We start from the raw sequence: 144,179 nt of genomic DNA on the forward strand, positions 1-144,179 counted from the left end.
ATTCCATGGTGGAATCAAATTGTGAAGCTACCATTTCTCTATACTTGTTTCACTGAATTCAGGCTTTTTATTAATTCCCAAAGCCACAAGTGTCTAAACTCCAGCCCCTTCATATACAGTCTTTTACAAACATTTGTGAAATAATGATTAATTATAAAGAGATCACTGAATTCAAGCGTAGTTCTGTGATAGGATGCCACCTTTCGTAAAATGTCTTCCCTCTTAAATATTCAACAAGCAAGCCTTATACTCCCAAGAGCAATGGCAAGTTCTGGATGGAGTGGTGTAAAGCATGCCGCCACTGAACCCTTCAGCAGTGGAAACTTGTTCTGTGGCGTGACAAATCGTGCTTCTTTATCTGGAGTCTGATGGATGTGTCTTAGTTTGGTGAAATTCAGGAGAACATTACGTGTCAACATTACGAGAACATACTATTTTGGACAATAGTACGATTCCAACTTTGTGGAAACCGTTCAGTTCCAGTGTGACTGTGCAGCAGTGTACATAGGTCCATAAAGGCATGGTTGGGTGAGTTTGGTGAGGAAGAACTTGCCTTTGGAGACTGAGATCCTTGCTTTCTCATTCAATATCTTTGTCTGACCTTACAAATGTTTCTCTTGGTGAGTGGGAAAAAGTCCCATAAATACCATCCAAAATCTTGTATAAAGCCTTCCCAGAAGTGTGGTAGCTTATATAGCTACAAAGAGAGGGTCAACTCCATATTCATGCCCATGGATTCATAATGGGATGTCCTAAAAGTTCCTGTAGATGTAATGTGTAGGTGTTCTAATACTTTCATCCATATACTATATAGCAAATACAAAAATGTTTGAAAAATGAACCTAGAGTACTAATTTCCAATAAAAAGTCTGACATTACATTGGAAAGTCTGTGTTATTGTCACCATGCTCTCATTATCGGCTCCAGATTGCTTCTACGGCTACAATTCCATATTGCCATATAATGAAAATGGAAACAATCCAATTCCTGGGCAGATATTTCCTGGTGCTCGCCTCCACTCTCCACATTTTATTAAACCACCGATCTCATGCCCATTATAAATGCTATCACAATGTCCATAGATCAGGAGGAGATTAGGACATTTCACTTAGACACTGTGACTCTACGATTCTGTCTTCGTCTCAGTATATGTTGTGGTGGGCCGCTCTTTTGGTTATGTCCATTTCCAGAAAAGCACGTTGGTGCCAGAAGTATCCATAAATAAAGTAAGACACATGTCCAACAGGATGCCACCTTGATCCAAAATGTAGCCCAACTTCCATGCGTGAACACAGTCTCCAGGGAAGAGTTCTCGTAGCTGCAATCATAAAGCATTGCATGAGAATACACAATTGTCAAACATTAGTCACAGTGATACTTAAACATTAGTCACAATGAGGTGTTCACGTGGCCAATTAGCCATGTTGTGTATGACTTTATATACATACTAACCACAGCACTTCTGAACATTTGTTTTGCCCTTTGGCCACGCTATGTAATTCAATGCTCAGAAAGTGCATAGATTTGCGGATACTTGCTGCAAAGTTCACATCACAACAAGCAACACATAGTAAAAAAAATCATTCCACCCTTCAGACAAATAATGAAACTGGGATGTAGCCAACTCCATGTGTTCTTTTTTTCTATGCGATGCTGGGGAGGATACGATGTGCGATAGGTACATGCTGTCTTTATCACACAGCTGGACACAGCCCAGAGTGTGTTGGTCAAGTCAAAATGTATGTATTATGATGGAAAGTAAAAACACCAACCTACAATTTGTAACATATTACTGTATTCCAGCAAACCTAACAAATTATACCAATGTACGTGGATGTTAACCATCTGCACCCTATTGATGGCCTGTCTTCACATAGTCTATAGTCTATTGTGTATAAAAGGGGACAGGGCCGGACTGGGACAAAGAAGCCGCACTGCCACACAAACCCCACCAGCCCACATACTATAACACTACCCCCACACCCGATCAGTGGATTTTGCTATACTTTGTCGTGCCCCTCAACACTTCTCCTAAAGGCGTTATTTGAACAGCCACTGTGACCATTTACATGGTGCTCTTTAGATCTCCAGTTCTCGTGATCATGGGGGTCCCAACGGTCGGACCCCAGCAACTGCAAAGTTCTTGGGATAGGGGATTACTTGGCCTAATCCATTTCAATGGGTTTTCCAATATTTTATTCTCCCATAGGAATACTGAAAATAATAAACCAATATTAACCCTCCCAAAGACCAATGTCGTCTCTCCAACAACGGGACAGGAGTGGTACTGTGCAGTGTATATATACAGGACAGGAGGAGTGGTACTGTACTGTGCAGTATATATACAAGACAGGAGGATAAGTGGTGCTGTGCAGTGTATATATACAGGACAGGAGAGGTGGTACTGTGCAGTGTATATATACAGGACAGGAGAGGTGGTACTGTGCAGTGTATATATACAGGACAGGAGAAGTGGTGCTGTGCAATGTATATATGCAGGACAGGAGAGGTGGTACTGTGCAGTGTATATATACAGGACAGGAGGAGTAGTGCTGTGCAATGTATATATGCAGGACAGGAGAGGTGGTACAGTACAGTGTATATACACAAGACAGGAAAAGTAGTACTGTGCGGTGTATACAGTTGTGCTCAAAAGTTTACATACCCTGGCAGAATTTTTGCTTTCTAGGCCTTTTTTTCAGAGAATATGAATGATAACACTAAAATTTTTTCTCCACTCATGGTTTGTGATTGGGTGAAGCCATTTATTGTCAAACTACTGTGTTTTCTCTTTTTAAATCATGACAACCCAAAACATCCAAATGACCCTGATCAAAAGTTCACATACCCCATTTGTTAATACTGTGTATTGCCTCCTCTAACATCAATGACAGCTTGAAGTCTTTTGTGGTAGTTGCGGATGAGGTTCTTTATTTTCTCAGGTGGTAAAGCTGCCCACTCTTCTTGGCAAAAAGCCTCCAGTTCCTGTAAATTCCTGGGCTGTCTAGCATGAACTGCATGCTTTAGATCTTCCCAGCGTGGCTCAATGATACTGAGGTAAGGAGACTGAGAAGGGCAATCCAAAACCTTCACTTTGTTCTGCTGTAGCCAATGACAGGACGACTTGGCCTTGTGTTTTGGATCGTTTTCATGTTAAAACGTCCAAGTATGTCCCATGCGCTGCTTCCGGGCTGATGAATGCAAATTTGCCTCCAGTATTTGCTGATAACATGCTGCATTCAACTTTTCTTCAACTTTGACCAAGTTTCCTGTGCCTTTGTAGCTCACACATCCTCAAAACATCAGCGATCCACCTTTACAGTCAGAATGGTGTTCCTTTCATCATAGGCCTTGTTAACTTCTCTCCAAATGTAACGTTTATGGTTGTGGACATAAAGTTCAATTTTAGTCTCATCACTCCAAATTACCTTGTTCCAGAAGTTTTGAGGGTTGTCTCTGTGCTGTTTTGTGTATTGGTGGTGAGATACTTTGGGGCATTTGTGCAGTAATGGCTTTTTTCTGGCGCCTCGACCATGCAGCCCATTTTTCTTCAAGTGCCTCCTTATTGTGCATCTTGAAACAGCCACACCGCTAGTTTTCAGAGAGTCCTGTATTTCAGCTGATGTTATTTGTGAGTTTTTCTTTACATCCCGAACAATTTTCTTTGCAGTTGTGGACATTTTTGTTGGTCTACCTGACCGTGGTTTTATTTTTACAGAGTCCCTGATTTTCCATTTGTTAATCACAGTTTGAATGCTGCCGAGTGGCATTATCAATTCCTTGGATATCTTTTCGTATTCCCTTTCCTGTTTTATACAGTTCAACTACCTTTTCCCGTAGATCCGTTGACAATTCTTTTGCTTTTCCCATGACTCACAATCCAGAAATGTCAGTGGATGGATGAAAGATGCAAGAGTCTGTCTGGATCCCAAACAGTCAGCTTTTATACACACACACTGATTACAAGCAAACAGGTCACAGGTGAGGATGTTACCGTTAGTAGCCATTCAAACCCAACCCTCAACTTATGTGCATGTTATCAGTGCAAAATCACCAGGGTATGTGAACTTTTGATCAGGGATATTTGGATGTTTTGGGTTGTCATTATGATTTAAAAAAAGAAAACACAGTAGTTTGACAATAAATGGCTTCACCCAACCACTAACCATGAATGAAGAAAAAGGTTTGGTGTTATCATTCATATTCTCTGAACAAGAAGGCCAAGAAAGCAAAAATTCTGCTGGAGTTTGTAAACTTTTGAGCACAACTGTACCAATTACTTTTTTTAGAGTAATTTCTGTAGCTTAATCGGATGCAGACTGCCATGTTATTGCACATATGTGGGAAATGGGTGGACCCTGATTGGCATGGCTCTTTGACAGTCTTTAGAATTGTCATCTGAGCTTTACAAGGTGTACCTAATGAACACTGTTGTGCAATTCTTGTCAAGTCTCTGCAGATTCAAAACAGACTTGATCCAAAGATTATGTTATTATGGGATATTTCATGGTAATTACAGACACGATAATTATCACACACCTCATGTAACAGATACATTTATACTATTTTTGTAAAAGGAAGAACATTTTTCAAGCCAAATGTTCTGACCTGATGTGACAAACAACCTGCGATTCCCTTTAGTCTTTACTTTAGAGATTGTAATGCAATTCTAGATAAAAGAACAAAACCGGCTACAGTGGTACATGGTATTACACCACTTACATTCCTGAATGGTTTCCAAATCAGAACCAACAAAGGAACACTGGGCATTAAGAGACATTATTATGAGACAAGTTGCTGCTATTGCTTAATCAACATGTAAGAAGAGAATGTCAATAAGTGGCGCAAATGACATATAAGGGCTCTCCTAGCTTGGATCTAAGCATATTGTAAATCACAGTGAGTTATTTCTCAGTAGGCCCTTCATGCAGCCCAGCAAGGAGACTAAGCACCTGGGAATGTTCGGAATGCGCACCTGAACCAGTTGGTTAGCGTCATCATCACATAGAGAGAGGCGAGCACAAATACAAAGTGGAAGAAGGAGTAGCTGTAGATCACTCTCTCATGCTCATCATGTATAACTGTCTGTCCACCTCCAGTGGCCACGTCCTCCTCATGGTTCTTCTGCCCTGCTAGAGAAGAATTAATGATGATCCATTCTTCATGCAGCATGATCTACGCTATACCTATTGCTGGCACAATATCCCACAAAACCATCAAAGTAATAGCTAAGCATATTTGACTTGAAACATAGTCAAAAGGCCCTTGTAAAGTAAAATGAGTTGGCCTCAAATTATCATTGTTTTGCGAGTAATTCTCTCCAGTATTTCTCACCTGTCTGAAGAGAAGATAATAATCCAATTGTCCTGTGACGCGTCTAACTCTGCTACATCTAGATGGAAGACTGCACTGTTGCATGATGCGACAATACAGCCTGCCATCCAGCAGAGACACTGAGCTCTGCATGCATGTTCATCTCAGTGCGTCATGGTGATGTGCTAAAGATGAGCAGAGTTGATATCCAATTAACTAATTTGACCTCACTGACGTCACCACGAGAAATTGGATTATTATCTTCTGGTCGGACAGGTGAGGAATTTCGTTGTTTATTATTTTAATTCTTTTACAGGGGACCCTGGCTTCAGTGGATTGGGTGTAAGGTGAGTATAACTATTGTTGGTTACCGTATTTTTCGGATTGTAAGATGCTCCGGATTATAAGACGCACCCCAAATTTTGAGGAGAAAAATAGAAAAATATTTTATAATAAATTGGTGGTGCTTCTTATAATCCTTGCATCTTATTGCTTACCGGGGGTGGTGGCTGCAGTGAAGCAGGGTCCCAGGGTCGCTGCTGTAGAAGGCAGGAGTGGGGTGATGCTCCAGGCCGCAGGCAGGGATGAGTGGGGGCTCCGATGTGTGGCGTTCTGCTACGGGGATCTTGTGCTGCTGCGGGGTGCTTGTGCTGCTGCCGGGTGTCTCCGGGTGCCTGGCGGTTGCTGTCCGTTGCTGCGGGTGTCTCCGGTGCCCAGCGGTGCTGCGTGGGTGTCCGGCGCTGCCCGGGGCTCTGCTGACATTTTGCAACAGGCCACAGCCCCGGCACTTCCAGGGTTCCACGTGTGCTGGTCTCTGGGAATATGGCCGCAGCCGGGGGCGGCGCATGCGCTGATGGTGATCTCAGGATCAAGATCTCGAGAGATGAGATTTCAGCGCATCGGAGACACCCACAGCAACGGCCAGCAACAGCCGGGCACGCGGAGACACCCGGACCCCTCCCCCCTCGGTAAGGCATGTTCGCTTTCTAAGGCTACTTTCACACTGGCATTTTTTGCCAGACGTCACAATGCGTCGTTTATGGCAAAAAACGCATCCTGCAAAGTTGTTTGCAGGATGTGTTTTTGCCCCATAGATTAACATTAGCGATGCATTGCGACGCTTTGCCACACGTTGCAACCGTCGTGCGACGGTTGCGCCGTGTTGTGGCAGACCGCCGGGAACAAAAAACGTTACTTGTAACGTTTTTTGCTCCTGACGGACCGCTTTTTCCGACCGCGCATGGGCGGCCGGAACTCCGCCCCCACCTTACAATGGGGCAGCGGATGCGCCGGAGAAATGCATCCGCTGCACCCGTTGTGCAGTGCGTCAAACGCTAGCGTCGGAATCTCTGCCCGACGCATTGCGACGGGGAGATTCCGACGCTAGTGTGAAAGTAGCCTTAGACGCACCCCCATTTTCCCCCCAAGTTTGGGGGGAAAAAGTGCATCTTACAAAGTGAAAAATATGGTAAGTTATAGTCAATAGAGCGGGGGGGCTGTAATGGGCGCAGCAAGAAGGAAGCCCCCACATGACTGCGTTGAGGAGGAGTGGAGAGTTTTAAAAATAAATAGGTATTGTCCCGGGATTGGTGGGGTTATGAATGGGGGGGCGTTTTTGTTGGGACAAGGAGGCGGGGGCTAGGGAAAAGTGCGGGAAGGGATCATTATTGCGGTGCCAGTGGAATAGAGAAGCCCACCCACCCTACCTTTTTTCGTGATAATTTGAGCAGAGCACACTTTTAGGTGGGGGTAGCGGTGTGGGTAGCTTTTTTGTTTTCTGTTTTGTTCCAGTCCAGGGGGGGAAAGAATTTTGTTATTATTGTCACAGTGGTGGGTTGGCGGGGGGTGGTGTTCTTCGAGTTGGTGATGATGCTTATGGGGTTGATCTGGCTTTTGTTACGGGCTCTGGACGGGGAGTTTACCTCGGGAGCTTTGGGGTTTGTTTGCCCGAAACGGGTTACATGGTGCCCTCGAGCTGGTGGTTACGGCTGAGGGTAAAAAAAAGTGTTTTTGGTTAAAATTTTGTGGTGGCTTTCTGCCTATTGTGAGCCAGATTTTTTAGCTCCAAGAACCCTCCCCTCAAGGTTTTTTACATTTGCAATGGTATACATGTTGTTGTTCATGTAATTGTTTGTTTAATAAAAAATGGCCGCTGTGGCCAAATTATCCAAAGAAATTAATGTGTTTCGTTTTAATTTCAATGGTGGGCAAGCGGAGTTTGTTAGGGGCAAGGTAGTTGGGGCGGAAGATTACCTACGGAAAGGACCCAGTATTGGTGATACGCGGTCATGGAGTCTGTGTTATTTGATACAATAAAGGACTTTATTCTGGGTGTTATTTTCCTCACAATTTGACTATGAGATTTGAAATGGGGGTGTCTTATAGACGCCTCTCCATTACTAATCTCTGGCCTGATGTCACCTGACAATAAAAAGGTGACATCAACCTCAATACTATCATCCCAATTGCCACCACACAGGGCAAGTGGTAAGAGTGAGGCTAAGTGCCAGATTTGACAAATCTTATGGATTCGACATTTCTCAGCGTCTGAGAGCTGATGTGTGTAGTCTGGGACACGGCTATTAATATCAGCCTGCAGCTGTCTGCCTAGCCTTTGCTGGTTATTAATTATAGGGGGACTCTACTTCATTTTTTTGGGGATCCCCCATTTTAATAACCAGTAAATGCTACGTATAAAGCTGTGAGCTGATATTAATAGCCTGGAAAGCTCCAAGGGTATTACCCCCTTCTCTGACTATAAATATCTGCTCCCAGCTGTCTGTTTTCCCTCTCCCGGTTAATAAAATTTTAAGGGATCCACGCCATTTTTTTCAGAAATAATTTATTTACTAATAAAATACATGTACAGTAAGCTACACAAGCACTGTAGAAATTATATTTGTCACTGACAACTATATATCTATTTTGTAAATGTAAATCAGATGCCATTCGGATGCTAGGTGACAAAAATCACATTGTACTCGCAAGAAAATCGCATGACACTTGCATGACACTCGTCCCACTTTTCTGGACTGATATTGGATCTTTTTTTTACGGTGATGAGCCCTTTAAAGGGGAATGCTGGCGCCACTCATCTGCGCTGGAGAAGAGCAGTGTTAATAATGTTGCAGTTGCACAAACCTACCGAGACGAGTGCACAATCAGCAGTTTTCGTGCACATGTCCTATTCTAATGAACAGAACACGCACCGGATACTTGCAGAACGTGCAGCCTTCTCAGCAGACATGTAGGATACTGCTCACCTCCAATGTGGAAGTGAGAGGCAACAAAGAAAGAACATTTAATTTTTTTTGTACAACCAATACACTGTGTCTGAGCTTTCTTGCACTTTGTTGACGGAACAGTTCCTAGTTTTGCCATCTTCAGTGCACATTCCAGTGAAAACAAGGAGGACCACTGCATGAACAGATAGTTCTGCTGTATGCAATAAATCAATGAAACAAAAACAACACTGCTCCACACAACTAGTATAACAAGTGTTTACTACAAATTCCACACAAAATGTGAATTTAACCGAGTGCAGTAATGCTTTTGCTTGTTTGGTTTACTGCAAACAGCAGAAAGTTTGTAAATTTTGCTAATACAAAGTGGGGGAACAATTTTTACTATGTATGTAGAAAAATATTTAGAATTGAGTCTTCAGTGGTTGATACCTTTTAATGGCTAACTGAAAAGATTGTAACAAATTGCAAGCTTTCGAGACTACTCAGTCATCAGGCAAAGACTAAAACAAATTCTGAAGCATCACATATTTATGCACAACATAGTATAGAAAAAAAAGGAAAAACCATGGATAAGACAGGTGACATGAAGCAGAATTACCTTGAGTGATAAACAGTTATGTACTATGTATGTATAAAGAAAACATACAGTGAAAATTGTTCCCACACTTTCCCAATTGCAAATTAGTTTTTTTTAGCAAAATAATATATATATATTTATGAAACTTGATGAACAATTAACCAAATAGTGAATCATAACCAGCAATCGGCACAATATAGGAGACTGTTAGTTTACTAGAGTGTTAGTCAGAAGTTTCTTCACTAGAGTAATAAATAACTGCTCAAAGATCAGCTAAAATGACTGGACGCTCACAGTCAACAATCAAAGGACAATTCCTACTTCATATATATGTGTGACAAATGTAAAGAATACAATAAACTTGGACCCTTCCCTTCTCCATCTCTAAAGCGGAGGTAGCCTATAGGGGCAGCCGCCGATTTCAGGTGAAGGAACACTAGGAATATCCCTATTAGAAAATGACCTGCAAAAACTGTAAGTGCCATGGTGATGAGCTGTTATTATATGAATGATAAACGGCAGCCCTTTACATCATAAATTGTACGTGGGTAATTGTTTGGATACAAGTACACATAAAAGAAGAAGAAAAATGTGATCACCTCCTTCCATATCTTCCTCAGGACAGCAGAAGCAGCAGGACGCTTTCTACAAATAAGATGGAAAAATGAAGGCAAGCTATAGATAATCTAGTCTTCCACATTACAATCTGTGTATCACAGCGCAGGTAACTAAAGAAAAGGGAGGCAAAACGTGAAATCGGGTCTTATCCTGTGAAGGATTTAATCTAGGTAAGAATAAGGGTACCGTCACACTATACGATTTACCTACGATCACGACCAGCGATATGACCTGGCCGTGATCGTAGGTAAATCGTAGTGTGGTCGCTGGGGAGCTGTCACACAGACAGCTCTCCAGCGACCAACGATGCCGAGGTCCCTGGGTAACCAGGGTAAACATCGGGTAACTAAGCGCAGGACCGCGCTTAGTTACCCGATGTTTACCCTGGTTACAAGCGTTAAACTAAAAAAAAAAAAACAGCACATACTTACATTCTGGTGTCCGTCAGGTCCCTTGCAGTCTGCTTCCTGCACTCAGTGACTGCCGGCCGTAAAGTGAAAGTGAAAGCACAGCCGCTGTGCTCTGCTTTCACTTTACGGCCGGCAGTCACAGTGCGGGAAGCAGAGACGGCAAGGGACCTGACGGACACCAGAATGTAAGTATGTGCTGTTTGTTTGTTTTTTAGTTTTACGCTTGTAACCAGGGTAAACATCGGGTTACTAAGCGCGGTCCTGCGCTTAGTTACCCGATGTTTACCCTGGTTACAAGCGAACGCATCGCTGGATCGCATCGCTAGATCGCTAGATCGGTGTCACACACACCGATCTAGCGATGACAGCGGGAGATCCAGCGATGAAAGAAAGTTCCATACGATCTGCTACGACGTACGATTCTCAGCAGGATCCCTGATCGCTGCTGCGTGTCAGACACAGCGATATCGTAACGATATCGCTGGAACGTCACGAATCGTACCGTCGTAGCGATCGAAATGTTATAGTGTGACGGTACCCTAAGGGACCTGCTCACCTGGGGGTTGTTAAACCCACAACCAATCAAACAAGGTAGATCAGCTGCTGCAGGACCCTCAGACTGGGAAATCCCATCGTGTTAAACATTTGGTAAGAGAATAGGGACGATAGTTGACGTTATCTACAGTACAGACCAAAAGTTTGGACACACCTTCTCAGTATATAATTCCACATGTGTTAATTCATAGTTTTGATGCCTTCAGTGTGAATGTCCAGTTTTCATAGTCATGAAAATACAGAAAAATCTTTAAATGAGAAGGTGTGTCCAAACTTTTGGTGTGCACTGTATGTTGGATGTAAAAAACCAAGGGACAGTAGTAAATTTGACCAAGTGGTTTACTGTCTACGTTGAACTAACTACTTCATCAGGAGACCTCCGATATCTTGCATCCAACTTTGGCAGCACAGACCACCACCCCTATTCTCCTACCAATTGCATTGCAGTGCAGGAGATATATTTGTGCACTGTTCTCTTGCTGTTTAATTTACCACAATAATTCTTCAATTGGATGTGATGATCTGAACTAGCAGTGAACCTCCTAAAATCCTGAGCTCACTGAATCATTACTCACCAGGAAGGAAATGTGAGAAAATGACTCCAAGCGATAACAGGTTATGGAGTTTCTAACTGCACCAAAATGTATTTCTTTCCAATACAGAATAATAGTTACGAACCTGGAACTCATACGTGTAAACCTTAATCATCCACATTGGACCAAACATCTCAGCCAAGTAGGAGGCTTCATTGCTGTAAACATATGAAAATACATGTAACATTAGCGATTGCGACATTGGCCCAAGGTTTCATCTCAAATTTTCTGGAACTTATGAAATGTTAATCATATAAGATACATAAACTCTTGCAATGTGTAACTGCTCAGAATGTATCTAATATAAGAAAAGAAAAGCAACATTGCTAATAGTCTTACTCAAAATAGCCAACTGTTAAGTGTATGCAGATCTTCTCCAGACGTACAGGTGCGTCTCACAAAATTAGAATATCAAAAAGTTAATTTATTTCAGTTCTTCAATACAAAAAGTGAAACTCATATATTATATAGAGTCATTACAAAGAGAGTGATGTATTTCAAGTGTTTATTTCTGTTAATGTTGATGATTATGGTTTACAGCCAATGAAAACCCAAAAGTCGTTATCTCAGTAAATTAGAATACTTTATAACACCAGCATGAAAAATGATTTTAAAATCAGAAATGTTGGCCTACTGAAATGTATGTTCAGTAAATGCACTCAATACTTGGTCGGGGCTCCTTTTGCATCAATTACTGCATCAATGCGGCGTGGCATGGAGGCCGATCAGCCTGCGGCACTGCTGAGGTGTTATGGAAGCCCAGGTTGCTTTGATAGCAGCCTTCAGCTCGTCTGCATTGTTGGGTCTGGTGTCTCTCATCTTCCTCTTGACAATACCCCATAGATTCTCTATGGGGTTAAGGTCAGGCGAATTTGCTGGCCAATCAAGCACAGTGATACTGTTGGTTTAAACCAGGTATTGGTATTTTTGGCAGTGTGGACAGGTGCCAAGTCCTGCGAGAATTAAATCTCCCAAAAGCTTGTATGTGTCTCGCTGGTGACAGACTATAAACACACCCTGTGGTTCAGCCAGATCCTGAAGTCTCTTTGTTTTTAGATTAGCGAGAATGGAAAGAATAACACATGACTAGCAAAGTAGCTAGAAAATTAAAGGGTTTATCCAGGACCTTTATTATTTTTGTATATGGGGCTAAGAACTAACAGGCAGGTATTTACTACCTACCTTCCTGTTTTGCCATGCGATGATGTCTGCCAGCCCAGAGTGGTCAGAGGTCTCTTCTGCCAGCGACTCCCCTGATTGCACCAACATCACAGTGACACAGCAGAGTTTTCCCTTCCGCTCTGCTCAGCTGATGGGGGTTATACTGAGTTAATACTGGCTCCCTACTGCCTCACCGTGTAGAGCCACCTGTCACTCAGCATGATGTCTGCAGTGATGCCCTGAGCAGACCAGAAGAGAAGACATGCTCTGTTGACAAGAGGTGAAATGAAGCAGGAGAATCACCGGCTGAGCTGACAGAGATTGTCCCCTTGCAGAACAGGCAGGATTTTAGTAACTATCTGCTTGTTAGTTCTTAGCCCTATAGACAAAAAAAAAAATAATAAAAGTCCTTGATAACTCCTGTAATGTTGCTCTGGTGATGGCCATGGGCACAAAATCCACCATAAACTTTAGGAAGATTTTTCATGTTTTGATAATACTTTCTTAGTTGCCACGTGTTAGACGCTTGAGGTAACATCGAGGGTGATGACAGGATGGATGAATTTGATTTCCTGCAACAACATGTAAAAATATGTACCCACATACAAGTGCAAATTAAAATAGGAGTCGAGCAACAGAGTGACTGCTCTACAAAAAGATGAGAGCAAAATGGAAACCTGTTAAGTGTGCCAATGATATTCTCAGCATGGGCTCGGCACGTTAGGCCGAGATTTAGAGGCGGATATTTCTGCTCATTTATGAGGAGATATTTAGCTGCTTTCAAGACAAAACTCCCCAACTGTAGTCACAAATGAAACCCTCACACTCCCATCTCTCCTTTGTTAATGAGACGCTATACATTATATTTTTACATCTGCAAGATAACTTTCCTAAACTTTCAAATTTCTGCTTTGTGTCAGTCAGATTGCTGTGATCTGAGGATTGAAAGCAGATGGCAGAACAGCTAATGAGGAATTGTGTGGGGTCTGCTCCCTTGACGGAAGTAGTCCATTAAAGCTCAGGACAGTAACCCATTCCTTGTTCTGTACTCCATCATATGGCATTTTCTTTATCCCACAGTTAACCCCTTGTGTCTGCCTCTATGCATGGTATTTGGAGAGTATATGCAGTGGGCTGTGTGAACAATGGCACTTGGAATTGAAATGTATTATTACACAACATTTATATATTCTTACCATTTAATACATGTGCCATTGAATCATAGAGACACAGTGATAAGTGCAGAGATAAATGGGCTAAGAGTCTATCTCTGAATAACGCACCTTACTAACATGCTGCTATGTAAAAATGTTAAGAAGACGATTTAAAGGCACAGTGCACACAGCCCATCCTTAAGAGGATATCCTGCGCCCGTAATATTGTGATAACAGATTCATGAGAGGATTGGAATCCACTATAAACTGTGTTTAAGCCAAGATGTCACCATTAGTGATGCTCAAGTGCTAATCAGGTGTCTTTGGTGTGCTCGAAAAATATGTTTGAGTCTCCGCAGCAGCATGTCTTGCGGCTGTTAGACAATCCCCACATGTGTTGCAGCTGCCAAACAGCGGTGAGACATGCAGCCGCTTGGACCCGAACATATTTTTTGATCATGCCTGAGACACTCTGTTAGTACCCGAGCACGTTCGCTCTTGACTAGTCTACATCTTTTATTAACCTGTGTCTCCTGATGAGTTGTTCTAATCAGAGCAATGAAACATGTAGAGACAGAGACATCGTGTTTTTATAATTGTAATAGATCACATTTGGGGAGAAATTGTTCTCTTCTATTTTTTTAGTTGTGTCTTGTAAATTCTATCCTTATTTTAGGAATTTAAACACATGGGTGCACCATGTTGTATGACATTTAGGTCATATATATATATATATATATATATATATATATATATAGCTGAGTGTATGTATGTGTATGTATGTACCAAGCCACGCCCACTCCACATAGCCACACTCACTACACACGCAAAGCCCTTTCTACACGGCCGACGTTGTTAGCGCACATGGGTGGAGACACATTCACCTCGAAAGCTAACCTGCAAAACTCACCGGCTGCGAGCTACAATCAGGGCCGCCGCCTTCAGAGTATCAGTGCGTGGCTGGCACAGACCCCATCTAGCTCCATCGTATCTAGAATGGAGTTGCTCGTCATAAGAAAGGGAGGAGCCTCATGGATTACACCGCTGTGCTCATAACAGGAAGGGGAAGAGAGGAGTGAGGTGAAAATAGTGGAGTGAGGGGAAAATGAGAGGAGTGAGGGGAAATAGTGGAGAGAGGGCAAAATGAGAGCTATGAGGTAAAAATGAGAGGTGTGAGGTGAAAATGTTCTAGATGTTATGTCTCTCTCTCTGTCCCCCAGATGGATAGGACAACCCGTATGACTGGTAGCCTGAGGCTTTTTACAGGGACTCTAGCACGCCCTGGCCTCTGAGGGGTGCCACCGTGCCTCCTCTGTATAGGTCGGATCAGTAGCGTGAAATTAGCTGTCCTGCCGGTCTCTACAGCAAAGCATAAAGGACTGTTGCTCCCTCGGTGTTCCAGCTACCGGATCCTGCACCTCAGAAGGAGGCAGCCTGTGCACGGCAGAACTCCTTCTGGTTTCCACTCCTTTTGCTATGACTTCTTTCTCACGCTCTACAATACAGTTCTCTGTTCGTGTCCTTTCTTAGGAACTGCCGCACATGGGGCAGGCGCAGCTCCGTGTCCTTCTGTCTAGGCCTCTAACAGGATCCCACCCCTGTCAGTGACCAACTACCTGAGCCAAAGCTCAGCCAGCAACTGCCTGAGCTGAGCTCAGCTAGCATCTGCTTAACTTCCTATCGAGACCACCAGTTTTACCTAACTGTGAAGAGTGCCCTAATAAATAGGAGCATAGCTCCCCCTGGTGGACTGGAGTATGAAATGTGTTGTATGCTTGTGGTACCTGGTAAAGAGATCTCCTTTATTGCCTCCAAACGTAACATCACTCCCCCCTAGAGGAGAATGATATTACTGCAATGACGAGGACCCTGGGGCGCTGCACAAATGTGCCTGCAGGATGCGTTTCTTGCCTATAGACTTATATGGCCATACGTCACGTCCGTCGTGCACTGGATGCATCTTGTTTTGGCGGGCCATCGGCACGAAAAAACATTCAAGAGAACGTTTTTTTCGTACGTCGGGCCCGCCATTTCCTACCACGCATGCGCGGCCGGAACTCCGCCCCCTCCTCCCCGGGACTTTACAATGGGCATCGGATGCATTGAAAAACAGCATCCGCTGCCCACGTTGTCTCAAATTTTAACAACGTCCGTCGGTACATCGCACCGACGCTTAGCGACAGACCCGTACTAGCGGAAGTGTGAAAGAAGCCTAAGTCCTGTGTTTTCTCCAATCCCTGTCTGCCTAGTGCCTCGGTCCTTCCTAGTCTTCTCTACGTCTCCGCTATTCCCAGCTTTCCTCGAGACTTGCCTGTACCCAGTCTTTATCAATCTGTACTGTCTTTTTTCGCACAGTCCGTCCTACGCTCTGCTACTCTATTTTGTATCTCCTACTTCCCGTCCCGGGGTCCCAGCTTCTGTGGCAATAGTCTCCCTCAGGCCTGCCCCTGTATAGGGGGTGGTCCATCTGGCTAGCTCGCCCTTGGAAGGTTCATTGTCGCAGCTCTGCGGGTTCACTCTTGGAGATCAAAAACCTCACAGTTTCCTCTCTGAGCAACATTTTCACTATATCTAATTTAAGATGGGATAAGATTGAATGTATCTATGCAGAATGGAGAAATATGGACAGCATGGTGGCTCAGTGGTTAGCACTGTTGTTTTGCAAGGCTGGGGTTCTGGGTTCAAATCCCACCAAGGACAACATCTGCAAGGAGTTTGTATGCTCTCCCCGTGTTTGCGTGGATTTCCTCTGGGTTGTCTGGCTTCCTCCCACACGCCAAAGACATACTGATAGGGAATTTATGTTGGGACCCCAATGGGGACAGCGATGATAAGGTATGTAAGGCGCTGTGGAATAAGATTGCGCTATATAAGCATAGCATAATAAATATAAATACTGTATATGTAATATCTCCCAATACTTCTCTATAAGTAGATCATGGGGGTAACAGGGATTGGAAATGTTGGATTTAGATATGTTCCTGTTCACAAATCACAAATGATAATATTGATTTGGCAAAAACTCACAACAATTACTATTGTACCACAGAAAAGGTTAGAAACCCAAAGAGTATATATGCATTAAAATATTGAATTTTATTTAAACACGATATAAACAAGTGGTGTGGGTACCTATTGTAAACACATAAAGGGCACATGTAATTCAAATAGAAATAAACTTACGTGTAAGGTAGTGCTGTTATGGATGTCCCTGCCGCCCCAACGCACGTTTCGTCAGAACTTCATCACTTATCTGTGGCTACTGAATGAGAAACCTGAGAACAGCCTCTTACTGGCTGGCGTGGCGCAACGTCATCATTGCGGTGCGACACACATAAGATGTCAAGTCTGGCTGATGCATCAAAAGAAGACATAGAAACCATCAGGTAAGAGGGGGTTCACGGAGTTCTCATTCAGCGGCCACACATTACTGATGTGCGACGTGGGCGATGGACTAGATCCTGCTGGGTCTAGTGGTTATCGTAGCACAAGATACATAACCCACCCCTCTAAAATTTATATGTGTGTATATCTGCAAGTACAAATCTTTTACAATACTAGGTTAGGGTCAGTTGGCCGTAGATTCTTTAATCCAAGACAATCGGGCCAATTGTGTAAACCACACTCTGATCAGAGTGTCAGCATAATGTGACCCAATTCTCTTGGGTGAGAGAAACGGAGTACCTTGTGAGGGGGTGATGGAGGACAAAATTTCTTCATCTTCTCCATTGTGTTATCTGAGTGCAGTCCGATGATTTTAACTGGCATGGATGAATGCGATCCGGAATCAAACAAGGACATGCTGTGATTTTTTTCCTCAGACCAGATTGGTATGCAGAAAAAAAATCGAACAGGCCATAAACTAACATTGAGCTGAGTGAGATCCGATGTTTTGTCTAATCACAAATGGTCGAAAAATACGGTAGTGTGTACCTGCCCTTGGTGACTGTATGGAGTACCCTGCCAGCATGAGTGGAGCCTGAATGGACAAATATAGGATAAAGCAAACTGTTCTGCGGCTTGTTCTCTGTTCACAAACATAAAGCAATGATGGTTTTGTATCTCCTAGAAGCATGCTGAACTGAAGAAACTCTACAGATCTTGGACACAACATGCAGGAATAGCTTTTTGCTCCCAGAGAAGGACCAGCCCCATTATCCTAATTTGCAATGCAGAGATAGATTTTACCACTGCACGTATTTTATTAGGAGCCGCCAGCTTTTTATGGATGGTCCTTCCCCCTTGTTAACAGCAGCGGCACTATAAAGACCTGGCTGCATAACAATACAATATAGTGAAAGGCATTTACTGCGCCAGAGTTCGCAAGTGTGGCTAGGTAGGCGTGCGTTGGAGGACAGATATCGGGAGGGCAGCTGCTGCTTCTGGCCTCTGTGTTTTCAGCATCTAATATCGTTGGCTTAATTAGAAGAGATATTTTGCATACTTTGAGAACCAGCAATTCCCCATGGCTTTCTTGTTGCTGTGTTTATGACCTCTCCACATTTCCACTCGGAGCTCAGTTAAGTATAGTAAGGCCCATTATTTATAACAGCTGGCAAGGACTGCTGCCGTCACTGAGATAGCTGTAAACATTATCCTGTTTGCACCGACTGTGGGCATCATCTTTATTTAACGTGCTTCCTCCCTCTCATTCCTGCAACATGCCGATGACTGTTATCTAAGGAAGAAAACATTTACACCAGTGGAGGTCAAACCAACAGATCCCTGAGGACTCCATGACTGCTAATAGTGTGGAATATCAACAAGGCCCCAACATAAAACAAAATCTATTTACTTGAGTTATATCTGGACGGGGCCTTGATAAAAGGCCGTCGTCCTGCACATGGACTGAGCCATAACTCTCTGCAATCATTTATCTCCTAGTCCTTTTAACGTGGCGTTTTTGTTTGTAGGGACTCATAACAATAAGAAGATCCACTGCTGGAACCACGAGTTATCAACTGTAATCTAGGCAACCATGTAGCAAGTGTTCAATTTTCCAACGGCTCTACTGCAGGGTAAATTAAAGCACCACTCCAATGTTTTTATTATTTTACTGCTGGAGTGCTGCTTTAAATCTAAGGTCCTTGACCCTAGTCTTATACTCACCCTCTGCCATCTTCCCCCTCTATAGCCGCAGCTCCTGTCGGTCTCCGCCAGTTTGTGACTTGCTGGATCGCTTCAGTGTTTCATGGAGCAAACTGGAGGTCACAACTCAATATAAGTCTATGAGAGACTAGTATGAGCTTCTGACGTAGATTCTGACTTACACAGTCAGAAGCTATGATTATAAGATGGTGCAGCGCCCCAGAGTCCTGGTTGTTGCAGTAATGTCGTTCTTCCACCAGGGGGAGTGATGTTACGTCTGATGGCACCAAAGGAGTTCACCTTGCCAGGTATCACAGTCACACACACACTTCATACGCCAGTCCACCAGGGGGAGCTAAGGGTTCTATCTACTAGGCCACTCCTCACACAGGATAAAACTGGTGGGTTGGTTAGGAAGTTAGTTTGAATGAGGAAGGGAGAGTTCCTGGCTGGAGACCGACGAGGAAAGGTCTCCAGGCCAAGCTGACTGGAGTGATCTTAAGTCAGATCCAGACTGTGGTCTGAGGAGGACAGAAAGTACACGGAGCTGCGCCTGCAACCCATGCGGCAGCATCCTAAGAAAGGACACGAAAGGAATTGTGTTGTAGGGAGTGAACCACGAAGTCACAGCAAAACGAGAACAAAAACCAGAAGGAGTCCTGTCATGAGAGAGGCTGCCTCCTTCTGGAGCGCGGGCCGGTGGCCAGAACACCGAGGGAGTAATAGACTCTACGCTTTACTTCAGAGACCGGCAGGGCAGTCAATTCCAAGTTGGCTGTCCGACCTAAACACCTAAGCAGACACGGTGGCAATTGTGGAGGAGGGGCGTCTCTAGGGTCCCTATAAAATAGCCTCTGGCCATCGCCGTCATACAGGTTTGTCCTATCCATCTGGGGGACAGAGAGAGAGAAGTAACAACAGTGAGGACCTTATGGTAGCTTATGCAAGTAGGGACCTACTACGTTACTGTGCGCAAGTGGAAGGCTACTGATTTCCACCTGGATAAGGGGACTCTGGAATTGCCATCAGACCGGCCGGACCCTGCCTACCCTGTCATCCGGACTGTGGATGCTGAAGCCTTCAGTAAAGGTAAAGAGACTGCACCCATTGTGTCCTCGTTATTCGCATCTTCCACCATCATCATCTACACTTCTGGGAAGCCCTGGGGAAATACTTCACCTGTGGGAAGGTACACCATCTAGCTGCCATAACACCACCCCAGCGGACCCCTGAGCAGCGTCGGTCACTCTGACCGAATACCACAGGTGGCGTCATGAACACTACCATTATCTACGAACTCTGCCTTTTATTGGGTGCCCCTCATAGGGCCACGGTCTGGGTCGGGCCACCGTGACATCCTCGCTGAGGGAATTGAAGGACTCGGTACCGAGTACCCCATTGCCCTTACGTGGGGGCGATCCAATGGGGCCACAGGTCTGGAGCAGCACCAAAAATGACGTGAAGATGCTGGAGAGTGAGTATAAGACTGGGAGCAGGGACTTTACAGTAAAATTACCACTCCAGCGCTGAAAAAAACCCAAAACACTGGAGTGGTGCTTTAAGCATTACATAGTTTACTTCTAAATCCACAAACTGAACGGACATAATGAACTCTCCAGAGCAAGAGACGCTGTTCATTGCAAATCTCCCCTGTGGCTAATAGATGAAGGCCTCATTTATCATTTCCGAATAATCCATTACAAACATTTTTCTACAACAGACAATCTCTTACAAAGGAATCCACTATCATTTTAGAATGAGCATCTATATCTGTAAAGCACCCCTTTCTATATCCCACACCACACATGCTGTATACAACCACCAACCTATATGATTTAAAGAGGTTGTCTTACAAGAGACATTAATGGTACATGCATAGGAGGTGTCATAAATGTAACATGCCCTTGCCTGTATTCAGATCTTCCATAGCAATGAATAGAAAGAGCCTCCTCCCTGGTGGTTGGATAGAGGATTCAAATTGTGGGTCCAAGATGTGGAATACGCATCTAGCAAATATTTTTGGCATATCCAAATATAATTATGTAATCAATGTCTCTTGTGAGACAACTTATATAAAGGAGCAAATACACTTAATTGACCTTGTCAACAAACAACTGCAGTCTCTTCTGATTCTCATCTTCAGTTAGAAGACTGGACAAATCCACTGTCAGACACTTCTCCTTACCACCCCAACATCATTTGTCATTAGAGAATTGGAAGGCCCCCATACATTGGATAAGTGTTCTTCATCTCCAGTCCTCAAGAGCCACCAACAGGTCATGTTTTCAGGATTTCCTGAAATCTATACGGGCAATAATTCCATCACCTGGGCAATACTAAGGAAATCCTGAAAACATGACCTGTTGGTGGCTCTTGAGGACCGGAGTTTGGGAACACTGCATTAAATGGTTACCAGTTGTGCTGAAATCAGTGAGCTTGACTGACTTTTTCTAGGAGGCCTTTAGAAAGCGTGTCTTAGAGCTCTTTCTTATAGAAGTACCGTAGGTCTAGTGACTTGTTCCCTAAATAGGCATGGGAATATAAACGTGGGTCATGAGAGGTTTCATCTACCGATTCATGAAGCAATAGTGAATGAGGTGAAATGCTGACATTACTCATGTACGAAGACGAACACTTGTGCTGTCTTGTTAGACCATGACTCATAGACATGTATGGGACAGGATTTAGTAAATTATCTCCAAAATAATATGTTTGCATCACTTCTGTTTTCAACTCGTCTTAATCTTTCACATTACTATATGATGAAAGATGATTTTATATGCAGTCTATTAGTTTTTATAAAGTTCTGTTGCCAAGACAGCCTCTGCATAAGGACATCATGTAACCTATTCCCAATGCCTATTTAAAAAAAATAAAATTGGAAAAAAATTCCTCTGAAAAAAAGAAAATTAAGTCAGTGACACAAAGGGTATTGCTCTGATAATGAGCAGATAATGAGCCCTTGGCTTGATGAGCATGGACTTTGCATATGTATTTCCTGAAGTTGTCTATCTACTATATAATTGTCTAAGGGTCACTTCCGTCTGTCCTTCTGTCTGTCGCGGATATTCATTGGTCGCGGGGTCTGTCTGTCATGGAAATCTAAGTCGCTGATTGGTCGTGGAAAAACGCCCATGACCATTGTCATGACCAATCAGCGACGGCCATAGTCTGGCAGCGAAATGGCCGCTGCTTTACTGCCCTGCAGTCAGCACTGAGCGCTCACACAGGGATAATGCCCGCGGTCCGTTAACGCAGCTATTAACCCTGTTTGACCAACTTTTTACTATTGATGCTGCGTATGCAGCATCAATAGTAAAAAGATCTAATGTTACAAATAATAACAATAATAAAAAAAAGGTTATTCTCACCTTCCGAGGTCGCGCGCTGTGCTCGGCAGTGCAAGCGGCAGGTTCCGGATGCCATGCGAGAAGGACCTGCCATGACATCACGGTCATGTGACCGCGACGTCATCACATGTCCTGCGCTCATACCAACCCTGGGACCGGAAGCTGCCGCGTGCACCGCACACAGGGCCAGGACTTCAAGGGGTCTTCAGAAGGTGAGTATATGTTTATTTTTTATTTTAAGTCTTTTTTAACCACGCATACAGTGCCCACATTGCTCTATACTAGGTGGGCTGTGTTACATACTGCGTGGGCTCTGTTATATACTACATCTCTGTGCTGTATACTATGTAGCTGGGCAATATACAATGTGAGTGTCCAATATACTACCTGGCTGTGCAATATACTACGTGGCTCTGCTATATAATATGTGGCTGACCAAAATACTACATACCTGTGCAATACACTACGTGGCTATGTTATATACTACGTAGCTCTGCTATATACTACGTATGCTGTGTTATATACTACGTCGGCCGTGTTATATACTACGTCACTGTGCAATATAGTACGTAGCCTGTGCTATATACTACCTACATATTCTACAATACCCAATACGTTAGAATCGGGCCACCATCTAGTAGAACATAATGGCGCATAAAATTATTTAACAGCATGCTTAACTCCATGCACACAAATACATTCCAACAACCTGCCTTCGTGTATGCGTCCTATATTTGAAACCCAGGATTGGGAGCCATTTTCTAAAACTGCTATTCTTTGGAGCCTTCCTGGTCTGTTCTTTTCCTGACATTCATTTGAATTATTCTATTTCACCACAGCACTTTGGTCTTGTAAAGGGGTATTTTGCTAAGATATGTAATAACTTTAAGATAGGTAGGCTTCAATATGTAGGAATCTCACTGATCCTGAGAATGATCTTTCAAGAGTCTTTTACCCTGCACACCAGTGCTCCAGGACAGCTGGCTATGCACAGAACAGCAGCGACCCTATTTATATGAATGAGGCTGTGCTGCAGTTCACTAAACAGCTAGCCTTAAGGGTCCTATTAGTTATACCACCACCGATTTTAAAGTGATGGCATTTCCTAGAGGCATGCCATGACTCGATGAGCTAGGAATACCTCTTTAAAGGGAAATTGTCACATCCAGAAAATCTGCACATATTGTTTAAATCATCTGCAGCCAGCTTACAGGAGCAGCAGCTAAAGGGCGAAAATGAAGTTATATCCTCCCTGCAGCCATCATCGATTCAGTGTAGTATGGATATAATCACTCCCCCTGCTCATTGATGGATAGCCTGCTGTGCACACACATTCTGCATACACACTGCAGAGCAATCTGTCACTCAAAGTGCAGGGGAGTGATTACAGTGATTACAGCAGCACTCACTGTGTAGTGAGTGGTCACTGTAGCGGCTCCCTGCACTGCCCCTATGTCTGGAAGTGAGCAGCTGCAGGGAAGATAAAGCTTAATTTTCTCCCCGTAACCACTGCTCTAGTAAGAAGGCTCAACGGGAGTTCAACACTATTTGGCTGCAGACTACATCTATATCTGCCGGTAAATAGCATTTTTGGAGGTGACAGGTTCCCTTTAAGAGATGGGGGGGGGGGGGCTCGTGAATCACTTACCTTTTGGAATCCCCAGCGCTGCTTTTGATTTGCCAGGGCTGACATGACATCATCATTGTGGAAAGTTGCACAGATGATGTCACATGAACCCAGCTAATCAAAAGCCATGCCGGGCATCTTGAAAGGTAAGAAATTCACGAGTAAACTGGAAAAAAAACTAAAATAAATGATAGTAAGTATTATTATTATCGTATGGTTCTGCAGAGTAACATTAATATGTCAAATAAATTCAACAGTAAACAGTGTATCAATAAAGCCTGAAAAAAAGAAGTTAAAATTGCTGTTTCTTTTGTACATTCCACCTCCCCAAAAATAGTGCCACTGAAAATTACACCTCGTCAGGCAAAAAATTAGCCCTCATACAGCTCCATTAATGGGACATTGTAAAATTTATAACTCAGAATATGTCCACACAAAAGCAATGATTATATTTTTCTTCAGTGTATTTATTGCATAACAGCAATAAAACTATATAAATTAGGTATACCCATTTTATTTATGCAACATGAATAACGTAAATATATAATACAAATACAGAATTGCTGTTTTTTTATATTTCTCCCCATAAAGAATTATTTCATGTTAGGTAATAAGGTACATATACCATAAAATGGTGCTACTGACAAATCCAACTCATCCCGCATAAAACAAGCCCTTATACAGCTACATCACCGAAAATATAAAAATACTAGCTGAAGAGCCCGGCGTTGCCTGGGCATAGTAAATATCTGTGGTTAGTTATAGCTCACTTTTCTTATTTTCCCATCACGCCTCTCATTTTCCCAATCACATCTTTCATTTTCCCCCTCACATCTCTCATTTTCTCCCTCACACCTCTCATTTTCTCCCTCACTCCTCTCATTCCCCCCTAACACTTGTCATTTCAACCTCACATCTGTCATTTTCTGATCACTCCACTATTTTTCCTCACTCCTCTCATTTTGCACTCACACCTTTTCATTTTCACCTCACACCTCTCATTTTCACCTCATCACCTCAGTATATACATGTTTGTCATCTCCCTTATATATAGTATACATCTGTATGTCATCTCCTGTATATAGTATATACCTGTATGTCATCTCCCCTGTATATAGTATATACCTGCTGTGTGTCATCTTCTATATATAGTATATACCTGTATGTCATCTCCTCCTGTATATAGTATATACCTGTGTGTCATCTCCCCTGTATATAGTATATATCTGTGTGTCATCTCCCCTGTATATAGTGTATACCTGCATGTCATCTTCTATATATAGCATATACCTGTATGTCATCTCCTCCTGTATATAGTATATACCTGTAGGTCATCTGCTCCTGTATATAGTATATACCTGTGTGTCATCTCCTCCTGTATATAGTATATACCTGTATGTCATCTCCTTCTGTATATACATACAGGTATATGTACCTGTATGTCATCTCCTCCTCTTTATAGTATATACCTGTGTGTCATCTCTCCTGTATATAATATATATCTGTGTGTCATCTCCCCTGTATATAGTATATACCTGTGTGTCATCTCCTCCTGTATTAGACCTCGTTCACACGTTATTTGCTCAGTATTTTTACCTCAGTATTTGTAAGCTAAATTGGCAGCCTGATTAATCCCCAGCCAACAGGAAGCCCTCCCCCTGGCAGTATATATTAGCTCACACATACATTATGCATGTGGTAATTTTTCCGCGTGTGCAAGTTTTGCGTGTGGCGAGTTTTCCATGAGGTGAGTTTTGCACTTGTAGCGAGTTTTGCAAGAGCCTAGGTTTTGCATGTGGCGAGTTCTGCGCGTGGCGAGTTTTGAGCGGCGACTTTTGTGTTTCGACTTTTATGTGGCGAGGTTGGTGTATTTGTGGTGAAATGTGTGCTGAGGGTAATATGTGTTCAAGCACGTGGTAGTGTGTGGCGCATTTTGTGTGTGTGTTCATATCCCCGTGTGTGGTGAGTATCCCATGTCGGGGCCCCACCTTAGCAACTGTACGGTATATACTTTTTGGCGCCATCGCTCTCATTCTTTAAGTCCCCCTTGTTCACATCTGGCAGCTGTCAATTTGCCTCCTACACTTTTCCTTTCATTTTTTCCCATTATGTAGATAGGGGCAAAATTGTTTGGTGAATTGGAAAGCGCGGGGTTAAAATTTCACCTCACAACATAGCCTATGACGCTCTCGGGGTCCAGATGTGTGACTGTGCAAAATTTTGTGGCTGTAGCTGCGACGCCTCCAACACTTTTCCTTTCACTTTTTCCCCATTATGTAGATAGGGGCAAAATTGTTTGGTGAATTGGAAAGCACGGGGTTAAAATTTCACCTCACAACATAGCCTATGACGCTCTCAGGGTCCAGACGTGTGACTGTGCAAAATTTTGTGGCTGTAGCTGTGACGCCTCCAACACTTTTCCTTTCACTTTTTTCCCCATTATGTAGATAGGGGCAAAATTGTTTGGTGAATTGGAACACGCGGGGTTAAAATTTCGCCTCACAACATAGCCTATGATGCTCTCGGGGTCCAGATGTGTGACTGTGCAAAATTTTGTGGCTGTAGCTGCGACGGTGCAGATGCCAATCCCGGACATACACACATACATACATACATGCACACACACACATTCAGCTTTATATAGTAGATTGTGGCTCTTGGAATGTGACATCATGAAAACAAAAAAAAAACTGCTGCAGCCTATAGGCATAAAAAGGGTGAATTCTTAATGAGTTAAGTTATCCTTTACTATCTATGTTACTTACATTCCCATTAGTACATATGTATAGCTTAGTTTATACATACCATGCAAACAATACACAGAGGTACATAATGCAGGCTCCAATAACAGCAATAGATGTATCTTCTGTCTGTAGCCCGTTTCGGCTGATGCTTGGGAAACACACTGTGATATTTTGGCCTCTGTACTGAACTGGAAAAAGACATAAAAAACATAAAACATCAAAATCTGACATCACACGTAAGCCTTTGCACCAAATTCTGAAATTGCTGTTTTTTTGGAGGGTTATGGAAAACAATGATCAACTTTGTATTACAGCTGGAAAAGTCATATAAGATTTGTAGTTTGGTGTCAGTGTTGACCCCTGATTTGGATCAACCAAGAACAGTGGCACCATATACCAACATCATCTGGTCACTGCATTACTTTGCGAAGAGTTAAATGGGTTGTCTGGTTTTATAAGTCTGTAGTTACACCATGGACCGTCACATGACTCGCACTGTGCACTGTGAGGAGAGGGTCATGTGTATGCAATATGCATACTTCCAACCACATTCCCAATAGATTGTTTCTGACCTTACTTACATCTATTTGGAATGTGGCTGGGAATATGCATGTCGCACACTTGCGGTCAGATGATCGCACGATCCTGGAGCCAGTACCAGAGAATCCTCACAGCAAGCAATGAGCGCGATGTGAGGATTCACAAGTCTGCAGTTACATAGTTGCAGTTACGTATACTTTAATGTAGCTATAGTGAGTTTAGAGAACATTGACCTGAAGATGGTTGAAATCGTCCTTATGGGCCATATGAGAAGACCAATACTATTAAAGACATGATAGTTGGCAGATTTTGCATTGGGACACAAAGGCTACAAGTTACGCCACTGTCATATGCTTTGACTTGGGAATCATACAGTGTTATATTGTATTGTTGCTATACAATAAGGTTTGACTTTTAGAAGTTTGTCCTCCCTCTCTCCCTGTCTGCCTCCCTACCTCTGATGTCAGTAACCCCTCCATTCTTCTTCCTCATTCACTGTATGTCTGCTATCTTAGAACCTCATGTCCTGCAGCTCTGGTTCAAAATAGCCTTTTTTACCTACTGTAATTGTGCATGACTACAAGAATTTAGCTTGAAAATAAACCTTCTTCTGGAATTTTCTTATATGTCTCTACAGTCAAGTCAAGTTATATGATGAAATCTATTTGTGTGAGTAATGGGACATAGAGACAGCAGTGTAGTTATGGAGTCAGAATATCGACTATCCACTCACTGGCAGAAGATAAGGCAATATCTATGTTTCATTTTTTTTAATTTTTAACAGTATTGAATGTATCCAACATTCTTAGGAAGATAATGAAGAAAATATTTATTTGTGTAATCCAAAGTAGTATAGTGTAAGAAATGTAATGTTTCGGTCCTTATAACTTTGTATCAGGTATCATCTGGGATACAACTAAAGAGTAAAGATGGGAAAATCATGGGAAGAAACGGAAGTTGCTGGTTTGCAACTAGAACATGATATCAGTTAACAGATAAAGTATAGTAACAAAATAAGTCATAAAGAAAGGATGCAAATAGAAAGTCATAAAGAGGAAACAGCAGCCTAAAGTAAGGAAATGAATGAGAAAAGGAATAGAAAGAAAACTGTTGTGCTGATTGTGAACTTGTCCTGTGACAGAATGGCCATGTTTCAGTATAACGTGTTGACAATCACTGTTTGATCTATCTGGGAGACTGATATAAAAACCCCACCGTGAATACAATCCCCACTATTACCAAGCATAGGGATGGGGAGGTCAGTGTCATCTCATACAGACACATATAAACAGGCTGACAGCACTATAATACAAAGGTTCAACCAAGGACATGGCAAGTGCATGAAGCCATAATTAGTCCTTGTATACACAGGATCAAAGAGAGCGACAGTGGGAAGTGGTTATCTGCATAACTATTATTTATATTAACCCCTTCATGCCGCAGCCCTTTTTCGTTTTTGCAATTTTTGTTTTTCGCTTCCCTTCATCCCCAGAGTGTGGGGGGTGGGGGGCTTCCTCTTTATCCCCATTGGCACTCTGAGATCATGATTGTGTGGTCCTGATGTTTGCCATGGCAGATCACGACCAAATAGGGTCATTAGAGTCTCCCGGCTACAGCAGCCTGTTCAGAAGTTACCGACATTGAGGTGGTAAAAATACACTTTTTCATTCCTGTCGTGCCACTTTGTATTAATTCCTGAAAATTACCTACAGGGTTAATAAACTACCTGACAGCGGTTTTCAATATGTCGGCGGGTGCTGTTTTTAAAATGGTATCAGTTTTGGGGATTTTCCCAATATCTAGGACCCCAAAAGTCACTTCAAACCTGGATAGGTCCCTAAAAAAATAAATTTTGTAAATTTCCATGAAAAAATGAAAAATTACTGCTACATTTTTAAACCTCTTAAAATGATAAAAAAATAAAACAACATTTTACAAATGGTGCTGATGTAAAGCCGACATGTGGGAAATGTTAATCATTAATGTTTTTCTATGGTATGACTATCTGGATTACAGGGATAATCGTTCAAAGTTTGAAAATTGCTATTTTTTTTTACATTTTTGGCAAATTTCTGATATTTGTAATAAATAAACACAAAACATATCACCCTAAATTTACCATTATCATAAATTATAATTTGCCACGAAAAAATCTCAAAATCACTGAGATTTGTTGAAGCGTTCCAGAGTTACTACCACATAAAGTGAATGGGGACTATTGTAGCAAGTGAAAATTAATCCCTTAGTGACCAGGCCAAATTTTTGAAATCTGTCACTGGTCAGATTTCAAAAATTTGGCCTGGTCACTAAGGGGTTAATTTTCACTTGTTACAATAGTATCCATGGGAGACTAGAAGCTGCGATAATCCGATCACCTCTGCTACACACAGGCGATGTTCAGATTGCCTGTGTGAAGCAGAAATGCTCACTTGCTATGAGTGCTGACCACCTGGGGGCGCTCATAGCAATCTGACTAAAACAACCATAGAGGTTTGTGGGAGACCTCTGGTTGTCATGTCAACCCACTGGTGACCCACAATCATGACGGGTCACCGATGGGCGAGATTAGTGATATGCTTCCGGCGCAATCACTGTCAGAGATTGACAGCGGCATTTAACGGGATAACAGTGGCGGGTGGATCACGATTCCACCCGCAGCTGTTAGGGGCACATGTAAGCGGTTCAAAACAGCTGACATATGTTGGGAAAGATGTGGGCTCAGCACCTGAGTCTACATTAAAGGTAGGTTTCAAAAACCTAACCGGCACATCCAAACATAGACTAAGTGTGAACAGGTGCTGAACCTAGAGTCGCCAACTCGTATATAGTTAAGTAAATAAGGCAGCACACTGCAGCGCTGAAACATGCAAACTTGAAACACGAAATTTGAACTGCATTACTGCACTAGAAATATGAAAAATCAGAGCGTTTAGCGCATAAAAATGGCCAATTTTATGTGTACCTGGTAGCCCCTTTACGGCATCTCTCTTATACCAGGTCCTAAACTTGCCTTACCTCGCTAAGAATAAACGTCTCCCTCTGAATGGGTACATGTGAAACCTCTTCCTAGACTAAAATTCTCTCTCTTTGTGGAGGGGTATTGGACCTGCTGTAATTAAAACACCTGTGGCTAGGAGGCGGAGTGCACGATCAGAAGGCTAAAGAATACATTTCAAAAACCTGACCGGCACATCCAAACATAGACTAAGTGTGAACAGGTGCTGAACCTAGAGTCGCCAACTCGTATATAGTTAAGTAAATAAGGCAGCACACTGCAGCGCTGAAACATGCAAACTTGAAACACGAAATTTGAACTGCATTACTGCACTAGAAATATGAAAAATGAGAGCGTTTAGCGCATAAAAATGGCCAATTTTATGTGTACCTGGTAGCCCCTTTACTGCATCTCTCTTATACCAGGTCCTAAACTTGCCTTACCTCGCTAAGAATAAACGTCTCCCTCTGAATGGGTACATGTGAAACCTCTTCCTAGACTAAAATTCTCTCTCTTTGTGGAGGGGTATTGGACCTGCTGTAATTAAAACACCTGTGGCTAGGAGGCGGAGTGCACGATCAGAAGGCTAAAGAATACATTTCAAAAACCTGACCGGCACATCCAAACATAGACTAAGTGTGAACAGGTGCTGAACCTAGAGTCGCCAACTCGTATATAGTTAAGTAAATAAGGCAGCACACTGCAGCGCTGAAACATGCAAACTTGAAACACGAAATTTGAACTGCATTACTGCACTAGAAATATGAAAAATGAGAGCGTTTAGCGCATAAAAATGGCCAATTTTATGTGTACCTGGTAGCCCCTTTACGGCATCTCTCTTATACCAGGTCCTAAACTTGCCTTACCTCGCTAAGAATAAACGTCTCCCTCTGAATGGGTACATGTGAAACTTCTTCCTAGACTAAAATTCTCTCTCTTTGTGGAGGGGTATTGGACCTGCTGTAATTAAAACACCTGTGGCTAGGAGGCGGAGTGCACGATCAGAAGGCTAAAGAATACATTTCAAAAACCTGACCGGCACATCCAAACATAGACTAAGTGTGAACAGGTGCTTAACCTAGAGTCGCCAACTCGTATATAGTTAAGTAAATAAGGCAGCACACTGCAGCGCTGAAACATGCAAACTTGAAACACGAAATTTGAACTGCATTACTGCACTAGAAATATGAAAAATGAGAGCGTTTAGCGCATAAAAATGGCCAATTTTATGTGTACCTGGTAGCCCCTTTACGGCATCTCTCTTATACCAGGTCCTAAACTTGCCTTACCTCGCTAAGAATAAACGTCTCCCTCTGAATGGGTACATGTGAAACCTCTTCCTAGACTAAAATTCTCTCTCTTTGTGGAGGGGTATTGGACCTGCTGTAATTAAAACACCTGTGGCTAGGAGGCGGAGTGCACGATCAGAAGGCTAAAGAATACATTTCAAAAACCTGACCGGCACATCCAAACATAGACTAAGTGTGAACAGGTGCTGAACCTACAGTCGCCAACTCGTATATAGTTAAGTAAATAAGGCAGCACACTGCAGCGCTGAAACATGCAAACTTGAAACACGAGATTTGAACTGCATTACTGCACTAGAAATATGAAAAATGAGAGCGTTTAGCGCATAAAAATGGCTAATTTTATGTGTACCTGGTAGCCCCTTTACGGCATCTCTCTTATACCAGGTCCTAAACTTGCCTTACCTCGCTAAGAATAAACGTCTCCCTCTGAATGGTTACATGTGAAACCTCTTCCTAGACTAAAATTCTCTCTCTTTGTGGAGGGGTATTGGACCTGCTGTAATTAAAACACCTGTGGCTAGGAGGCGGAGTGCACGATCAGAAGGCTAAAGAATACATTTCAAAAACCTGACCGGCACATCCAAATATAGACTAAGTGTGAACAGGTGCTGAACCTAGAGTTGCCAACTCGTATATAGTTAAGTAAATAAGGCAGCACACTGCAGCGCTGAAACATGCAAACTTGAAACACGAAATTTGAACTGCAAAGTTCAAATTTCGTGTTTCAAGTTTGCATGTTTCAGCGCTGCAGTGTGCTGCCTTATTTACTTAACTATATACGAGTTGGCAACTCTAGGTTCAGCACCTGTTCACACTTAGTCTATGTTTGGATGTGCCGGTCAGGTTTTTGAAATGTATTCTTTAGCCTTCTTATCGTGCACTCCGCCTCCTAGCCACAGGTGTTTTAATTACAGCAGGTCCAATACCCCTCCACAAAGAGAGAGAATTTTAGTCTAGGAAGAGGTTTCACATGTACCCATTCAGAGGGAGACGTTATTCTTAGCGAGGTAAGGCAAGTTTGGGACCTGGTATAAGAGAGATGCCGTAAAGGAGCTACCAGGTACACATAAAATTGGCCATTTTTATGCGCTAAACGCTCTCATTCTTCATATTTCTAGTGCAGTAATGCAGTTCAAATTTCGTGTTTCAAGTTTGCATGTTTCAGCGCTGCAGTGTGCTGCCTTATTTACTTAACTATATACGAGTTGGCGACTCTAGGTTCAGCACCTGTTCACACTTAGTCTATGTTTGGATGTGCCGGTCAGGTTTTTGAAATGTATTCTTTAGCCTTCTGATCGTGCACTCCGCCTCCTAGCTACAGGTGTTTTAATTACAGCAGGTCCAATACCCCTCCACAAAGAGAGAGAATTTTAGTCTAGGAAGAGGTTTCACATGTACCCATTCAGAGGGAGACGTTTATTCTTAGCGAGGTAAGGCAAGTTTAGGACCTGGTATAAGAGAGATGCCGTAAAGGGGCTACCAGGTACACATAAAATTGGCCATTTTTATGCGCTAAACGCTCTTATTTTTCATATTTCTAGTGCAGTAATGCAGTTCAAATTTCGTGTTTCAAGTTTGCATGTTTCAGCGCTGCAGTGTGCTGCCTTATTTACTTTTTTTTTTATTTAATAGGTTTTTATTAAAGTCGAATATGAACAATACAATTTATGCATTTTTCCATTATTTTACAAAATTTTTACATTTTCCAAATCCCCAACAATCCCAACAAAACCCGAACCTCCCCCTCCCCTGACAGCTCATACCCATTTATACTTTTGTTACCAGTATTGATGGTTCTTTGAGCCATTTGACTCACTTATGTCCGCTTGTTCCTTTAGCACTCTCTTCCTTTCAGAGGCCCTCATCCTCCCATTTCCCATAACTACTCATCCTAGCTCGAGCCACGGAGACCACATTTTGTCAAACGTTTCTATTTTCCCACGTCTTTTGTAGACCCCCTTTTCCAAATTGAGACCATGTTTAACATATTTCAGAAATTCACCCCTTTTAGGCGGTTCCTCCTTGATCCAGTTCATTGCTATTACCTTCCTTGCCATATATAATAGCCTAGCTATTGCTATCTTCCAGGTGTTGTCCACTCTAATTTCCTCTACATGTCCCAGTATACACACTATCGGATCTCTCGGCACTCTGCATTTATACGCCCCTTCCACACGGCTCATTACCACCAACCAGAAAGCAACCAGTCTTGGACATGTCCACATCATGTGGTATATTCCTGCATTCTCAGTCTTACATCTCGGGCATTCAGAGTCAGCACGCAACCCCGCTCTGCACAACACTTCCGGTGATTTATAGACTCTGTGCAAGATGTACAGCTGCGAAAGTCTATACGGCTCGCTCAGTGACACTCGTGGAACCCACTCCAACACCGACTCCCAGGTTTCATCCTCCATTGGGCCTAAATCTCTTTCCCATTTCGCTCTCGCTTTTAGGGGGAAGTCTAGCAAATATGCATGTAGAAGGTCCTTATAAAGGGTGGTAATGACTCCCCTTGTGGATCCTTCCCCACGCACGTATTCCAGAACTATGTCCTCCTGGATCTCAATACCACCGCCCTTGTTTTGAGCTTTAAAAGCATGTTTCATCTGAGCATATTGATACTCCCCAGTCGGTCTCAATCCAAACTCCCCTTGCAGCTGCGAAAAGGACTTTAATCCTCGTTGTTGAACTATCTGAGCCACCAAGTGGATTCCTTTGGCCTGCCACTCCGCCAGCACTCCAAGGGCCGCAAACTCAACCAAATTATTATTAAGCCATATCGGTGTAAATTTAGTCAGCCCCGTAACCCCCCGAATCTGTCGCAGTCTGGTCCATAATTTATGTATCAAAAACATAGTTGGGTATAATTTCCCCAATACTTTCAAGGTGCCATCCTCCAGACACTGCGCCACCGGTCGTCGGTCCGTCACCCTCTCCATCAAGTGCTGTACCGCACTGGCAGACGCCTCCCGCGCCCAGCCCTTCAAGTGCTGGCTCTGGGCTGCAAGAAAATATAACTCAGGATTGGGTAAAGCCAATCCTCCATCTTCCTTGGGTCGCTGAAGCGTCTCCAGGCGAATACGTGGGTACCGCCTCCCCCATATCAGACTTCTAAAAAGAGCACTAATCTGCCGGAATTTCCCACGTGGAATCCAAACTGGCGCATTATGTAGGACGTAAAGTAATTTGGGCATCAGAACCATTTTAATGAGATTAACCCTACCCACCACCGATAGGTGCAATTTATTCCACGCATCCACTTTTGCTTTAAGGGCGCCCATGAGAGGTGTCAAATTCCTATACAAAAACTCTGTAACTGGCATTGAGATCCATATTCCCAGGTATTTGAAAAGGGATGCCACCTTAAGCCGCCCCTCTCCCAATGGCGCACTTCTGCTCTCCTCCACCCCATCCACCTCAAAGAGGACCGATTTATCCCAATTTATCCTCAATCCCGACAAGTCTCCAAATTTCCCAATGATCTCGATAGCCCCATTCAAGGCTTCATCCGGGTCCGCCAGGAACAGTAAGATGTCATCTGCATATAACGCGATCTTCTCCTCAACACTCCCATATCTGAACCCAGGGACCTCATCCGATTGTCGTATCTTGGCGGCCAGTGGCTCCACAGCTAAGGCAAACAGAAGGGGCGACAGTGGGCAACCCTGCCTCGTACCTCTGGCCAACTTTATAGGCTGAGAGAGTTCCCCATTCACTCTAATTCTAGCTGTTGGTAGTGAATATAACAGTTGAGTCCACGCCACAAATTGCGGACCAATACCCATACACTTCAACACCCGCCAGAGATATCCCCACTCCACACTGTCAAACGCCTTATGGGCATCCAAGGACGCAATAACCCTTCGGCCACAGTTGTCAGACTTCAGCTGCAGGTTCATATGCAGCCTTCCAGATTAACCGCTGTAGACCTGTCAGGCATAAAACCAGACTGATCCGGATGTACAAGGTTAGCAATGACGCTGGACAAACGGGTAGCTAACACCTTGGCCAAGAGCTTGACATAGATGGTTAACAGAGAGATTGGTCGATATGACTCAGGCTTCCCCAGATCCTTATCCTCCTTCGGAATAACCACTATAGTGGCCTCCCTCATAGATGCTGGGAGATACCCTTAGCGTCCAGCCTCCTCCAGTACCAACTTTAATCTAGGAATCAGCACTTCCTCCAAACTTTTATAGATTTCAGCTGGTAACCCATCGACCCCAGGTGCCTTCCCATTGGCCATAGACTTCAGCGCCCGACTCAGTTCCTCCTCGGTGATAGGGGCATCTAGGCTCACCCTATCCTCCTTACTCAATTTCGGAAGACCCAGACTCTCAAGAAAGTCTCCGTATCTCCGGCTGACTCATTGACCCTGGAGGAGTATAAGTCCGCGTAGAAGTCCGCAAAGACCTTTATAATTTCAGGTGTTTCAAATATCCTGCTCCCCCCATCCGAAACCAACGAGTGCACATACGAGGTACTACGCTGAGCCGCGACTACCACCGATAGCATGTGACCCACTGTTTCTCCCTCCTGAAAATAAGCCACCCTCTGAAACTCCCGCTTCCTTTCAGCTTTTCCCAGCAGAATCTTTTCCATACAATTTTGCGCTGTTCTCAGCCTTTTCTCTGCTTCGGAAGTCCCCAGCACTACCATCTCGTCCTCTGCGGCTTTCAGCTCCTCCATCGCCACCCTCTCCGCCTCCCTTGTCCTCCTCTTACACCTACTTATGTCTCTAAATAGTAACCCTCTCAGGAACGCTTTCATTGCATCCCAAACAGTTAGAGCATCTGCACTCCCATCATTTAAAGCAAAGAATTCCGTCACCTCCTTCCCTATACCGTCCAAGTCAATACTCTGTAACCAGTTAGGATGGATCTTCCATTCTCTCCCACTTGCGGTCCGTGTCCCCAACAACCTAACCTCCACCTCAATTGGACTGTGATCCGAAAGGGCCCTCGACAGATAACGCACCTCTCCCACCATTGTGTCCAACAGGCGGTTACCCAGCGCCATATCAATTCTGGATAGCATAGTATGAGCCGGCGAGTAGCACAAGTACCCTCTCTCCCCAACATGTCTAACTCTCCATAGATCAATCATGTCTATTTCACGCACATAGGTACCAAATGTTGTAGTGTGCCCCTCCGACCTGTTCTGGGTGTTCTTATTTTTATCCCAAAAGTCGTCACAGATATTGTTCAAATCCCCAATAATTAAGAGTGGTAGTGGTTCCCATCGTTCCACCTTCTCCAACACCTCCCTGATCTTCTTACTTGAATATGGAGGTGGAATATACATTGCCGCAACACACAATCTCACTCCATACAATATACATTGTATCACCACATACTGACCCTCAGCATCCACGCATACTTTCACCTCTTCATACTGCACTCCCATCGGCACCAACACTGACACCCCTCTTGAGTACGTCGAAAAGGTAGAATGATACCCTTTCTGTATCCACCGTCTATTCAGTACATCCACTTTCTCCTGTATCAAGTGCGTCTCTAACAAGCATATCATAGAAGCCCGCTGATCCTTCGCATACTGCAAGCTCGCAGCTCTTCTTGACTTATCCGCCAGACCTCTCACATTCCAACTCAATATCTTAAAGCGGTCCCCTATTATGTGACTCATCATCTTTAATTATGTCGTTACTCCCGATTCTGAGCTGTCTAACTTCCCTCCCCACCCTTACCCCACCCCACCCTCCCCCACACCCCCCAATACTATACATTCTGCCTCTTATCAAGAGTGGGGCACCATCACCCATTGCGAACACTCTTGTTAGCGTAACCTTCTCCTTCCGCCTCCCGCTACCGTTTATAACAGAATTCGGCGCAAGTCTTAGAAGAACAATATAATTCAACCTGTATTACATTACAACTACAAGAAACTAAATAAACTTTAGTACGCTGCACACCCTTCCTCCCTCATACTTCTCCGCCGTATAAGCACTCCCAGTGCATTCCCTGAATAATACCCAACCTGCACATTTCAATTATCAATGTACTGTCAGTCAAACTCTTTTTCTCCTTTTTGAAAGAATTAAAATACCTCCCGACTAACCCACCCCACATTTTCAATCTCCTTTCCCTTTAAGCTTTTTAGCGTTAAGATCTATCCACTGGGTAGCGTCCTCCGGCGTCAGGAAAAAATGAATCTTATCCAACGCTACCACTCTCAGTCGTGCCGGAAACATCATGGAGTACTGCACTCCCAGTTCTCTCAGCCGTCTCTTGATACCCGTGAACATCATCCGTTGTTTCTGTACCAGGGCGGAATAGTCAGGGTAAATAGCAATTCTTTGACCTCCAATTGTCAGATCCGTCATGTCTCTAGCCTTCCTCAGGATAATGTCTCTGTCTCTGTAGTTTAGGATTTTGGCAAGCATGGTACGGGGACTTGCTCCAGGGACAGGTGGTTTCGGTGGGACCCTGTGGGCTCTTTCTACCGCAAATACTTTTGTCAGTGCTGCATCACCAAAAGTCTCAAGGAGCCAGCTTTCAATATACTCCGTGGGATTCCTCCCCTCAGTTTTTTCAGGGATACCCACTATACGAATGTTATTTCTTCTGGACCTATTCTCCAGATCCTCATTTTTTGCAGCCAGCTCCGATATTGCCTGAGTAAACTTCCTCTCCGCTTTCTGCAGCTGCACTATATAGTCTTCTGCAGTGCTCACTCTTTCCTCCACAGCCCCCACACGTTTGTCAATCTTCTGCAGGGCTGCATTTATCTGGGCTGTATCATCCTTGACCTCCTGTATCTGCTGGGTCAGGGATTGTTTGCATGATGATACCAGTGCAAAGACATCTCTAAGGGTGGGCTCTGCTCCTGACTCCTTATCTTCTGGTCCCCCTACTACCACCGCCATGTCACCATCCCTGCTCCCCTGTTGTACCTCCTGCTCCTCTGCTGGGCTTTCCTCCTCTCCTTCTGTGTCTGTGTCTGCTCCGGCGTCCTCCTCTGCTTTTCCTGTGTTCCCTGCGGCCTCCACTCTAGCAAACTGCTGGAGCTTTGCCGCCGCCGCCTTTCTCTTCTGGCATGCCGCGTTGTCCTTCTCCGCCTTCTCTCTGGCGTCGGCGCCATCTTGGCTGATCCCAGCCTCGCCGGCTCCTGCATCTCTTTGCCTCCTCCTGGTCATATTTATTGACCTCGGGGCCGCCTCTATACACCGCCGCACTCCCGGGACTCTCCTGCAGCCGGTAAGCACCTTGAATCGCCGCTCAGCTGCGGCTTATAAGGATAATGTCAGCGTTAGCAGCGGGAGCGCTCTATCACCCGTCTGCTCACATGGACGTTCAGGCCACGCCCCCTGCCTTATTTACTTAACTATATACGAGTTGGCGACTCTAGGTTCAGCACCTGTTCACACTTAGTCTATGTTTGGATGTGCCGGTCAGGTTTTTGAAATGTATTCTTTAGCCTTCTGATCGTGCACTCCGCCTCCTAGCCACAGGTGTTTTAATTACAGCAGGTCCAATACCCCTCCACAAAGAGAGAGAATTTTAGTCTAGGAAGAGGTTTCACATGTACCCATTCAGAGGGAGACGTTTATTCTTAGTGAGGTAAGGCAAGTTTAGGACCTGGTATAAGAGAGATGCCGTAAAGGGGCTACCAGGTACACATAAAATTGGCCATTTTTATGCGCTAAACGCTCTCATTTTTCATATTTCTAGTGCAGTAATGCAGTTCAAATTTCGTGTTTCAAGTTTGCATGTTTCAGCGCTGCAGTGTGCTGCCTTATTTACTTAACTACATTAAAGATAGGGACATGACAAGGGGAAGGGGTTAAGCAGCTCTCAGCTCGATCTCGAGCCATGGCGACTTGATGGACGAAAGATCTGTAGGAAGATATCAGCATGGGTTTACTAGGGACCATTCCTGTCAGAATAATCTGATCAATTTCTATGAAGAGGTAAGTTCCGGACTGGACCAAGGTAACGCAGTGGACGTAGTGTACACTGTGTGCAGATTTATTAGGCAAGTTGTATTTTGATCACATGATACTTTTTATACATGTTGTCCTGCTCCAAGCTGTTCAGGCTTGAGAGCCAACTAGCAATTAAGTAAATCAGGTGATGTGCATCTGTAATGAGGAGGGGTGTTGTCTAATGACACCAAAACCCTATACAGGTCCTTCTCAAAAAATTAGCATATAGTGTTAAATTTCATTATTTACCATAATGTAATGATTACAATTAAACTTTCATATATTATAGATTCATTATCCACCAACTGAAATTTGTCAGGTCCTTTATTGTTTTAATACTGATGATTTTGGCATACAACTCCTGATAACCCAAAAAACCTGTCTCAATAAATTAGCATATTTCACCCATCCAATCAAATAAAAGTGTTTTTTAATAACAAACAAAAAAACCAACAAATAATAATGTTCAGTTATGCACTCAATACTTGGTCGGGAATCCTTTGGCAGAAATGACTGCTTCAATGCGGCGTGGCATGGAGGCAATCAGCCTGTGACACTGCTGAGATGTTATGGAGGCCCAGGATGCTTCAATAGCGGCCTTAAGCTCATCCAGAGTGTTGGGTCTTGCGTCTCTCAACTTTCTCTTCACAATATCCCACAGATTCTCTATGGGGTTCAGGTCAGGAGAGTTGGCAGGCCAATTGAGCACAGTAATACCATGGTCAGTAAACCATTTACCAGTGGTTTTGGCACTGTGAGCAGGTGCCAGGTCGTGCTGAAAAATGAAATCTTCATCTCCATAAAGCATTTCAGCCGATGGAAGCATGAAGTGCTCCAAAATCTCCTGATAGCTAGCTGCATTGACCCTGCCCTTGATGAAACACAGTGGACCAACACCAGCAGCTGACATGGCACCCCACACCATCACTGACTGTGGGTACTTGACACTGGACTTCAGGCATTTTGGCATTTCCTTCTCCCCAGTCTTCCTCCAGACTCTGGCACCTTGATTTCCGAATGACATGCAAAATTTGCTTTCATCAGAAAAAAGTACTTGGGACCACTTAGCAACAGTCCAGTGCTGCTTCTCTGTAGCTCAAAAGTGGCTTTACCTGGGGAATGCGGCACCTGTAGCCCATTTCTTGCACACGCCTGTGCACGGTGGCTCTGGATGTTTCCACACCAGACTCAGTCCACTGCTTCCTCAGGTTCCCCAAGGTCTGGAATCGGTCCTTCTCCACAATCTTCCTCAGAGTCCGGTCTCCTCTTCTCGTTGTACAGCGTTTTCTGCCACATTGTTTCCTTCCAACAGACTTACCATTGAGGTGCCTTGATACAGCACTCTGGGAACAGCCTATTTGTTGAGAAATTTCTTTCTGGGTCTTACCCTCTTGCTTGAGGGTGTCAATGATAGCCTTCTTGACATCTGTCAGGTCGCTAGTCTTAAGGTACCGTCACACTTAGCGACGCTGCAGCGATACCGACAACGATCCGGATCGCTGCAGCGTCGCTGTTTGGTCGCTGGAGAGCTGTCACACAGACAGCTCTCCAGCGACCAACGATCCCGAGGTCCCCGGTAACCAGGGTAAACATCGGGTAACTAAGCGCAGGGCCGCGCTTAGTAACCCGATGTTTACCCTGGTTACCATCGTAAAAAAACAAACAGTACATACTTACATTCAGCTGTCTGTCCCTTGCCGTCTGTTTGCTGCACTGACTGCTGGCCGCAAAGTGAAAGCAGAGCACAGCCACAGCGGTGAGTCACCGCTGTGTGACTCACCGCTGTGCTGTGCTTTCACTTTCACTTTGCGGCCAGCAGTCAGTGCAGGAAATAGACGGCAAGGGACAGACAGCTGAATGTAAGTATGTACTGTTTGTTTTTTTACGATGGTAACCAGGGTAAACATCGGGTTACTAAGCGCGGCCCTGCGCTTAGTTACCCGATGTTTACCCTGGTTACCAGTGAAGACATCGCTGAATCGGTGTCACACACACCGATTCAGCGATGTCTGCGGGGAGTCCAGCGACGAAATAAAGTTCTGGACTTTCTTCCCCGACCAGCGACAGCACAGCAGGGGCCTGATCGCTGCTGCCTGTCACACTGGACGATATCGCTAGCGAGGACGCTGCAACGTCACGGATCGCTAGCGATATCGTCTAGTGTGACGGTACCTTTACCCATGATGGGGGTTTTGAGTAATGAACCAGGCAGGGAGTTTATAAAAGCCTCAGGTATCTTTTGCATGTGTTTAGAGTTAATTAGTTGATTCAGAAGATTAGGGTAATAGGTCGTTTAGAGAACCTTTTCTTGATATGCTAATTTATTGAGACAGGTTTTTTGGGTTATCAGGAGTTGTATGCCAAAATCATCAGTATTAAAACAATAAAAGACCTGACAAATTTCAGTTGGTGGATAATGAATCTATAATATATGAAAGTTTAATTGTAATCATTACATTATGGTAAATAATGAAACTTAACACTATATGCTAATTTTTTGAGAAGGACCTGTATAAAGTGTGCTTAATTATTAGGCAACTTTCTTTCCTTTGGCAAAATGGGTCAGAAGAGAGATTTGACGGGCTCTGAAAAGTCCAAAATTGTGAGATGTCTTGCAGAGGGATGCAGCAGTCTTGAAATTTCCAAACCTTTGAAGCTTGATCACCGAACAATCAAACGTTTCATGGCAAATAGCCAACAGGGTTGCAAGAAGCGTGTTGGGCAAAAAAGGCGCAAAATAACTGCCCATGAATTGAGGAAAATCAAGCGTGAAGCTGTCAAGATGCCATTTGCCACCAGTTTTGCCATATTTCAGAGCCTCAACGTTACTGGAGTAACAAAAAGCACAAGGTGTGCGATACTCAGGGACATGGCCAAGGTAAGGAAGGCTGAAAAACGACCACCTTTGAACAAGAAACATAAGATAAAACGTCAAGACTGGGCCAAGAAATATTTTAAGACTGACTTTTCAAAGGTTTTATGGACTGATGAAATGAGAGTGACTCTTGATGGGCCAGATGGATGGGCCAGAGGCTGGATCAGTAAAGGGCAGAGAGCTCCACTCCGACTCAGATGCCAGCAAGGTGGAAGTGGGGTACTCGTATGGACTGGTATCTTCAAAGATGAACTTGTGGGACCTTTTCGGGTTGAGGATGGAGGGAAGCTCAACTCCCAGACCTACTGCCAGTTTCTGGAAGACAGCTTCTTCAACCAGTGGTACAGGAAGAAGTCAGTATTGTTCAAGAAAAACATGATTTTCATGCAGGACAATGCTCCATCACATGCCTCCAACCACTCCACAGCGTGGCTGGCCAGTAAAGGTCTCAAAGAAGAAAAAATAATGACATGGCCCCCTTGTTCACCTGATCTGAACCCCATAGAGAACCTGTAGTCCCCCATAAAATGTGAGATCTATAGGGAGGGAAAACATTCCACCTCTCAGAACAGTGTCTGGAAGGCTGTGGTGGCTGCTGCACGCAATGTTGATCGTAAACAGATCAAGCAACTGACAATATCTATGGATGGAAGGCTGAGTGTGATCATAAAGAAAGGTGGCTATATTAGTCACTAATTTTTTTGGGTTTTGTTTTTGCATGTCAGAAATGTTTATTTCTAAATTATGTGCTGTGATATTTGTTTACCTGGTGAAAATAAACAAGTGAGATGGGAATATATTTGGTTTTTATTAAGTTGCCTAATAATTCTGCACAGTAATAGTTACCTGCACAAACAGATATCCTCCTAAGATAGCCAAATCTAAAAAAAAACACTCCTACTTCCAAAAATATTAAGCTTTGATTTTTATGAGTCTTTTGGGTTGATTGAGAACATAGTTGTTGATCAATAATAAAAATAATCCTCTAAAATACAACTTGCCTAATAATTCTGCACAGAGTGTAAAGAGTGGAATTTACAAAAGCTTTTGATACGGTGCCAAACAAAAGTTTGGTACATAAAATGAGAATAATGGGGATAGGGGAAAATATGTGTAAGTGGGTTAAGAGCTGGCTCAGGGATAGGAAACAAAGGGTGGTTATTAATGGAGCACACTCGGACTGGGTCGCGGTTAGCAGTGGGGTACCACAGGGGTCAGTATTGGGCCCTCTTCTTTTTAGCATATTTATTAATGACCTTGTAGGGGGCATACAGAGCAGAATTTCAATATTTGCAGACGACACTAAACTCTGCAGGGTAATCAATACAGAGGACAACAATTTTATATTACAAGATGATCTATGTTAACTAGAAGCTGGGACTGAAAAATGGCAAATGAGCTTTAATGGGGATAAATGTAAGGTCATGCACTTGGGCAGAAGTAATAAGATGTATAACTATGTGCTTAATTGTAAAACTCTGGGCAAAACCGTCAATGAAAAAGACCTGGGTGTATGGGTGGATGACAAACTCACATCTAGTGGCCAGTGTCAGGCAGCTGCTACAAAGGCAAATAAAATAATGGGATGCATTAAAAGAGGCATAGATGCACATGAGGAGAACATAATTTTACCTCTATACAACTCACTAGTTTGACCACACTTAGAATACTGTGTACAGTTCTGGTCTCCGGTATATAAGAAAGACATAGCTGAACTAAAACGGGTGCAGAGAAGAGCGACCAAGGTTATTAGAGGACTGGGGGGGTCTGTAATACCAAGATAGGTTATTACACTTGGGGCTATTTAGTTTGGAAAAACAAAGTCAAATGGGTGATCTCATTTTAATGTCTAAATATATGAGGGGACAGTACAAAGACCTTTCTGATGATCTTTTTTATTATAGACTTGAGACAGGGACAAGGGGGCATCCTCTGCGTCTGGAGGAAAGAAGGTTTAAGCATAATAACAGACGCGGATTCTTTACTGAAAGAGCAGTGAGACTATGGAATTCTCTGCCGTATGATGTTGTAATGAGTGATTCATTACTAAAATTTAAGAGGGGACTGGATGCCTTTCTTGAAAAGTATAATAATAATAATCTTTATATAGCGCTAACATATTCCGCAGCGCTTTACAGTTTGCACACATTATCACTGTCCCCGATGGGGCTCACAATCTTAATTCCCTATCAGTATGTCTTTGGAGTGTGGGAGGAAACCGGAGAACCCGGAGGAAACCCACGCAAACTCGGGGAGAACATACAAACTCCTTGCAGATGTTGTCCAAGGTGGGATTAGAAACCAGGACTCCAGCGCTGCAAGGCTGCAGTGCTAACCACTGAGCCACCGTGCTCAGGTTACAGGTCATATATACTAGATTCCTTGTTAGGGTGTTGATCCAGGGAACTAGTCTGATTGCCGTTTGTGGAGTCGGGAAGGATTTCTTTTCCCCAATGTGGAGCTTACTGTTTGCCACATGGGTTTTTTTGTCTTCCTCTGGATCAACATGTTAGGGCATTTTAGGTTAGGCTATGGATTGAACTAGATGGACTTAAAGTCTTCCTTCAACCTTAATAACTATGTTACTATGTTGTGCAAGCCTAGATAGGTCCACCAGGTTCTTCCCCGCCATTATTTTGATAGCATTTGCAATTATTTGGGATATTATTCCTAATGCAACTTTCCATTTAATTAATATGGTAAAATGTGATAAATGAATGCTGAAGTTTGTATCACTTCGATTTAGATTTCCACTGACCTCTTTCTGGAGGCCGACTGGACAGGGCTGAAAAGGTAAGGTATGTGACATAGCAGCTTATGATGGAGGCTTGTAGCAGTCCAGATCGAGGTTGCTCTGTGAAACAAAAAAACAAGTATTACTATTTTATACCTATTCATATAATGGAAATGATAGCTATTCTGTACGCTGTAAACTGGTGTATAAAGCATAGTATCGCTCCAATATCATGGCTTCTACACCCAGGTACCCAGGAAACAGCAGGGGATGCAACATCAAACTGCAGGGATATTCAGAGCCCCCTTTGTAACAAATGTCATTGTACAAGTAAACCATTCACATGCTAAGTAGGCAAAGTCATGACCTCACATGGCCCCACTATATGATTTGTGCCAATGGGATTACTGGATGCTGGGAGCGGTGGGTTCTTATGGGATTTAGAAGAATAGTTTATACATAAATCTAGTCTGCTTATTTCTTTGTAGGTTCAGAGGGCAAGAAGTTATCAGACTGACCCAAACAGCCTGAAATCCACAGCTATCATTCACACTGCTGAGGAAGAACACAGCTTGTCATGGGATTACTCTGAAAATATATAGGATCTCAGACATAAACACTATTCTACAAAAAAGTGGCAGTGTGCCTATAGCAATCAGTCAAAGCCCGTTTTATTCTCCCAGGTCAGACTCTAAAATAGAAGCTATGTGTTGCACGAAGCCCAGAGCGGGGAGTTTTGCATATTTTTTGTGAAGCCATTGCATAGAAATATTATTACATTCTTATAATAACTATAGTTGATTTACAACTAAAAATTATAAAAATGATGTGATGAGAAAGGCAACACAATGATAGCTCTGGTTCCTTGTTGCCCTGGTGTCCTGGTGTAAGAGAGTGAAAGAAGACTAGCATCCACCAAATGTGTTATCATTAATGTGAAGTGTCATGTCAATACAATTTTTGATTGCAGCATTGTGTAATAATGAATATTATGGAGACTTATGCTAGTTGAGTGGATTTTAGTAACTGACTAGAGTAAAGGTACCGTCACACTTAGCGACGCTGCAGCGATACCGACAACGATCCGGATCGCTGCAGCGTCGCTGTTTGGTCGCTGGAGAGCTGTCACACAGACCGCTCTCCAGCGACCAACGATCCCGAGGTCCCCGGTAACCAAAGTGAAAGTGAAAGCACAGCACAGCGGTGACTCACCGCTGTGGCTGTGCTCTGCTTTCACTACGGCCAGCAGTCAAGGCAGGAACCAGACGGCAAGGGACAGACAGCTGAATGTAAGTATGTACTGTTTGTTTTTTTACGCTGGTAACCAGGGTAAACAGCGGGTTACTAAGCGCGGCCCTGCGCTTAGTTACCCGATGTTTACCCTGGTTACCAGTGAAGACATCGCTGAATCGGTGTCACACACGCCGATTCAGCGATGTCTGCGGGGAGTCCAGCGACGAAATAAAGTTCTGGACTTTCTTCCCCGACCAGCGATCTCCCAGCAGGGGCCTGATCGCTGCTGCCTGTCACACTGGACGATATCGCTAGCGAGGACGCTGCAACGTCACGGATCGCTAGCGATATCGTCTAGTGTGACAGTACCTTAAGATTTGTGGCGTGAAGCATGGAGGCACGTGCCACTTGTCAGAAGTAAGTGTCCGCTTCTTGATGAATGGGAAGTATCTGACCCAAACAAGCCACCTCATGAAGAGCAACATCGCTGCCATGTATAACGATCTGTATGAAATCTGTCAATATCATCTAGGAACATCATCGAGTCTGATGCCTGCTACGATATCTGTTCTGTCTTTACAAGGTCATCTATCTCAGTAAAAGACTTTGTCGTTAGGTAAAGATCCGGCACTGAGAGCCCCGCTGCCTGGAGGAATTTAACTTTAGTCATTGAGGTGCAGCTTGCATGACTACAGTCACCGCTCGGCGACTGTAACTGCACCCCTGGCACTGACTGACAGCCGGCTCAACTAATGCACTGCAGAGCCTGCTGTGAGTCAGTGCCGGGGGGACCAGGTTACAGCAGCAACTCAACATGTACTGAGCTGTGGCAGCTTCAGAACTCTATAAGCCTGCCGGTCAACCCCATATGTGCAGGTTAAAAGCATTTTTTTACATTACTGGTCCCCTTTAAAGTACCGTAAGCTCGGGAGGCAGATTCTCAGGGAAATCAGTGTCTGACCCATAGATCTTAACAGCTCATCATTAAATCTTCCTTAGGTTGGAGTCACTCATAGTGATCGGCGTCTGTGTATCACGCTTCCAAGGTTCATTTCTTGACAAGCTGCTTCCTAAATGTTGCAAAGGCTTGACACTGCATCATTAGAAATTAATTGCAAATGGCTTGTTTGGCTGTTAATGCCCACGTGATTTCTAGAAAATCATGCAACCATAAAGCCTTACATTTTCAGAGATCAAGAAGCAGGTAGATGTATGGGTTAGTCAATGCAGGAATTTTAGCAATTAAAGCACTAATAAAACCATAGATATATGACAGCTTCCCCAAAAATAATTAATATTTAATATATTTTATGTTTTCATGCTATAGAGCTACACAGTTCAACTTTATTTGCTTGATATATATATGGAGATGGCTACTCTTAGTATGCACCTGTACACACAGTACAGTGTCTGCTACTCAGCAGCGTACCCCACCCATGAAGCAAGCTACACCGCCTGTTTATCTAATTACTAATTTTTAACTGCATCTAGCTCAGGCAATACTTTGGGCCTAGTAGCAGTGTCTGCTACTCAGCAGAGTACCCCACCCATGAAGCAAGCTACACCGCCTTCTTCCTTTCTCAATCTAACCCCTTGGCTCTGGGGTGTTCGCTCTCCCTCCAGCTCTCTCCTTCTCACAGGTGGACTACCGCGTGTATTCACACTGTGGCGAATCTTTTGGGCCCAGGCATAAGAAGTCGTTGAGGTAATGGATAATATGTGCTTCCTTAGAAACGTCCATCATGACCCATTCAAGGAAACAACTAAACGCCTCAAATAGTGAGCAGGATATGGAGCACCCCATGGGCAAACAGCGATCTATGTAGTATGCTCCTTCACAGAAGCAGCCCAATGGGAGGACACTATTCGGAGGCACAGGTAGTAACCGGAACGCCCCCTCAATGTCTGTTTTGGCCATTAGGGTGCCCGCATCGATGTTGTCGTTTACTGACCTGCCCCTTGGATATGACAAATGGTGGATTAGTCGGAATGTATTGGGTTCCTTTTTTAGCACGACTCCCAACGGGGATACCATTACGTCTTCTAAGGAAAGTGTTCTGAATGGACCCGCCATTCTACCTAAAGATATTTCTTTTTTAAATTTTTTTGTCACGACGTCTGGGTGTTGGTAGGCTGATTATAAATTTTTACTCCCGCCTTTCTTGATTTTAGAAGGGCATGACATGCCTATATCTGTGTCTCCTCCTTTTACTCCTCCACCTCTTTTCTTTTCGCATGACTATGTGTAGTTGTGACTTTTCCATGTGTTTGTGGTGTCTTCTGAGCAGTTTGTCAGCTTTTGGACACCTTTTAAGGTGTTTTCTATGTGTTTTCTATGTGTTTGTATATGTTTGTGTTTGCCTGCCATTGGTTTCAATGGGGTTCGACGGTGTTCGTCGAACGTTCGGTGAACATTCGTCGAACACGCCCCAATTCGATGAACCGAACTCGAACACTAGGGGGGTGGCTCAACACTAGTGCTGAATTGAGGTAAGGTGGTTAGAAAGCATAAACTCTAGGAAAACCTACTATATATATCTATATGTACATACAGTTCCGTTAAAAAGTTTGGACACACCTGTGTATGCAATGATTTTCCTTGTCCTTATTGGAATGTGCACACTGTAGATTTAGACTGAAGGTAGGAAGACTATGTGAAACTTGTGAAACAAAGCAGAATTAGCGTTAAGCCTTAAATTCCTCAAGGTGTTACACCCCTTGGCATTCTCTCAAGCAGCTTCATCAGGTTGGCTTTCCATCAGTCTCAAAGGATCTCCCGAGGAGGTGCTGTGCACTTGTTTGCTGCTTTGTCTTCACTCTGCAGTTCAACTCATCCCAAACCATCTGAATTTGGTTGAGGTCAGTTAATTGTGGAGGTCATTTCATCTGATGCAGCACTTCATCCCCGGGAGCTTTGAATTTGGAATAAGTCACCAACAGTGTAATCGGCAAAGCATACATATAGAAACCATCTGCTCAACTTTTCTGCATCTCACAAAGACATCAGGCTAAGTACCAACAAATCACACATTTTGACTCATCCAACTACAGTACAGATTTCCATAGACCTTATGTCTAGTCCTTGTGTTGCTTGGCCCAAACAAGTCTCTTTTTTGCGGTTTTCAGTAGATCCTCGGTTCAAAGTATCTTTTTTTGTAGCACTTTGACCATATAGGCCTGTTTCTTGCACAGTTGATACTGACATGTGTCTGCCTCTTGATATATTTGAATAATTCTTGAGAGTTGGTATCTGAAGTGCTGTCAATTTGTGATTTCTATGGCTGCTAACTCGGATGAAGCTATCATCTGTAGCAGAGGTAATTTCTGGTCTTGCTTTCCTGGAGCGGTCCTCATGAGAGCCAGTTTCATCACAGCAATTGATGGTTTTCATGACTGCACCTGAGGATACCTTCAATGTTCTAGCAAATTTCTGGATTAACTAACGTTCATGTCTTAAAGTAATGATGAACTGTAATTTTCCTTTATTTAGTTGAGACGGTATTGCCATATTCTGGCTTAGAACATTTGTGGAATAGGGCTTCACTAATAGTTTTACTCTGCAGAAATGTGTACCAACACTGCCTCTGCAAAACACACCTGATAGTTGCAAATACTTTCTGAAGGCCAGTGATTCCAGAAATGAGCTCTTGACGAGGCATACCTGTTCACTGGTAACCCCATTTCAGGTGGCTACCTGACGAAACTGCTTGAGAGAATGTCAAGAGTGAGAAAAGCTGTCGTCAGAGTAAAAGTGGGGACTTTGAGAGAGCAAAGGTTTAACACATATTCTGGTTTGCTTCACATGTGTTTCTTTACTTCTTGTTTCCGTATGTGTTACTTCATGGTTCTGCTGCTCTTAGGCCGGCGTCACACTAGCGAGATTTATGGACGTATGAGAGGCGCAGAAAATACGCATTGCACATGGACCAATGATTTTCTATGGGGCAGCTCCTATCTGCCGTATTTTATGCATGCGTATTATACGGTCCTGTACAGCCGTAGAAAATCGCAGCATGCTGCGTTTGTCAGCGTATTGCGCCAAAAATACTCCAATGAAAGTCAATGGGGGCGAGAAAAATATGGATTACACACGGACCAACAGTGTGACTTGTGAGAAATACGCAGCGGTGTTCTATAGAAAAGCCGGCAATTCAGTGCGGTGTACAGTAAAATCACACTGACAGGTTAGAATAGAACAGCTATAATGAATGTCTACACATAGTATAGGTGTATATATATATATATATATATATATATATATATATATACAGTGGGGCAAAAAAGTATTTAGTCAGTCAGCAATAGTGCAAGTTCCACCACTTAAAAAGATGAGAGGCGTCTGTAATTTACATCGTAGGTAGACCTCAACTATGGGAGACAAACTGAGAAAAAAAAAATCCAGAAAATCACATTGTCTGTTTTTTTATCATTTTTTTGGCATATTATGGTGGAAAATAAGTATTTGGTCAGAAACAAACAATCAAGATTTCTGGCTCTCACAGACCTGTAACTTCTTCTTTAAGAGTCTCCTCTTTCCTCCACTCATTACCTGTTGTAATGGCACCTGTTTAAACTTGTTATCAGTATAAAAAGACACCTGTGCACACCCTCAAACAGTCTGACTCCAAACTCCACTATGGTGAAGACCAAAGAGCTGTCAAAGGACACCAGAAACAAAATTGTAGCCCTGCACCAGGTTGGGAAGACTGAATCTGCAATAGCCAACCAGCTTGGAGTGAAGAAATCAACAGCGGGAGCAATAATTAGAAAATGGAAGATATACAAGACCACTGATAATCTCCCTTGATCTGGGGCTCCACGCAAAATCCCACCCCGTGGGGTCAGAATGATCACAAGAACGGTGAGCAAAAATCCCAGAACCACGCGGGGGGACCTAGTGAATGAACTGCAGAGAGCTGGGACCAATGTAACAAGGCCTACCATAAGTAACACACTACGCCACCATGGACTCAGATCCTGCAGTGCCAGACGTGTCCCACTGCTTAAGCCAGTACATGTCCGGGCCCGTCTGAAGTTTGCTAGAGAGCATTTGGATGATCCAGAGGAGTTTTGGGAGAATGTCCTATGGTCTGATGAAACCAAACTGGAACTGTTTGGTAGAAACACAACTTGTCGTGTTTGGAGGAAAAAGAATATTGAGTTGCATCCATCAAACACCATACCTACTGTAAAGCATGGTGGTGGAAACATCATGTTTTGGGGCTGTTTCTCTGCAAAGGGGCCAGGACGACTGATCCGGGTACATGAAAGAATGAATGGGGCCATGTATCGTGAGATTTTGAGTGCAAACCTCCTTCCATCAGCAAGGGCATTGAAGATGAAACGTGGCTGGGTCTTTCAACATGACAATGATCCAAGGCACACCACCAGGGCAACGAAGGAGTGGCTTCGTAAGAAGCATTTTAAGGTCCTGGAGTGGCCTAGCCAGTCTCCAGATCTCAACCGTATAGAAAACCTTTGGAGGGAGTTGAAAGTCCGTGTTGCCAAGCGAAAAGCCAAAAACATCACTGCTCTAGAGGCGATCTGCATGGATGAATGGGCCAACATACCAACAACAGTGTGTGGCAACCTTGTGAAGACTTACAGAAAACGTTTGACCTCTGTCATTGCCAACAAAGGATATATTACAAAGTATTGAGATGAAATTTTGTTTCTGACCAAATACTTATTTTCCACCATAATATGCAAATAAAATGTTAAAAAAACAGACAATGTGATTTTCTGGATTTTTTTTTCTCAGTTTGTCTCCCATAGTTGAGGTCTACCTATGATGTAAATTACAGACGCCTCTCATCTTTTTAAGTGGTGGAACTTGCACTATTACTGACTGACTAAATACTTTTTTGCCCCACTGTATATATATATATATATATATATATATATGTCTGTTCTGTCTCCGCCATCTAATTTGTTGCCTCTGATTACCTGTTTGCATAATTTGCAGTTTTCTCAGTATACAGTATTGATATATTCATACCTTTATTTATCTGTAGTGCTTTGCTCCCTCTAGCAGTCAGAGTCATGTTGACAGTTCTATTTTTCCGTTTTTGTATTTTCCATGTCTGATTCTCCTCCCCCTTGCAATGCATTATGGTAGCTCAGCCTCCATCTCCCTCAATTTTCTCTTCACTTCCTTCAGTCTGCTTTCAAGGAAAGATGCTTGTACTTCATCCCCCTTGTGATTGCATTGCCGGTATGTCTTTATGTTTTCTCTAGATATTCCTGCTCTATATTAGCCTAGCCTAGCCAGTTGTACTCCTAGTTCAGTTACTAGCTTTCTAAATGTCATGCATAATGTACACCATGTGTAGTATGTATTTCTTCTATATTATGCACTGATTCTATGTATGTCATTGTTTACAGTTTTACTGCATCAATATACCACTACGTTAAAACACCTGCAGTCTGCGCTCTCTAAACGGGTCTCAGATTACTTCCCTCCAGGCCGCTCAGACGCAGCACCTCTCCCCAACATGGCGCCTCCCTCCCCCCGTGTAGCCCGCGCTTCTCGTCGCGACTCCCAGGCACAGGATGCAGTTTCGGCGGTCCTTTCCCCAGACTCGCCAGTCACCCTCACCCTGATGAAGGGGCTACTGTCGGAGCTTAGAGTCTCCATTCAAGACGATATGAAGATTATGGTGGCGGAGCTCAGGGGGGAGGTGGTGGACTTGGGTAACCGCACGGACCACCTTGAATCCAAAATTGCTGAACTTGTTCATTCCCATAACACTCTCTTGGATGAACATGAACAGCTTCAGCTCTCGGTAGAGGCATTACAGACCAAGAACTATGACCTGGAGGATAGACATAGACGGAACAACGTCCGCCTTAGAGGCGTCCCAGAGTCGATCCCTCCCGAGGAGCTGAGAGCCTTTCTTCAGGATTTCATGCTGGAAGTTTTACCAGGATTAGAGCCCAGAGATCTAAAAATTGACCGCATCCACAGGGTACAGAAGCCCTCTGGCGTCCGTTCAGACCTCCCTCGAGACGTACTTGCAAGAGTGCATTTCTTTGAAGCTAAGGAGGACTTTTTGAAAGCACTAAGAGCAACCCCTGCCCTTTCTGATCGCTTTGTGAAGCTGGAGGTATATCCGGATTTATCTCCGGGCACATTGGCCCAGCGTCGTGCGTTCAAACCATACACAACGCTCCTGCGTGACAAAGAAGTCGCATACAGATGGGGTCATCCTACACGCCTGATCATACGCAGAGACAATACCACCCACGTCTGCCTTACTCCCGCTCAAGCGGCACGACTCTTGGAAAACTGGAACTTCCTTCCAGCGTCCCCTTCTGCAAAGTCTCAGCGTTCCGGACAAGACTCCGTTGTTAAGAAGGGACCTCGCGGGAAAAGAATCGACCCAGAATGGAGAATTGCCTGATATCGTTCCTGCTGATCTGGATTTCATTCCTGCTGGATAATATGCCCAGGGGACCGTCTTCCTGGTAGCTTTTTTTGTTTTTCTTCTCACTTCTCAGGTTGTATTTTTGTACCTGTCCCCTTTCCGTTCTCTCCTTGATTCCCTCGTCCGCCCTTCCTTTTTCCTCTAATAAATACACCTGGGAATGTGGCCCCATCGAGCGATTTCTGTTCGCTCTGGGCTTTTAGATTTTTTTCCACTTTTTATTTTATTTTTCTTCTTTGTAAATATTGTTGGTAAGCGGGGGAGCATCGCGGACCCCTCATGTCCTATTTTCAGGGGTTCTGCGGTCCTTGTTCTGCTATTAATGCCTTATTTTCTTCTTTTTTGGTTTGGTTTTTGTTATGGAATGTCATTGTCTGAAATGTTCGTTATTATTATCCTGATTGTGTGTACCTTTTACCCCTTCCCCCCACTACCCTCTTTTTTATGCAGATTATCTCCTGCGCTCTTTAATGCTCCAACATGTGAACTAGTGGTCCATTACCGATTCTGATCATGCCTTTCTCGACATTAGCTTTAAATGTGAATGGCCTTAACTCCCCTCAAAAACGTTCTCTTTTATATGGCCAATTAAAAAAATCACGTGCGGATATTGTCTTTTTACAGGAGACTCATCTTTTAGAAGCTGATAACTACCGCATAACCTCCCGTTTTTATCCCCAGCGTTTTTTTTCTAACGCTCAGGATAAAAAATCTGGGGTTGCAATTTTTATTAGCGCCAACTTGTCGTTTGAATTGATTAAAGTTTTAACTGACCCTGAGGGAAGATATCTACTCCTGACCTGCTGCTTAAATGAGGTTCTGTTCTCCTTATTAGCGATATACGCCCCAAACTCAAAACAATCTACCTTCCTCAACTCGCTATTAGTTGACCTTATTCCTTCTATGGTGGGACATAAACTAATTGCGGGTGACCTGAATGCTCCCTTAAACAAATCCCTCGACTGCTCGAATCCCCTGACTTTTAGATCTGACCTAGCCCCTATCACCTCCTCCTTTCACCTACACGACATTTGGCGATACCTTCACAGCAATGAACGAGACTACACCTTCTTTTCCCCCAGACACAAATCTTTTAGCCGTATAGACTACTTTTTAGTTAATGACTCTCTCCTTCCCTTATGTATGACGGCCGACATTGACACTATCTCTTGGTCAGATCATGCCCCTATTACTTTAACTATTTCGGACTCTACTCCCCACTCCCCCTTGACTTCCTGGAAAATGAACGAACACCTCCTGACATCTCCGACCAATCATGACGCCCTTTCTACCCACCTGAAAGAGTTTTTTCGATTTAATAATGTTGATGACATTGCTCCAGATGTGTTATGGTTTTCCCATAAGGCTGTAATGCGGGGTCATTTCCTCAAACTAGCAGCCCACACCAAAAGACAGTATAATGCGACTCTGGACTCCCTCCTAACCAGGATTAAAACGCTTGAAAAGTCTCTCTTGTCCTCTCAGGATTCCACGACTCTTTCAGACTTATTGAAAAGTCGGAACCAACTACGCGCGTTCCTTCTGTCGCGAGTCGAACTCCAACTGAAAAAAAACAAATCCTTCTACTATAGCATGGGGGACAGAGCTGGAGCCCTCCTTGCTCGTAGAATTAAAAAAGCAGAGATTCGTTCCAGAATTTCGCACACTATCTCCTCCATTGGAGACACAATCCGTAACCCTATTCTAATTGCTGAACAATTCCGCAATTACTATAATGATCTCTATAATCTGTCCTCCTCTCCTTCTACGCCTCAACCCTCCCCTGAAGCCATTTCTGCCTTCCTCGCAAAAGCCAAACTCCCTTCGCTGTCTGCGGATCAACTAGAATATCTAAATAAACCTTTCACTCTCCCTGAAATTCTAGAAGTCATTCGCTCCACCAAAAAACGTTCTGCCCCGGGCCCAGATGGTTTCCCCTATCAGTATTATTCTTCTTTCTCTTCCCTCCTTGCTCCTCATCTATTATCTCTTTTCCACTTCTGGCAGCGTGAGGGACACATCAAACCAGAGGGACTAAAAGCGGCTATTTCCACAATTCCAAAACCGGGGAAACCTCCTACAGACCCGAGCAGCTATCGCCCGATAGCTTTGCTTAACTGTGATTTGAAAATCTATTCTAAGCTGCTAGCGGACCGCATCAAAGCTGTACTTCCATCATTAATTGCTTTGGATCAGGTGGGATTCATTCCTGACCGTCAAGCAAGGGATGCCACAAGAAGGGTCATAGATCTCTTAGAGGTTCTGGAAGGGAGAGGTTCCCCTGGTGTACTCGTGTCCCTAGATGCGGAAAAAGCTTTTGACCGTGTGCATTGGGGGTATCTAGCGGCAGTCCTAGACAAATTTGCCTTTTGTGGCAATATTAAATCAGCCATTATGGCCTTATACTCGTCCCCCTATGCTTTTGTGAAGGCGGGTGGCTTTTCTTCCTCCACTTTTTCAATATCCAACGGGACGCGTCAGGGCTGCCCCCTTTCCCCCCTCATTTTTGCCCTTGTTATGGAACCGCTGGCAGCTATTATTCGCACTCACCCGGATATTTCAGGTATTTCTGTGGGCCCTGTAGACCATAGAATCAGTCTATATGCTGATGATGTTCTCCTCACTTGCACGAACCCATCTATCTCTATCCCAGCTATTATGTCTGTTCTCTCCGACTTTTCTAATGCTTCTTTCTATAAGCTCAACCTTTCCAAGTCCTCGATCTTCCCGGTCAACCTCCCCTCATCTTCCCAACAGGTGCTCTCTGCGCAATTTCCCTTCAGCTGGACCACTGATGGCTTTCGCTACCTAGGGATCCACATCTCCTCTATTAAAACCATTATTAGAAAAAACTGCGACTCTTTACTTTCCTCCATCCGTTTGTTATGTTCAGAATATTCTGCTCACCAATTATCCTGGGTCGCTCGAATCCAAACTGTTAAAATGATGCTCCTCCCTAAGATCCTATACCTTCTCCGCTGCATCCCCCTTCCCTTTCCCAAAAAGTATCTTAACCTTTTCCAATCGGTTCTGAGTCGGTTCATTTGGAGTAATAAACCACACCGGGTCTCCATGTCCACTCTGACCCTCCCATATACCAGGGGTGGCTTCGGAGTTCCCGACATTGCATCATACCATTCATCAGTTGACCTGGACGTGGCGAGGATTTGGTGGCTCGGGTCTCCTACTTCGCTATGGTTACAGATTGAGGCGTGTTTTGCTCCTCGTGGATCGACCAGACTTCTTTTGGAGATGAATCTTCTTCGCTTTTTCTCTCCACCCTCCACCCTACGCTCTATCCAAAACCTTCTTTCGATCTGGCATAAATTTAAAAACTCACATTTCCCTTTCCTTTATAAGCATATTTCCATGCGAGCTGTAGAAACCCTTATGGGAGAGATCTCCTTTACAACTTGGGGCAGCGGATCCACACCCATATCTTTACTTGACGACCTATTAGATCAGGGTCGTCTTCCTCCTTATAATGCCCTAATCTCCAAATTTTCCCTCTCTCCTTCATCTTTGTTTTCCTACTTCCGGCTCCGACACTTTCTTAATACAGTGACAATCCCAGTTTACGATCCCCTGGAGATTAATTTCTCGTTGCAAGCACTCTTTGGACAACCCAGTCAAGCTCGCCGTGGGATTTCTATCATTTATAAAGCTCTTCTCGCATCACGTCTCACTACTAAACTCCCTTATATGCTTAGGTGGGAGTCCAGACTTGCTTTCTCAGCTTCTTTAGAACAATGGCTGACAGCCTCGGGTCATGCTTCTCATTTTACGCGCTGCATTAACCATCTGGAGCAATCGAAAAAACTTATGTTTAACTGGTACCTAACCCCGACTCGAATTGCAAGGTTTGGTGGACCGGGATCCTCCCTCTCCCCCTTCTGTTGGAAGGGATGTTCTGATCCGGGTTCAGAAGCTCATATGTGGTGGTCCTGTCCGGGTGTGAATCAGTTCTGGACTGAGGTGAGCTCCCTTCTTTCATCTCTGACGGGGCTTCCCATGGTATTAACGCCATCTTTAGCTTTACTTGGCTTGGACCTGGAATCTTTCCCCCTCAGCTTAAGTCCTATCATAACAAACACTCTCATAGCGGCCCGTCAGACTATAGCAGCTCATTGGAAAACACCGGTTCTACCGACTCTACAAGAGACTATATCTCGTTTAAATTTACACTGCGCATATGAGATTATGCTGGCCCATGACTTGAACCAGAAAATAAAAATTCTGAACTGGTGGGACCCATGGATTTCCTCTACCTATAACACAGTTGATGTATCGCCCTGATTTTCATTATGTCTTGTTTTACGGTAAACTCTACACTTTGTAATTGGAGCTGCCATTAGTCCACTACCTATCTTATATGTGGTAAATTGTTAATCTGCATTCCTCCCCCTCCTCCCTTTTCCCATTCCCAACGGTTAAATCGTTTGTTTTCTTGGTATATTGTAATTAGTGACTATTGGTTACTTTTGTTATTGGAATTCTTTAATAAAAAAACAATTGGTTTAAAAAAATATACCACTACGTTTAATAAAGCACAGACTCAACCACAGTCTCCTTATTGGACTCCGGTATAGCGGTTTAGCTGCCTGTATAGCTACATCAGCCTGCCTTATTTAGTGAGGACAGAACAGTGAAATGGTAGCCATCCAACTAGTGGGATTCAAGTCACCGGCTACACAGAGACTAAATACAGCTACAGCAATCTCTGCACAGCCAAGCACTTTCCCAAGACACCATGTCTCACAAATCACACAGGACAAGATCTGTTACGTCCTTCTCTTCAAAGACAACATCTATCAGCAGCGCGGTTGCCATTGCCCTCGCAAATGCTGAAGCTGCCAAAATGCGAGCGAGCTTTGCTGACCAAGAGATGCAACTTAAATTAGAGAAGGCAAGCGTGGATGCCGCCTTAGAAAGTCTAGCGGCAAAAAACGAAACTGCCGCAGCCTCGCTGAGGCAGAATCGCTAGAAGCTGCGCAAAATCCCAAGCTGCATAGCCAAAGCAGTATGTCGAGTCTGGAGTTTCCACTGCAAGACTCACCACAACGCACATCTCAGTATGTTAAAGGGAACCTGTCACCCCGTTTTTTCAGATTGAGCTATAAATACTGTTAAATAGGGCCTGCGCTGTGTGTTACTATAGTGTATGTAGTGTACCCTGATTCCCCATGTATGCTGAGAAATACATTACCAAAGTCGCCGTTTTCGCCTGTCAATCAGGCTGGTCAGGTCGGGTGGGCGTGTTCACAGCGCTCTTTTCTTCCCCAGCTTTCCGTTGGTGGCGTAGTGGTGTGCGCATGTCCAATTTCCGAATTCCCTGCGCCCACGTGAAGACACAGCGCACGATCTGCGCTGTCATCCCTTTCATCGGTGGGGCGGCCATCTTCCTGGGGCCGCGCGTGCGCAGATGGAGTGCTCTGCTGCACGGGGCTTCAGGAAAATGGCTGCGCGCGTGCGCACAAGAGATCGCGGCGGCCATTCTCCCAAAGCCGAGATGCAAAAAAGTAAAAAAAAAAATTTCCAAATGTGTAAAAAAAAATTAAAAAAAATATTCCAAAATAATGAAAAAAAAAAAATATTATTCCCATAAATACATTTCTTCATCTAAATAAAAAAAAAAAACCAATAAAAGTACACATATTTAGTAACGACCCGACCTATAAAACTGTCCCACTAGTTAACCCCTTCAGTAAACACCGTAAGAAAAAAAAAAACGAGGCAAAAAACAACGCTTTATTATCATACCGCCGAACAAAAAGTGGAATAACACGCGATCAAAAGGACAGATATAAATAACCATGGTACCGCTGAAAGCGTCATATTCTCCCGCAAAAAACGAGCCGCCATTCAGCATCATCAGCCAAAAAATAAAAAAGTTATAGTCCTGAGAATAAAGCGATGCAAAAATAATTATTTTTTCTGTAAAATAGTTTTTATCGTATAAAAGCGCCAAACCATAAAAAAATGATATAAATGAGGTGTCACTGTAATCGTACTGACCCGAAGAATAAAACTGATTTATCAATTTTACCAAACGTGGAACGGTATAAACGCCTCCCCCAATAGAAATTCATGAATAGCTGGTTTTTGGTCATTCTTCCTCACAAAAATCGGAATAAAAAGCGATCAAAAAATGTCATGTGCCCGAAAATGTTTTCAATAAAAACGTCAACTCGTCCCACAAAAAACAAGACCTCACATGACTCTGTGGACCAAAATATGGAAAAATTATAGCTCTCAAAATGTGGTATTGCAAAAAATATTTTTTGCAATAAAAAGGGTCTTTCAGTGTGTGACGGCTGCCAATCATAAAAATCCGCTAAAAAACTCGCTATAAAAGTAAATCAAACCCCCCTTCATCACCCCCTTAGTTAGGGAAAAATAATAAAAAATGTATTTATTTCCATTTTCCCATTAGGGCTAGGGTTAGGGCTAGGGTTAGGGCTAGGGCTAGGGTTAGGGCTAGGGCTAGGGTTAGGGCTAGGGTTAGGGCTAGGGTTAGGGTTAGGGCTAGGGTTAGGGCTAGGGTTAGGGCTAGGGTTAGGGCTAGGGTTAGGGTTAGGGCTAGGATTAGGGCTAGGGTTAGGGCTAGGGTTAGGGTTGGGGCTACAGTTAGGGTTGGGGCTACAGTTAGGGTTGGGGCTAAAGTTAGGGTTAGGGTTTAGATTACATTTACAGTTGGGAATAGGGTTGGGATTAGGGTTAGGGGTGTGTCAGGGTTAGAGGTGTGGTTAGGGTTACCGTTGGAATTAGGGTTAGGGGTGTGTTTAGATTAGGGTTTCAGTTATAATTGGGGGGTTTCCACTGTTTCGGCACATCAGGGTCTCTCCAAACACGACATGGCGTCCGATCTCAATTCCAGCCAATTCTGCGTTGAAAAAGTAAAACAGTGCTCCTTCCCTTCCGAGCTCTCCTGTGTGCCCAAACAGGGGTTTACCCTCACATATGGGGTATCAGCGTACTCAGGACAAATTGGACAACAACTTTTGTGGACCAATTTCTCCTGTTACCCTTGGGAAAATACAAAACTGGGGGCTAAAAAATAATTTTTGTGGGAAAACAAAAAGATTTTTTATTTTCACGGCTCTGCGTTATAAACTGTAGTGAAACACTTGGGGGTTCAAAGTTCTCACAACACATCTAGATAAGTTCATTGAGGGGTCTAGTTTCCAATATGGGGTCACTTGTGGGGGGTTTCTACTGTTTAGGTACATTAGGGGCTCTGCAAACGCAATGTGACGCCTGCAGACCAATCCATCTAAGTCTGCATTCCAAATGATGCTCCTTCCCTTCCGAGCCCTCCCATGCGCCCAAACGGTGGTTCCCCCCCACATATCGGGTATCAGCGTACTCAGGACAAATTGGACAACAACATTTAGGGTCCAATTTCTCCTGCTAACCTTGGAAAAATACAAAACTGGGGGCTAAAATATAATTTTTGTGGAAAAAAAAATATTTTTTATTTGCACGGCTCTGCGTTATAAACTGTAGTGAAATACTTTGGGGTTCAAAGCTCTCACAACACATCAAGATGAGTTCCTTAGGGGGTCTACTTTCCAAAATGGTGTCACTTGTGGGGGGTTTCTACTGTTTAGGTACATTAGGGGCTCTGCAAACGCAATGTGACGCCTGCAGACCATTCCATCTAAGTCTGCATTCCAAATGGCGCTCCTTCCCTTCCGAGCCCTCCCATGCGCCCAAACGGTGGTTGCCCCCCACATATGGAGTATCAGCGTACTCAGGACAAATTAGACAACAACTTTTGGGGTCCAATTTCTCCTGTTACCCTAGGGAAAATACAAAGCTGGGGGCTAAAAAATAATTTTTGTGGGAAAAAAATTTTGTTTTATTTTTATGGCTCTGCATTATAAACTTCTGTGAAGCCCTTGGTGGGTCAAAGTGCTCACCACACATCCAGATAAGTTCCTTAGGGGGTCTACTTTCCAAAATGGTGTCACTTGTGGGGGGTTTCAATGTTTAGGCACATCAGTGGCTCTCCAAACGCAACATGGCGTCCCATCTCAATTCCTGTCAATTTTGCATTGAAAAGTCAAACGGCGCTCCTTCCCTTCCGAGCTCTCCCATGCGCCCAAACAGTGGTTTACTGCCACATATGGGGTATCAGCGTACTCAGGACAAATTGGACAACAACTTTTGAGGTCCAATTTCTTCTCTTACCCTTGGAAAAATAAAAAATTGGGGGCAAAAATATAATTTTTGTGAAAAAATATGATTTTTTATTTTTACGGTTCTGCATTATAAACTTCTGTGAAGCACTTGGTGGGTCAAAGTGCTCACCACACATCCAGATAAGTTCCTTAGGGGGTCTACTTTCCAAAATGGTGTCACTTGTGGGGGGTTTCAATGTTTAGGCACATCAGGGGCTCTCCAAACGCAACATGGCGTCCCATCTCAATTCCTGTCAATTTTGCATTGAAAAGTCAAACGGCGCTCCTTCCCTTCCGAGCTCTCCCATGCGCCCAAACAGTGGTTTACTGCCACATATGGGGTATCAGCGTACTCAGGACAAATTGTACAACAACTTTTGGGGTCCATTTTCTCCTGTTACCCTTGGTAAAATAAAACAAATTGGAGCTGAAGTAAATTTTTTGTGTAAAAAAGTTAAATGTTCATTTTTATTTAAACATTCCAAAAATTCCTATTAAACACCTGAAGGGTTAATAAACTTCTTGAATGTGGTTTTGAGCACCTTGAGGGGTGCAGTTTTTAGAATGGTGTCACACTTGGGAATTTTCTATCATATAGACCCCTCAAAATGACTTCAAATGAGACGTGGTCCCTAAAAAAAAATGGTGTTGTAAAAATGAGAAATTGCTGGTCAACTTTTAACCCTTATAACTCCCTAACAAAAAAAAAATTTGGTTCCAAAATTATGCTGCTGTAAAGGAGACATGTGGGAAATGTTACTTATTAAGTATTTTGTGTGACATATCTCTGTGATTTAATTGCATAAAAATTCAAAGTTTGAAAATTGCGAAATTTTCAACATTTTCCCCAAATTTCCGTTTTTTTCACAAATAAACGCAGGTACTATCAAAGAAATTTTACCACTATCATGAAGTACAATATGTCACGAGAAAACAGTGTCAGAATCACCAGGATCCGTTGAAGCGTTTCGGAGTTATAACTTCATAAAGGGACAGTGGTCAGAATTGTAAAAATTGGCCTGGTCATTGACGTGCAAACCACCCTTGGGGGTAAAGGGGTTAAAGACGTGTGCAGGTGCTGTGACAAAAGCAGGCAGGAAAGCTACTGACTACCAAATTGAGTCTTTAGACGGACAATTCTGCCTACCGCTAGCTATGATCATCGAATGTAACCAGATCCCAGACAACAGATCTGAAATCCCTACGCCAGATGTAGCAATCTATCACGCTCACTTAAAACGAATAGCACACCTTTTACCGGAACTCGACCATCAGGCCCAGATAATTCTGCTGTTGGGGAGAGATATCCTGCAGGTTCATAAAGTGAGACGTCATATCAATGGACTCCACAATGCTCCCTATGCCCAAAAGCTAGACCTAGGATGGGTCATAATTGGCAATGTATGCTTGGGATGCATGCACGCCCCATCATCTGTGACAAGCATGCTGACAAATACATTGGAGAAAGGACGACCATCTCTGTTTCAACCTTGTAACAATGAGTTCCATGTCAGGGAACTGCCACACAGCATCCAACTGCCCAACCATTTAATAGACTTTACTCACGACAGCAGTATAGTGTCGGGAAGCTATGAGGATCAGTTAGGGTGCACAGTCTTCCACAGAACTAAGCACGACAACCAAGTGGCAATGTCGGTAGAAGACAAGTTGTTCTTAAAGATAAAGGACAAGGGACTTGCAAAAGATGAGACCAACAGCTGGGTCGCACCTCTTCCCTTCAAAACCCACAGACCACATCTACCGAACAACAGAAATCAGGTATTACAACGTTTCTCCTCTCTCAAACATAATCTACAAAAGAAACCAGAGATGAAAGATCACTTTTTCTCCTTCATGTCAAAGATTTTCGAAAACTGTCATGCAGAACTAGCTCCCACTCTCAAAGACTCTGAAGAATGCTGGTTCCTAACCATGTTTGGAGTATATCACCCTAAGAAACCAGGCCAGATTAGAGTCGTGTTCGATTCCAGTGCTAAGTTTAATGATGTCTCCCTGAATGACGTTCTACTGACAGGACCAGACCTCAATAACAAACTGCTGGGAGTACTTATGCGCTTCCATAAGGAATCCATTGCCTTCATCGCTGACATCCAGCAAATGTTCCATTGTTTCCTTGTGAGAGAGAGAGACAGGAACTTCCTAAGATTCTTCTGGTACAGAGACAATGATCCTACTAAAGAAGTCACAGAGTATCGCATGAGAGTGCACATCTTTGGCAACAGTCCTTCACCTGCAGTCGCCATTTACGGACTCAAAAGGTCGGCTCAGGAAGAAGAAGCAGAATACGGAGCAGATGTCAGACAATTCATAGAAAAGGACTTTTATGTCGATGACTGTCTAAAAGCCATGCCTTCAAATGAGACTGCCATCAGTCTTCTCAGGAGAGCCCAGGACATGCTTGCCTGCTCGAACCTGAGGCTTCATAAAATAGCCTCAAACAGCCAAGAACTCATGGGAGGATTCCCTTCTCAGGACTTATGTAATGGTCTCAGAGACCTGGACCTGGGGTCAGACCCAGCACCAATGAAACGCAGCCTCGGGCTTCTCTGGAATCTACAGTCAGGCTATGTGCACACGTTCAGGTTTTTTTGCGTTTTTTTCGCGTTTTTTCACACTGAAAACGCTATAAAAACTAATTAAAAACGTATACTTTATGCATTCTATCATTTAGAATGCATTCTGCATGTTTTGTGCACATGGATGCGTTTTTTCCGCGAAAAAAAAACGCATCGCGGTAAAAAAATGAGCATGTTCATTATTTTTGCAGATTTTCTGCGTTTTTCCCGCAATTCTATGCATTTGGGAAAAAACGCACACAAAACACACCAAAAACGCATCAAAAACGTGTGAAAACGCGGTAAAATCGCGGTAAAAATGCATGCGGATTTCTGGCAGAAATGCCAGGTTTTTGTCAGGAAAATTTCTGCCAGAAATCCTGACGTGTGCACATACCCTTAGACACTTTCACCTTTCAGGTCAGCCAGGAAGAAAGGCCTTTCACACGTAGAGGCGTCCTGTCTACCATCAACAGTCTGTACAATCCCTTAGGTTTTGCAGCTGCTGTTACTATACAAGACAAGGCCCTACTAAGAGACTTAGAGGGACACTGTCACTTGAATTTGGAGGGAACAATCTTCAGCCATGGAGGCGGGGTTTTTGGGTGTTTGATTCACCCTTTCCTTACCCGCTGGCTGCATGCTGGCTGCAATATTGGATTGAAGTTCATTCTCTGTCCTCCATAGTACACGCCTGCGCGAGGTAAGATTGCCTTGTGCAGGCGTGTACTATGGAGGATAGAGAATGAACTTCAATCCAATATTGCAGCCAGCATGCAGCCAGCGGGTAAGGAAAAGGTGAATCAAACACCCAAAAACCCCGCCTCCATGGCTGAAGATTGTTCCCTCCAAATTCAGGTGACAGTGTCCCTTTAACTAGGGAAACATCTGACTGGGATGCACCTCTGCCACCTGATAAGAGTATCCAGTGGGAAGGGTGGAAGAACTCGTTAGCAGCACTCTCCAACCCGAACGTGCCAAGACCATACACCCCTGTGCCATTTTCAGAAATACAAAGCCAAAGACTGTACGTATTTGCAGATGCTTCTGTCAAAGTGATTGCCGCTGTTGCCTACCTCAAAACTGTAGACTCCAAATGTCAGTGCCACATTGGGTTCATTATGGGGAAGGCCAAACTCGCACCACAACCAGAGCACACTATACCCAGGTTAGAGCTTTGTGCCGCAGTCCTAGCTGTTGAGTTAGCGGAGTTCATCACATCCGAAATGGCCATCGACCTGACACAGGCCAAGTTCTACTCAGACAGTAAAGTATTCCTGGGATATATCCACAACAAAACCAGGCAATTCTATGTTTATGTCAATAATAGAGTGCTACGAATCAGGAGATCAGTTCATCCAAAGCAGTGGCATTACATACCCACGGACCAGAATCCCACAGATCATGCAACTAGGGCAGTTGACGCAAGTCGACTAGGAAGCACAACATGGCTCTCAGGACTAAAACTATTGTACATTGAGGAATGTTTTCCAGACACCTTTGAACTAGTAGGAGAGGACTCAGATGCTGAAATCCGCCCTCAGGTGTCTACACTTCATACAATGACCTTTGTTAAGGTACCTTCACAATGAGCAACTTTACAACGAGAACGACAACGATCCGTGACGTTGCAGCGTCCTGGATAGCGATCTCGTTGTGTTTGACACGCAGCAGCGATCAGGATCCTGCCGTGACATCGCTGGTTGTAGCTGAAAGTCCAGAACTTTATTTGGTCGTCAGGTCGGCGTGATTCGTCATGTTTGACAGCAAAAGCAACGATGCCAGCAATGTTTTCTCACAGAGCTAACAACCAGCGAGAACGATAAGTACTTCACTGGATCGCTCCTGCATCGTTCTGGAGTTGCTGTGTTTGACATCTCTACAGCGACCTAACAGCGACGCTCCAGCGATCTAGTTTAGGTCGGATCGTTGTCTATATCGCTGGAGCGTCGCTAAATGTGACGGTACCTTTATCCAGCTTGGATCTTGCAGGTTCGACAGATTCTCAAGTTGGAAGTTGCTTATTTGAGCCATTACCTGCCTGACTCATATAGCTCGCTCATTCAGGACCACCAGAACTTGTGGCACAGAAAAATGTAAAGGTTGGCATCTTTGTAAAAATACCTATGTTACTTCTAGAAATCACATCATTCTCACTGTTCAAAGAGAAACCTACTCTGCAGAAATCCAATGTCTTATTAACAAAGCTCCAATACCAGTGAGCAGCGTATTGAGAAAACTCGACCCATTCATCGACAACAACGGCCCGCTGAGAGTAGGAGGCAGACTCAAAGAAGCTGAAATGGAGTTTGTTGAGAAAATCCCTCTTATACTTCCCAGAAAATGTCATGTTGCCTACCTAAATGTACAACACTTCCACAATCTGGTCAAACACCAAGGAAGACTATTTACAGAAGGAGCCATGAGAACTGCTGGCGTGTTGATTGTCGGTGCAAAGAAACTTATCAGTAGTGTCATGCACAAATGTATTACCTGTCGTAAGCTCCGTGGTTCGACTCAAACCCAAAAGATGGCTGATCTACCAGCAGATAGACTCAGCCCAGACCCTCCCATTACCAGCGTTGGTTTTGATGTGTTTGGGCCTTGGTCAGTTGTTACACGTCATACTAGAGGCGGCCAAGCCAATAGTAAACGTTGGGCAGTCATGTTCACTTGCATATTCAGAAAAATTCCCACGCACGAGTTCATCTGAGGTTGTGCCAGCAGAGGGCACAGCACCGCAAGTCTAGGTAGCTACGTTCCCCTGCTTTCCATTCATTCCCCAGTTTTTACAGGCAGGGGTGGCTGCATTAGCAGGCTCCTGCTTGTAAAATTATTTAACCCCTTCAGATGGATTTCCAGCATGGGACAAGGCTGAACGACGGAAGGTATGGGATATTGTTGATTTTTTATTTTAACTTTGTTTCAGGTGACAAGGATCTTCAATTGGATTAAGAGTATGATAAACTATTACAACACCCTGTGTCTTTATTTCAATAAAATACTTTTTTCCTAATGTGTGTGTGTGTGTTTTATTAAACATTTACTATTATTGGAATAATAATGGATAGGTGTCTTATTGACACCTCTCCATTATTAACCTGGCTTAATGTCACCTTACAATAGCAAGGTGACATTAACCCTTTATTACCCCATATCCCACCGCTACACGGAAGTGGGAAGAGAGTGGCCAAGTGCCAGAATAGGCGCATCTTACAGATGTGCCTTTTCTTGGGTGGCTGGGGGCAGATGTTTTTAGCCAGGGGGGGGGGGGCAATAACCATGGTCCCTCTCTAGGCTATTAATATCTGCCCTCAGTCACTGGCTTTACCACTCTGGCAGAGAAAATTGCGTGGGAGCCCACACCAGTTTTTTCCGCGATTTAACCCTTTATTTTAACAGCTAGAGTCCCCAAATTTTGCACACATACACTTCTAACATTAGTAGTGAGGAATATCTAAAAAAAAATAAGGGATATGAAATGGTTTACTGTATGTCTCACATCTTCTCGGGTTTGGGAAGGAGATAGCAAAAGCCGGCAATTGAATTACCGGCTTTTCTGCTATCTAGCGCTGTATGAAATATATATATATATATATATATATATATATATATATATATATATATGTGTCTCACTGACATACAGTGGGGCAAAAAAGTATTTAGTCAGTCAGCAATAGTGCAAGTTCCACCACTTAAAAAGATGAGAGGCGTCGGTAATTTACATCATAGGTAGACCTCAACTATGGGAGACAAACTGAGAAAAAAAAAATCCAGAAAATCACATTGTCTGTTTTTTAACATTTTATTTGCATATTATGGTGGAAAATAAGTATTTGGTCAGAAACAAAATTTCATCTCAATACTTTGTAATATATCCTTTGTTGGCAATGACAGAGGTCAAACGTTTTCTGTAAGTCTTCACAAGGTTGCCACACACTGTTGTTGGTATGTTGGCCCATTCCTCCATGCAGATCTCCTCTAGAGCAGTGATGTTTTTGGCTTTTCGCTTGGCAACACGGACTTTCAACTCCCTCCAAAGGTTTTCTATAGGGTTGAGATCTGGAGACTGGCTAGGCCACTCCAGGACCTTGAAATGCTTCTTACGAAGCCACTCCTTCGTTGCCCTGGCGGTGTGCTTTGGATCATTGTCATGTTGAAAGACCCAGCCACGTTTCATCTTCAATGCCCTCGCTGATGGAAGGAGGTTTGCACTCAAAATCTCACGATACATGGCCCCATTCATTCTTTCATGTACCCGGATCAGTCGTCCTGGCCCCATTGCAGAGAAACAGCCCCAAAGCATGATGTTTCCACCACCATGCTTTACAGTAGGTATGGTGTTTGATGGATGCAACTCAGTATTCTTTTTCCTCCAAACACGACAAGTTGTGTTTCTACCAAACAGTTCCAGTTTGGTTTCATCAGACCATAGGACATTCTCCCAAAACTCCTCTGGATCATTCAAATGCTCTCTAGCAAACTTCAGACGGGCCCGGACATGTACTGGCTTAAGCAGTGGGACACGTCTGGCACTGCAGGATCTGAGTCCATGGTGGCGTAGTGTGTTACTTATGGTAGGCCTTGTTACATTGGTCCCAGCTCTCTGCAGTTCATTCACTAAGTCCCCCCGCGTGGTTCTTGGATTTTTGCTCACCGTTCTTGTGATCATTCTGACCGCACGGGGTGGGATTTTGCGTGGAGCCCCAGATCGAGGGAGATTATCAGTGGTCTTGTATGTCTTCCATTTTCTAATTATTGCTCCCACTGTTGATTTCTTCACTCCAAGCTGGTTGGCTATTGCAGATTCAGTCTTCCCAGCCTGGTGCAGGGCTACAATTTTGTTTCTGGTGTCCTTTGACAGCTCTTTGGTCTTCACCATAGTGTAGTTTGGAGTCAGACTGTTTGAGGGTGTGCACAGGTGTCTTTTTATACTGATAACAAGTTTAAACAGGTGCCATTACTACAGGTAATGAGTGGAGGAAAGAGGAGACTCTTAAAGGAGAAGTTACAGGTCTGTGAGAGCCAGAAATCTTGATTGTTTGTTTCTGACCAAATACTTATTTTCCACCATATATATGGTGGAAATAAATTGTGGCAAATAAATTGTTAAAAAAAAAGACAATGTGATTTTCTGGATTTTTTTTTCTCAGTTTGTCTCCCGTAGTTGAGGTCTACCTATGATGTAAATTACAGACGCCTCTCATCTTTTTAAGTGGTGGAACTTGCACTATTGCTGACTGACTAAATACTTTTTTGCCCCACTGTATATATATATATATATATATATATATATATATGTATATATATATATATAGACTGTATATATGTTTTAACGAATATTTGAGCCCATGGATCCATTGTATGTCCGTTTTGCAAGCCGGCGAGAAAATCTCGCAGTACGAATGCCATACGGATTAGATACGGAGGATGACATGCGCAAATACGCTGCCACACCTTGCCTACGGATGACATACGGATCACTATTGTGGCAACATTTCTGCGTATTACGGTCGTAAAAAACGGACCATATTTTCGTACGTCTAGTGTCACGCCGGCCTAAGTCTGAGTCTACATTGTGCACATTCCAATATGAAAAAGGAAAACCATTGCAAACTTTTGACCAGTAAATCTACAGATATTTTGCATCAGAATAGCGAGGTGCGGCAGCACACAGGAGCCAGGGATGAGAGTATATATATGTCATCCTCCGTATCTAATCCGTATGGCATTCGTACTGCGAGATTTTCTATGTGTGTGATATATATATGTGTGTTTAAAATAAAAAAAAGGAGAGAGAAAAAAAGGGTGATGGCACCACTTTGCAGCAAAGTCTGATAATCACATATGTGGCACACATGCGTCAACTATAACGGCCGTTTCGCGCTCAATAGCGCTTCTACGGGTCAATCCCGTTGCCCCATAGAAGCGCTGTTGAGCGCGAAACGGCCATCGTCAGCACTGGCTCACACACTCCTTCATCTGTTCTCCTGGCCATGATTTTTAAACGCTGAAATAAAGCAAGATTTTTGAGGATCGGTGAGTGCAATCTGTTTTTTTCTATTTTCTGCATATATATATATTAATTTATATGTAAGGAGACTACCATTTTTAATTATACTTATTCTTACTGACTTTCTTAGACATTATATACATTATACAGGGTGGGCCATTTACATGGATACACCTGGGTGGGCCATTTATAAAGTTGGATCCAAAATGGCCGCCATAGTTACCACCCATCTTGAAAAGATTTCTCCCTCCCATATACTAATGTGCCACAAACAGGAAGTTGATATCACCAACCATTCCCATATTATTTAGGTGTATCCATATACAAAGCCCACCTTGTACATGCAACAGAAATGAGTGAATAAATTATAAATTCTAAAACCTCTGCTAATAATATATAAGAGTAATATGTTTTTCATTCCATATTTTTACCAGGCAAGCTCCACGTAGTAAGAACCTCCTCTATATACTGTACTTACTGAGCTGTACACATGGAGTGATGGAAATGAATGACATGATTAGACACAGGCTGATGTTAATGCTTATCAGTCCTTTGTTCAGGACACAGCCAGCAGGATGGGTGAAGTAATTGTAAAGCAAATAGAAGGCCATTGTGGCAATGGAATAGAATAGCAATGTGGCAATCAGGACTGCAAAATACCAGCGTTTGTCTTTAGCTGCCCCAGTTAGCCTGAGAAGAGAGAAACAGATACAAGTTGCGACATTTAATATTTTGTCATCATAATGGCCATTGGTTACATCAATGAGAATAGACTATATGCTCATAAGTCCCCAAAAGAATGAAATTCCTTTCTACACATTTCTCTGCATTGACCATGTGTACAGTATTTGTAGAGAGGAAGGAGCAAAGGATACAGGTACAGTCTCCTAACAATGAGCGACCTCTGACACCTATGACCTGGAGATTGTATGTTAATTTGTTCAGGTCTCCCAGATCCCCTTTTACTATCCATCAACCTGGTCAGCGCTTCTGCTTGGGACAAAACAGTCCTTTGTTTGTGTGTGTATATATACAGTTGTGCTGAAAAGTTTGAGAAACAAACCAAACAGAATTTTAAATAGCTCAACATAAATTTGACCTAAAACTACAACAGATTTTCAAACAGGTCATGAACACAGATAGAAAAAGCCAAATAAAACAAATGAGTCAAAAATATTGTGATCTAATATCACATGTCTGTGAGTGGCAAAAGTACGTGAACTTTTAGGAGTAGCACAAAGTTTGAAGGTGAAATAAAGGTACCTTCACACATAACGATATTGTTAACGATATCGTTGCTATTTGTGACGTAGCAACGATATCGTTAATGAAATCGTTATGTGTGACAGCGACCAACGATCAGGCCCCTGCTGGGAGATCGTTGGTCGCTGAATAAAGTCCAGAACTTTATTTCGTCGCTGGACTCCTGCTGACATCGCTGGATCGGCGTGTGTGACACCGATCCAGTGATGTCTTCACTGGTAACCAGGGTAAACATCGGGTAACTAAGCGCAGGGCCGCGCTTAGTAACCCAATGTTTACCCTGGATACCATGCTAAAAGTAAAAAAAAACAAACACTAGATACTTACCTACCGCTGTCTGTCCTCCAGCGCTGTGCTCTGCACTCCTCCTGTACTGGCTGTGAGCCGGAAAGCAGAGCGGTGACGTCACCGCTCTGCTTTCCGGCTCACAGCCAGTACAGGAGGAGAGCAGAGCACAGCGCTGGAGGACAGACAGCGGTAGGTAAGTATCTAGTGTTTGTTTTTTTTTACTTTTAGCATGGTAACCAGGGTAAACATAGGGTTACTAAGCGCGGCCCTGCGCTTAGTAACCCGATGTTTACCCTGGTTACCGGCATCGTTGGTCGCTGGAGAGCGGTCTGTGTGACAGCTCTCCAGCGACCAAACAGCGACGCTGCAGCGATCCGGATCGTTGTCGGTATCGCTGCAGCGTCGCTTAATGTGAAGGGGCCTTTAGAGTCTGGTGTTTTCAATCAATGGGATGACATCAGGTGTGAGTGGGTGACCTGTTTTATTTAAAGAACATGGATCCATTAAAGTCTGATCTTCACAATACATGTTTGTGAAAGTGTATTATGAAACGAACAAAGAAGTCCATCATCAGGAGGACACTGAACAACAATGGTGTATATAGTAGGATTGCAGGGAGAAAGCCACTGCTTTCCAAAAAGAACACTGCTGCCCCTCTGCAATTTGATAACATCACCTGGACAAGCAGGAATGCTATTGGACCAATGTTTTGAGGACAGATGACACCAAAATAAAGCTTTGGTAAATAATAAATCTTGTAAATGTGACACTAGCACTAGACACGGTAAAGAAACTACCCAGCTGCCTGCTTTGGTAAGCAACTACCACCCGCTGCTTGAAAAGTGTATAAAAAGTTGAAGAAATCCAAAGAGCGCTTCGGGCAGATTAGGGTGTGCACATATAGTATAAGGTGAGACCGGTGTTCAGATGAGGTCCCTGTTATGAACTGGTGGTTCAGAAACACAATGGACCTGGTGGTTAAGAGCACACAAAGTGACCTGATAGTTACTAATAACATAGGACGAGCTCTGAGACGTGGGAACTCTGCTGACCGCAATCCCTAATCCTATCACACCACACTAGAAGTAGCCGTGGAGCGCTCCTGACCAGACCTAGGCGCCTCGGGCACAGCCTGAGAAACTAGCTAGCCCTGAAGATAGAAAAATAAGCCTACCTTTCCTCAGAGAAATTCCCCAAAGGAAAAGGCAGCCCCCCAAATATAATGACTGTGAGTAAAGATGAAAATACAAACACAGAGATGAAATAGATTTTAGCAAAGTGAGGCCTGACTTACTGAATAGACCGAGGATAGGAAAGATAGCTTTGCGGTCAACACAAAAACCTACAAACAACCACGCAGAGGGCGCAAAAAGACCCTCCGCACCGACTAACGGTGTCCCAGAGCTTCCAGCAAGCAAGACAAACCAAAATAGCAAGCTGGACAGAAAAAATAGCAAACCAAGAAACACAAGCAGAACTTAGCTTATGCAGGCCACAAGGACGATCCAGGAGAGAGCAAGACCAATACTGGAACATTGACTGGAGGCAAAGAACAAAGAACTAGGTGGAGTTAAATAGAGCAGCACCTAACGACTTAACCTCGTCACCTGAGGAAGGAAACTCAGAAGCCGCAGCCCCACTCACATCCACCAGAGGAAGCTCATAGACAGAACCAGCCGAAGTACCACTCATGACCACAGGAGGGAGCTCGACCACAGAATTCACAACAGGTCCCTAGTAGATAGTCGCATTAGTAATTGCTCAGTAGCCTGATATGGCAAGTGTCATTCACACATAATATAAGTAAAATATGTGTGACAAGATAATCTGAAGGAAAGGAAAATAAGCAGACCAGTAAGTGACACCAAACTGGATTCAGGGTATCTGACCCTACACCATCTTTATTTCAGATTATATAGCAAAAACCTGGTGCCAGATTCTCTTTAAATGAAAAGTGTTGAGTTTGGAGAAAACCCGACTGCATTATAAGCATAAAAACATTATACTATCTGTGAAACATGGTGGTTGTAGTATCACAGTTTGGCCTCTTTTGTTGCACGTGGGCCAAGGCGGCTTGCCATAAGTGGTGGAACAATGAATGCTGAATTGTATATGCAAACTGTAAAGGCAAATGTCAGAACATCTGTCCATGTGCTGAATATCATATCAAGGTAATGTGGGTCATGCAACAAGACAACGGCCCAAAGCACCCACATCATACTACAAAAGAATGGTGGTAGAAGAATAAAGTTTTGGAATGGCACAGCCAAAGTTTGCACCTTAATCCTATAGAAATGTGTAGAACGGCCTGAAGTGAGCAATTCATGGGAGAAAGCCCACCAACATTCCAGAATTGAAGCTGTTTTGTAGGGAGGAATGGGCTAAAATTTCTCGAAAGCCGATGTGCAGGACAAATCAACAATTACTGGAAACGTTTGTATGCAGTTGTTTCCGCACAAAGGACTCAAACCAGATACTGAAAGCCACTCACTCACATGTAATATTGGATCACTTTCTCACTTAAAAAAAAGATTTTATTTTCTTTATCTAATTTTAGGCCTTGCGCGAAAATCTGATATGGTTTTAAGTCAACTTTATGAAAAAATGTGGAGAATCCTCAAGAGTTTACAAACTTTCAAGCACCACTGTAAGCATATAAATACATGCATATATAGTATAAAAAAACTAATCAGGGAAATGGAATAAAGTAGAAAGCAGCTGTCATTATTGCCTAACACAGAGCTCTTATGACACTGCCTATACTGCCCTCTTGTGGTGACATCCTCTCCATGCAGAAACCTAGACATTTCTATGACAATTTAGCAGCTGAAAAGATAATAACATCTAAATTATGAACAGAGTAAAAAAAAAAAAAAAATCTTACCAATTTTTGTTCCAGGTGTGAGCAAACGCTGTTATCAGTATCAGTTGGATGATGACAAAAGAGAAGCCACCGCAGACGCCTACATAATGCCATACTGCAAAGACAAATGCCCAAAGTCATTAGAATATGAATATGCAATTTATCCCTCTTTAATACATTTTAAGGGGCATGTATCTCTCTAGATATACTCCCTGCTATAACATCTGTACATGAAAGTTTTTGCTTGACTGCTACCATTCCCTTATCATGGCCTATTGACGTATAGAGACACACTACATAAAATGATGCTAAAATGGCATCTTATTTTAGTTGTTCTTAATGTAATTTACATACGAAGTACGTAGTATCATGTATAAGGGATGCTCTGTCTTTGGATAGTGGATTCAATATTTTATCCCTCCCAAAAAATCCCAATTCCACAAATAGAGAATAAACTCCCGATACTATTGGTCTCCCCGAATGGTAGGTAAGTGATTTGTGCACTTTTGGCAATACATACAATACTGGTGTGGTGGGATCTTCAATTAAGAGCTACTGTAATCAGATAAATCTGCTTCTATAATTCCGTCCTTCCTAGCCTCATACAAAATGGATTTAAAATTTTTAACGATGTCAAATTTAGATTTACTAAAATTTTAAATTTCTTTTTAATATTCTTCTGCATCATTTAAATGTCTTTTTATTTCAGCATATGTCGCCATCACCGGCCAGATAAGAGTCAAAATCAACTCCCAAACATACTGCCAATTTCTTCAAACAATGGGACAGGAAAAAGTCTGCATCTTTCAAGAAAGTAATGTAGTTCAATAATAAAACTAATCATCAAAAATACTAATTGTCTAATAATTGTGCACACAGTAGATATATACAGTATCTATCCATCTAGATATAGATAATTAGATTGATCGATAGATAGATAGATAGATGGATAGATAGATAGATAGATAGATAGATGGATAGATAGATAGCATACACATAGTCGTTGAAATAATTTGAATCTGGCAACAGAGTTTTTCAATTAGAATTTACTGAATATCAACTAGTAAAAATCAGACATTGACTTTTATTTGTGGTTCAACAGAAAAAAAAACAAAAAACTAATGAAAATGGGTACAATGAAATATCAAGACTATCAAGTCATTCTGCTGCCCAGTGTCAGAAAGCTTGGTCTGAGTCGCAGGTCATGTGTTCTCCAACAGGATAATTACCCAAAACACACAGCTAAAAACACCCAAGATTTGCAAAGAGTAAAGCACTGGACTATTCTAAAGTGGCCATCTACAGTATGAGCCCTGATCTAAATCCTATTGACCATCTGTGGAAGGAGCTGAAACATGCCATCTAGAGAAGGCGTCTTCACATCTAAAATAGCTGGAGCTGTTTCCTTACGAGGAGTGGGCCAAAATACCTGTGGACGGGGCAGAGGTCTCATTGAGAACTACAGAAATCATTTGTTTGCAGTTATTGCCTCAAAAGTATGTGCAATAAGATATTAAAGAGGTTGTCCACTACTTTTTCATTGATGACCTATCCTTAGGATAGGTCATCAATGAGTGATCGGCACTCCCGCCGATCAGCTGTTAAGGGTGGCAGAGGCCGCGAGCTGGAAGTCCGGTACTCACTTGTAGAACTGAGCATCTTCTAGTAGTTGTCGAGGCAGAGTACCACACATCCACCTCCTATTCAAATCAATATAGGATTTTAGCGTCTATCTCAGTACAGGAGTCGGCTACCTCTCTTTTATTTTCAGACCTTGTGCAGTAAGACTCAGGTTGTGCATATGTTCATATGTTTGTTGTAGTCTACATACAGAAGGATGCCAAGACATGCCATTATGCATCTCTTACCTCGTATAAAATAATCACTAGGGATAAAGAAAGAAGCGGTGCACATTCCAATTAATATCAGGAACTTCAGACACCAAAACCTACAAATCATAATAAAAATGTAAATACAATCATGATCACAACATAAAATTATGGATTCCATTGCATCATTATTGGAAACGCCTATCCTGTGCAAAACAAAGTATGCCTTGTGTAGGATGGTGAAATCGATCAATAGGGGTAGATATTTCCATCTAATCATTGCCTTTCATGGTCATATTTATATTATTTACTTTAAGTTTAGATAAAATTAAGGGGTATTTCCAAAATATGAAAGTATCCATAGGATGGGTGATAATTCACTGATCGCTGAGGGTCCAACCTCTGAGACCCTAAGAAATCCCGTGATCAGGACTCTGCAGCCTTGTAAAGTAGGTGCATATGTGCAACCTTGGCTGCATTCATTGTCTAGGCGGCTGCCAGAAATTGTCGAGTGCTGTGCTATGCATTGAGGATAACTTAATGTTTTGGGAAAAACTCTTTAACTTATATTATTTAGCACTTACTGTTTTGATATAAATATGCAGAAGTATACGGGGTAAACAGAGGGACAGAATGCGTGCATCCATTACATCCCACGGAGGCTAAAGCTCAGTGTTTCAGTAATACAATATTATACTTTACCCATTGTGGACCATGGCTCGGAACTCCTGTGTGGACTTCACATTGACAAGAAACACTGACTGGATGAAATAAAAAGATGCGGTGCCAAAGCAGACTCTGTAGACGGCTGTGTACCCAGCAAGAGTGTCACAGTCATTACCACCAGGCAAATGGTTGCAAAGGAGAGAAATCCAAGGCACCTGTAGTTCAAAAGATACCATACATAAATCAAATGTGATGTAATGAAGTAATTAATGTGCAGAATAACAAAATAATGTGAAATTTCATTTTTGTCCATCATGGAAAGTTATCAACATTTGTAAATAATTTTATTATTTTAGTAGGAGATTTTGTCTTCATTCTTGTAAAAAAAAAACCAGAATAATATAAATGGTTTCCAAACTCCTGCTTTTTCCCCAGTATATTTGCTTGCGTTCATCTGCATTTATATCAAAACGTTCTTACTTGGAGTACAGATGATGGCAGTGAAAGGGTCAGCACCTGTCTCCTCCCCTGATTTTTCGGCTTATCAGACCAGTCTCCTTCAGCAGGGTTATTTCCAGAGTTAGGCTGGAGTCACACTAGCGTATGTCATCCAACGTTAGAGCATCCGATGCGATATGCTACTAACCCTCGGCTCCTACTCTGCTGCGAATGGGAGCCGAGTGTCAATGCTCTGTACTCCGAGTCACTCACACAGAGAGTATATTGGAGCTCAGCTGCGGAGGAGGCGTAGGAAGTAATTTCTCCATCTCCTCCGCTGCAGGCAACTGAGTATATCGCACTGCACTCGGATGATACCTGAGTGCTGGACGTTGTGTCACTTGCACCCATAGACTTATATGGGAGCGAGTGAGACGAGTCCAATCACAGTATGCTGCCAATGTTCTCCCATGCTGATTCCGCATGAGAAAATAATCGCAGATGTGATCTGCCCCATAGAGTAACACTGGGCCGAGTGCTGCGCATTGTTTTATCACATAGCACTCGGCCGTATTGTACGGTAGTGTGACCCCGGCCTTAGTGAATCACAGGTGCTGAGCTGAGCCTTCCACTGCCATCATCTGTACTCCAAATGTTCTGATATCAATACAGCTACAGTCGGGCAAATAGAGGAGTTTTGGAAGCAACTTAAAGCTATTTTCTTTACACGAAAGAAGACAAAATTCCCTAATAAAATGAGATGCAAAGTTTCATATCTTTTCATCCTGGACAAAATTATTAAGAAAACAATAACAGTTTAGGTGGCGAAGGGGCTATGGATCATAAATCTGATTGTTTTTTCCTGCACATCCCAAAGATGATCAATCAGATTCAGACTGAGATATGGGGAATGTGGAGGCTAAACCAAAGCCTCAAAATTATTGCCATGCTCCTAAAAGCATTCTTTAGCAATTTTTGCAGTCTGGCAGGGGCATTAGCCTGCTGAAGAAGGCCGCTGCCATTAGGAAATACTGTTACCATAAAGAGGAGTACTGCAGTAATGTTAAGGCAGGCGGTTTGAGTCAAAGTAACATACACAAGACACAATTATTTTCAGGAGATCATTGCCCAGAGCAGCACACTGTCTCCACTGGTCGGTCTTCTTCCAACAGTGCACCCTAATGCAGGAAAGTAATGCTCTCCCATCCAGATATGCACTTAATGGAGTACATCTTCTGTTGGATTGGACAAAAAGACTAGACACTATGTGCAGCAATGAGTCTTTGCCGTCTGTTTGCCCTCCTTTGACTGTTTTTGTAGGATACTGGGAACACCAAAGCAAGACCTTCCATTTAGGATATTCTCTGACTCTGTCATACAGCCATCACAAGTTGGCCCTTGTAAAAGTCACTTAGAGAGTAAACTTGCTTATTTTTCCTGGTTTCCACATATTGACATCAAGAACTGTCTCCTCACTTGCTGCCTAATATATTCCCCCTTCATAGGACCTAATGTCACCATATAGTCAATGTTATTCACTTCACCTGTCAAGGTTTTTTGGCTTGATGGCCGGATTCACACATCTGTGTCTTAGACCTCGATGCACAGACTTGTTGTGGGTCTCGAGATAAAAACTCAACAGCCTTGTAGTCATATATGAGGTTGATAAGGTAAGGGCAGGAGCCCAGATGCCGGTCCGTGTGTACATGGATGTGTGAGTCCAGACTAAGGCAATAAATACATTTAATTTAATAAATAAACCAAACGTTAACCCCTTGCCACAGTAGACCTTTTTCGCTTTTATACTTTAGTTTTTCCTATACTTCATCCATTAACATAACTGTATGAGGGTTTGTTTTTTGCAGGGCGAGTAGAAGTTTTCGAATGACACCCTTCAGTTTACCGTGCAATGTACTTTAAAGTCAAAATAGGAAAAAAAATTCCAAGTTTAGTGAAATGACAAAAAATAACAATGATTCATTTTTGAGTTTTGTTTTTACGGTCTTCATTCTGTTGTAAAAATGACTTGGCAACATGTTTGATCAGGGTCCTGCTCGCAAGCTTACAATCTACCAGGAAATAAGGGGGGCACAACAGGTGAAAAGTGCTTGTTATTTCAGATCCAGAAATTGTAATAAATAGGGATTTTCATATAAAGCTGCATGATCCGGTCATCAGCCAGTGTGTTTAAGTGCAATTATCAAGTGCATGGATGGTTAGGAGAAAGATGAATAGGAGGGAGCAGCTTCTGAATAATGTGTAAAAGGAGGGAACAGGGATAGGCTTGTTTAAAGAGATGGGTTTTCAAAGCATGCTTAAAAACATGGGGGCTAGGTAACAGTCAGATTATTTGGGGTCGTGAATTCCAGAGAACTGGCGCACCACGGGAGAAGTCTAGGAGATGGAGGTGTGAGGTTCAAACTATGGAGGATGTTAGTCTTAGGTCAGTTTCAGAACGGAGCGCACATCTAGGGTGATAGACCGAGATGAGGAAGAAGATATAGGATGGTGCAGAACTGTGGTGGGCATTGTGGGTGAGAGATAAGAGTTTATATTTTATTCTATATTGAATGGGTAACCAGTGTAAAGACTGGCACAAGGTGAAGCGGCTGGACAGAAATACGACCCTGGCTGCCGAATTCAGGACGGATTAGAGAAGAGAGAGTGTAGTAAGAAATATGTATAACAAATTGGATTGTGTAGCCAATTTTCAAGCAAGTACTGGTTGGCTTACCTGAAAAATGTTCAGTCCAGTTGTTTTTTGGTATAATTTTTAAAAAAAATTACATAATCATTGTTTTAATTTCACAAACAAGAGTTGACTTGCCCAAGTTAAAATCAAATGCATAGAGAGTTGGTAATTTGCAGTAAAACCATGTGCTGTGCACTACGGTTGGATGTCTTGGCACCCTTGGTGTAATGTATAAAAGAAGCACTCCCATCAAAATTGTTATCTCTTAATATATTGCAATTATCCTATTACATGGCACTGTGTACTTACAATTGCTCATTTTGCCTTTCTACCCAGCTAATTCTTCTCTTTTCCATTAGGTCTATGACATTACATGATTAAAAACTGACTAGCTGAATCCTTCTAAGCTGCATGTAGAAACAGGAGATATTTTCTATAGACAATTCATGAATCATTGCAAAAGTCTATGGCAGGAGGGAAGAGCAGAGCAACTAGGTTAAGAGATGTAGGGGGGTATGATTTCTGAAGGGACAACATAGAACAGGGAAAATAGAAGAATTAGCTGCGTAGAAAGGCAAAATGAGCAATTGTAAGTGCACAGTGCTATACAATATGATGACTCCAATATATTAAGAGAACAAAAACTTTGATGGGAGGAGGAGTGCTTCTAAAAACTTCTTTCAAATCTACAGTTTGACTGCTGATTTAACACTGCTATTCTATGGATAAGGCTTTCATGGCGGTAAAATGGCACTATTAATGTGGCAAAGGATGGAAGTAATTATATCTCTGTAACTAAAACAGCAATAATGACACTAAACTAAAGCACATGTTCCTTAATTCAAAAAGAAACATTTTTCTCCTTCCTATAAAAAGAAAATGAAATAAATAAATAGATCAAAGCTATACGCAATCCGGTCCAGAAACGCATTTATCAACATCCTTCATAAAATCCACAATGCCAGTATCCTACACCACAATATAACCACATGAGCTTTCATATATGCTATTATTATGGATAATTTTGTTGAAGCTTTTAGTGTACCAAGTGAAGCAACCAAGAAAATTGCTTTTGTTAACCAATTTGTGCCAACAAACTGATAACATTAAACACATGTAACACATGTAGATATAAATATTGGAAAAATGAAAGATCCCACCAAAGCTTTTCTAGACAGAGGGCAAAGTGTCTAGGGATGATTGAGGACATTGTAGATATATCGGTTCGAAGGATAATTGGGGACATTGTACATATATTAGGTCTAGAGATGATTGGGGACATTGGAGACATATCGGGTCTATGGGCAATTGGGACACTGTAGTTAAATTCAGTCTTGGGGTGATTGGGGGCATTGTAGATATATTAGGTCTAGGGGCAATTGGGACAATATAGATATACTCGACTGATGGTAATTTCATTCAATCGGGTATGATTGCTGATTTGCTTTACGATTCTCAAAGCGATGCAGCCAGTACCCGATAGTAAAGACCCACCATCTAAAGGTCTGATAACTAGCCACAACCCTTTGCCCACAGCTATACCAGGCATAACAAAATGGATCACACACATCCTGCATCTCACCCCTGAACTGGCTGGACAGACATCTGTCTGGGATGATTTAGTGAATCCTGCCTTGAGCAGGGGGATGGACCAGATGACCCAGGAGATCCCTTCCAACTCTACCATTCCGTGATTCTATGATAACTAATCCTCAGTACATTCTTTCAAACTGCCATATAAATGTCCTATTGAGAAATGTCCCTATTATGGGAATGTTCCCAGATATAATTGTTCAGTAAGAGAATCCACAGCTACCTTTTCATCCAAGCCACCCACACCATACAACAGAAAAAGGTTGTTTGCCAGTAAACTTTAACCTCTCAGAGACTTGATTTCCTTAAAAAGAACAAAATAATAATTACGAACCCCTTGCTACCACATCATTGACTCTTTGCAGTGCACTGCGAGCTTTTGTCAACATGGCTACATCACGTCTACAGGAAGTGACTCCTGCATCCAGTCATTGGGCTCAGTGGAGATGCTGAGTTAGATGGCACAACACCAATATGGCCATTGATTGTCTACAATGGTCACATGCTAAAGACGTGATGTCACTACTTGTTATCACACGTCAACGAAGACCATCAGGGAAGCAAACAGGCAGCACTGGACCGACAGGGGGTAAGTAACTATGAATATGTTATTTTTGGGGAGATCAAGCCTTTTGGGAATTAAAGCTGTAAGGCTTTAATGCCAACTTCTTTAAGGTGACCATGCACCTTAAATGGCTGTTGGCTGAATTTTTTTTAGCCAACAGCTATTCCATTCAGTCCACCATCTACCTTATATACAGTCACAATCTTTACTGAGTGGGCATGTGTTCCCAGGGGTTGAGAGACTTTTCCAGATACCTTTGGAAGTGGTTTATCTCCCAAGATAACAAATGATTAGACTTGTTGAATTTAAAATGAGAAATCCTTCTCTCTGCCAACATCTGCCATCAGGGATGAATTAGGACACCACAATACATCTACCTTGATTATTCAAGCTTATTTCCTGATGATCCCAGGGCTGAATTTGGACTAGAGCTGCCATGGCTGAATGGTTTCCACACTCTCAGGAAGTTTGTGTACTACCCAGGATACCATTTGTATCTGCTAATTGGGTACAGGCACAGAGACAGGAAGATTTGACAAACATACACCCCTGGAAATGATTTCCAAGTATGCATAATCACTTCAGATTAGTGATTATTAATAGTTACATCCTTTAGTGGATGTAGAATAGACAGAAATGGTCATGAACACTAGGCAATGAATGAATCATATAGATTCTTGCTACATGGATGTGACTATACTCACATGTTCCTTGACAGTTTCTGACACCCTTTTGGAAAGCATGAGGCAGCAGACGGTGGAGGCGAAAATGTGGAAGCATGTGTACAGCAGTCTAGTACCAGTAGACACCTTGATGCTAGGGCAGCACTCACAACACAAAGAGCATGGAGAGGGCCCACAGCAGCAACATATCTAAAAAACATAAAAAGGGAGTATTTTGGAACAGAAAGACTTGGTTGGGCAATAATACTAACATGTAAGACCACATACACCATAGTTATATAGACTAAAGCATGATAGAGAAAATTATTCTCTGCTGCTTCTGCAAGAACCACATGCAGATTCTCATCAACGATCACTCAAAGCCTTCACAGATTATAACTACAATTTCAACTATATTAATTCCCTTCATAAATAAAATTCTGTTCTTGGCCAGCATGTCAACAATACAACACATATTTAATCCTATGGCACAAAAATGTAAGGAACATCCAACTAGATGCCTGTTACAAGAGTCTACAATTGTCTTGAACACTCAAGTCTAATTATTCATTACCCTATCACCTCAAAAATCTATTTTTATTAATACAATTGGAGCCATAGACCACAGCTTCTCACCCTGTACCCAGTAGATACATCCAATGCCTCTCCCTGGTACCCCTTATATTATACTTTTAATCGGCAGCACTGTAGAAGAACTTGGATATAATTTGGTTTGGGAAGGAATTAGTGAAAATTGATTTGTACATCCCAGCCCATTGGCCAATATCAGTGGTCGTCAGTGGTCGGTTGAAGGGAGGACCACCTCTTATCTGATGACATCTGTGTCTCTTTTGATTAGCCGGCCTGGTATACCGTCACATGTGTCATGCCGCAATGATGACACTGCACTAGATGGCTAATCAAAAGGAGACCCCCAATGCTGTCATGTAAGAGGCGATTATCTGACTTCCATCCAGCAACCACAGACCACTGTCATGGCTGATGGATTGGGACGTGCATATCAATTTGCACAAAATCCAGAAGGAGTACTTGATCTAACAACTCCGCTTATGTAAAAGCACAGCGCTGGTTCCAGGTCTATGTGAGCTTTAGACAAAAAAAGTCCCAATGGGCTCTTGGCTTCCATTACCCCAAACATGCATCAGAAAACGTAGCTATTCTAACATTAATGAGAAGAGAATGGCAAATGTTGTCATGGAGCAAAAGTTCTTCTACCCACAATTCAGCTAATACATTGTCTCAAATCTCACCTGGTAGGACACAGAACTGATGAAATCGTTGCAGAGTTTGTTCCTCCTTAGAGCCTTCCGAACAGCCATTTCATCCACCAGCCTCATAACTAGTCCTCACAGATGTTTGATCTCTACAATCCAAATATCTTCACCCTATGATATTGCATCATCCACATCTTCAAAGTCTGGTGAAGAAGGAAAATGTCCTAAAAGTAAGATCTGCCCAAATTTTTTTTCTTTATCGGCAAAAGACGTAAAGTTTGTCATATATTGGAAGGATGTTTAGCGATTATTGATTGCAGATGTTCTTCTAAATATATTGTGCCCTGGGATGTCCGTGATAATAAAGCCGTGTTGTTTTCCTGTTTTCATGGTGACATTTCTTGCTGGAGATCCAATTAACAAGTCATCTCTCTGGTCAATATATCAGGATAACACATAAAGGCAAAGCGTAAAATATGCGTCACCAATAGCCCTGCAACCTTTTCTGTAATTTCTTCATTGATATAATGATTTGTTTCTACCGCCCTGAAGGGCCATGCTGTGGATTTATCACCCTATAGGCAATGCTATGAAAAAAAGATTAGGGTCTGATCGACAGGACAAAGTCGGTGAACGTCTTACCATCTGCACACGTGGGGGATGGCCATGAACGGCTCAGTACATTAAATAGGATTTGTGCAAAGCCAGTTACTTACATTATAAAATGTCTATCCCGGCAATGCAATGGTGGCACAGACATGAAGCCTGCTACCAGCTCTATGCAATTGACAGTAAATGAGCCAGTAAAAGGACATGGCATGACAGTACTAAGCAGTAAAGTTGGTGCCTTGCAAGGTTTTGGCAAATTATATTATATATTTATTTATATTATTTATATTTATTATATTGTTATATATTTATCTATGATGATCTATTATGTGCATCTATGGTGTTGACATTAATTTGTTCAAATTAACTACTGTATGATTCCGAAAACCATACCTGATGGAATACATACATATCACAGGTCAGCACTGTATACATTTTTAAAGTACATTTCCTTTGCTTCCTTCTATAAGCTGCCCAATACGGTAAAATACTGTAATATAGAAGGTATAGTCGCACTGTAAATTCACCGCTGTAATCTCCCTTTAGGATGTTTTTGCACTCAGAGGTGCTGAGCATCTCCATAGTATAGCGCAGGAGCTGTAGATAAGCCTATTAACTCCTTATTAAGCCAGGATAAAAATACAACCGGCAACTAACAAATGACACAAGGGTCAGCAGCGAGAACACGGGCGGAGACACATCTACAAACCTGTAGCTTAACCAGACTCACAGTATGAAATAATGTACAAGCTCATATCAGCTATTCTAATAAATGTGAAGAAAAACACCACCTTAGAAAATGTCTCAAGAACCACCTGATGACCTCAATGACCTTAGAGGCTTTGAACAGGTGTAAAGCCGATCTGTCACCCATTTCATAATACAAACTGCATATTAACTATGTTTCTTAAACCTAATGAGGCTGTTGTGCTTACTTTGGAAATCCACATCAGTATGACTGTATACACCTTTATGAAAGTTTATACTCCATCTCTGGCCACCTAGCCTGATTGAAAGCTCCTCAGTGTCCCTCTTCCCTGTTGCTTCTGAAGTGTCACACAGCTGCAGCTGTCAGTCAGGCTGGGTTAAGGAAGACTGAATACACTTGAACGCAGGGCCGGACGGGCCATCGGGCACTTCTGGCAAATGCCAGAAGGGCCGGTGCCAGTAGTGGGCCGCTGCACTCTCCCCCCTCCCCCACCAGTGCCGCCGCCGCATTCATCTATACCGGCGTCTATGACGCCGGTACAGTTCAATGCAATGATGGAGGAGAGAGCGTCTGCTGACGCTCCCTCTCCCATCATTCCCCGCTCTGCCTCTGACACAGCTGGTGCGCGATGATGTCATATCATCGCGCACCTGCTGTGTCCCGGGCAGATTCCAGCCGCCGAGACAGGAGCAGGGAGCAGCGGGAGCAAGAGGAGAGGTGAGGAGAGCTGTGCTGTATATACTACTGTGTGGGCTGTGCTGTATATACTACTGTGTGGGCTGTGCTGTATATACTACTGTGTGGGCTGTGCTGTATATACTACTGTGTGGGCTGTGCTGTATATACTACTGTGTGGGCTGTGCTGTATATACTACTATGTGGGCTGTGCTGTATATACTACTGTGTGGGCTGTGCTGTATATACTGCTGTGTGGGCTGTGCTGTATATACTACTGTGTGGGCTGTGCTGTATATACTACTATGTGGGCTGTGCTGTATATACTACTGTGTGGGCTGTGCTGTATATACTGCTGTGTGGGTTGTGCTGTATATACTACTGTGTGGGCTATGCTGTATATACTACTGTGTGGGCTGTGCTGTATACTACTGTGTGGGCTGTGCTGTATAGTACTGGGTAGGCTGTGCTGTATATACTACTGTGTGGGCTGTGCTGTATATACTACTGTGTGGGCTGTGCTTTATATACTACTATGTGGGCTGTGCAGTATACAGTGGGGCAAAAAAGTATTTAGTCAGTCAGCAATAGTGCAAGTTCCACCACTTAAAAAGATGAGAGGCGTCTGTAATTTACATCATAGGTAGACCTCAACTATGGGAGACAAACTGAGAAAAAAAAATCCAGAAAATCACATTGTCTGTTTTTTTAACATTTTATTTGCATATTATGGTGGAAAATAAGTATTTGGTCAGAAACAAACAATCAAGATTTCTGGCTCTCACAGACCTGTAACTTCTTCTTTAAGAGTCTCCTCTTTCCTCCACTCATTACCTGTAGTAATGGCACCTGTTTAAACTTGTTATCAGTATAAAAAGACACCTGTGCACACCCTCAAACAGTCTGACTCCAAACTCCACTATGGTGAAGACCAAAGAGCTGTCAAAGGACACCAGAAACAAAATTGTAGCCCTGCACCAGGCTGGGAAGACTGAATCTGCAATAGCCAACCAGCTTGGAGTGAAGAAATCAACAGTGGGAGCAATAATTAGAAAATGGATAATCTCCCTCGATCTGGGGCTCCACGCAAAATCCCACCCCGTGGGGTCAGAATGATCACAAGAACGGTGAGCAAAAATCCCAGAACCACGCGGGGGGACCTAGTGAATGAACTGCAGAGAGCTGGGACCAATGTAACAAGGCCTACCATAAGTAACACACTACGCCACCATGGACTCAGATCCTGCAGTGCCAGACGTGTCCCATTGCTTAAGCCAGTACATGTCCGGGCCCGTCTGAAGTTTGCTAGAGAGCATTTGGATGATCCAGAGGAGTTTTGGGAGAATGTCCTATGGTCTGATGAAACCAAACTGGAACTGTTTGGTAGAAACACAACTTGTCGTGTTTGGAGGAAAAAGAATACTGAGTTGCATCCATCAAACACCATACCTACTGTAAAGCATGGTGGTGGAAACATCATGCTTTGGGGCTGTTTCTCTGCAAAGGGGCCAGGACGACTGATCCAGGTACATGAAAGAATGAATGGGGCCATGTATCGTGAGATTTTGAGTGCAAACCTCCTTCCATCAGCAAGGGCATTGAAGATGAAACGTGGCTGGGTCTTTCAACATGACAATGATCCAAAGCACACCGCCAGGGCAACGAAGGAGTGGTTTCGTAAGAAGCATTTCAAGGTCCTGGAGTGGCCTAGCCAGTCTCCAGATCTCAACCCTATAGAAAACCTTTGGAGGGAGTTGAAAGTCCGTGTTGCCAAGCGAAAAGCCAAAAACATCACTGCTCTAGAGGAGATCTGCATGGAGGAATGGGCCAACATACCAACAACAGTGTGTGGCAACCTTGTGAAGACTTACAGAAAACGTTTGACCTCTGTCATTGCCAACAAAGGATATATTACAAAGTATTGAGATGAAATTTTGTTTCTGACCAAATACTTATTTTCCACCATAATATGCAAATAAAATGTTAAAAAAACAGACAATGTGATTTTCTGGATTTTTTTTTCTCAGTTTGTCTCCCATAGTTGAGGTCTACCTATGATGTAAATTACAGACGCCTCTCATCTTTTTAAGTGGTGGAACTTGCACTATTGCTGACTGACTAAATACTTTTTTGCCCCACTGTATACTACTTTGTGGGCTGTGCTGTATACTACTGTGTGGGCTGTGCTGTATACTACTGTGTGGGCTGTGCTGTATACTACTATGCGGGCTGTGCTGTATACTACTATGTGGGCAGTGCTGTATACTACTACGCGGGCTGTGCTATATTATGCAGGCTGTGCTATATACTATGCGGGTTGTGCTATATACTATGCGGGATTTGATATATACCTATGGGGGTATATTATATTCTATGGGGGAGGCCGTGTTATATACTATGTGGCTGTGTTATATACTATTGCGGGGGTATATTATATTCTATGGGGGAGGCTGTGTTATATACTATGGGGGGCTGCATTATATTCTATGGAGGGCTACATTATATATTATGGGAAGGTGGGCTGTATTCTATGGGGGGCTGTATTAGACTTTATGAGGGATGATTGCATCATACTCAGTGATGGGGCTGCATTATATTCTATGGGGAAGTGGGCTGTATTCTATTCTATTCGGGGCTACATTATATTCTATGGGGGCTGTATTATATTTATATTCTATGAGGGGGCTGCATTAAACTATGAGGGGGGCTGCATTATATTCTATGGGTATTACATTATACTCTGGGGTGGCTGAATTATACTCTGGGGTGGCTGCATTATACTCTGGGTGGCTGCATTATACTCTGTAGGGTGGTAGCTGCATTATACTGTATGTGGGCTGCATTATACTGTATCGAGGACTATGGGGAATACGTTATACTATATGAAGAACTATGGGGTGCATTATACTATGGGAAGTGAATTGTACTACATGGATGACTATATGGAGCACTATGAGGAGTGTATTATACTATATGGAGGACTATGAGGAGTGTATTTTAATATATGGAGGACTATAGAGAGTGTATTATACTATATTGAGGACTGTGGTGCACATTATAATATATGGAGGCTATGGGGTGTATTTTACTAAACAAGTAAAATGCTGCATATGCAGATTGTTTTTGCCGGAACAAAAATCATTGTTCTCAGCAGCACATCGCCGGTGTAAACTGTAGATGTGCTGCTGATAACATGCTACTGTATGGTGATCTGTTAGTGATCTATTAGTGATGGTTATGTCCCATCATTATTCCTCAGCTGGTGGAAAGAGGCCGGGAAACAAGTGTTGAACAACTTCAGTATTGTCGATCAAACTCATTTAGTGGCCTGAACTCAGCGCACGTAAATACAACAGAAATGCTTTTGTGTGATGTGCAATATGTTAGCATTTTGGGCCCCATTTTAAACTTTACCTAGGGCCCCACTTTGACTAAAACCGTCCCTGCCTACAAGTGTACAAAGATATTATACAGTCACCATGTGACAAGAGGGCCTATGTAACTTCAAATGCCAGGGCTGAATTTTAGTCCTAGTCCGGCCCTGCTTGAACGTGTTAGCTTTCTCACACCATAGCTTATGTTAATATTGGGATTGTACAGCCATTCTGACATGTATTTTCAAAGTAAGTACAACAGCCTCGTCAGGTTTAAGCACTCTATTTACTGAAATGTAATTTGGAATTTTAATTCTGTTGACATATCTGCTCTTAGTAATCTTCTGTCACATGTCTGCTTGCTGATGAAGCCCCATATTTAAAGTCTATGGCCCCAATTTATTAAATGGAATCTGTCCTGTCAAAAAACACTATTAACCTGCAGATATGGCTTTAATCTGCAGGTTAATAGCATTCTGAGGCCATGTGGCTGCTGCACTAAAAATCAGGAGAAAATTAATTTCATTTTTTCCCAGCAGCCTCCTGCTTTCAGTGACAGAGGCACGGCCGGTGTGGCTTCATTCCGCTCTCAATACATAGTGGCAGGTGTAAGCAGGCCCCGGCAGCCGGCGTAGCAGTGCTTCAGTGCAGAGTTAACTGCCAGTGCTGAGGCATGGTTGACTGGTTACAGCTACGTACTGAGTGGTTACTGAAGCCATGACGGAGTTGCCTCCTCTATAACTGAAAGCAGGAGGCTGCTGGGAGGAATAAAAATAATTTCTTCCTGACTTTTAGTGCAGCAGCCACATGGCCTCAGAATGCTATTAATCTGCAGATTAACTCCATATCTGTGTTAATAGTGTTTTTTCACATGACAGATTACCTATGAGACTGATGTTTGATGCCAGTCTTAATGAGCAGAAATAAGGCCGCCATCACACAAGCAGTATTTGGTCAGTATTTTACATCAGTATTTGTAAACCAAAACCAGGAGTGGGTGATAAATACAGAAGTGGTGCTTATGTTTCTATTATTCTTTTCCTATATTTGTTCCACTTCTGGTTTTGGCTTACAGATACTGATATAAAATACTGACCGAATACTGCAAGTGTGACGGCAGCCTAAAGGTACCGTCACACTCAGCGACGCTGCAGCGATATAGACAACGAGCCGATCGCTGGAGCGTCGCTGTTTAGGTCGCTGTAGAGACGTCAAACACAGCAGCTCCAGAACGATGCAGGAGCGATCCAGTGACGTAACGGCGACTCACTTCTCGTTGTAGCTGGTTGTTAGCTCCATGTAAAACATTGCCGGCATCGTTGCTTTTGCTGTCAAACATGACGATACACGCCGACCTTTGACGACCCAATAAAGTTCTGGACTTCTAGCTCCGACCAGTGATGGCACAGCGCCATCCGGATCGCTGCTGCGTGTCAAACACAACGAGATCGCTATCCAGGACGCTGCAACGTCACGGATCGTTGTCGTTCTCGTTGTAAAGTTGCTGAGTGTGAAGGTACCTTTAGAGGCACCAAATTCCTAAAAAGGCACATGTCAATTAAATGATTCATTAATTCTTCTCACTTATATAGTGCCATTAATTCCTCAGCACTTTACAAATATTATCAGCATTGTCCCCATTGGGTCTCATAATCTAGATTCCTCATCAGTGTGGTAGAAAACTGGAGAACCCGGAGGAAACCCACAGAAACATGGGGAGAGCATACAATCTCCTTGCAGATGTTGCCCTTGGTGGGATTGAACCCAGGATCCAAGTACTGCAAAGCAACAGTGCTAACCACTAAGTCTCCATGAATTTGGCGCATTATCAGTGGCATGCTCCTCGTCAGAAATATTACTCCAGTAAGGTACCATGCTTCCACTACTGATGAATTTTTTTTTTGCAACAGAGTGTTTTTGGTCTTACTGTGCTCTTTTGTGTCTTCAAGTTTCTTGGTGGTGTGTGAACATGTTCCTACAGACTTGTTCACTGTGCAAGTAGCCAATGTGTTTCTGTTTTGATGAATTTGATGAGCAGACTTAACCACACCCCAACTTCTCTCAGCCCCGCCCATTTTGACAGGATTCTCAGGGTGTCTTTAACCATATTTATCCTATTTATCTGCATATTTATCTTATAAGCAACACCCCATGGTAAAGATGATAAAAATTAGCACTATAGTAAAAGGACCAAATCTTTGGAATTGCATAGCGGATATAAGAAAAGATCAAACAGTATTTGTAATACTCAGGGAATCGGCGAGAACAAAGTAAAGCTGTGTGCACATGGTGAATTTTTGAGGTGTTTTTCTGCACGGAAAAAATGGGCAAAAAATGCTAGGGAATTATTGTGCCAGCTACTGTAATTCAATGAGAATCCTGAATTACTGTTCACATAATCAATATTTTTTCTTTCCAGATTTGTGCTGCTTTTTAATCCACAGCATATCAATTCTGGTGCAAATTTTCTACATTTTTCACCCATTGACTTCAATTGAGTCAGTCAAATCCACAGAAAAAATGCAGGCCTTAAAAAGTCTGCGGATTTGCTAAGTTTTTAAGGACTTGATTTAAGCCAGGGGGCAGAAGGGGGGGGGGGCAATAACGATGGTCCCTCTCTAGGCTATTAATATCTGCCCTCAGTCACTGGCTTTCCCTCTTTGGCGATGAAAATTGCGCGGGAGCCCATGCAATTTTTTTCCGTGATTTAATTCTATAATTTAACACCTACAGCTCCAAAATTTTACACACACATAGTTCTAACATTATTAGTTAGGGACATTTAAAAATCTAAATGATAAGCAATGGTTTTACTGTATGTAAACCATGTCTCATATCCTGTCGGCTTTGCATTTATTTTACAGAAGCCGACAATTGAATTATCGGCTTTTCTACTATCTCTATAAAATATAAATATATGTGTGTGTCACTGACACACACACATATATATATATATATATATATATATATATATATACATACACCTATCCTATGTGTATATACAGTGCCTTGCGAAAGTATTCGGCCCCCTGGAACTTTTCAACCTTTTCCCACATATCATGCTTCAAACAAAGATGCCAAATGTACATTTTTGGTGAAGAATCAACAACAAGTGGAACAGAATTGTGAAGCTGAGCGAAATTTATTGGCTATTTTAAATTTTTGTGGAAATTCAAAAACTGAAAAGTGGGGCGTGCAATATTATTCGGCCCCTTTAACTTAACACTTTGGTGTGCCACCTTTTGCTGCGATTACAGCTGCAAGTCGCTTGGGGTATGTCTCTATCAGTTTTGTACATCGAGAGACTGAAACTCTTGCCCATTCTTCCTTGGCAAACAGCTCGAGCTCAGTGAGGTTTGATGGAGATCGTTTGTGAACAGCAGTTTTCAGCTCTTTCCACAGATTCTCGATTGGATTGAGGTCTGGACTTTGACTTGGCCATTCTAACACCTGGATACATTTATTTGTGAACCATTCCATTGTAGATTTTGCTTCATGTTTGGGACCGTTGTCTTGTTGGAAGACAGATCTCCGTCCCAGTCTCAGGTCTTTTGCAGACTCCAACAGGTTTTCTTCTAGAACGGTCCTGTATTTGGCTCCATCCATCTTCCCATCAATTTTAACCATCGTCCCTGTCCCTGCTGAAGAAAAGCAGGCCCAAACCATGATGCTGCCACCACCATGTTTGACAGTGGGGATGGCGTGTTCAGGGTGATAAGCTGTGTTGCCTTTATGCCAAACATATCATTTGACATTGTTGACAAAAAGTTCGATTTTGGTTTCATCTGACCAGAGCAACTTCTTCCACATGTTTAGTGTCTCCCAGGTGGCTAGTTGCAAACTTTAAACAACACTTTTTATGGATATCTTTGAGAAATGGCTTTCTTCTTGCCACTCTTCCATAAAGGCCAGATTTGTGCAGTGTACGACTGATTGTTGTCCTATGGACAGACTGTCCCACCTCAGCTGTAGATCTCTGCAGTTCATCCAGAGTGATCATGGGCCTCTTGGTTGCATCTCTGTTCAGTCTTCTCCTTGTTTGAGATGAAAGTTTAGAGGGACGGCCGGGTCTTGGTAGATTTGCAGTGGTATGATAATCCTTCCATTTCAATATGATCGCTTGCACAGTGCTCCTTGGGATGTTTAAAGTTTTGGAAATAATTTTGTATCCAAATCCGGCTTTAAACTTCTCCACAACAGTATCACGGACCTGCTTGTTATGTTCCTTGGTCTTCATGATGCTCTCTGTGCTTCAAACAGAACCCCGAGATTATCACAGAGCAGGTGCATTTATACGGAGGCTTGATTACACACAGGTGGATTATATTTATCATCATTAGGCATTTAGGACAACATTGGATCATTCAGAGATCCACAATAAACTTTTGGAGTATGTTTGCTGCACTGAAAGTAAAGGGGCCGAATACTATTGCACGCCCCACTTTTCAGTTTTTGAATTTCCACAAAAATTTAAAATAACCAATAAATTTCGTTGAACTTCACAATTGTGTTCCACTTGTTATTGATTCTTCACCAAAAATTTACATTTGGTATCTTTATGTTTGAAGCATGATATGTGGGAAAAGGTTGAAAAGTTCCAGGGGGCCGAATACTTTTTCAAGGCACTGTATCTATTCTATCTATTCTATTGTAACGTATTCATATTCTATTCTATACTGTACGCGGCAGATCATTTGCCGGCTTTTAATCTATCTATCTAATGTATATATATATATATATATATATATATATATATATATAGCAAAATTCCAATGTGCATTATCGGTGGTGGATAGTAATTAACACAATGATAACACCATATGTGTGTATATATATAGCTACATATACCAATACACCTACATGTCCAAACCGCCACCTATGCATGGATATATGGACAACTGCAGAACATAGTTAAATAGGAAAAGAAGCACCACGCAGTCATAGAATCCAAAATCAAATCACACTTTATATTAAACAAGATAAAAGCCAGACAAACAGTGCACAGCAGGGCTAAAAGATGACAAAGAATGTCACCAGCATCATGCTAAGCCCAAGGTAAGGCAATCCCTGAATACAAGTAGACTCATACAGGTGAACTATAAAGTGCAACTTGCAACATGTAGCAGCGGCTGCAACCACCAACAAGCAAACAATACAGCCAGTATCACTAGCTCATCAGTAATTCAATTATCAATGTAATGGCTGTAAGAGTATAAAAATATTAAAGCGTGCACATCACCTGATGAAGATGGTAGATAACGTAGGGACACCTGTCCACCCCGACGCGCGTTTCTTTTTGGTACCTTCCTCAAGGGGCGCATGAACAAACAGGGGGAATATAAATAGGGACCCGTAAATGACACGGTGCAGCCCCGCATTGTCTCACTTCCGCCCGAACCCAGCACGCCGGGCAGACGACGACCAGAAACACGTGAGGCCCCACGTGATCAGGAAGTATGTGCGCGGTCACTGGGAATAGGAGGGTGGGGCTCTACTGGTTTCAGCAGACGTGGAGTCCCTCTATACAAACATTAGACACAAAGACGGTATTGCCGCGGTCAAATTTTTACTTGGTACATTAACATTGTCTGCGGGTCTTAGGGGACTCCTGCTGAAACTACTGGAGTTCACCCTCACACATAACTTTTTTGTTTTTAAGGGGTCCTTCTACCTACAGCTCCAGGGCACAGCCATGGGTGCGGCCTTTGCGCCGGCCTATGCTAATTTGTTCTTGGGGCTGTGGGAGAGGGACCTCTTCCTGTCGGACAGGCTGTCATTAATAGACCGTATCCCCTTTTGTATACGGTACATCGATGACATCCTTTTTGTCTGGCAGGGTGAGGCCATTTACCTGGAGCAGCTCATCGGTTATCTCAATAAGAATGATCTTAACATTAGCCTTACTTGTGAGCAGGATAGGTCAAAGATTAGCTTTTTGGATGTAATTGCTGGTTCCAACAATCTTTAAGGGGTTACCAGAGATGCTTAGCACTTGTTGGCCCTTTTGCCATTACTCTGCGGTCCAGCTCACCCCAAACTATCTCGATTGGGTTCAGGTCTGGTCTGGTGACTGTGGAGGCCAGGTCATCTGGCATAGCACCCCATCACTCTCCTTCTTGGTCAAATAGCCCCTACACAGCGTGGGGGTGTGTTTGGGGTCATTGTCCTGTTGAAAAATAAATGATGGTCCAACTAAACGCAAACCGGATGGAATAGCATGCCGCTGCAAAATGCTGTGGTAGCCATGCTGGTTCAGTATGCCTTCAATTTTAAATAAATCCCCAACAGTGTCACCAGCAAAGCACCCCCACACCATTACACCTCCTCCTCCATGCTTCACGGTGGAACCAGGCATGTAAAGTCCATCCGTTCACCTTTTCTGAGTCGCACAAAGACACGGTGGTTGGAACGAAAGAGCTCAAATTTGGACTCATCAGACCAAAGCACAGATCTCCACTGGTCTAATGTCCATTCCTTGTGTTCTTTAGTCCAAACAAGTCTCTTCTGCTTGTTGCCTGTCCTTAGCAGTGGTTTCCTAGCAGCTATTTTACCATGAAGGCCTGCTGCACAAAGTCTCCTCTTAACAGTTGTTGTAGAGATGTGTCTGCTGCTAGAACTCTGTGTGGCATTGACCTGCTATCTAATCTGAGCTGCTGTTAACCTGCGATTTCTGAGGCTGGTGACTCGGATAAACTTATCCTCAGAAGCAGAGGTGACTCTTGGTCTTCCTTTCCTGGGGCGGTACTCATGTGAGCCAGTTTCTTTGTAGCGCTTGATGGTTTTTGCAACTGCACTTGGGGACACTTTCAAAGTTTTCCCAATTTTTCGGACTGACTGACCTTCATTTCTTAAAGTAATGATGGCCACTCGTTTTTCTTTACTTAGCTGCTTTTTTCTTGCCATAATACAAATTCTAACAGTCTATTCAGTAGTACTATCAGCTGTGTATCCACCAGACTTCTGTTCAACACATCTGATGGTCCCAACACCATTTATAAGGCAAGAAATCCCACTTATTAAACCTGACAGGGCACACCTGTGAAGTGAAAACCATTCCCGGTGACTACCTCTTGAAGCTCATCAAGAGAATGCCAAGAGTGTGCAAAGCAGTCATCAAAGCAATAGGTGGCTACTTTGAAGAACCTAGAATATAAGACATATTTTCAGTTGTTTCACACTTTTTTGTTAAGTATATAATTCCACATGTGTTAATTCATAGTTTTGATGCCTTCAGTGTGAATGTACAATTTTAATAGTCATGAAAATACAGAAAAATCTTTAAATGAGAAGGTGTTTCCTAACCTTTGGTCTGTACTGTATCTTTTGATGAATATTTCGTTTTAAAATGATAAATTTTGTAAATGACTTAAAGAATTTCTGTATGTAAATGCTCACGTTAAAATCGCATTGCAGTCTGATAGCAATCGCACTGCATTCGGATGTAAATCGGGTGCTAGGTGTGAAAATTCAGATTGCACAAAAAACGCATGATATTCGCATGACAATTGCATTGCACTTGTCAGACTCTCCTACATCAAAATCTTGTACCTATATGCTTGGTGGGGCAGATTGCCTGCGAGTCTCATGAATTAGATGCATTCTACGGCCACCAGTCCGGGCTTCGGTAGTCATTCAGTGTTTACATTGCTAAATGGTGAAGGGAAGACTGTGATTTCTAGTTCTGCAATCAGAAAAAAGAACACAGTACCTACTAAGTCTAATAAAACAGTGACATGGACATTCTAGCACTGACTATGGGGACATTCTAGCACTGAATATGGGGCATTCTAGCACTGAATATGCGGACATGCTAGCCCTGGATATGGGGACATTCTAGCACTGGATATGGGGACATGCTAGCACTGAATATGGGGACATTCTAGCACTGAATATGGGGAAATGCTAGCACTGAATATGGGGACATGCTAGCACTGAATATGGGGACATGCTAGCACTGGATATGGGGACATTCTAGCACTGAATATGGGGACATTCTAGCACTGGATATGCGGACATGCTAGCACTGAATATGGGGACATTCTAGCACTGAATATGGGGCATTCTAGCACTGAATACACGGACATGCTAGCACTGGATATGCGGACATGCTAGCACTGAATATGGGGATATGCTAGCACTGAATGTGGGGACATTTTAGCACTGGATATGCGGACATTCTAGCACTGGATATGGGGACATGCTAGGACTGAATATGGGGCATTCTAGCACTGGATATGGGGACATGCTAGGACTGAATATGGGGCATTCTAGCACTGGATATGCGGACATGCTAGCACTGGATATGGGGACATGCTAGCACTGGATATGGGGACATGCTAGCACTGGATATGGTGACATGCTAGCACTGGATATGGGGACATGCTAGCACTAGATATGGGGACATTCTAGCACTGAATATGGGGCATTCTAGCACTGAATATGGGGACATGCTAGCATTGGATATGGGGACATTCTAGTACTGAATATGGGGCATTCTAGCACTGAATATGGGACATTCTAGCACTGGATATGCGGACATGCTAGCACTGGATATGGGGACATGCTAGCACTGGATATGGGGACATTCTAGCACTGGATATGGGGACATGCTAGAACTGGATATGGGGACATGCTAGCAATGGATATGGGGACTTTCTAGCATTGGATATGGGGACATACTAGCACTGGATATGGGGACATGCTAGCACTGGATATGGGGACATTCTAGCACTGAATATGGGGACATTCTAGCACTGGATATGCGGACATGCTAGCACTGAATATAGGGACATGCTAGCACTGACTATGGGGACATTCTAGCACTGAATATGGGGCATTCTAGCACTGAATATGGGGACATGCTAGCTCTGGATATGGGGACATTCTAGCACTGGATATAGGGACATACTAGCACTGAAAATGGGGACATTCTACCACTGAATATGGGGAAATGCTAGCACTGAATATGGGGACATGCTAGCACTTAATATGGGGACATGCTAGCACTGAATATGGGCACATTTTAGCACTGGATATAAGGACATGCTAGCACTGGATATGGGGACATTCTAGCACTGAATATGGGGCATTCTAGCACTGAATATGCGGACATGCTAGCACTGGATATGGGGACATTCTAGCACTGGATATGCGGACATTCTAGCACTGAATATGGGACATTCTAGCACTGAATATGCGGACATGTTAGCACTGGATATGCAGACATGCTAGCACTGAATATGGGAACATGCTAGCACTGGATATGGGGACATGCTAGCACTGAATATGCGGACATGCTAGCACTGAATATGGGGCATTCTAGCACTGAATATGCGGACATGCTAGCACTGGATATGGGGACATGCTAGCACTGAATATGGGGCATTCTAGCATTGGATAAGGGGACATGCTAGAACTGAATATGGGGCATTCTAGCACTGGATATGGGGACATGCTAGGACTGAATATGGGGCATTCTAGCACTGGATATGATATGGGGACATTCTAGCACTGAATATGGGGCATTCTAGCACTGGATATGGGGACATGCTAGCACTGGATATGGGGACATGCTAGCACTGGATATGGGGACATGCTAGCACTGGATATAGGGACATGCTAGCACTGGTATGGGGCATTCTAGCATTGAATATGGGGACATTCTAGCACTGGATATGGGGACATGCTAGCACTGGATATGGTGACATGCTAGCACTGGATATGGGGACACGCTAGCACTAGATATGGGGACATTCTAGCACTGAATATGGGGCATTCTAGCCCTAAATATGGGGACATGCTAGCACTGAATATGGGGCATTCTAGCACTGAATATGGGACATTTTAGCACTGAATATGCGGACATGCTAGCACTGGATATGGGGACATGCTAGCACTGGATATGGGGACATTCTAGCACTGGATATGGGGACATGCTAGAACTGGATATGGGGACATGCTAGCACTGGATATGAGGACATTCTAGCATTGGATATGGGGACATGCTAGCACTGGATATGGGGACATGCTAGCACTGGATATGGGGACATGCTAGCACTGGATATGGGGACATGCTAGCACTGGATATGGGGACATGCTAGCACTGGATATGCGGACATGCTAGCACTGGATATGGGGACTTTCTAGCACTGGATATGGGGACATGCTAGCACTGGATATGGGGACATGCTAGCACTGAATATGCGGACATGCTAGCACTGGATATGGGGACATGCTAGCATTGGATATGGAGACATGCTAGCACTGAATATGGGGACATGCTAGCACTGGATTGTTGTGAATTCTGTGGCTGAATTCACTCCTGTGGTCACAAGTGGTACTGCAGCTTCTGAGCTTTCTCCCTCAGGTGTTCTGGTGAGCTCATTGGCTGCTTTGTTATTTAACTCCGCCTGATTCTGTCTTCCTTGCTCCTTGTCAATGTTCCAGTGTTGGATCTGAGCTTTGGATCTTTCCTGTGGCCTGCTGCTCTGCTTAGATAAGTGCTTCTTTGCTTTTGTTGCTACTTTTTCTGTCCAGCTTGTCAGTTCGTTTTGCTGGAAGCTCTGAGACGCAAAGGGTGTACCGCCGTGCCGTTAGTTCGGCACGGTGGGTCTTTTTGCCCCCTTTGCGTGGTTTTTTGCTTTAGGGTTTTTTGTAGACTGCAAAGTTCTCTTTGCTATCCTCGCTCCATCTAGAATATCGGGCCTCACTTTGCTGAATCTATTTCATCCCTACGTTTTGTCTTTTCATCTTGCTAACAGTCATTATATGTGGGGGGCTGCCTTTTCCTTTGGGGTATTTCTCTGAGGCAAGTCAGGCTTGTATTTCTATCTTCAGGCTAGTCAGTTCCTCAGGCTGTGCCGAGTTGCATAGGTAGTGTCAGGCGCAATCCACAGCTGCCTTTAGTTGTGTTTAGGATAGGTTCAGGTATTGCGGTCTACAGAGATTCCACGTCTCAGAGCTCGTTCTATTATTTTTGGGTTATTGTCAGATCACTGTATGTGCTCTGATTGCTGGCACACTGTGTCACTGGATTGCCTACATAACAGTACAAGGAGCCAACCTAATGATTCTCAATAGAGGGAAAAAGGAAGTTCTGACATCATTTTTTTTTCTCAGCTCTGTGTTCAGTCTTTTTTTTCCCCTAGACATTTGGGTGTTTCAGGACACAGGTGTGGACATGGATATTCAGGGTCTGTGCTCTTCAATGGATAATCTCGTTACAAATGTACAAAGGATTCAAGATACTATTGATCAGAAATCTATGTTAGAACCAAGAATTCCTATTCCTGATTTGTTTTTTGGTGATAGAACTAAGTTTCTTAATTTCAAAAATAATTGTAAGCTATTTCTGGCCTTGAAACCTCATTCTTCTGGTAATCCTATTCAACAGGTTTTGATTATTATTTTTTTGCGCGGCGACCCTCAGGACTGGGCATTTTCTCTTGCGCCAGGAGACCCTGCATTGAGTAATGTCAATGCGTTTTTCCTGGCGCTCGGATTACTTTACGATGAGCCTAATTCAGTGGATCAGGCTGAGAAAAATTTGCTAGCTTTGTGCCAGGGTCAGGATGATATAGAAGTATATTGTCAGAAATTTAGGAAGTGGTCAGTACTCACTCTGTGGAATGAATCTGCGCTGGCAGCTTTGTTCAGAAAGGGTCTCTCTGAGGCTCTTAAGGATGTCATGGTGGGTTTTCCTATGCCTGCTGGTTTGAATGAGTCTATGTCTTTGGCCATTCAGATCGGTCGACGCTTGCGCGAGCGTAAATCTGTGCACCATTTGGCGGTATTGTCTAAGATTAAACCTGAGCCTATGCAGTGCGATAGGACTATGACCAGAGTTGAACAGCAAGAACACAGACGTCTGAATGGTCTGTGTTTCTACTGTGGTGATTCCACTCATGCTATTTCTGATTGTCCTAAGCGCACTAAGCGGTTCGATAGGTCTGCCGTCATTGGTACTGTACAATCCAAATTCCTTCTGTCCATTACCTTGATATGCTCTTTGTCATCGTATTCTGTCATGGCGTTTGTGGATTCAGGCGCTGCCCTAAATCTGATGGATTTGGATTATGCTAAACGTTGTGGGTTTTTCTTGGAGCCTTTGCGGTGTCCTATTCCGTTGAGAGGAATTGATGCTACACCTTTGGCCAAGAATAAACCTCAGTACTGGACCCAGCTGACCATGTGCATGGCTCCTGCACATCAGGAAGTTATTCGCTTTCTGGTGCTACATAATCTGCATGATGTGGTCGTGTTGGGGTTGCCATGGCTGCAAACCCATAATCCAGTATTGGATTGGAACTCTATGTCGGTATCCAGCTGGGGTTGTCAGGGGGTACATGGTGATGTTCCATTTTTGTCTATTTCGTCATCCACTCCTTCTGAGGTCCCAGAGTTCTTGTCTGATTATCAGGATGTATTTGAAGAGCCCAAGTCCGATGCCCTACCTCCGCATAGGGATTGTGATTGTGCTATCAATTTGATTCCTGGTAGTAAATTCCCTAAAGGTCGATTATTTAATTTATCCGTGCCTGAACACGCCGCTAGGCGCAGTTATGTGAAGGAATCCCTGGAGAAGGGACATATTCGCCCATCGTCATCACCACTGGGAGCAGGGTTCTTTTTTGTAGCCAAGAAGGATGGTTCGCTGAGACCGTGTATTGATTACCGCCTTCTTAATAAGATCACTGTCAAATTTCAGTATCCCTTGCCATTGTTATCTGACTTGTTTGCTCGGATTAAGGGGGCTAGTTGGTTCACTAAGATAGATCTTCGTGGTGCATATAATCTGGTGAGAATCAGGCAAGGAGATGAATGGAAAACTGCATTTAATACGCCCGAGGGTCATTTTGAGTATCTAGTGATGCCGTTCGGACTTGCCAATGCTCCATCTGTGTTTCAGTCTTTTATGCATGACATCTTCCGTGAGTATCTGGATAAATTCCTGATTGTTTACTTGGATGACATTTTGATCTTCTCAGATGATTGGGACTCTCATGTGAAGCAGGTCAGAATGGTTTTCCAGGTCCTGCGTGCTAATTCCTTGTTTCTGAAGGGATCAAAGTGTCTCTTCGGTGTGCAGAAAGTTTCATTTTTGGGGTTCATCTTTTCCCCTTCTACTATCGAGATGGATCCGGTTAAGGTCCAAGCCATCCAGGATTGGACTCAGCCGACATCTCTGAAAAGTCTGCAAAAATTCCTGGGCTTTGCTAATTTTTATCGTCGCTTCATCTGTAATTTTTCTAGCATTGCCAAACCATTGACCGATTTGACCAAGAAGGGTGCTGATTTGGTTAATTGGTCTTCTGCTGCTGTGGAAGCTTTTCAGGAGTTGAAGCATCGTTTTTGTTCTGCCCCTGTGTTGTGTCAACCAGATGTTTCTCTTCCGTTCCAGGTCGAGGTTGATGCTTCTGAGATTGGAGCAGGGGCGGTTTTGTCACAGAGAGGTTCTGGTTGCTCAGTGTTGAAACCATGTGCTTTCTTTTCCAGGAAGTTTTCGGCTGCTGAGCGTAATTATGATGTGGGCAACTGAGAGTTGCTGGCCATGAAGTGGGCATTCGAGGAATGGCGTCATTGGCTTGAAGGAGCTAAGCATCGCGTGGTGGTATTGACTGATCATAAGAACCTTACTTATCTCGAGTCTGCCAAGCGCTTGAATCCTAGACAGGCCCGTTGGTCGTTATTTTTTGCCCGCTTCGATTTTGTGATTTTGTACCTTCCGGGCTCTAAAAATGTGAAGGCGGATGCTCTGTCTAGGAGTTTTGTGCCCGACTCTCCGGGTTCATCTGAGCCGGCGAGTATCCTCAAGGAAGGAGTCATTGTGTCTGCCATCTCCCCTGATTTGCGGCGAGTGTTACAAAAATTTCAGGCGAATAAACCTGATCGTTGTCCGGCAGAGAAACTGTTCGTCCCTGATAGGTGGACTAGTAAAGTTATCTCTGAACTTCATTGTTCGGTGTTGGCTGGTCATCCTGGAATCTTTGGTACCAGAGAGTTAGTGGCTAGATCCTTCTGGTGGCCATCTCTGTCACGGGATGTACGTACTTTTGTGCAGTCCTGTGGGATTTGTGCTAGGGCTAAGCCCTGCTGTTCACGTGCCAGTGGGTTGCTTTTGCCCTTGCCGGTCCCAAAGAGGCCTTGGACACATATTTCGATGGATTTCATTTCTGACCTTCCCGTTTCTCAAAAGATGTCAGTCATTTAGGATGGTCTGTGATCGCTTTTCTAAAATGGTCCATCTGGTGCCCTTGGTTAAATTGCCTTCCTCCTCTGATTTGGTGCCTTTGTTCTTCCAGCATGTGGTTCGTTTGCATGGCATTCCTGAGAATATTGTTTCTGACAGAGGTTCCCAGTTTGTTTCAAGGTTTTGGTGAGCCTTTTGTGGTAGGATGGGCATTGACCTGTCTTTTTCCTCGGTTTTCCATCCTCAGACTAATGGCCAGACCGAACGAACCAATCAGACCTTGGAAACATATCTGAGATGTTTTGTTTCTGCAGACCAGGATGATTGGGTGTCCTTTTTGCCGTTGGCTGAGTTCGCCCTTAATAATCGGGCCAGCTCGGCTACCTTGGTCTCTCCATTTTTCTGCAATTCTGGGTTCCATCCTCGTTTCTCTTCAGGACAGGTTGAGTCTTCGGACTGTCCTGGTGTGGATTCTGTGGTGGACAGGTTGCAGCAGATCTGGACTCAGGTAGTGGACAATTTGACCTTGTCCCAGGAGAAGGCTCAACTTTTCGCTAATCGCAGACGCCGTGTGGGTCCCCGACTTCGTGTTGGGGATCTGGTTTGGTTATCTTCTCGTCATATTCCTATGAAGGTTTCCTCTCCTAAATTTAAACCTCGTTTTATTGGTCCGTATAGGATTTCTGAGATTCTCAATCCTGTGTCTTTTCGTCTGACCCTCCCAGACTCCTTTTCCATACATAATGTATTCCATAGGTCGTTGTTGCGGAGATACGTGGCACCTATGGTTCCATCTGTTGAGCCTCCTGCCCCGGTTTTGGTGGAGGGGGAATTGGAGTATATTGTGGAGAAAATTTTGGATTCTCGTGTTTCTAGACGGAAACTCCAGTATCTGGTTAAATGGAAGGGTTATGCTCAGGAAGATAATTCCTGGGTTTTTGCCTCTAATGTCCATGCTCCAGATCTTGTTCGTGCCTTTCATGTGGCTCATCCTGGTCGGCCTGGGGGCTCTGGTGAGGGTTCGGTGACCCCTCCTCAAGGGGCGGGTACTGTTGTGAATTCTGTGGCTGAATTCACTCCTGTGGTCACAAGTGGTACTGCAGCTTCTGAGCTTCCTCCCTCATGTGTTCTGATGAGCTCGTTGGCTGCTTTGTTATTTAATTCCGCCTGATTCTGTCTTCCTTGCTCCTTGTCAATGTTCCAGTGTTGGATCTGAGCTTTGGATCTTTCCTGTGGCCTGCTGCTCTGCTTAGATAAGTGCTTCTTTGCTTTTGTTGCTACTTTTTCTGTCCAGCTTGTCAATTCGTTTTGCTGGAAGCTCTGAGACGCAAAGGGTGTACCGCCGTGCCGTTAGTTCGGCACGGTGGGTCTTTTTGCCCCCTTTGCGTGGTTTTTTGCTTTAGGGTTTTATGTAGACTGCAAAGTTCTCTTTGCTATCCTCGCTCTATCTAGAATATCGGGCCTCACTTTGCTGAATCTATTTCATCCCTACGTTTTGTCTTTTCATCTTGCTAACAGTCATTATATGTGGGGGGCTGCCTTTTCCTTTGGGGTATTTCTCTGAGGCAAGTCAGGCTTGTATTTCTATCTTCAGGCTAGTCAGTTCCTCAGGCTGTGCCGAGTTGCATAGGTAGTGTCTGGCGCAATCCACAGCTGCCTTTAGTTGTGTTTAGGATAGGTTCAGGTATTGCGGTCTACAGAGATTCCACGTCTCAGAGCTCGTTCTATTATTTTTGGGTTATTGTCAGATCACTGTATGTGCTCTGATTGCTGGCACACTGTGTCACTGGATTGCCTACATAACACTGGATATGGGGACATGCTAGCACTGGATATGGGGACATGCTAGCACTGGATATGGGGACATGCTAGCACTGAATATGGGGCATTCTAGCACTGGATATGGGGACATGCTAGCACTGAATATGGGGCATTCTAGCACTGGATATGGGGACATGCTAGCACTGAATATGGGGCATTCTAGCACTGGATATGGGGACATGCTAGGACTGAATATGGGGCATTCTAGCACTGGATATGCGGACATGCTAGCACTGGATATGGGGACATGCTAGCACTGGATATGGGGACATGCTAGCACTGGATATGGTGACATGCTAGCACTGGATATGGGGACATGCTAGCACTAGATATGGGGACATTCTAGCACTGAATATGGGGCATTCTAGCACTGAATATGGGGACATGCTAGCATTGGATATGGGGACATTCTAGTACTGAATATGGGGCATTCTAGCACTGAATATGGGACATTCTAGCACTGGATATGCGGACATGCTAGCACTGGATATGGGGACATGCTAGCACTGGATATGGGGACATTCTAGCACTGGATATGGGGACATGCTAGAACTGGATATGGGGACATGCTAGCAATGGATATGGGGACTTTCTAGCATTGGATATGGGGACATGCTAGCACTGGATATGGGGACATGCTAGCACTGGATATGGGGACATGCTAGCACTGGATATGGGGACATGCTAGCACTGGATATGGGGACATGCTAGCACTGGATATGGGGACATGCTAGCACTTAATATGCGGACATGCTAGCACTGGATATGGGGACATGCTAGCATTGGATATGGGGACATGCTAGCACTGAATATGGGGACATGCTAGCACTGGATATGGGGAAATGCTAGCACTGGATATGGGGACATGCTAGCACTGAATATGGGGCATTCTAGCACTGGATATGGGAACATGCTAGCACTGAATATGGGGCATTCTAGCACTTGATATGGGGACTGTTATGAAAGGTAATTCAGTACCACAATGGACATAGAGGTCAGCGCACATACAGTGACCTGGCAATAACCACAAAAACAAGAACGAGCTCTGAGACGTGGGAACTCTGTTGACCGCAATCCCTAATCCTCTCCAACCACACTAAAGGCAGCCGTGGATTGTGCCTAACGCTCCCTATGCAACTCGGCACAGCCTGAGAAACTAGCTAGCCTGAAGATAGAAAATAAGCCTACCTTGCCTCAGAGAAATACCCCAAAGGAAAAGGCAGCCCCCACATATAATGACTGTGAGTAAGATGAAAAGACAAACGTAGAGATAAAATAGATTTAGCAAAGTGAGGCCCAACTTTCTGAACAGAGCGAGGATAGGAAAGGTAACTTTGCGGTCAACACAAAACCCTACAAAAACCACGCAAAGGGGGCCACAAGACCCTCTGTACCGAACTAACGGCACGGAGGTACACCCTCTGCGTCCCCGAGCTTCCAGCAAGCAGAAAAAAACAAATTGACAAGCTGGACAGAAAAAAACAGCAAACAAATAGCAAAGAGGAACTTAGCTATGCAGAGCAGCAGGCCACAGGAACGATCCAGGAGGAAACAGGTCCAATACTAGAACATTCAGGTAAAGAAGCTGCGGAGACACCATCACGTGTTTCTCGACGCAAGCAGTGAATAGCCAGGCCTTTCCCCGGGAAGGAACAACCACGGGAAGGGCAGCATCCTATGAAGGAAAGCCACCTATGCCAAGCATGGTATCCATCCACAGACAGCTGTTTCGGGGTGTTTGCCCCTCATCAGTGTGGAGTAGGAATCTGGCTATTAGGAGCAGTGCCTAGTAAAAAGGCTATAAAGGCACAGATGATTGGCCTCGGGGAGACCAAAACATCCAACACTGCGGAGACACCATCACGTGTTTCTCAACGCAGTGATTCCAGAACACTGCCCCCATCCCTTATGGGAAATATGCAAATGCAGGTAAAGAAGCTGCGGAGACACCATCACGTGTTTCTCGACGCAAGCAGTGAATAGCCAGGCCTTTCCCCGGGAAGGAACAACCACCGGAAGGGCAGCATCCTATGAAGGAAAGCCACCTATGCCAAGCATGGTATCCATCCACAGACAGCTGTTTCGGGGTGTTTGCCCCTCATCAGTGTGGAGTAGGAATCTGGCTATTAGGAGCAGTGCCTAGTAAAAAGGCTATAAAGGCACAGATGATTGGCCTCGGGGAGACCAAAACATCCAACACTGCGGAGACACCATCACGTGTTTCTCAACGCAGTGATTCCAGAACACTGCCCCCATCCCTTATGGGAAATATGCAAATGCAGGTAAAGAAGCTGCGGAGACACCATCACGTGTTTCTCGATGCAAGCAGTGAATAGCCAGGCCTTTCCCCGGGAAGGAACAACCACGGGAAGGGCAGCATCCTATGAAGGAAAGCCACCTATGCCAAGCATGGTATCCATCCACAGACAGCTGTTTCGGGGTGTTTGCCCCTCATCAGTGTGGAGTAGGAATCTGGCTATTAGGAGCAGTGCCTAGTAAAAAGGCTATAAAGGCACAGATGATTGGCCTCGGGGAGACCAAAACATCCAACACTGCGGAGACACCATCACGTGTTTCTCAACGCAGTGATTCCAGAACACTGCCCCCATCCCTTATGGGAAATATGCAAATGCAGGTAAAGAAGCTGCGGAGACACCATCACGTGTTTCTCGACGCAAGCAGTGAATAGCCAGGCCTTTCCCCGGGAAGGAACAACCACGGGAAGGGCAGCATCCTATGAAGGAAAGCCACCTATGCCAAGCATGGTATCCATCCACAGACAGCTGTTTCGGGGTGTTTGCCCCTCATCAGTGTGGAGTAGGAATCTGGCTATTAGGAGCAGTGCCTAGTAAAAAGGCTATAAAGGCACAGATGATTGGCCTCGGGGAGACCAAAACATCCAACACTGCGGAGACACCATCACGTGTTTCTCAACGCAGTGATTCCAGAACACTGCCCCCATCCCTTATGGGAAATATGCAAATGCAGGTAAAGAAGCTGCGGAGACACCATCACGTGTTTCTCGACGCAAGCAGTGAATAGCCAGGCCTTTCCCCGGGAAGGAACAACCACGGGAAGGGCAGCATCCTATGAAGGAAAGCCACCTATGCCAAGCATGGTATCCATCCACAGACAGCTGTTTCGGGGTGTTTGCCCCTCATCAGTGTGGAGTAGGAATCTGGCTATTAGGAGCAGTGCCTAGTAAAAAGGCTATAAAGGCACAGATGATTGGCCTCGGGGAGACCAAAACATCCAACACTGCGGAGACACCATCACGTGTTTCTCAACGCAGTGATTCCAGAACACTGCCCCCATCCCTTATGGGAAATATGCAAATGCAGGTAAAGAAGCTGCGGAGACACCATCACGTGTTTCTCGACGCAAGCAGTGAATAGCCAGGCCTTTCCCCGGGAAGGAACAACCACGGGAAGGGCAGCATCCTATGAAGGAAAGCCACCTATGCCAAGCATGGTATCCATCCACAGACAGCTGTTTCGGGGTGTTTGCCCCTCATCAGTGTGGAGTAGGAATCTGGCTATTAGGAGCAGTGCCTAGTAAAAAGGCTATAAAGGCACAGATGATTGGCCTCGGGGAGACCAAAACATCCAACACTGCGGAGACACCATCACGTGTTTCTCAACGCAGTGATTCCAGAACACTGCCCCCATCCCTTATGGGAAATATGCAAATGCAGGTAAAGAAGCTGCGGAGACACCATCACGTGTTTCTCGACGCAAGCAGTGAATAGCCAGGCCTTTCCCATAAGGGATGGGGGCAGTGTTCTGGAATCACTGCGTTGAGAAACACGTGATGGTGTCTCCGCAGTGTTGGATGTTTTGGTCTCCCCGAGGCCAATCATCTGTGCCTTTATAGCCTTTTTACTAGGCACTGCTCCTAATAGCCAGATTCCTACTCCACACTGATGAGGGGCAAACACCCCGAAACAGCTGTCTGGAGTGAGGTTTTCTGGAGCAATCCAGACCCTTTTGCAGAGAATTCTGTTTTTTTCTGTGGTCGTTTGTACCGACAGCTTTGAAGATGAGTTATGTGAAGAACACCATCCGAGTGACGTTGGAGCCATCTATCCGGGCAAGGAACAGCGTGGTCTTTATTGTACGTGATCTTATTGAGGAAAAGGCTGGAGGAAAGCGGGAGAACATCTATAGCATCAATGAGTTCCCTAATCAAGGTAACTACGATGTTACTTTTATGTCGGAGCATTATTGCCTGAATGTCTATGAGTGGTTTCGGAATCATGCCGGAGATCCCTGTTTGAAGGGAGTCAAATGTGAACCACTGTTTGGTCTTCAGGAAAGGCAGGTGACTATCACTGTCTATAACCCCTTTACTGAACCTGCATTGTTGGAGAGCTTCCTCTCACAGTATTGTGACTTTGTTTCAAAGGGAGAGAAGCAAGTGAACTGTTTAGGAATCTTCAATTGTCGATACAAATATCGTGTAAAGTTCAGAAGAGATCCTGGCAGTGTGGGTGGGTTCAGACACCCTCCGGCGAACTTCTCTGTGGCAGGGCATAGGGGTTTCCTCACGTACCCTGGGCAGCCTCTGTTTTGCAGGAGATGTTTCTCTTTTGGACATGTCCAGGCAGACTGCCAGAAGGGGCAGTGTTGCCGAAACTGCAAGAAGGAGGGGCATATGGCTGGTGATTGCCCGATGGCTAAGACCTGTGACGTGTGTGGTAGTAGTGACCACATGTATAAGGATTGTCCGTGGAGGGCGCCTAGACGCTCAGAGAGTGAATGGAGAGAGGAGGAGGAGAGAAGGAGGAGGTTGGCGACTATCAGGAAGGAAACTGAAAGAATGGAGAGAGAGGAAAGGAGGGAGAGGGAGAGGGAAAGACGCTCTGTGACTCCAGATGACATTGTGCTAGCACCCCGTGGTACTATGAGTGATGCACAGAAGGAAGATAAGGAGTTTTGGTTGGCGGCAAAAAAAGTAGAGAAGGGGTTTAAGAAGAAGGAAGAAGATCAGGAAGAAGATGAGGAAGAAGATGATGACTCTACTGTGCCTGAAATGTTTTCTCTTGAGGAAGCAATGGATGCAACGGAGGAAGACGTGCGTATTTCTGAAGCTGAGAGCCCTGTGCACCCCTCAGATCCTTAGAATATTAGAGGGCTTTCTTCAGATCAGGACAGGGGTGCGAATAAGTGTCAGAGGGAGGAGGATGGGGAAAGTGATGAGGCATGCAGTAGTATGCCTAAGAGGAAAATTGGGCCAGCTAAAAAAAAATGGAGTGAGCACGAAGGGGCTAGTGGTTCAGAGACTTGCTGTTCAGTCCGAATGGCAGAGGAGGACAATGGTGATACTGGGTAAAATGAAAGCTCAGTGGATCTGTTGTTTTTTTTTTTCTTTCCTTTCTGAGTCTTGACCTTTGTCAAGGGCTTTTTGTGTAATGTGTGTAGTTTTGTGGTAATTTTTGCATTGTTTTTTGTTTTTATAGTATGGGTTTTTCTATAGTTTCTCAAAATGTGAGAGTTTTTAAGAAAGCGAGGAGGAGAGCAGCAATTTTGGATCTTTTAGCTATGCAGAGTGCATCTATTTTTTGTTTGCAAGAATGTGGGATTGTGGATGGTGTGAAAGGGGATGAGTGGTCTTATGGTGCGTCTGTGTGGTCTGGTAGTGCAAATAATAGAAATGATGGTGTGGGTATTTTAGTTAAGGGGCAGGAGGTGGTTTTGAATAATTATTTGGTGGTGGAGGTGGGGAGGTGTATCTTAGCAAATTTTGAATATAAAAATGCTAAGTTTTGTGTTATCAATATTTATGCGCCAGTAGAAAAAAATGAGCGTAAGTTATTATTTGAAAAAGTGAAGCTTTTTGTTCCAGGAAGAGTGCCTGTGGTGATTGTGGGTGATATGAATTGTGATGTGGGGGGAGTGAATGTGGATGTGTCTGGAAAAGTTTTGCTGGAGTTAGTTACTGACTTTGATTTGAGTGATATGCAGCGTGTGTGTAAGGTTAACCCTTTGTTAGATACCTTTTTTTCTGATAGTGGAAGAGCACAGTCCAGGTTGGATTATTGTTTTATTTCTAAAAATATTATTCCTGTTGGATATAAGCAGGATAGGGTCGTTTTTTCGGACCATGTTTGTGTGTTGTGCGAGTTAGATATTAATGTTAGTGGTGTGTTTGGAAAGGGTTTGTGGAAATTAAATGTGAAATTGTTGGAAAATGAAGCTGTGAGGAAGGAGTATGTGAGAAAGTATGAACAGTGGTGTAAAAGTAAGGAAAGTTTTGGGAATGTTTGTGAGTGGTGGGATTGGGTTAAGAGGCAGACAAAAAAGTTTTTTAAAAGTGTGGGGTATGAATTTGCGGCAATTAAGAGGGAAAAGTTTGTTAAGTTGAATGCCCGTTTATGTTTATTGTATAAATTGAGGGAAGGAGGAATGGAGGTGGAGGAGGGGATAAAAAAGGTTAAAAAAGAAATTAAAGAGTTTTTGGAAGAGAAAGGGAAGAGTATTATTTTTAGGGCAAAAATTGATAGAATGGAGCAAGATGAAAGGTGTTCGAGGTTTTTCTTTAAAAAGGTTTTTGGGAAAAAGCAGAGTATGGGTGTTTTGAATGCAGAGGATGGAAGAGAGGTAAGTGGGGAGGATATGTGTGAACATGTGGCTAAGTTTTATGAGGAGCTGTATGCAGTGAAGTGGAGGGATGAGGCTTTGGAGGAGGATGTACTAAGTGTATTAGAAAATAAATTGAGTGAGATGGAGAGAGAGAGAGTGATGGGTGAGGTGACAGGTGATGAGGTATGGAAGGTAATGAATAGCATGGCGTTAAATAAGACTCCAGGAGAGGATGGTCTTCCTATAGAGTTTTATAGGGTGATGTGGCATGTGATTGGTAAGGATTTTGTGGATGTGTGTAAGTATATGTGGTCTAGTATGGAGGTGGCTGAGAGTATGCGTGCAGGGATGGTTGTGTTAATACCTAAAAAAGGAGATTTGAAGAGTTTAAAAAATTGGAGACCGATAACGTTGTTGAATTGCGATTATAAGATCTATGCGAAAGTAATGGCGAATAGGATGCGTGATGTGATAGAGAGTGTGATTGGGGATGAACAGTGTTGTGCGGTGCCTGGGAGACGTATACATGAGTGTGTGTGTATGTTGAGAGATTGTTTGTGGGACTGTATGAGTCGGAAGAAGAGTGTATTTGTTTTGAGTTTGGACTTTGAAAAGGCGTATGATCGGTTATCACATAGTTTTTTGTTCCGGGTATTATTGAGAATGGGGTTTCCGCCTGATTTTGTTTGGAGGGTGAGGAGCTTATATAAAGACATTTATAGTTGTGTTTTGATGAATGGTTCTGTGGGTAGAAGAGTGAATGTTTTTTCAGGTGTGCGACAAGGTTGTCCTTTGTCTCCTGTGGTTTTTATTTGTGCGATTGAACCGTTGCTTTGTATGTTGAGGAAAGATAAAGTGATTAGAGGAGTACAAGTGCCAGGAGGTGGAGGGAGGGAATGGAAGGTTAGTGCTTATATGGATGACGTGTGTGTGTTGTGTGATTCAGAGTATTCTGTGAGGCGGGTGAAGTTATTAGCGTCTATTTTTTGTGGTGCGTCAGCATTTAAAGTGAATTGGGAGAAGAGTGAGTGTAAGGTTTTTGGGGGAGGGGTTTTAAGTAAGGATGTAGGAGTGAATGAGGTGACTGGGTCTATTAAGGTTTTGGGGGTGAAATTTTCAGAGAGTTTGGATGGGAAAGAAAGTTGGGATGATGCAAAAGGAAAGGTTGAGCGGAAGTTATGTTTTTGGAAGATGAGAAGTCTTTCGTTTTTTGGAAAAATCTTAGTTATTAAAAGTGTGATTTTGCCTATTTTCTTATATATTGCAGTGGTCTTTCCGCCGGGGTATATGTGTATGAGAGGGTTAAATAGGATTCTGTTTGTGTTTTTGTGGAATTCTAGAATGGAGAGGGCTAGGAGGGAGGTTTTGGTGAAACGTTTAGAAAAAGGTGGGTTGGGTTTTCCAAACCTTGAGGTGTTTCTTGGTGTAAATATTGTGGTTTTTGTGTTGAGGGTGATTAGGATGGATGGCAAGTTTTCTTGTCTGTGTAGGTTTTTGTTTGGGGCGTATTTATTTCGTTTGAAGTGGCGAGAGAGGGATCTGAGGTATCCGGTTGCTTTTGACGTGCCTAGATGGTATGTGTGGGTTTATAAATTTTTGGTGAAGTATGAGTTATGTGATGTGGATGTTAGGTTGTTGAGTAATAAGAAGGCTGTATATAGGATGATTGAATGTAGAGAGACAGAGTGTGGAATAAACATGGTAAGAGGGAATGATATAGAAAAAGTATGGAAGAAAGTGCGGTTAGACGGTATGACGAATAGGCAGAGTGAGATTGTGTGGCAGTCTTTGCATGGAGTGTTACCAGTTAGAGAATTTCAGAAGAATCGTGGGTTGGGGAGAAATGATATGTGTCCGAGAGGTGGGTGTGGTGGAAGGGAAAGTGTAATACATGTGTTTTGGAATTGTCATTATGCTAGGGAGGTGATTGGAAGAATGGGACCGTTGTGTAAAGAATTGTGTGGTGTGAGCTTGTTATCATTCGAGTTGTTCATGTTTGGCTTGGGAATGTGTGATGGTGTGAAGGAGAGAGTGTTGTGGTTAATAGTTGCATGTATAAAAGAAGTATTATGGGATGTGAGGAATGTGTATGTTTTTAAGAGAAAGGAAATTGTAGTAAAGAATAGTCTAAAAGTGATTTTGGGGAAGATGTATGTGTGTTTTCTATGGGATAAAAGAATAAGGGGGGAGGTGGATGCCGAAGGGATTTGGAAGGTGAAGAAGTGGAGATACCTTGTAAATATGTCTTGACTTGCTTTTTCTGATGTTGTATTAAACTGAAATTTTCCGATGATGATGGGAACAGCTTTTGTGTTTTGGATTTGACGCAGCTGTTTGGGATTTTTCTTTGGTCTTGGATTTCTGGACCGTGGATTTTCCCATCTGAGGGAAAATAAAAAAAAAAAAAAAAAAAGAAACAGCTGTCTGTGGATGGATACCATGCTTGGCATAGGTGGCTTTCCTTCATAGGATGCTGCCCTTCCCGTGGTTGTTCCTTCCCGGGGAAAGGCCTGGCTATTCACTGCTTGCGTCGAGAAACACGTGATGGTGTCTCCGCAGCTTCTTTACCTGCATTTGCATATTTCCCATAAGGGATGGGGGCAGTGTTCTGGAATCACTGCGTTGAGAAACACGTGATGGTGTCTCCGCAGTGTTGGATGTTTTGGTCTCCCCGAGGCCAATCATCTGTGCCTTTATAGCCTTTTTACTAGGCACTGCTCCTAATAGCCAGATTCCTACTCCACACTGATGAGGGGCAAACACCCCGAAACAGCTGTCTGTGGATGGATACCATGCTTGGCATAGGTGGCTTTCCTTCATAGGATGCTGCCCTTCCCGTGGTTGTTCCTTCCCGGGGAAAGGCCTGGCTATTCACTGCTTGCGTCGAGAAACACGTGATGGTGTCTCCGCAGCTTCTTTACCTGCATTTGCATATTTCCCATAAGGGATGGGGGCAGTGTTCTGGAATCACTGCGTTGAGAAACACGTGATGGTGTCTCCGCAGTGTTGGATGTTTTGGTCTCCCCGAGGCCAATCATCTGTGCCTTTATAGCCTTTTTACTAGGCACTGCTCCTAATAGCCAGATTCCTACTCCACACTGATGAGGGGCAAACACCCCGAAACAGCTGTCTGTGGATGGATACCATGCTTGGCATAGGTGGCTTTCCTTCATAGGATGCTGCCCTTCCCGTGGTTGTTCCTTCCCGGGGAAAGGCCTGGCTATTCACTGCTTGCGTCGAGAAACACGTGATGGTGTCTCCGCAGCTTCTTTACCTGCATTTTCATATTTCCCATAAGGGATGGGGGCAGTGTTCTGGAATCACTGCGTTGAGAAACACGTGATGGTGTCTCCGCAGTGTTGGATGTTTTGGTCTCCCCGAGGCCAATCATCTGTGCCTTTATAACAATACTAGAACATTGACTGGAGGCCAGGATCAAAGCACTAGGTGGAGTTAAATAGAGCAGCACCTAACAACTTCACCACATCTCCTGAGGAAGGAACCTCAGAAGCCGCAGTACCACTTTCCTCCACCAACGGAAGCTCACTGTTGTGAGTTCTGTTTTTGGGCTCCCTCTGGTGGTTACTGATGGTACTGGGTGACTTGTGTTCTCTGCGGTCTCTGGTGTCCACCTGTTCCATCAGGTTATGGGTGTTTCCTATTTAACCTGGCTGTTTTGTCATTTCCTCGCCGGCTATCAATGTAATCAGCGTGTCTGTTTGCCTTTGCTCCCTGCGTCTGTTATCTTCTGGACAAGCTAAGTTTTGATTTTCCTGTTCTACGTTTTGCTTACTTTTTGTCTTAGTCCAGCTTGCAGTTATGTGACTCCTTGCTGCTGGTTGCTCTAGTGGGCTGAAATTACTCCTCATGTTCCATGAGTTCAAGTAATTTCAGGATGTTTTTTTGAAGGGTTTTTCGCTGACCGCGCAGTTCACTTTTGTATCCTCTGCTATCTAGCTTTAGCGGGCCTCATTTTGCTGATTCTGTTTTCATTTCTACGTATGTGCTTTCCTCTCATTTCACCGTTATTACATGTGGGGGGCTGCTATTTCTGTGGGGTGTTTCTCTGGAGGCAAGTGAGGTCTGTGTTTCTTCTTATAGGGGAAGCTAGTCCTTCGGCTGGTGCGAGACGTCTAGGAATCATCGTAGGCACGTTCCCCGGCTACTGCTAGTTGTGTGTGTAGGTTCAGGATCGTGGTCAGCTCAGGTTCCATCACCCTAGAGCTTGTTTTGTTTTTCTGCTTGTCCTTTTGTGATCCCCTGCCATTGGGATCATGACAGTATAGCCGGCCATAAAAAATAAAAATTGGTCATCGTTTTGGCTGAAGTAGGAGGAAAAGTAGTCTGAGGTTATTTTTATTTTTTTTTTTTCTTTCCTCCTCTTAATCCTTGAATGGCTCTGACTTTAGCTGTTAATCATGGACGTCCAGAGTTTGGCTTCCAGCCTGAATAATCTTGCTGCTAAGGTTCAAAATATACAAGATTTTGCTGTACATACGCCTATGTCTGAACCTAGAATTCCTGTCCCAGAGTTTTTTTCTGGAGATAGATCTAGTTTTCTGAATTTTAGGAATAATTGTAAGTTGTTTCTTTCCTTGAAATCTCGCTCCTCTGGAGACCCTGCTCAGCAGGTCAAGATTGTTATATCTTTCCTGCGGGGTGATCCTCAGAATTGGGCATTTGCATTGGCACCAGGGGATCCTGCGTTGCTCAATGTGGATGCGTTTTTTCTGGCATTGGGTTTGCTCTATGAGGAACCTAACCTAGAGATTCAGGCTGAAAAAGCTTTATTGGCTCTTTCTCAGGGGCAAGATGAAGCAGAAATATATTGTCAGAAATTTCGGAAATGGTCGGTTCTTACTCAGTGGAATGAGTGCGCTCTGGCTGCAAAATTCAGAGATGGTCTTTCTGAGGCCATTAAAGATGTTATGGTGGGGTTCCCGGCGCCTACAGGTCTGAATGAGTCCATGATTATGGCTATTCAGATTGATCGGCGTTTACGGGAGCGCAAACCTGTGCACCATTTGGCGGTGTCTTCTGAACAGGCACCTGAGATAATGCAATGTGATAGAATTCAGTCCAGAAGTGAACGGCAAAATTATAGACGGAAATATGGTTTGTGTTTTTATTGTGGTGATTCAGCTCATGTTATATCAGCATGCTCTAAACGCACAAAAAAGGTTGATAAGTCTGTTGCCATTGGTACTTTACAGTCTAAGTTCATTCTGTCTGTGACGCTGATTTGTTCATTATCATCCATTTCCGTCGATGCCTATGTGGATTCAGGCGCTGCCCTGAGTCTTATGGATTGGTCATTTGCCAATCGCTGTGGGTTTAGTCTGGAACCTCTGGAAGTTCCTATTCCTTTGAAAGGAATTGACTCTACACCCTTGGCTATGAATAAACCTCAGTACTGGACACAAGTGACCATGCGTATGACTCCCGTTCATCAGGAGGTGATTCGCTTCCTGGTACTGTATAATTTACATGATGTCTTAGTGCTTGGTCTGCCATGGTTACAAACTCATAACCCAGTCCTGGACTGGAAAACAATGTCTGTGTTAAGCTGGGGATGTCAGGGGGTTCATGATGATGCATCTCCGATTTCTATCGCTTCATCTACTCCTTCTGAGGTTCCGGTATTTCTGTCTGATTATCGGGAGGTTTTTGAGGAGCCTAAGCTCAGTTCGCTTCCTCCTCACAGGGATTGCGATTGTGCTATAGATTTGATTCCTGGCAGTAAGTTCCCGAAAGGTCGTTTGTTCAATCTGTCAGTGCCAGAGCATACTGCTATGCGGAATTATATTAAGGAGTCCTTGGAAAAGGGACATATCCGTCCATCTTCGTCCCCTTTGGGAGCAGGTTTTTTTTTTGTGGCTAAAAAAGATGGTTCCTTGAGGCCTTGCATAGATTATCGTCTTTTGAATAAGATTACAGTCAAATATCAGTATCCTTTGCCATTGTTGACTGATTTATTTGCTCGCATTAAGGGGGCTAAATGGTTCACTAAGATTGATCTTAGGGGTGCGTATAATCTTGCGCGGATAAGGCAGGGTGATGAGTGGAAAACCGCATTTAATACGCCTGAGGGCCATTTCGAGTATTTGGTGATGCCTTTTGGACTTTCTAATGCTCCTTCTGTCTTCCAGTCTTTTATGCACGATATTTTCTGTGAATATCTGGATAAATTTATTATCGTGTATCTGGATGATGTTTTGGTTTTTTCTGATGACTGGGAGTCTCATGTTCAGCAGGTCAGGAGGGTGTTTCAGGTCCTGCGGGCCAATTCTTTGTTGTAAAGGGTTCTAAATGTCTCTTTGGAGTCCAGAAGATTTCTTTTTTGGGGTATATTTTTTCCCCTTCTACTATTGAGATGGATCCCATCAAGGTTCAGGCTATTTGTGACTGGACGCAGCCTACATCTCTTAAGAGTCTACAGAAGTTCTTGGGCTTTGCTAATTTTTATTGTCGCTTCATAACTAATTTTTCTAGTGTTGCTAAACCTTTGACGGATTTGACTAAAAAGGGTGCTGATGTTACTGATTGGTCTCCTGCGGCTGTGGAGGCCTTTCAGGAACTTAAGCGCTGGTTTTCTTCTGCTCCTGTGTTGCGTCAGCCAGATACGTCGCTTCCTTTTCAGGTGGAGGTTGATGCTTCCGAGATCGGAGCGGGAGCGGTTTTGTCGCAGAGAAGCTCCGATGGCTCAGTGATGAAGCCATGTGCGTTCTTTTCTAGAAAATTTTCGCCCGCTGAACGGAATTATGATGTTGGTAATCGGGAGCTTTTGGCCATGAAGTGGGCATTTGAGGAGTGGCGTCATTGGCTTGAGGGTGCTAGACATCGTGTGGTGGTCTTGACTGATCACAAAAATCTGATGTATCTTGAGTCTGCCAAGCGTCTGAATCCTAGACAGGCTCGTTGGTCACTGTTTTTCTCCCGTTTCAATTTTGTGGTTTCATACCTGCCAGGTTCAAAGAATGTGAAGGCGGATGCTCTTTCTAGGAGTTTTGTGCCTGACTCCCCTGGAAATTCTGAGCCCACTGGTATCCTTAGGGATGGGGTGATTTTGTCGGCTGTCTCCCCAGACTTGCGACGTGCTTTGCAGGAGTTTCAGGCGGATAAACCTGATCGTTGTCCGCCGGAAAGACTGTTTGTTCCGGATAATTGGACCAGTAGAGTCATCTCCGAGGTCCATTCTTCTGTGTTGGCAGGTCATCCTGGAATATTTGGTACTAGAGACTTGGTGGCCAGGTCTTTTTGGTGGCCTTCCTTGTCGAGGGATGTGCGTTCTTTCGTGCAGTCTTGTGGAGTTTGTGCTCGGGCTAAGCCTTGCTGCTCTCGGGCCAGTGGATTGTTGTTACCTTTGCCTATCCCGAAGAGGCCTTGGACGCACATTTCCATGGACTTTATTTCGGATCTCCCTGTCTCTCAAAAAATGTCCGTCATATGGGTTGTGTGTGACCGCTTTTCTAAGATGGTTCATCTGGTACCCTTGCCTAAGTTACCTTCATCCTCTGAGTTGGTCCCTCTGATTTTTCAAAACGTGGTCCGTTTGCATGGCATTCCGGAGAACATCGTTTCTGACAGGGGATCCCAGTTTGTGTCTAGATTTTGGCGGACGTTCTGTGCTAAGATGGGCATTGATTTGTCCTTTTCGTCTGCATTCCATCCCCAGACGAATGGCCAGACGGAACGAACTAATCAGACTTTAGAAACTTATTTAAGGTGTTTTGTTTCGGCTGATCAGGATGACTGGGTTTCCTTTTTGCCGCTTGCCGAGTTTGCCCTTAATAATCGGGCTAGTTCTGCTACCTTGGTTTCTCCTTTCTTTTGTAATTCGGGGTTTCATCCTCGTTTTTCCTCTGGTCAGGTGGAGCCTTCTGATTGTCCTGGAGTGAACATGGTGGTGGATAGGTTACATCGGATTTGGAGTCATGTGGTGGACAATTTGAAGTTGTCCCAGGAGAAGGCTCAGTAGTTTGCTAATCGCCGTCGCCGCGTGGGTCCTCGACTTCTTGTTGGGGACTTGGTGTGGTTGTCTTCTCGTTTTGTTCCTATGAAGGTCTCTTCTCCTAAGTTCAAGCCTCGGTTCATCGGTCCCTATAAGATCTTGGAAATTCTTAACCCTGTGTCGTTTCGTTTGGATCTCCCGGCATCGTTTGCTATTCATAATGTGTTCCATCGCTCGTTGTTGCGGAAGTATGAGGTACCTGTCGTTCCTTCGCTTGAGCCTCCTGCTCCGGTGCTGGTAGAGGGTGAATTGGAGTATGTTGTGGAGAAGATATTGGATTCTCGTGTTTCCAGACGGAAACTCCAGTATTTGGTCAAGTGGAAGGGTTATGGTCAGGAGGATAATTCTTGGGTGACTGCCTCTGATGTTCATGCTGCCGATTTGGTCCGTGCGTTTCATAGGGCTCGTCCTGGTCACCCTGGTGGTTCTCGTGAGGGTTCGGTGACCCCTCCTCAAGGGGGGGGTACTGTTGTGAGTTCTGTTTTTGGGCTCCCTCTGGTGGTTACTGATGGTACTGGGTGACTTGTGTTCTCTGCGGTCTCTGGTGTCCACCTGTTCCATCAGGTTATGGGTGTTTCCTATTTAACCTGGCTGTTTTGTCATTTCCTCGCCGGCTATCAATGTAATCAGCGTGTCTGTTTGCCTTTGCTCCCTGCGTCTGTTATCTTCTGGACAAGCTAAGTTTTGATTTTCCTGTTCTACGTTTTGCTTACTTTTTGTCTTAGTCCAGCTTGCAGTTATGTGACTCCTTGCTGCTGGTTGCTCTAGTGGGCTGAAATTACTCCTCATGTTCCATGAGTTGGCACATGAGTTCAAGTAATTTCAGGATGGTTTTTTGAAGGGTTTTTCGCTGACCGCGCAGTTCACTTTTGTATCCTCTGCTATCTAGCTTTAGCGGGCCTCATTTTGCTGATTCTGTTTTCATTTCTACGTATGTGCTTTCCTCTCATTTCACCGTTATTACATGTGGGGGGCTGCTATTTCTGTGGAGTGTTTCTCTGGAGGCAAGTGAGGTCTGTGTTTCTTCTTATAGGGGAAGCTAGTCCTTCGGCTGGTGCGAGACGTCTAGGAATCATCGTAGGCACGTTCCCCGGCTACTGCTAGTTGTGTGTGTAGGTTCAGGATCGCGGTCAGCTCAGGTTCCATCACCCTAGAGCTTGTTTTGTTTTTCTGCTTGTCCTTTTGTGATCCCCTGCCATTGGGATCATGACAGCTCACAGAGAGAACCAGCGGAAGTACCACTTGTGACCACAGGAGGGAGCTCTGCCACAGAATTCACAACAGTACCCCCCCCTTGAGGAGGGGTCACCGAACCCTCACCAGAGCTCCCAGGACGACCAGGATGAGCCATATGAAAGGCACGAACAAGATCGGGAGCATGGACATCAGAGGCAAAGACCCAGGAATTATCTTCCTGAGCATAACCCTTCCACTTAACCAGATACTGGAGTTTCCGCCTTGAAACACGAGAATCCAAAATCTTCTCCACAATATACTCCAACTCCCCCTCCACCAAAACCGGGGCAGGAGGATCAACAGATGGAACCATAGGTGCTGTTATGAAAGGTAATTCAGGACCACAATGGACATAGAGGTCAGCGCACATACAGTGACCTGACAATAACCCAAAATCATAGAACGAGCTCTGAGACGTGGGAACTCTGCAGACTGCAATCCCTAATCCTCTCCAAACAACACTAGAGGCAGCCGTGGATTGCGCCTAACTCTGCCTATGCAACTCGGCACAGCCTGAGAAACTAACTAGCCTGAAGATAGAAAATAAGCCTACCTTGCCTCAGAGAAATACCCCAAAGGAAAAGGCAGCCCCCCACATATAATGACTGTGAGTAAGATGAAAAAACAAACGTAGGGATGAAATAGATTCAGCAAAGTGAGGCCCGACTTTCTTAACAGAGCGAGGATAGGAAAGATAACTTTGCGGTCTACACAAAACCCTAAAGGAAACCACGCAAAGGGGGCAAAAAGACCCTCCGTACCGAACTAACGGCACGGAGGTACACCCTTTGCGTCCCAGAGCTTCCAGCAAAACAATTAGACAAGCTGGACAGAAAAAATAGCAAACAAATAGCAAAGAAGAACTTAGCTATGCAGAGCAGCAGGCCACAGGAATGATCCAGGGAAAAACAAGTCCAACACTGGAACATTGACAGGAAGCCAGGATCAAAGCATTAGGTGGAGTTAAGTAGAGCAGTACCTAACGACCTCACCACATCACCTGAGGTAGGAAACTCAGAAGCCGCAATACCACTTTCCTCCACCAACAGAAGCTCACAGAGAGAATCAGCCGAAGTACCACTTGTGACCACAGGAGGGAGCTCTGCCACAGAATTCACAACAGTACCCCCCCCCTTGAGGAGGGGTCACCGAACCCTCACCAGAGCCCCCAGGCCGACCAGGATGAGCCACATGAAAGGCACGAACAAGATCGGGAGCATGGACATCAGAGGCAAAGACCCAGGAATTATCTTCCTGAGCATAACCCTTCCACTTAACCAGATACTGGAGTTTCCGTCTTGAAACACGAGAATCCAAAATCTTCTCCACAATATACTCCAACTCCCCCTCCACCAAAACCCAGGGCAGGAGGGTCAACAGATGGAACCACAGGTGCCACGTATCTCAGCAACAATGACCTATGGAATACATTATGTATGGAAAAGGAATCTGGAAGGGTCAGACGAAAAGACACAGGATTAAGAACCTCAGAAATCCTATACGGACCAATGAAACGAGGTTTAAACTTAGGAGAGGAAACCTTCATAGGAATATGACGAGAAGATAACCAAACCAGATCCCCAACACGAAGTCGGGGACCCACACAGCGTCTGCGATTAGCAAAACGTTGAGCCCTCTCCTGGGACAAGGTCAAATTGTCCACTACATGAGTCCAAATCTGCTGCAACCTGTCCACCACAGTATCCACACCAGGACAGTCCGAAGACTCAACCTGTCCTGAAGAGAAACGAGGATGGAACCCAGAGTTGCAGAAAAATGGCGAAACCAAGGTAGCCGAGCTGGCCCGGTTATTAACCCCTTTACCCCCAAGGGTGGTTTGCACGTTAATGACCGGGCCAATTTTTACAATTCTGACCACTGTCCCTTTATGAGGTTATAACTCTGGAACGCTTCAACGGATCCCAGTGATTCTGAGATTGTTTTCTTGTAACATATTGTACTTCATGATAGTGGTAAAATTTCTTCGATATAACTTGCGTTTATTTGTGAAAAAAACGGAAATTTGGTGAAAATTTCGCAATTTTACAACTTTGAATTTTTATTCTGTTAAACCAGAGAGTTAAGTGACACAATATAGTTAATAAATAACATTACCCACATGTCTACTTTACATCAGCACAATTTTGGAAACAAAATTTTTTTTTTCTAGGAAGTTACAAGGGTTAAAATTTGACCAGCAATTTCTCATTTTTACAACAAAATTTACAAAACCATTTTTTTTAGGGACCACCTCACATTTGAAGTCATTTTGAGGGGTCTATATGGCAGAAAATACCCAAAAGTGACACCATTCTAAAAACTGCACCCCTCAAGCTGCTCAAAACCACATTCAAGAAGTTTATTAACCCTTCAGGTGTTTCACAGCAGCAGAAGCAACATGGAAGGAAAAAATTAACATTTTACGTTTTAGTCACAAAAATGTTCTTTCAGCAATAATTTTTTTAATTTCCCAAGGGTAAAAAGAGAAAAAGGACCTCAAGAGTTGTTGTCCAATTTGTCCTGAATACGCTGATACCCCACATGTGAGGGGGAACCACTTTTTGGGCGCATGGCAGGGCTTAGAAGGAAAGGAGTGCCGTTTGACATTTTCAAGCTAAAATTGGCTGGAATTGAGATCGGACGCCATGTCGCGTTTGGACAGCCCCTGATGTGCCTAAACAGTGGAAACCCCCCACAAGTGACCCCATTTTGGAAACTAGACCCCCTAAGGAACTTATCTAGTTGTGTCGTGAGCACTTTTATCCCCCAAGTGCTTCACGAAAGTTTATAACGCCCGGGCGTGAAAATAAAAAATCCTATTTTTTCCACAAACATGATGGTTTAGTCCCCAATTTTTTATTTTCTCAAAGGTAAAAGGAGAAATTGGACCCCAAAAGTTGTTGTCCAATTTGTCCTGAGTACACTGATACCCCATATGTGGGGGGGAACCACTGTTTGGGCGCATGGCAGGGCTCAGAAGGAAAGGAGCGCCGCTTGACATTTTCAAGCTAAAATTGGCTGGAATTGAGATCGGACGCCATGTCGCGTTTGGACAGCCCCTGATGTGCCTAAACAGTGGAAACCCCCCACAAGTGACCCCATTTTGGAAACTAGACCCCCTAAGGAACTTATCTAGTTGTGTCGTGAGCACTTTTATCCCCCAAGTGCTTCACGAAAGTTTATAACGCCCGGGCGTGAAAATAAAAAATCCTATTTTTTCCACAAACATGATGGTTTAGTCCCCAATTTTTTATTTTCTCAAAGGTAAAAGGAGAAATTGGACCCCAAAAGTTGTTGTCCAATTTGTCCTGAGTACGCTGATACCCCATATGTGGGGGGGAACCACTGTTTGAGCGCATGGCAGGGCTCAGAAGGAAAGGAGCGCCGCTTGATATTTTCAAGCTAAAATTGGCTGGAATTGAGATCGGACGCCATGTCGCGTTTGGACAGCCCCTGATGTGCCTAAACAGTGGAAACCCCCCACAAGTGACCCCATTTTGGAAACTAGACCCCCTAAGGAACTTATCTAGTTGTGTCGTGAGCACTTTTATCCCCCAAGTGCTTCACGAAAGTTTATAATGCCCGGGCGTGAAAATAAAAAATCCTATTTTTTCCACAAACATGATGGTTTAGTCCCCAATTTTTTATTTTCTCAAAGGTAAAAGGAGAAATTGGACCCCAAAAGTTGTTGTCCAATTTGTCCTGAGTACGCTGATACCCCATATGTGGGGGGGAACCACTGTTTGGGCGCATGGCAGGGCTCAGAAGGAAAGGAGCGCCGCTTGACATTTTCAAGCTAAAATTGGCTGGAATTGAGATCGGACGCCATGTCGCGTTTGGACAGCCCCTGATGTGCCTAAACAGTGGAAACCCCCCACAAGTGACCCCATTTTGGAAACTAGACCCCCTAAGGAACTTATCTAGTTGTGTCGTGAGCACTTTTATCCCCCAAGTGCTTCACAAAAGTTTATAACGCCCGGGCGTGAAAATAAAAAATCCTATTTTTTCCACAAACATGATGGTTTAGTCCCCAATTTTTTATTTTCTCAAAGGTAAAAGGAGAAATTGGACCCCAAAAGTTGTTGTCCAATTTGTCCTGAGTACGCTGATACCCCATATGTGGGGGGGAACCACTGTTTGGGCGCATGGCAGGGCTCAGAAGGAAAGGAGCGCCGTTTGACATTTTCAAGCTAAAATTGGCTGGAATTGAGATCGGACGCCATGTCGCGTTTGGACAGCCCCTGATGTGCCTAAACAGTGGAAACCCCCCACAAGTGACCCCATTTTGGAAACTAGACCCCCTAAGGAACTTATCTAGTTGTGTCGTGAGCACTTTTATCCCCCAAGTGCTTCACGAAAGTTTATAACGCCTGGGCGTGAAAATAAAAAATCCTATTTTTTCCACAAACATGATGGTTTTGTCCCCAATTTTTTATTTTCTCAAAGGTAAAAGGAGAAATTGGACCCGAAAAGTTGTTGTCCAATTTGTCCTGAGTACGCTGATACCCCATATGTGGGGGGGAACCACTGTTTGGGCGCATGGCAGGGCTCAGAAGGAAAGGAGCACCGTTTGACATTTTCAAGCTAAAATTGTCTGGAATTGAGATCGGACGCCATGTCGCGTTTGGACAGCCCCTGATGTGCCTAAACAGTGGAAACCCCCCACAAGTGACCCCATTTTGGAAACTAGACCCCCTAAGGAACTTATCTAGGTGTGTGGTGAGCACTTTTATCCCCCAAGTGCTTCACTAAAGTCTATGATGCCCGGTGTGAAAAAAAAAATTCTATTTTTTCCCCCACAAAAATGATCTTTCAGCCCCCAATTTTTTATTTTCCCAAGGGTAACATGAGAAATTGGACCCCAAAAGATGTTGTCCAATTTGTCCTGAGTACAATGGTACCCCATATGTGGGAGAAAACTACTGTTTGGGCACACTTCGGGGCTCGGAAGGGAAGTAGTGACGTTTTGGAATGCAGACTTTGATGGAATTGTCTGCAGGCATCATGTGCCATTTGGTGAGCCCCTGATGTGCCTAAACAGTAGAATCTCCCCACAAGTGACCCCATTTTGGAAACTTGACCCCCTAAGGAACTTATCTAGGTGTGTTGTGAGAATTTTGAACCTCCAAGTGTTTCACTAAAGTCTATGATGCCCGGTGTGAAAATAAAAAATTCTATTTTTTCCCCCACAAAAATGATCTTTCAGCCCCCAATTTTTTATTTTCCCAAGGGTAACAGGAGAAATTGGACCCCAAAATTTGTTGTTGAATTTGTCCTGAGTACGCTGGTACCCCATATGTGGGAGAAAACTACTGTTTGGGCACACTTCGGGGCTCGGAAGGGAAGTAGTGACGTCTTGGAATGCAGACTTTGATGGAATTGTCTGCAGGCATCATGTGCCATTTGGTGAGCCCCTGATGTGCCTAAACAGTAGAAACTCCCCACAAGTGACCCCATTTTGGAAACTTGACCCCCTAAGGAACTTATCTAGGTGTGTCTTGAGAATTTTGAACCTCCAAGTGCTTCACTAAAGTCTATGATGCCCGGTGTGAAAATAAAAAATTCTATTTTTTCCCCCACAAAAATGATCTTTCAGCCCCCAATTTTTTATTTTCCCAAGGGTAACAGGAGAAATTGGACCCCAAAAGTTGTTGTCCAATGTGTTCTGAGTACACTAGTACCCCATATGTGGGAAAAAACTGTTTGGGCACTTCGGGACTCAGAAGGGAAGCAGTGACGATTTGGAATGCAGACTTTGATGGACTAGTTCTGAGGGCGTCATGTTCCGTTTGCAGAGCCCCTGATGTGCCTAAACAGTAAAAAAAACCCACAAGTGACATCATTTTGGAACCTAGACCCCCAAGGAACTTACTTAGATGTGCCCCCTCTTTGGAACTAATCTACTGGTTCCTGTTAAGTAAATTAGTAGTGCATGGAGGTGTGGTACAATTTGAAGCAGTCCTTCATACACAGGCCAGGTTTGTCGGGGCAGGTGTCGCATTGATAGATGGTGTCCTTGCGTACTCCTCTTTTGTAGCACACTCGGCACCTTTTTTGCGGCTTACTTTTTCTATTAGTTGGCGGGACCACCCCCGGAAAATGCTGACCTGGTATGATACGAGCACCCTCAGTTCCGGAAGTACTGGGGCCCGCTCCTTCCCTCGTGCCAAATATCAGGGCCTTAACCACTACCTCCTTGAACTGAAGGTACGACGTATCAGTGTGTCGTGCACATCGTGACAGCAGGAAAGCGTTGAGCATTGCCATTTGTACGATGTACACGGACAGCTTTTTGTACCACACCTTGGCCTTCCTCAAAGCACTGTACGGTTGGAGGAGTTGATCGGAGAGATCAACGCCCCCCCATGTTTTTGTTGTACCCCAGTACACAGTCCGGTTTGCAGACCTGTGTTGAGGTACCCCGTACACTACTGAGGGCACTGCCATCACCGTGTATGGTGGTCAAGAGAAGGACATCCCTCTTGTCCTTGTACTTGACCACCAGCAGGTGGTCGCTACATTGGGCTTTGCTCTCACCTTTTCTGAGCATCTGCCCAAGTAGCTTCTTCGGGAGGCCTCTCTGAATTTTGCGGACAGTACCGCAGGCTGCGGTACCTCGCGCAGAGAGGGATTTGTAGAGTGGGATGCTGGTATAAAAGTTATCAGTATAGAGGTGATAACCTTTATCCAGCAGTGGGTGCACCAAATCCCACACAATTTTCCCACTCACTCCCAGGATGGAAGGACACTCAGGCGGTTCAATCCTGCTGTCCTTCCCTTCGTACACTCTAAAGCTGTAGGTGTACCCTGAGGTACTCTCACACAGCTTGTAGAGTTTGATTCCGTACCTGGCCCTTTTGCTGGGCAGGTATTGACGGAATCTGAGCCGCCCCTTAAAATGAACCAAGGACTCATCCACACAGATGTCCCTTTTGGGCACGTACACTTCAGCAAACTTTTTGCTGAAGTGTTCGATGACCGGCCGAACTTTGTACAGACGGTCAAAATTGGGGTCATCTCGTGCGGGACACCGTGCATTATCGTTGTAATGCAAAAACTTATGGATGGCCTCAAAACGCGTCCGAACCATGACCATTCGGAACACTGGAGTGTTATATAAAATATCTACACTCCAATATTGCCGAATTTCTGGCTTCTTCACGATCCCCATATGGAGGACCAGGCCCCAAAACTGCATCATTTCAACTGCGTCCACAGGAGACCAGTTAGAAAATGATGAACGGGGGTTTTGCTCCAAAAATTGCCGAGCATACAAATTAGTTTGCTCCACCATGAGGTTAACGAAAGCCTCAGAGAAAAAGACTTTGAAAAAGTCTATTTCTGTGAGGCCGGTGGTGTCAAACTTGATTCCTGATTCTGCCACAAAATCAGGAATCAGTGGCTCGTAATTTTCGGGGGGCGAGGTCCATATGGGGTCCGAAGAGGGTCGCGCTGGTTCATTTTCAGGAGTGGGCGCTGCCTGATCTTCTCTCCTGGGGCGTCTGCGTGGCGGTTCCGCAGGACCCAAGGAGGAAGATGAGGAGGAGGAAGAGGATGAAGAATCTGAAGAGTAAAGGAATGTGGGATCCTCTCCCTCGCTATCAGTGTCGGAGGCAAGGAAAGCATATGCCTCCTCCAATGAATAGCGCTGCTGGGACGAACGGGACATTTTTTGTGTGATTATGGTGCTTGGGTGTAATATTTATTGATAACTGTGTACGTGTGGGGGGGGATAGTGTTTGGTGCAAACTATTCTGAAAGGAAAAAGCTAAAGGGAAAAAAAATACCTGTAAAAGGAAAAGTCTAAAACAGCAGGCCCTAGCTCTGATAAGTGAACTGCGTCACTTATCAAAGTTCGGCGGCTGCTGGGTGTGTGAACGGGGATGTGTAAAAAAAAAAAAAGAAATGAAAGGCACGGGTTCAGACGCAGCGGCGGGGTGCGTGGATGGGGATGTGGGAAAAAAAAAAAGAAATGAAAGGCACGGGTTCAGACGCAGTGGCGGAGTGCGTGGACGGGGATGTGGGAAAAAAAAAAAGAAATGAAAGGCACGGGTTCAGACGCAGCGGCGGGGTGCGTGGACGGGGATGTGGAAAAAAAAAAAAGAAATGAAAGGCACGGGTTCAGACGCAGCGGCGGGGTGCGTGGATGGGGATGTGGGAAAAAAAAAAAAGAAATGAAAGGCACGGGTTCAGACGCAGCGGCGGGGTGCGTGGATGGGGATGTGGGAAAAAAAAAAAGAAATGAAAGGCACGGGTTCAGACGCAGCGGCGGGGTGCGTGGACGGGGATGTGGGAAAAAAAAAAAGAAATGAAAGGCACGGGTTCAGACGCAGCGGCGGGGTGCGTGGACGGGGATGTGGAAAAAAAAAAAAGGAAATGAAAGGCACGGGTTCAGACGCAGCGGCGGGGTGCGTGGACGGGGATGTGGGAAAAAAAAAAAAAGAAATGAAAGGCACGGGTTCAGACGCAGCGGCGGAGTGCGTGGACGGGGATGTGGGAAAAAAAAAAAGAAATGAAAGGCACGGGTTCAGACGCAGCGGCGGGGTGCGTGGACGGGGATGTGGGAAAAAAAAAAAGAAATGAAAGGCACGGGTTCAGACGCAGCGGCGGGGTGCGTGGATGGGGATGTGGGAAAAAAAAAAAAGAAATGAAAGGCACGGGTTCAGACGCAGCGGCGGGGTGCGTGGACGGGGATGCGGGAAAAAAAAAGAAATGAAAGGCACGGGTTCAGACGCAGCGGCGGAGTGCGTGGACGGGGATGTGGGAAAAAAAAAAAAGAAATGAAAGGCACAGGTTCAGACGCAGCGGCGGGGTGCGTGGACGGGGATGTGGGAAAAAAAAAAAAGAAATGAAAGGCACGGGTTCAGACGCAGCGGCGGGGTGCGTGGACGGGGATGTGGGAAAAAAAAAAAGAAATGAAAGGCACGGGTTCAGACGCAGCGGCGGAGTGCGTGGACGGGGATGTGGGAAAAAAAAAAAAGAAATGAAAGGCACGGGTTCAGACGCAGCGGCAAGGTGCGTGGACGGGGATGTGGGAAAAAAAAAAAGAAATGAAAGGCACGGGTTCAGACGCAGCGGCGGGGTGCGTGGATGGGGATGTGGGAAAAAAAAAAGAAATGAAAGGCACGGGTTCAGACGCAGCGGCGGGGTGCGTGGACGGGGATGTGGGAAAGAAAAGCGAGCACGAGTGTTGATCGGTGAACTGCGTCACCAATCAACGCTCGGCGGCTGCTATATTTGGGCACGGACGGATGCGGCGCAAAGTGGGGGTGGAGGGGGAAGGGGAAGGGGGGGAGGGGTAAAGGGGGGTGAAGTAAGATCGGGCCGGGATCGGGGATGAACACTTACGGTTGTAGTCTCTCTTCTTTCTTCTGTCTTCTTTCTTCTGTCTTCTTTCTTTAGCAAGAATTGTGGTGTCACAGGCTACTGTGGCACCACAAGTCTCAGCACAGGAGGGGATCTGTCAGCGTGACCGCTCTTCAGGAATCCTCACCAAGTGTGAGGATTCCTGAAGAGCAGTCAGACAGGTCAGGGACAGGTGAGACAGGTCACAGAGCGGTCACACCGCTGCTGTGACCTGTCATTGGTGGGATCGAATGATCACATCGATCCCACCAATCAGAGGTGGCCCTGGTGATGCCGGTGTCGCTAGGCACCAGCCTATGATCGGAGCTCACAGCTCCGATCATAGGCAGGTCACCGGCAGGTCACCAGCAAGTGACCGGCAGGTGACCGGCAGGTCACCGGCAGGTCACCATCAGGGCACAGCGCGGGCACACCGCTGCTGTGCCCTGATTGGCAGAGCTGCAGGAGGTGGTGGGGGAGGTGGCAGGCAGATGAGGCTGGATTTCCAAGCAGGGCACAGCGCGGTAACACCGCCGCTGTGCCCTGCGATTGGCGCCATCGACGGCGATCGATGTGATCGTCGATCGCGCCGATCCGGCTGGACTGTTCCTGATTGGCACGATCGACGATCACATCGATCGCGCCAATCACAGCTGCAGGATCCGGAGCCTTCCTCATCTGCCCTGCGGCTCCGGATCAGGCACTTTCAGGCAGGGCACAGCGCGGTAACACCGCCGCTATGCCCTGTGATTGGCGCGATCGATGTGATCGTCGATCGCGCCAATCCGGGGGTTTTGGCCGGTGCCTGGGTTGCCAGGCACCGGCCCCAGGATCGAGTACATCGGTACTCGATCCTAGCCTGGAACCTCACTGTTTCAGCCAAGCTGATTGGCTGAAACAATGAGAAAGGCTGTGATTGGCTGTTCAGAATTGAACAGCCAATCACAGCGATCGGGAGGCGGGGGAGGGGACGCCATACCCCAGGATGCCGAGGCCATCTTCCCTGAGGTAAGATGGCGTCGGAATTTTAATGTGATCACCGCGACTTAAGTCGCAGTGTCGCATTAAAGGGCATGACGTACTATCCCGTCCCTGGTCATGGGGGCCCACCCCACCTGGACGGGATAGTACGTCTGATGTCAGAAAGGGGTTAAGGGCGAACTCAGCCAAAGGCAAAAAGGACACCCAGTCATCCTGATCAGCAGAAACAAAACATCTCAGATATGTTTCCAAGGTCTGATTGGTTCGTTCAGTCTGGCCATTAGTCTGAGGATGGAAAGCCGAGGAAAAAGACAAGTCAATGCCCATCCTACCACAAAAGGCTCGCCAAAACCTCGAAACAAACTGGGAACCTCTATCAGAAACGATATTCTCTGGAATACCATGTAAACGAATCACATGCTGGAAGAACAATGGCACCAAATCAGAGGAGGAAGGCAATTTAGACAAGGGTACCAGATGGACCATCTTAGAAAAGCGATCACAGACCACCCAAATGACTGACATCTTTTGAGAAACGGGAAGATCTGAAATAAAATCCATAGAGATATGTGTCCAAGGTCTCTTCGGGACCGGCAAGGGCAAAAGCAACCCACTGGCACGAGAACAGCAGGGCTTAGCCCGAGCACAAATCCCACAGGACTGCACAAAAGTACGCACATCCCGCGACAGAGATGGCCACCAAAAGGATCTAGCCACTAACTCTCTGGTACCAAAGATTCCAGGATGACCAGCCAACACCGAACAATGAACCTCAGAGATAACTTTATTCGTCCACCTATCAGGGACAAACAGTTTCTCCGCTGGACAACGATCAGGTTTATTAGCCTGAAAATTTTGCAGCACCCGCCGCAAATCAGGGGAGATGGCAGACACAATTACTCCCTCCTTGAGGATACCCGCCGGCTCGGACAAACCCGGAGAGTCGGGCACAAAACTCCTAGACAGAGCATCCGCCTTCACATTTTTAGAGCCCGGAAGGTACGAAATCACAAAGTCAAAACGGGCAAAAAACAGCGACCAACGAGCCTGTCTAGGATTCAACCGCTTGGCAGACTCGAGATAAGTCAAGTTCTTATGATCAGTCAATACCACCACGCGATGCTTAGCTCCTTCAAGCCAATGACGCCACTCCTCGAATGCCCACTTCATGGCCAGCAACTCTCGGTTGCCCAAATCATAATTTCGCTCAGCAGGCGTAAACTTCCTGGAAAAAAAAGCGCATGGTTTCATCACTGAGCAATCAGAACCTCTCTGCGACAAAACAGCCCCTGCTCCAATCTCAGAAGCATCAACCTCGACCTGGAATGGAAGAGAAACATCTGGTTGACACAACACAGGGGCAGAAGAAAAACGACGCTTCAACTCTTGAAAGGCTTCCACAGCAGCAGAAGACCAATTGACCACATCAGCACCCTTCTTGGTCAAATCGGTCAATGGTTTAGCAATACTAGAAAAATTGCAGATGAAGCGACGATAAAAATTAGCAAAGCCCAGGAACTTTTGCAGACTTTTCAGAGATGTCGGCTGAGTCCAATCATGGATGGCTTGGACGTTAACAGGATCCATCTCGATAGTAGGAGGGGAAAAGATGAACCCCAAAAATGAAACCTTCTGCACACCAAAGAGACACTTTGATCCCTTCACAAACAAAGAATTAGCACGCAGGACCTGAAAAACCGTTCTGACCTGCTTCACATGAGACTCCCAATCATCCGAGAAGATCAAAATGTCATCCAAGTACACAATCAGGAATTTATCCAGGTACTCTCGGAAGATGTCATGCATAAAGGACTGAAACACTGATGGAGCATTGGCAAGTCCGAATGGCATCACTAGATACTCAAAATGACCCTCGGGCGTATTAAATGCAGTTTTCCATTCATCGCCTTTCTTAATTCGCACCAGATTATACGCACCACAAAGATCTATCTTGGTGAACCAACTAGCCCCCGTAATCCGAGCAAACAGATCAGATAACAATGGCAAGGGGTACTGAAATTTAACCGTGATCTTATTAAGAAGGCGGTAATCTATACAAGGTCTCAGCGAACCATCCTTCTTGGCTACAAAAAAGAACCCTGCTCCTAATGGCGACGATGACGGGCGAATATGCCCCTTCTCCAGGGATTCCTTCACATAACTGCGCATAGCGGTGTGCTCAGGCACGGATAAATTAAACAGTCGACCTTTTGGGAATTTACTACCAGGAATCAAATTGATAGCACAATCACAATCCCTATGCGGAGGTAGGGTATCGGACTTGGGCTCATCAAATACATCCCGGTAATCAGACAAGAACTCTGGGACCTCAGAAGGGGTGGATGACGAAATTGACAGAAATGGAACATCACCATGTACCCCCTGACAACCCCAGCTGGACACCGACATGGATTTCCAATCTAATACTGGATTATGGACTTGTAGCCATGGCAACCCCAACACGACCACATCATGCAGATTATGCAACACCAGAAAGCGAATATCCTCCTGATGTGCAGGAGCCATGCACATGGTCAGCTGGGTCCAGTACTGAGGCTTATTCTTGGCCAAAGGTGTAGCATCAATTCCTCTCAATGGAATAGGTCACTGCAAGGGCTCCAAGAAAAACCCACAACGCTTAGCATACTCCAAGTCCATCAAATTCAGGGCAGCGCCTGAATCCACAAATGCCATGATAGAATACGATGACAAAGAGCAGATCAAGGTAACGGACAGAAGAAATTTTGACTGTACCGTACCAATGGTGGCAGACCTACTGAACCGCTTAGAGCGCTTAGGACAATCAGAGATGGCATGAGTGGAATCACCACAGTAGAAACACAGACCATTCAGACGTCTGTGTTCTTGCCGTTCAACTCTGGTCAAAGTCCTATCGCACTGCATAGGCTCAGGCTTAAGCTCAGGTAATACCGCCAAATGGTGCACAGATTTACGCTCACGCAAGCGTCGACCGATCTGAATGGATTCATTCAGACCAGCAGGCATAGGAAATCCCACCATGACATCCTTAAGGGCTTCAGAGAGACCCTTTCTGAAAATCGCTGCGAGCGCAGCTTCATTCCATTGAGTGAGTACGGACCACTTTCTAAATTTCTGACAATATACCTCTATCTCATCCTGACCCTGACACAAAGCCAGCAAATTTTTCTCTGCCTGATCCACTGAATTAGGCTCATCGTACAGCAATCCGAGCGCCAGGAAAAACGCATCAATATTACTTAATGCAGGATCTCCTGGCGCAAGGGAAAATGCCCAGTCTTGAGAGTCGCCACGCAAAAAAGAAATAATAATTCTCACTTGTTGAGCTGGGTCACCAGAGGAGTGAGGTTTCAAGGCCAGAAACAGTTTGCAATTATTTTTGAAATTCACAAACTTGACTCTATCACCATAAAACAAATCAGGAATAGGAATTCTTGGTTCAAACATAGACTTCTGAACCACCAAATCTTGAATCCTTTGTACATTTATAACAAGATTATCCATTGAAGAGCACAGACCCTGAATGTCCATGTCCACACCTGTGTCCTGAACCACCCAAATGTCTAGGGGAAAAAAAAGGCAAAACAGAGTGCAAAGAAAAAAAAATGGTCTCAGAACTTCTTTTTTCCCTCTATTGAGAATCATTAGTACTTTTGGCTTCCTGTACTGTTATGAAAGGTAATTCAGTACCACAATGGACATAGAGGTCAGCGCACATACAGTGACCTGACAATAACCCAAAATCATAGAACGAGCTCTGAGACGTGGGAAGTCTGCAGACCGCAATCCCTAATCCTCTCCAAACAACACTAGAGGCAGCCGTGGATTGCGCCTAACTCTGCCTATGCAACTCGGCACAGCCTGAGAAACTAACTAGCCTGAAGATAGAAAATAAGCCTACCTTGCCTCAGAGAAATACCCCAAAGGAAAAGGCAGCCCCCCACATATAATGACTGTGAGTAAGATGAAAAAACAAACGTAGGGATGAAATAGATTCAGCAAAGTGAGGCCCGACTTTCTTAATAGAGCGAGGATAGGAAAGATAACTTTGCGGTCTACACAAAACCCTAAAGGAAACCACGCAAAGGGGGCAAAAAGACCCTCCGTACCGAACTAACGGCACGGAGGTACACCCTTTGCGTCCCAGAGCTTCCAGCAAAACAATTAGACAAGCTGGACAGAAAAAATAGCAAACAAATAGCAAAGAAGAACTTAGCTATGCAGAGCAGCAGGCCACAGGAATGATCCAGAGAAAAACAAGTCCAACACTGGAACATTGACAGGAAGCCAGGATCAAAGCATTAGGTGGAGTTAAGTAGAGCAGTACCTAACGACCTCACCACATCACCTGAGGTAGGAAACTCAGAAGCCGCAATACCACTTTCCTCCACCAACAGAAGCTCACAGAGAGAATCAGCCGAAGTACCACTTGTGACCACAGGAGGGAGCTCTGCCACAGAATTCACAACAAGGTGCCACGTATCTCCGCAACAATGACCTATGGAATACGTTATGTATGGAAAAAGAATCTGGAAGGGTCAGACGAAAAGACACAGGATTAAGAACCTCAGAAATCCTATACGGACCAATAAAACGAGGTTTAAACTTAGGAGAGGAAACCTTCATAGGAATATGACGAGAAGATAACCAAACCAAGTCCCCAACCCGAAGTCGGGGACCCACACAGCGTCTGCGATTAGCGAAACGTTGAGCCTTCTCCTGGGACAAAGTCAAATTGTCCACTACATGAGTCCAAATCTGCTGCAACCTGTCCACCACAGTATCCACACCAGGACAGTCCGAAGACTCAACCTGCCCTGAAGAGAAACGAGGATGGAACCCAGAGTTGCAGAAAAACGGTGAAACCAAGGTAGCCGAGCTGGCCCGATTATTAAGGGCGAACTCAGCCAAAGGCAAAAAGGACACCCAGTCATCCTGATCAGCAGAAACAAAACATCTCAGATATGTTTCCAAGGTCTGATTGGTTCGTTCGGTCTGGCCATTAGTCTGAGGATGGAAAGCCGAGGAAAAAGACAAGTCAATGCCCATCCTACCACAAAAGGCTCGCCAAAACCTCGAAACAAACTGGGAACCTCTGTCAGAAACGATATTCTCTGGAATGCCATGTAAACGAACCACATGCTGGAAAAACAATGGCACCAAATCAGAGGAGGAAGGCAATTTAGACAAGGGTACCAAATGGACCATCTTAGAGAAGCGATCACAGACCACCCAAATGACTGACATCTTTTGAGAGACGGGAAGATCTGAAATAAAATCCATAGAGATATGTGTCCAAGGCCTCTTCGGGACCGGCAAGGGCAAAAGCAACCCACTGGCACGAGAACAGCAGGGCTTAGCCCGAGCACAAATCCCACAGGACTGCACAAAAGTACGCACATCCCGCGACAGAGATGGCCACCAAAAGGATCTAGCCACTAACTCTCTGGTACCAAAGATTCCAGGATGACCAGCCAACACCGAACAATGAACCTCAGAGATAACTCTATTCGTCCACCTATCAGGGACAAACAGTTTCTCCGCTGGGCAACGATCAGGTTTATTAGCCTGAAATTTTTGCAGCACCCGCCGCAAATCAGGGGAGATGGCAGACACAATTACTCCCTCTTTGAGGATACCCGCCGGCTCAGATACACCCGGAGAGTCGGGCACAAAACTCCTAGACAGAGCATCCGCCTTCACATTTTTAGAGCCCGGAAGGTATGAAATCACAAAGTTAAAACGGGCAAAAAACAACGACCAACGAGCTTGTCTAGGATTCAACCGCTTGGCGGACTCGAGATAAGTCAAGTTCTTATGATCAGTCAAGACCACCACGCGATGCTTAGCTCCTTCAAGCCAATGACGCCACTCCTCGAATGCCCACTTCATGGCCAGCAACTCTCGATTGCCCACATCATAATTTCGCTCAGCAGGCGAAAACTTCCTGGAAAAGAAGGTGCATGGTTTCATCACCGAGCAATCAGAACTTCTCTGCGACAAAACAGCCCCCGCTCCAATCTCAGAAGCATCAACCTCGACCTGGAATGGAAGCGAAACATCTGGTTGACACAACACAGGGGCAGAAGAAAAACGACGCTTCAACTCCTGAAAAGCTTCCACCGCAGCAGAAGACCAATTGACCAAATCAGCACCTTTCTTGGTCAAATCGGTCAATGGTTTAGCAATACTAGAAAAATTGCAGATGAAGCGACGATAAAAATTAGCAAAGCCCAGGAACTTTTGCAGACTTTTCAGAGATGTCGGCTGAGTCCAATTATGGATGGCTTGGACCTTAACAGGGTCCATCTCGATAGTAGAAGGGGAAAAGATGAACCCTAAAAATGAAACCTTCTGAACACCAAAGAGACACTTTGATCCCTTCACAAACAAAGAATTAGCACGCAGGACCTGAAACACCGTTCTGACCTGCTTCACATGAGACTCCCAATCATCCGAGAAGATCAAAATGTCATCTAAGTACACAATCAGGAATTTATCCAGGTACTCTCGGAAGATGTCATGCATAAAGGACTGAAACACTGATGGAGCATTGGCAAGTCCAAATGGCATTACTAGATACTCAAAATGGCCCTCGGGCGTATTAAATGCAGTTTTCCACTCATCGCCTCGCTTAATACGCACAAGATTATACGCACCACGAAGATCTATCTTGGTGAACCAACTAGCCCCCTTAATCCGAGCAAACAAATCAGATAACAATGGCAAGGGGTACTGAAATTTAACCGTGATCTTATTTAGAAGGCGGTAATCTATACAAGGTCTCAGTGAACCATCCTTCTTGGCTACAAAAAAGAACCCTGCTCCTAATGGCGACGATGACGGGCGAATATGCCCCTTCTCCAAAGACTCCTTCAGATAACTCCGCATAGCAGCGTGCTCAGGCACAGATAAATTAAACAGTCAACCTTTTGGGAATTTACTACCAGGAATCAAATCGATAGCACAATCACAATCCCTATGCGGAGGTAGGGTATCGGACTTGGGCTCATCAAATAATTCCCGGTAATCAGACAAGAACTCAAGAACCTCAGAAGGGGTGGATGACGAAATAGTCAGAAATGGGACATAACCATGTACCCCCTGACAACCCCAGCTGGACACAGACATGGATTTCCAATCTAATACAGGATTATGGACTTGTAGCCATGGCAACCCCAACACGACCACATCATGCAGATTATGCAACACCAGAAAGCGAATAACCTCCTGATGTGCAGGAGCCATGCACATGGTCAGCTGGGTCCAGTACTGAGGCTTATTCTTGGCCAAAGGCGTAGCATCAATTCCTCTCAATGGAATAGGACACTGCAAGGGCTCCAAGAAAAACCCACAACGCCTAGCATACTCCAAGTCCATCAAATTCAGAGCAGCGCCTGAGTCCACAAATGCCATGACAGAATACGATGACAAAGAGCAGATCAAGGTAACAGACAGAAGAAATTTTGACTGTACCGTATCTATGGTGGCAGACCTAGCGCACCGCTTAGTGCGCTTAGGACAATCAGAGATAGCATGAGTGGAATCACCACAGTAGAAACACAGCCCATTCAGACGTCTGTGTTCTTGCCGTTCAACTCTGGTCAAAGTCCTATCGCACTGCATAGGCTCAGGCTTAAGCTCAGGTAATACCGCCAAATGGTGCACAGATTTACGCTCGTGCAAGCGTCGACCGATCTGAATGGCCAAAGACATAGACTCATTCAGACCAGCAGGCATAGGAAATCCCACCATGACATCCTTAAGGGCTTCAGAGAGACCTTTTCTGAAAATAGCTGCGAGCGCACCTTCATTCCACTGAGTGAGTACGGACCACTTTCTAAATTTCTGACAATATACCTCTATTTCATCCTGACCCTGACACAGAGCCAGCAAATTCTTCTCTGCCTGATCCACAGAATTAGGCAGCAATCCGAGCGCCAGGAAATATGCATCGATATTACTTAATGCAGGATCTCCTGACGCAAGAGAAAATGCCCAGTCCTGAGGGTCGCCACGCAAAAAAGAAATAACGATCCTAACTTGTTGAACTGGGTCACCAGAGGAGCGAGGTTTCAAAGCCAGAAATAGTTTACAATTATTTTTGAAACTCAGAAATTTAGTTCTATCTCCAAAAAACAAATCAGGAATAGGAATTCTCGGTTCTAACATAGAATTCTGAACCACAAAGTCTTGAATACTTTGTACTCTTGCCGTGAGCTGATCCACACATGAAGACAGACCTTTAATGTCCATCGCTACACCTGTGTCCTGAACCACCCAAATGTCTAGGGGAAAAAAAAGGCAAAACACAGTGCAAAGAAAAGAAAATGGTCTCAGAACTTCATTTTTCCCTCTATTGGGAATCATTAGTACTTTGGGCCTCCAGTACTGTTATGAAAGGTAATTCAGTACCACAATGGACATAGAGGTCAGCGCACATACAGTGACCTGGCAATAACCCAAAAAACAAGAACGAGCTCTGAGACGTGGGAACTCTGCTGACCGCAATCCCTAATCCTCTCCAACCACACTAAAGGCAGCCGTGGATTGCGCCTAACGCTCCCTATGCAACTCGGCACGGCCTGAGAAACTAGCTAGCCTGAAGATAGAAAATAAGCCTACCTTGCCTCAGAGAAATACCCCAAAGGAAAAGGCAGCCCCCACATATAATGACTGTGAGTAAGATGAAAAGACAAACGTAGAGATAAAATAGATTTAGCAAAGTGAGGCCCAACTTTCTGAACAGAGCGAGGATAGGAAAGGTAACTTTGCGGTCAACACAAAACCCTACAAAAACCACGCAAAGGGGGCAAAAAGACCCTCCGTACCGAACTAACGGCACGGAGGTACACCCTCTGCGTCCCAGAGCTTCCAGCAAGCAGAAAAAAAACAAATTGACAAGCTGGACAGAAAAAAACAGCAAACAAATAGCAAAGAGGAACTTAGCTATGCAGAGCAGCAGGCCACAGGAACGATCCAGGAGGAAACAGGTCCAATACTAGAACATTGACTGGAGGCCAGGATCAAAGCACTAGGTGGAGTTAAATAGAGCAGCACCTAATGACTTCACCACATCACCTGAGGAAGGAACCTCAGAAGCCGCAGTACCACTTTCCTCCACCAACGGAAGCTCACAGAGAGAACCAGCCGAAGTACCACTTGTGACCACAGGAGGGAGCTCTGCCACAGAATTCACAACAGGGGACATGCTAGGACTGAATATGGGGCATTCTAGCACTGAATATGGGGAAATGCTAGCACTGGATATGGGGACATGCTAGCACTGAATATGCGGACATGCTAGCACTGGATATGGGGACATGCTAGCATTGGATATGGGGACATGCTAGCACTGAATATGGGGACATGCTAGCACTGGATATGGGGACATGCTAGCACTGGATATGGGGACATGCTAGCACTGGATATGGGGACATGCTAGCACTGAATATGGGGCATTCTAGCACTGGATATGGGGACATGCTAGCACTGAATATGGGGCATTCTAGCACTGGATATGGGGACATGCTAGCACTGAATATGGGGCATTCTAGCACTGGATATGGGGACATGCTAGGACTGAATATGGGGCATTCTAGCACTGGATATGCGGACATGCTAGCACTGGATATGGGGACATGCTAGCACTGGATATGGGGACATGCTAGCACTGGATATGGTGACATGCTAGCACTGGGTATGGGGACATGCTAGCACTAGATATGGGGACATTCTAGCACTGAATATGGGGAATTCTAGCACTGAATATGGGGACATGCTAGCATTGGATATGGGGACATTCTAGTACTGAATATGGGGCATTCTAGCACTGAATATGGGACATTCTAGCACTGGATATGCGGACATGCTAGCACTGGATATGGGGACATGCTAGCACTGGATATGGGGACATTCTAGCACTGGATATGGGGACATGCTAGAACTGGATATGGGGACATGCTAGCAATGGATATGGGGACATTCTAGCATTGGATATGGGGACATGCTAGCACTGGATATGGGGACATGCTAGCACTGGATATGGGGACATGCTAGCACTGGATATGGGGACATGCTAGCACTGGATATGGGGACATGCTAGCACTGAATATGGGGCATTCTAGCACTGGATATGGGAACATGCTAGCACTGAATATGGGGCATTCTAGCACTTGATATGGGGACATGCTAGGACTGAATATGGGGCATTCTTAGCACTGGATATGGGGACATGCTAGCACTGGATATGGGGACATGCTAGCACTGGATATGGGGACATTCTAGCACTGAATATGGGGCATTCTAGCACTGAATATGGGGACATGCTAGCACTGGATATGGGGACATTCTAGCACTGAATATGGGGCATTCTAGCACTTGATATGGGGACATGCTAGGACTGAATATGGGGCATTCTAGCACTGGATATGCGGACATGCTAGCACTGAATATGGGGCATTCTAGCACTGGATATGGGGACATGCTAGCACTGGATATGGGGACATTCTAGCACTGAATATGGGGCATTCTAGCACTGAATATGGGGCATTCTAGTACTGAATATGGGGACATGCTAGCACTGGATATGGGGACATGCTAGCACTGAATATGGGGCATTCTAGCACTGGATATGGGGACATGCTAGCACTGGATATGCGGACATGCTAGCACTGGATATGGGGACATGCTAGCACTGGATATGGGGACATGCTAGCACTGGATATGGGGACATGTTAGCACTGGATATGGTGACATGCTAGCACTGGATATGCGGACATGCTAGCACTGGATATGCGGACATGCTAGCACTGGATATGCGGACATGCTAGCACTGGATATGGGGACATGCTAGCAGCACTGGATATGGGGACATGCTAGCACTGGATATGGGGACATGCTAGCACTGGATATGGGGAAATGCTAGCACTGGATATGGGGACATGCTAGCAGCACTGTATATGGGGACATTCTAGCACTGGATATGGGGACATGCTAGCACTGGATATGGGGAAATGCTAGCACTGGATATGGGGACATGCTAGCAGCACTGGATATGGGGACATTCTAGCACTGGATATGGGGACATGCTAGCACTGGATATGGGGACATGCTAGCACTGGATATGGGGACATGCTAGCACTGAATATGGGGCATTCTAGCACTGGATATGGGGACATGCTAGCACTGAATATGGGGCATTCTAGCACTGGATATGGGGACATGCTAGCACTGAATATGGGGCATTCTAGCACTGGATATGGGGACATGCTAGGACTGAATATGGGGCATTCTAGCACTGGATATGGGGACATGCTAGCACTGGATATGGGGACATGCTAGCACTGGATATGGGGACATGCTAGCACTGGATATGGTGACATGCTAGCACTGGATATGGGGACATGCTAGCAATGGATATGGGGACATTCTAGCACTGGATATGGGGACATGCTAGAACTGGATATGGGGACATGCTAGCAATGGATATGGGGACATGCTAGCACTGGATATGGGGACATTCTAGCACTGGATATGCGGACATGCTAGCACTGGATATGGGGACATGCTAGCACTGGATATGGGGACATTCTAGCACTGGATATGGGGACATGCTAGAACTGGATATGGGGACATGCTAGCAATGGATATGGGGACATTCTAGCATTGGATATGGGGACATGCTAGCACTGGATATGGGGACATGCTAGCACTGGATATGGGGACATGCTAGCACTGGATATGGGGACATGCTAGCACTGGATATGGGGACATGCTAGCACTGGATATGGGGACATGCTAGCACTGAATATGCGGACATGCTAGCACTGGATATGGGGACATGCTAGCATTGGATATGGGGACATGCTAGCACTGAATATGGGGACATGCTAGCACTGGATATGGGGACATGCTAGCACTGGATATGGGGACATGCTAGCACTGGATATGGGGCATTCTAGCATTGGATATGGGGACATGCTAGCACTGAATATGGGGACATGCTAGCACTGGATATGGGGACATGCTAGCACTGAATATGGGGCATTCTAGCACTGGATATGGGAACATGCTAGCACTGAATATGGGGCATTCTAGCACTTGATATGGGGACATGCTAGCACTGGATATGGGGACATGCTAGCACTGGATATGGGGACATTCTAGCACTGAATATTGGGCATTCTAGCACTGGATATGGGGACATGCTAGCACTGAATATGGGGACATGCTAGCACTGGATATGGGGACATGCTAGCACTGAATATGGGGCATTCTAGCACTG

General features: G+C 44.3%; 1 protein-coding gene across 1 annotated transcript; it reads right to left on the minus strand.

Annotated features, from left to right (window-relative positions):
* Positions 1-1,012: 1,012 nt before the first annotated feature.
* On the minus strand, positions 1,013-84,965 carry SERINC4 (serine incorporator 4). Its single transcript, XM_069762403.1, has 11 exons — positions 84,400-84,965; positions 83,171-83,338; positions 77,215-77,393; positions 76,552-76,631; positions 74,705-74,798; positions 70,748-70,959; positions 44,862-44,957; positions 26,497-26,623; positions 11,351-11,469; positions 4,976-5,129; positions 1,013-1,318 (listed from the first exon to the last, which is right to left on the minus strand). Exons 1-11 carry the CDS (start codon positions 84,484-84,486, stop codon positions 1,105-1,107), a joined length of 1,530 nt encoding a protein of 509 aa, XP_069618504.1. The 5' UTR covers positions 84,487-84,965; the 3' UTR covers positions 1,013-1,104.
* Positions 84,966-144,179: the final 59,214 nt, after the last annotated feature.

This window comes from Ranitomeya imitator, chromosome 4 (assembly GCF_032444005.1).
Source record: "Ranitomeya imitator isolate aRanImi1 chromosome 4, aRanImi1.pri, whole genome shotgun sequence".
Classification (NCBI taxonomy): Eukaryota; Metazoa; Chordata; class Amphibia; order Anura; family Dendrobatidae; genus Ranitomeya; species Ranitomeya imitator.

What these genes read in the sequence shown, in the direction of transcription:
- SERINC4 (XM_069762403.1), bottom strand. Translation starts at nt 84,486, where the DNA reads ATGAGGCTGGTGGATGAAATGGCTGTTCGGAAGGCTCTAAGGAGGAAC. An exon ending in TCAGTTCTGTGTCCTACCAG is followed by an intron (nt 83,339 to 84,399) that starts GTGAGATTTGAG and finishes TATGTTTTTTAG; the next exon opens with ATATGTTGCTGCTGTGGGCC. An exon ending in CACTCCATGTGTACAGCTCA is followed by an intron (nt 44,958 to 70,747) that starts GTAAGTACAGTA and finishes TTTGTTTCACAG; the next exon opens with AGCAACCTCGATCTGGACTG.